We start from the raw sequence: 118,994 nt of genomic DNA, 5'->3' as shown, positions 1-118,994 counted from the left end.
CTTGACCTGTTCATGCTGAAGGGACACTATTTACAATTCATATAATAATAAACAAACTCTTATAATAATAAATAATAATCTGAATAAATAAAAAGAATAATTCCTTTTACCAATACTGTCTCTGCCACCATATTCAATTACACATAAGGTCTCCTCTTCACCCCCTTAGGAAAATTAACAATCATTCGAGAGAAAAAATAGCAGGCGTGGGGCAGCATTCAGGTGCAGGCAGGGACAGAAGGTCCTTCAGAGTCAGCATAAGTTCTTAAAAACAGATCATGCCAGACAAATCTTATTGCTTTCTTTGATAAAATGACTAAATTAGTGGATCAAAGAAATGCATGGGCAGTAAGACAATCGACACAGCATCCAACAAATGCAAAAAAACAAAAAAAAGCAGACAACAAATGGTCAAAATTGGGAGTGTCCTATCAAATTCTGTACCTGTCAACAGTGGTGTTCCCCAAGTCAGTGTTCTAGGACCAACTCTTTTCATACTCTACATAAATGACCTCTATGATCATACCAAGAGCAACTGTGTTCTCTTCGCTGATGTAAAGCTATTCAACACCACAGACAATACTGCTACCCTTCAAAAAGGCCTTGACTATGTATCAGAATGGTCAAACAAATGGCAACTTCAAATCTCAACAAATAAATGCTCTGTCCTACATATTGGCAAAAAAAATCAGAAAATAAAATACAGGCTGAATAGTCAAGACCTTGATGATGATCCAAACTCTGTCAAGAATCTTGGAGTACTCATCTCAAATGACCTAAGTGCTAGAGTAACTACATAGCCAAAAAGGCATTAAGAGTTGTTAACCTAATCTTACGTAGTTTTTTCTCTGGTAATATTACACTAATAACTAGAGCATACAAAACATTTGCTAGACCAATACTCGAATACAGCTCATCAGTCTGGAACCCACATTACGTATCTGATATTAACACAGTTGAGAAAGTCCAGAAATATTTCACAAGAGTTCTATACTCCTCTACTCATTGCAGAATACCTTATGCCACCAGACTTGAAATTCTAGACCTAGAAAACTAGAACTACGCCGCCTTCAGTCCGATCTAAGTATAACATATAAAATCAAACATTGCAATGTCCTTCCGGTCAATGAATACTTCAGCTTCAACCATAACAACACTAAAGCAAACAATAAATACAAACTCAAGGTTAATCGCACCAAACTTGATTGCAGGAAATACGACTTCAGCAATAGAGTGGTCAATGTCTGGAATACTCTACCTGACTCTGTGTTTTTTTTCTCCCAACCCCCAAAACTTTAACCTTAGACAGTCTACTATTGACCTCACCCCTTTCCTAAGAGGTCTGTAGGGGGCGTGCATAAGCGCACCAAGGTGCCTACCGTCCCCGTCCCATTGTTTCTTTTATATATTTTTTATTTTTCTTATATGTAGCCATGTATTCATAACTATTTTTACTTATACCTATTATCTTGTAAGCAATTGACAAATAAAAATAAATAAAATAAATACTTCTTGATAAAATAAAAATAATATGGGATAGGCCCATCACCAGGCCCACCACCAGATATATTCACAATCGTCTGACCAACTGCATCCAACTTGTAGTCCTGAATGGAACTATATCTACATGGAGAGAAGCACACAGGCAGGAGGGATGGATCAAATCATGGAGCTAAATCATAGGATGAACAGTTGAGGCAGCCAAGCATGTCCAGCCTATTGATGAGAAGGATTAGAGGAGACATGATAACTATCTTCCGGCACTTGAAGTGATGTGACAGAGAAGAGGAAATTGACTCATTTATAAAGCACCAGAGAGCAGGAAAAGAAGTAAAGGGTGGAAGTTTGTTAAAGAGAGATCCAATCTAGAATAAGAAAAAAAATTCTGACAGTGGGAACTATCAATGGAACAGCTTGCCTCCCAGAGTTGTGGGTGCTCCATCACTGGAGGTTTTCAAAAATGGAGTGAACAACTATTTGAGTGAGATGGTACAAAGTCTGCTGCCTTGAGCTTGACTAGATCTAGAAGACCTCCAAGTTCCCTTTCAGCCCTTTGATTCTATATTTTATATCAGTTAAAATCATGATTAGAGCAGTTCCTTCCAGGAATAAATATCTCCATTTTAGGACTGGCAATCCTATTTTTTTTAGCTCAGCCTATTGCCTTAGAGTCTAGGAATTTCTTAGTTACTGAAGCAAGCTAGTATTGCTATTTATTCTTCCAACCTGAATTCTTATCTTTCCAATTCTGCACCTGTTTTCTTTGCAAATAACTTACCTCTTTTCATGGTGGAGGTTGAGAAATACAATTTAAACAATGATTGGCTAGAAAAATGGTATATAAATCAAGAATATCCCATTGCCTGGAGTTTGTGCATCTTGTGAAGGAAAACAAATATGTCACCACCATTACATTGAGAATTGCAGTTGTAGGCCCTTCTTGGTGATATAATGATTAAGGCTCAGGGCTAGGATTTGGGAGAGTCAAATTTATCAATCACCTCAGAAGTTCACTGGGTTAGTATACACATTTGAACTTTGACTTTCTTGAAATCAAGAAAGCTGGAAATACATATTTCAAATATCTTTAATGGTAATCTCTGATAAATAATCTTGGAAACTATAAGAACTTCCAAGCCTCATCTATAGACAGGTGGAATCCCTTTGAATGATCTCAAATGCTTCTTTTTACATATATTGCCATCTCAACTGAGTTGCTATTTGTGAAATAAGCTGCAAACAGATTTGCCTTTTATTACTTTAGTGTTTACTTCCACCTCTGTGCATTTCTAAACTGCTCCACAATCTTACTCTCCCAGATCAGTCTACTTTATAGGCTTGTTGTTAAGGGAAAATATTGCAGGACATTTTCAGCTCCTAAAGGAAAGGTGGATAATTACATCTTAGTTTTAACAAATAAAAGAAATGAAGCAGGAGCTGAAGGAAGAAATATCGGAGATGAGCTCACGATGTCTGATTACGGTTTCTGGATGCAATAACAGATTCTAGTAATGGGAGTATCAATGACATTTGCTTAACTGCTTGCAAATAGATGAGATTTTTGACTTAAGCAAATAATGAGTGTTTCAAATGTTTCACAGTTCAATATTGTAAACATATCAGCCTTGATTAAACCAAGTAATTGCAAAATGTAAGAATGTATACATTCAAACTATAGTAAATATATAATTAACTACATTTAAACTGAATGATTGCCATCAACAATGAAAAATTATTTTTGCAAGTAAGGAAATGTTCTTTAACTGACTATATGAATATTTTGATCTACAACTACTTGCAAAAGGGAAAAAGAGGATTTCAGAAGGAAAAAACACAATTTCTGAGAGACCTCTGATAAACTTCACATTTCTTGTTCTCTTCTTGATAATCATTATCTTATAGCAATATTCAAAGCTAAATTGCTAATATTTCAACATAAAAGCAAGTGTTATATAAACATAAGATTTATCTATTTTATTCCATCTTTAAATAAAAAGCAGAAGGATTCTTCTGAAGAGAGGAAAGTTATAAGTGTAAGGAAACTATATTATTTTGTAATATGTCGTGTACATTTTTTGTGCTGGTCTATGAACATAATAAAAGATTAGATATTGAATGAATGCCATGTACATACTTGAAGCTTAACAACAATAAGAAACTATTAATCATGTTTATCATGCATTATGGAAACCTGTACTTCATGTTAAATTTGGCAATTTGGCGAGTGACAAATCAGGAGGATCTATGAAGAACCATGTAGCATAGCCATCACAACATGATGCCTACTGGACACGATATTCAATGGCCTCATCATTTTCATTTTGGTAGTAACAGAATTGATTTGGATTTCAACATATTGTATATAATACAGCTCCTGAAACCAATTAAAGTTTAGTTATTAGCTGAAATTGGACAGAACTTTTTGGATCTGAGCTAATGGGCATGAATAAAAAACATGCTTCAAGGCCTGGTAAAACCCTACCATATGCATTAACATTACATATTAAACTTAGTTCCTATTTACTTTTGTAAGGTTTGTGTGTGTGGCTAAACAACACTTGGGCAACCTTGGCTAATCCAGAAACATTTAAATAGCAAACAACTTGACTAATGAATGGGAAAGTATCAGAAAGCCCAAAATATATAAACTAGAATAGACTCAGAAGTTAAAAGCCCTCCTGAAAGAAGGCATTGGCAAATCACTTCCAGGCTGGAAGAGTATGGTATGAGAGTTCTCACACCATGAAAAATAGAGCAAATCGGGCAATTACAAAAATGGAGGGACAGGTGAAAAAAAACAACCACCAACAGTGTGGATTAAGTAATGAAATATTACACGGGGTAGTGGAGGAATATATAGTTCTATTTGAACATTTGTTTCTATATATAAGGCTTTTGTAAATGACAACTGCTAAAATTCTTTTGGCTATTGGTTTTCTAATGTTCATTTTGTTTAAATTTTTGGATTTCATGTCAACTTCCTTGAATGTAACAGTTCCACTGTTGTCTCTTTGGGAATACTCACATCTACCCAAGTCACTAAGAAGCAGAGCTCAACTCCAGAGGGATTTTAATGCTACATAAATGCACCCGCTGCGGAAGTTTAGGGTAGCTAACCCAGAACGCGAAGCAGGGGAGACACTAACTGTGTCTTTTTTCTGCTGCACTTGCGCTCCCCTCCGGTTTGTTCTGTTAACCGGGGGCTTCACCTCTGCCCTAAAACTTGCCACGACGGCACCAACAGCCATTCCTCAGCTCACGAAGTAAATCCAAACGGGGGGACGCGCGAGGAGTCCCGCCAGTCAGGATTACACCGTAAGCAGCGTTGCCCTGAAGGTCTCCTGCTGTCATAGTCACGCGGACGCTGCCCCGAGGCCACGTGCCGGATCAGCAACAAACGCCCACGTGGTCCCACAGCTGCGCAGAGCACTTGGCACTGCGCTTGCGCGAGGCTGACAGGAAGGCGAAAGTATTGGAAGGCTTTTTTAAAAAAAAATAAACAATTTGAGCGAAGAAAACGCGACACGGAATAATTGCCTCTTGCCTTTTAGTGTGGAAACAGCATGATTCCGGTTAGGAATCAAGTGACAGCCCTTACTGCTTTACTTACGCCTAGAGAACTCCTGCCGTTCTACGTTTGAATGCAGGGGAATCATGGTGGCATTTTCATTATCTTAACCATCCCGTTATGCTAACCATTTTCAAGTAGTTAATGGGTGGACGCATACAAAGCAGCCAGTTATGATATTTATGAACGTCAAAAGCAAAAAGTTTCAAATTACAAGCCATAGAAGCCTACGGCCTAAGCGCGCTTGAACGTCCTTTTTCTGATTTTGTAGCGGCTTCCATGAGTGCTGGGATTAGTTACGGTGACGAAATATATAACCAATCGTTTTCGGTTTTGGAAACAAATGGGTGGGACAATATGCAGTTTAACTTGACGGACTGTATTTTTAGCGAATTAGAGAAAGGCCAGGAGAAAAAAGTGAAAAGGTTCAAGTTTAAAGCAATATACGTAGTTGGCCTCGCCAATAAGACACCGGATGGCTTACACACCGTCCAATTATCATCACAAGCTTAGAGGGCGGAGTTAAAATTGATAGACATAAACTTTAAGCCACTGTATCGCGGGATAGTTAGGCGGTTAGCCAATGGAAAAGAGGGAGAGGCGGGAGAAAGGGGAAGGTCGTATTAAAGACAGCCAGGAAACGAAACCAATGGCCTCGAGCGTTATTGCAGGGCTACCAATAGGCGGCTCAGAAGGCGGGCCTCTATGTGTTTGGGTTCGTGCTTCTCCAGGGAGTGAGACGGCGGCGACGAGGAAAGTTTATTTTTTTGGAGGCGGTGTTTCCCTCCTTCCCCTGCCATTTGTTTGCATCTTGAGATAAGCTGGTAAGGCGGGTAAAAGCGGCTCCTGCAGAAGCGCCGAGGAGGAGGCGGTGGGCTTCGCGGCTGCACCGCGGCGAACGGAGAGGCGACGATCGTGGCTTCTTGTGGGTGAGTGGCGACGCAGGCCTCGGGGATACGGGTCCGTGCTCGGTTTCAGTTAAACCAAGGCGTCTTGAGGTAACGCCGTGGAGCCTTTCCACAGCATCCTTGCCGTTCCGCCGGGAACGATCATAAATCCTGAAGGGAAACCCAACGGCTCCCTCGCTTTCATCTCCTTTCCCTTCTACTCAGTCGCCATTCGTATTTGTCACTAGATTTTTTTTTATTTTGCCTTTTGATAACAGGTCGGGGTGGTGGTTTCCGTCTTTTTTCACGCCTGTAGCCGCAAAAGCTTCCCTCAATCGGAGCTATTTGGCTTCTGCAGGGGGGGACGGGGGACATAGAGGCGTTTCCTCAGCTGCGCCTGCGCACTGACGGCTTATCCGAGGGTATTCGTAGTAAGTAGATCGTCGAATACTTAAAGGAACGGTTCCCCTCCCTCTTCCTCCCCCCCCCTTTTTTTTTTGCGAGCTAAACGAGTCTCAATCCCGGAGGAAAAGTTTCCTCCAGCACCCACGAATGCGATTTCCGTAGCACCTTGACTTCCCCGCTTGGAAGAGGAGTGAACGGAGCGAGAGGTTTTGCAAAATCGTCGGCAACCTCCCGGCTCCTTTTCGGTCTCACCCGCTTCTGGAGCCGAGCTTTGCACGTCTCTGTTATCGGTGAAGTCCGGGAGTTGCTTCCGAAGCCAGCCGGACTAACCTGAATGTTGGTGTAAAGTCTTATTTATAGCAGCGTTGGTTGTAGCGGTTCCTGGTCCTTTAAATACAGCGTGAAAAACGATCCTAAAAGATATAAATAAGTGTCATCGCCTGGCTGGCTTTCTGTTTCCTTCTTCCCTCCTTCCATCAGCGGGACTCTCGCTACCGCTAGTTTAGAGCGTTAACTTGTAATATTTATTTGGTCCTGCTAAGAAATATTGGCACTGAAGGCAGCACGTTTCCCTCAGTTGTACTAACAAGACAAGGAATAGCTCAAATGAAAGTCATAACATCATTTAAATGTAGCATATAGACTCTCGCTGGATCAACTCACGTAGATGATGGGATGGTACGAAAGAGGCGTAACAAACGTCTGATGGATTCCTTCTAGTGGGTGTTAAATGTTTGCTGAAGCAAGATTACTACCTGCCATGCAAGGAAAGTGCAGCTTTAGGTGCTCCTTTCCCTTTATGATCCGTAGTATGGTGCTGCACCTTATCAATATAATCAACTAGTATGAGCTGTAATTAGGCAATTACTGGCTGCATTGGCTAGCTTTTAAAAAATTAAGAGGAAGATTCACCTGTAGTTGAAGAGTCAGGTTGTGTTTGGAAGAACATTTAATATTAGCACAGTTCTCTATAAACCGGAATGTAAAACTAGTGTTTGCTATGCTAGCAAGGATTAAAATTGATGTTAGCTTTAAGGGATAATAATGTCCCTTTATTATTGCTAAATATGGAGTGAAAGATTGTAGAAATAATACACATTCATTAAATTGGATCCTGCTCTCCTGTGTTGCTTAGACAAAATTAGTTCTATGCTTACATTTATATGTTATAGAATTTGATAATTGTCTTTTAGTCATATAACAAATAATTAGAACCACTATGGGCAGAGCATACCCTTTAAAAAAAACTATTTCTGGAATGCAAAAAATGTTTCTTAAAAAGATGGAAAGGTTTGGTTAAAATAAGCAATTTGCTTATGAATTCAAGTACAAATTAGATGTCTAAATCTCAGAATACAAATGCTCTCCTTTGAAACTGTAGTTATTTCTCTTTATTTGGGATTATCTCTGTTCCTCCCTTATTTTTACTTCGTTCCATAGCCATTACATAGAATCCCCTTACCAAATTGGAATGTCCCAGTTTTTCCTATATCAACTTGTTCTGTACAACACTGCCTATCCAAATCCCATTTTTCTTATTCTTTGTGTGTAGTCTGGTTATGTCATGCTGCTTCCTCCTACTGCATACTTCCCAGCTGTCCCTAGTTGCCATCCCAATTTACCCTTCTTCTGAAGCAGCAACAATAGAGTTTTTCTTTTTGTTGGAGGAAAGTGAGATTTTCACCAAGAACTGCTGATTTCCACAGATATCCATCATTTTACTTCAGCATCTACATGGCCTTCCTGGATTTTGAAGCATTCTATGAGATGACAAGTTTCTGCAAAAATCTCTTTAGTTTGAACTATTCCCAAGTTACCTGATGATTAAAAAATAAAATGCTGTTAAATATAACAATGGATTTCATGTACAAAGGTAGCATTAGTTATCCCACTTCTAAACATTGTCTTGTAATGTGTAAATTGTAAAATGTTTATTGTAGCCTTCTCTGACTTAGAAAAGCATATGAATCTGTAGTATCCATGTATTAAGATATGTATTTTATAAAGCAAAGAGAAAAATGTGCTAATATTGAATTTCTAGTGAAATGCTTTTTATTATATAAAATAGATAATAGCTGCTGTTGATGAGACCATCAGGATTTTAATATAGGTATTCAAGTTTGTTTTACAAGAATATAACAAATTATGAAGTTAATAGTTTCTTTTGAAAAATCTTATCAGTTAAATTCCTGTTATACTAATTAAGATGCTATAGGATACATTTCTTGTTAGCTTATATGATTTTGTCAACATCTGAGTACATGAATTTCCTATGCTATGTTTACATATTCTCAGGAGAAGCAAATTTTGCAAATGCTTTTGGATAGGTTTTAATTGATAGAAAGCATCTATTCACGGGAAGTTTTTACTGTGGCATTATTAGGATATAAGGATTTTTCCACAGAATTACCGGCTATGTCTACATATGGTAGCTGCTCAGTTTTGCTTAGTTCATGCTTGTGCTCCTTTGCTGTGCATAGGAAATGACAGCATTGGTGACAAAATAGTTGTCATATGATTGATTTGCCAGGGATCTCTCTATCCCATTCCTCCACCCCCCTTTCTCTCACACACACATCAAATAGACAGTGGAAATTGTATTTGATTCAAATTAAATTTAAGATTGAATGTATGTATTTAATGTGAGCATTTTACTTGTATTAATAATCTTCTCTTTCATACTAAAAGCCACAATTTGGCAGCAATATTTAAAGATCCTTAATAGCTGTTTTGGGAGGGCATTATGTGGCCCTTGGACTGACACCTGACAATTATATAATGTGTTTTACATAGATCAGAGTATATTGTAGAAATGAAAGCACACAAGATTAAATATAACATCTGTTAGATCACTATGCCCTCTAGTACAGCTGTGTTTTAAAAGTACTGTTAACTATACAACAGTCTATAGAACAGGCTTTGGCAAGGTTGGCAGCTTAGAAATGAATAAATGGTGTATCTGACAAAGAGTGGTCTAAGATGGTTATTTCTGTATTCTGATTTCTACTGTAATTGCTGAAATGGATCACCTTTTTCTTTTATTTGTGGCTGATACTTAAGTACTGGTTGATTAGATTTTGATTTAGTTTAGGCGCTGCTCAACTTCAAGCAGACTTTGAGGAACTCATTATACCATCAACAATGAAAATGCAACAAAAGAAGTTGGGGATCTGATCAAACAGTACAAAAAACTAATAAAACACGCTCAACAAAGGGATTCTAGTCACCCTAACCTAACTGGAGATCAGGGAAAACAGGTCTTTCGGGCCTTAGGGAATGGCAGTTGGATAGGAATCACATGGATTTCAGTGGAGAATCTTGTTTCAGAGGATAGGCACTATGATAGATAAAGCACATTTCCTAGATTTTGATATTTGGCAATACTTGATCAAAGGTACTCTGAGCATGCCTTCTTCCACTACATGGTAACCAGAGAGAATCTATGAAAATAGGCAATCCCTCATATAACCTGGCCATATGATATGTAGGACTTAATAGGCCAGGATTTGTACCAGAAAGCATACTGGTAGCCTGTGCAGTTCGTGAAGCGGAGGTGACTCATGAACATACCCAGACATACATACCCATCAATGCCTGACCCACTGTATTCTAAACCAGCTGATGTTCTGAATGGTTTTCGGGGCTGCCTTGCTAATTCTGATCTCTGGAACAAGAACTTCAATTTGATCTTTCTTACTGATGACATTTTGCCAACTGCCAGTCAGAATTGATATCATGGCTTGCTACTTGGCACTTTTAGATTGTTTTGCTTATTCTTTATTTTCTACTATGGGATATAAATTAGTTTTCCAGTATGTGGAGCCTTCTGCTTTTATCTATGTTATATTATGTATGTATACATTAGTTTTCCAGTATATGGAGCCTTCTGATAATCATAGTTATTCTATATTTTATCAGACTATTTATTATTGTACAAGATAGTCCTCAACATACAACCAGATGCTTAAAGATTGTTCGAAGTTACCACTGACTTGAAAAAAGTTAGTTATAACCTGCCTCAAAGTTACGATTGCTGTACCACCCAAGCAGTCACATGATTGCATTTTGGGCACTTGGCAGCTGGCTTGAATTCATAATCAGTTGCAGTGTCCTGCAGTCATGTGGTTGCTTTTTGTGCCATTTTCTGGGGAAAAATTGCCCTTTGGATAAGCTGGATTCAAGTATACAATCACATGATTCATTTAATTACCCCCTGACTCCTTAATAACTGTTGTAAAAACAGTTGTAAAATTAAGTCCAATCATATGGTGACTTGACGTGACCACAATGCCTAATGACCAAATGTCTGGGCTCTGTTACAGTTATAAGTCAAGGACTAATTAAAAATAGTAACATAGTGCATAAATGTCTATGCTTCTTTTTCCAAATCAACAATTGTTACCTTTGAGATATTTGTCAAAATAAAATAATACTGGTATTTATTGTGCTGCCTTCTTATTTCAAAGGCTTTTTAGTGCTGAAGTAACATTATTAATAATGAACTGTCATTATAATGTAATAATTGTTCCCTTGTTATGAACAATAGAAAAATGCTGGTTTGTTTTTGTTTTTCTTTCTACAGTAATTTGACTTTTGCACTGAATGTAGCCAGGACAGGTCCTAGTGGGCTTCAATAGCCCTAAGAAGCTGTCAAGGTAAATTGGTTAAAATACAAATATACAACTGCATAACATTGTACATATGGAAAATGTGTAGACAACACTGATTTTTGTGCTCATTTCTTTTTGCTGAATATATTGATCATAATTTAAAAGAGTTCCACAGAAGAGTTGTTTGTCAGTATAGAAATACCATTCCTTTAAACTTTGGCTATCCTAAGTGAATACAAAGGTTTTACTTAAAACAGATCTCCAGATCAGTATTAACATATGACAATTCTCCTAGTTACTTTGTTCAACAGCTGAAATGGTATAGTTAAGGTATGGCACAGTATTACATACCTGGCAGAGGATCAGGTCCTCTCAAGTAGTAGTTCTTCAACTTAAATATTTCCATATGTTACGGAATTTAACTCTCCAGTTCTAGCCAACACAATAAAAGATGGTGGTGGGGGGATTAAAATCTAGGTTGGATATACTTTTTTAGAGCTGTATGATTCCTTGCTGTTACTCGATCTTATAAAAAAAATATCCCATATCTGTTACCATATTGTGCAGGTATCCCATAAACCCAATAATAGCAGTCGCATACAGTTTTTTATGGGAATTTTGAAAGTTAAATTAGCCTTAATGGTGCTTTGGATATAATATTGCTTATAATATGAAGGAAAGGGGAAAAAGATGGGATATGTCATCTTTGTTTTGCTGTATTCCATTTTCCTTTGCCTTGTTAAGGCCACACTGGCTGTTCAATTCACCATACTTGGTCAACTTTTTTTTTAGTAAGAATGCAGATTTAAAAAACATGATGATTTATTAAACTCATAGTCAGCCTAACTCTCAGCAACTCTGAGCCATTTACAGTTGTAAACTTTAAGAACAAAAATCAATACAAAAACCACAAAAATATAAAGTTATGTCTGTTCACTAATCCATAGTGGAAGATCTAGATGTACTACAGTAGGAGCAAAGTAATCACTAATAAGCTAGATGTTTGTGGAAGACCTTTTTATTTTTTATTTTATTTTGATTGATGGGACAGGATGTTTCTTGAATTTTATAATTTAAGATTCTCTACCTTTCAATCTTCTTGGGTTTGATAACTTCATTTTTATCTCTAGAAATAAGTCCACGATATGTATTACAAACATTAAAGTTTCCTAAAAATTAGTTAAATTAATGAATAAAATAGGTTCATGATTATTGTGACTAATTCATTGAGGAATTAATTTAATTAGAATACATATAGACTCCACCCCATTTTTAAATTTCTCGATAACATTTCTGCATATGTGCTTTTTCTCCCAAATGGCCTTTTATTTTGCTCTGAAGTACTGGTATGCACTGATTGTCCAGTGTACGAAAAGCTACATGTTGTGTGAATTTTTAATGATATTTTTGTATTATAGTATACTCAAAATTGTATATATTTTAAATATATTTTCCTTCCATTCTTTTTCTTTGGCAGAATTTCATATTTCAGCAGAATTTTGCACAGATTCTGTTTCCATGCAAACTGATGAGGGAGAAATTTTGGAAGAAGGCAGTTCCAAGGTCAGTAAAATAGTAGAATAAGGTTGTGGTAAATTTCATTGTTCTTATATGAATTTGATTTCCAGATTGCAACTTGTTTCGAAATAATATTCCATGCACTGATGCAGACAAAATTTATATAATTGAATCTAACCTAGACAAGCCCAGTTACAGAAAAAGTTAGTGTCCCATACCACTCTGATTAGGTAATTAGTTATATGTGGGCTGGGTTGTATGCTTGTACATAACTGGCAAATGAAACATCTATCCTCTCTTACAGTCCATTTTCTCATCTTTAGGTGCCATCAGCACATGAGTTAAACATTTGGCTGACAGGTTTTCACTACTCCCAGTATTAAAAAAGAAATATTACCAAAAAAAATTGTTCAGGGGATTATATGCATTCCTTATTTTTGCCTATGTTATCCCTCTCCTCATTGTAGTGGAGGTTGAAAACTGAAAGGAGCGGTATGTCTAGAGAAGCTCTGTTGTTGAAAAAAAAACTTAAGACATTGTTCCTTCTGGTGTTTGTAACTGAGACCATCAACTTTCTAGTAAGCAATATGTATGCCAGGGAGGGAATTAGTTTAGATCCAGTAAGTCCTGAGCAGGTAACTCAGTTTTAAATTCACTCAGGTTATATCTTCTGTTACCAGATATTTGAAATGGCAAAGTATTACACAGATCACTGGAAAGGAAAGCAAATGGGAGGAAAAGATGATGTATAAATTGTTTAATGTTGACTGACAAGGGGAAGAAAGAAGCAGATAATTTACACGGTCATAATACACAATTGTTCCACTATTGTGATTTTTTAATTTTTTAATTTTAAAAAATAAGATTTTAAAAGTTGGATAATATTTGACTTTAAGGCTATTTAAGGTTGTCAGTGATTCCTCTTCACACTGGACCACCGGGGGCTTTATCTAGAATATTCTTCAGTATTTTTCTTCATTGTTTGAACAAAGTGATGGGAGAAATATTCATCAATTTTGCAATTTATAGAATCAAAATGAGATGGGAACTCTAGAAAAATTGCAGTTCAAAATGCTCTTGGTTGCAGGAATAGCTTGAAAAAATAATGAATAAATTAACATCATTTGGGGGAACTAATGTATAGATAAAGAGGGTGTGTCTGGCTCTGAGAGTTGTGGGATAAAGATCTTAGAATTATACCGGTCACAAGCTGCATTGTGATGTTGCTGTTAAAAACGCAAATTTAGTTTTAGAATACATTAATAGAAATACATTTTCCAAACATGCAAAGCAATTCTTCCATTCTGTTTTTATTGATCATATCCACTTTGAATATTCAGATAGCATATTATGGGGAGAGAAAAAAGAGTAAACAGGAATAGAAGCAAAGAAAGGACAATAGGGATGATCAGAGAACTAGAAATTAAATCTTGGGAAGAAAGACAAGAAATTAGGAATGTTCAAGTTTAAGAACAATGAGAGGGATATACTTATCAAGTATCTGAAATAGTGTTACACAGGACATACCTCCACTTACCCACTTACTATCTTTCCAGTAAAATTGAAATTGCTAAGACAAATTACAGGTAGTCCTTGACTTACAAGTACAATTGAGCCCAAAATTTCTGTTGCTAAGCAAGACAGTTAAGTGAGTTTTGCCCCATTTTATGACCTTTCTGCCACAGTTATGTGAATCAGTTTCCAGTTGTGTAGTTTGTATCATAGTTGTTAAGTAAATCTGGCTTCCCCATTGACTTTGCTTGTCAGAAAGTCACAAAAGATGATCACATAATCTAGGATACAGCAACAGTCATAAATATGAGTCAGTTGCCAAATAGTCTCTAAACAAACAGCTGTATGTTGCGGACTACATATGGATATTCAGTTTTTAACTTCTGTGGATTTGTAAGATTGACATAAAACATTTAAGCTGCTGTGATAAACAGCTTAGAATTATTATCAAATTGTTTTGTGTTACTTCTGCAGCAGCTTTGATATGGTTTATTGCTAATAATTTTTGAGAAGTTGCAGTCTCTAGAATATGCCCTATTTCCTTGAATTTATGTTCTCATTAAACTTTAAATTTCTAGAGAGTTTTATTCTGTACTATCTGAAATTCACGCCTGATGTAATAGTAGTTGTATTAAGTCAAAAAGGATACACGCTGCCAGTGTGCAGGAGTGAAAACATAACACTTAGCTTGAAACATCTTAAAATATTCCTTTTTTTTGTGGGATAATGAATAACTACTTTAAGGTGTTGCAGAAAAGTGCTGTGTTGAGATTCCAAGCTTCATTTTAAAGATTGAATAAAAAGTATTGTTCTGTTCTTTATGGCATTGAGATTGCCCTGTCTTAAAGTATAGCATGTTATATTTGTGTACTCAGTTGTTTGTGATTAATTGCTAATTTAAAGTATTTTATATTTCAGAAAATTAATCCAATTGGGTTGATATTGTCTACTTGCATTAGCACAACACTGAAGTTAGATATTTTCCCATACAGCTTATGACCACAATTGATCCGAAAATTTTGATCCCCAAATTAAGCAAGAAAGTTGTGAAGTGAGTTTTATCCCATTTTTTTCAGTGCCATTACAACTTCAAACAATCACTAAAAAAATACTGTAGTTGTAAATCGAGAACTACCTGTAATGATTTTCTAACTAAAAAGCATTGATCTTTCAGTAAGATATTGCTTCCTATAGTTCACCAACTAGAGTATTAGGGATAGCATAGTGTTGGAAGTAACTTAAGTTATAGGCGCAGCAACACATACACACAATCACAGTTTGGGTGCTTGACAGTTGAAGTGTCTTGTGGTCCTATGACCACAATTTGTGACCTTCCCAGCTGGCTTCTGAAATATAAAATCAACTGGGGAAGCAGGATTTGCTTAACCTTGTGATTCACTTAAGCATGATAAAATGGTTGTAACACAGGATGTAGTCATGTGATGACTCAGTGATTGAATTGCTTAGCAACCAAAATTCTGATCCCAATAGTGGTTGTAAGCTGAGGACTAGCTACACAGTTAATCTCTTAGTAGTGATACAAAATAGCCTTAATGGCAAAGTAAAACAGCTTTTGTAGAGTCTAAAAAACTAATTGTAGATATATTTGTCTCAAAGTTTAGAACCAATTTCTTTCTCTTGCCATTTTGTCATAGTAAATTTTTTTCAACTCTTTTTTCAAATTATCATATAACAGTTTTCTGTTTCCCAAATTCCTTGCTTTTTGACTTGTCCAGCCATCCCACTAAAGGAGCGGAAAGAATGTACATAAGTACACTGAAATCTTTGCAAGTCTTTGGATATCTAAAAATTGATTTGTGTACTATACTCCTAAGATATAGATTCCTATAGCGGTTAAAGTGTCAGGCTAGAAACTGGGAGAATATAAGTTCTAATTAAACCTAAGGCACAAAACCAGCTGACGTTGGGCTATTCGTTTTCTCCCAGACTCTTGAAAGAAGGTAACAACATACCACTTCCAAAAATGTTGCTAAGAAAGCTGAAGGAAGTTCCCAGAAGTCAACATTGATTAGAAGATTCAATTCTCTCCCCACCGCTGCCCCAGCTCCTAATTGAAAAGTTTTATTAGCAACTAACTGTTAAATAATTGCTATACACTACACTGTATGGGTTGCCATGTTTTAAAGGTCTTAGCAATTAACTGAATATTATGGTGGAATTAATTTGATTAACTAAACAGGCTTAAGCAAACAGTTGAATGAGGCAAACACTTGGCAGACAGAGTAGTGTTATCTACCCTTTCATAAATCTTAGAACACTTCCACATATTTAAAGACCTGCTGGCATAGTCAGAGTAAGGGAAGAATGATGGCAACTAATTGAAAACAAGACTAAGCGAACTTAAAGTGGAATAAAAGTACTTTAAATAAATGTCATTTCTCCCTGACATCATTTTGTGAGGGCTGAATTTTTCAGATCCAATGCTTATCTGTTCTGTCTTTTGCAGTTGGAGAGCCATTTCAGTGCAGTGGTTAAAATGCTGAGCTCTAGAAAGCAGGAACCCCTAATTCTAGGCATGAAAGTCATATAGATAACTTGGGCCAGTCTCTTTCTCTCAACCCAGCCTATCTCACAGGGCTGTTGTTGGGAAAATAAGAATCAGGTGCATTAGGTATGATTGTTGTCTTGAGTCTACCATAGATAGATAGCTGGGGATAAAAATATAACAATAATAACAACTGATGTTGGGAACATTACTTATGCAGCTTTCCTTCTGCCCTGGACTACTGATGAGAATGACCAGATATGTATCATTTGGCATGACTTCTTACTGATTGTAGGAGGATTGCAGCAGCTTAAAGTATAGAAATACTTTTCAAACTATTTTAGACATTCTGATTTAAAATATATGTATGTATGTATGTGTATAGATAGATAGATAGATAGATAGATAGATAGATAGATAGATAGACAGACAGACAGACAGACAGACAGACAGAGACAGACAGACAGCTATCCTGACCTGCTAGAATTTATTTTCAAACTAGCCAGTTTTAGAGCTTAATTTCCTCTTGATGTTCTGGAATGATTTTACTTATCTGTAGCTCTCATCTATAGTGCAAAAATTATTTGTTTCACTTAGCCTGGAAAAATAAAAGCAAACTAATTAGCATTGCCTAAATACCATATTACAGTGGGAGGAGAAAAATAAAGTTCAAAATCTGTTTTACCAATCAGTTCATTATTTTCTTTAAAACTCTGTACAGAATAACTTGCTTTCTACATACTGCATATCATATTTTCTCCAGTCTATGAAATTGCCCTTCATTGCATGTTTTTAATATTTTTGAAATGTATTAATGGCTTAAAAACAATATTTATATTTGTTGTTGATTTTAGATTACTTTGCTTTAAAAATCTAATATTTATCCAAAGAACATTGTGTTAATTGTGTTTAAGGACTTTTTCATGTTTCCAGTAAAATTTGTATAAAAATTTACCTTACCTCATCCCTATAATTCCTATAATGCCTCACATTGGGGTTGACCATTAGTATCTCAGATGAAGATTTTGTCTGAAATCATAGTAAACAATATATCCTCGAAGAAGGCAGTAGAATGAATCATGCCAAGAAAAGTACTTATATGTATCTATGCAAGTTAACAGGAATCCAACTCAAGAGAAACCAATAACATTTCCAGTTCTAAAGTGTAACTTTTATATTTGATCCCAAAACTTCTGATTGCTATAGATCAATGTATGATATAAAAAAATTTAATGAATAATATTTAGATTCACATTTCATGATACTTAAAGCTAGAAAACTTCGTGAGGTATATTGGTTGGACAATGGATATCTGTATACGAATGTTTAATTTTACTACATATTGCTCTTTATGATTGTAGAACTGAAAATTCTGAAGATTTAGTTAATCGATCAGAGTTTATTATATTAGCTGAATACAGTAAAGACCAAGTCATATTATGCAATCAAATTGCAAAGGTGAACTGCTTTTTCATTCTCAGATCTTATTAAGGACCAATATATGCAAATCTTTTTAGTTAAAAAATAGAACTCTATCTTGTTTTGAAATCTAGACATGTGTATCATTTCTTAACTTGTGATAGGACAATCTTGTGACATTTATACCAAAGAACAGCATAAAGTATTTCCTGAAATGGGAGGTGGGAAGCTAACTTAGCAGGCTCATTGAAGCATTTAACTAGCATTTTACTTGTACTTTATTAATGTATTTGATTCTTTTTGTTAGTTTTTATTGTTTTTTATTTTAAATATGGTTTTACATTCTGTAAGCCGCCTCGAGTCGCCATGGGCGAATAGGCAGCAATATAAATTCAATAAATAAATAAATAAATTTTAATATAGGATTTTAAATGACATTGGCTAATAAAATTGCAGAGGCTTTATCTTTTGCTTCAGTTATACTTGATCTTATACATATCAAAACAGTCACTTTAGCTGGTTTAGTAGTCTCTGTGTACGACAGTAGTTCTTTGTGCAAGTATGAACTTCAGGAATAAAATTATAAATATTTTAGCACTGGGATGTATGGGTTTCCAACTCTTATTTTTAATAAAAATTTCTTATACATTATTTGTCAGCATAACAATCCTCCTAAAACAACTTGTAAACATTGATAAACATTGGGGATTTAAAATATAATAAAAATAGTATTTAAAAGCAAACTAACCTATAGGACACATAGCATATGTCAATTGATATTAATGGCTCTTTATCAGCCATTTAATGTTAAAGGGAAGCATTTCTAGAATAATCTTCACTGCATTCCTTCCTCTCCCTTCAGAAAATTGTCTTAAAATATGTATATAGTGACTTAGTAGTATAACTTTCCTTGCGTTTAAGGAGAAAAATATTAAAAGTTATGATCAGAAATATTTAGCTTTTAGAGACAGTTCCTGAAATTAAATAATTTTGATTTTGGATCTGACTATAGTTATACCTTTTTTTATTAAAGCATTTGTTAAAACGTATTACTGATTTTGCTCTTTTGTGTCCTGTTTTCTTTATATACTCTCCCTGAAGCAATTTACTCTGCAGGAGTCGGTCTTCTAATTAAGTTTTTGCCCGTCTGCTCTCTTTCCTTGTGCCTTTCCTTCCTTCTCAGATGCTCTTACATATGATAATCAGACTGTTTCATTCTATTTATATTCAAATATTTAAATGCTATATCCTTATCTTAATTTAATTGAACCTTTCCTCTTATTTTTCCCTTTTAACATTCTTCTTTCTATGTGTTGAATATATTATAAACCACAGATGATAAAGTGCTGGGTGTATATTTTGGTATATAATTTATATATAGTGTCTAGCAGTTTTATATTTGTTATAAGTACCAGACATATTTCTGTTTTTCTATGCAGTTGCATATATAACAATTCCCTAAATGTTGGAATTTGCTTTTAAAGTGAATTCAGATAAATTGGATTCTAATATTTTTAACATATTTTTAACCTTTTAACATTTTTAACAATTTTCCCATCTGTTCTGAAAGAGGGGAGTTTAAAATTAGCCATCTTATGTTACACAACCAAATAATGTTTGTCTGCTAGAGATAAGGGCTTATCACTAATCCCAGTAACAACTTAGACTTCAAAGCATAGCTCTTTATGAGTCTTGAGAATTCTGTCAATACTTGAAGATGAATAGGTGAGGGAAGTAGTAGCCCAATGAACTGTGAAATTTTGTAAGTAAGTGATAGCTAAGAATGGAACTGTTTTTAAAGCCATTCATTGTTCAGAAAATGAAAAAATACTGTAATGTGTATTTGCTTTCTAGTTTCTAGTAATTCTCATACTTAATTGCATTTTCTTAAACAGTCTACAACAGATCTGACTACTCTGACACTTCTTGCATGTATTTCATAATTTATTTCCATTTATAATTTAAAAACTACACTGGCAAAATTAACTGGGCATTTATTTACATCATTTGACATTCATAAAAATGGATTGGTAAAACTTTGTGAATTTTGTTCTATACAACGAGGGTTCAAATCAGTTTTCATGGGGTTCCATGAGTACCATCTGGACAATCATATGTCCATGGTGCCTGCAAATGCTGTATTGATGCCCGCAAAAAAGATGGAAATTATTATCATTTTTCCATTGATACTGTTCCATCTCCTCAGAAATGTGTCAATAAGGACACTACTGTACTTTATTAAGAAACTGTCATAATCCATCTTTAGCATTGCACTTGTGCAATGATTTGTGTCCATATTAGTTTGAATTTGTTAGAAAAATTCTGCTTCTCTTAAGAACTGCATTTACATTTTGCTAAGATCTAGTTAAATGTGGAGTGGAGTAAATCTTCATCTACTTCATCTACAGGCAATTCCAGTTTCTTTGAGCAATCAGTATGGTATGTAAAAATATTTGGGCCTCACCGACAAAATGGTATCAAAGGATGCTTCAAATTGAGTGTAAATGTCCAAGATATGTGAGTTGTCCTCAGTTACTGATCATTTGTTCAGCAACTATTCAAAGTTATAATATTGCTGAAAAAATAAATTTATGGCCCATTTATAACCATTTAGCTTTTCACAATGTCCCTTAGTTATGATGGTGGTACTTAGTCAGCCCTATGGTGCAGCAGTTAGAATACAGTACAGCAGGCTAACTGTACCCACAGCCTTGAGTTCAATCCTGACATGGCTTGAGATTGTCTCCCATCCTTCCAAGGTTGGAAAAATAAGCATCCAGATTGCTGGGCAATTTGCTGACATTGTAAACCTCTCAGAGAATGCTATAAAGCACTATGGAGTGCTATATCAGTGTAAATGCTCTTGATATGATCTCCATTATAGTCAGTATGTGTGTCCTTTGCCTGACCTATAGGTTTTTCTACTTTTTTAATCCCTTTCAGAGGAGAGAGATTGGAGAGAAAGGGATTACAAGTCAATTGTTTTCTGTTCTATACATTGAAAGCAGTGTGATCTCACTGACAGCCCAGGGTTTGGAAGCTATGGGTGCGTTATTTCAAACAGTTTTTCTCTTGAAATCTCTCTGCTCTGGGAGGGAAAGGAAAGAAACCAGAGATATCTGTGGGCAATTTCTCGTTTGCCTGACCTTTTTTCCCTGTTGATACGATCACATTGCTTTCAATATGTAAAAGAACAGTTTACTCTCTTAAAATGTCTTTTTCTCCAATCTCTCCGCTATCGGGGAAAGGAAAAAGTAATATTTGTCTGTAGTCTCCTTCTCCTGATACCTGTCCCCTTGCAGAGTATTGTGGAATATTAAGAAAACATATTTGAATAGTGGAACATCCATTTGGAGATGACTACAATAATCTGGATGGACTGAATCTCACAAGTGTAAGCAGAACAATCTTTTCTTAGGTATTGTCAACTGTTCTTCAGGTAGTCCCTAATTGTGGCTAGCAATTCACCACTAAATGAAGCAGTTACTAAATGTAAATGGCATCAATTTTGCTTTGGGTTGAAAAGAAACATGACTTTATTTTCCACTGCTCTTTGGAATACTCAAGTGCCTGCTTACAAGTAGATCTCAACTTACAACCAGTTGCTTAGCAATCGTTTAAAGTTCTGAATGCCTCGAAAGGTAATTATGACCCAGTTCTGAAGTTCTAACAAAGGCCCCCCACACTGTCACATGGCTGCATTTCAGACGTTCCGCATACAGCTCACATTTACAACCATTTGCAACATCCCACAGTTACAAGACTGCAGTTTACAATGTTCTTGTTAAAAACTGCAATTTACTTCCAGGTTTTTTGGCAAAAACATCCCAGAGCAAAACAGAGGGTTCATTTAATGATCATTCCAAAAACAAAAGGTTATAAAATTTAGGTTGATCATATAATGACCTATTTTGCAATCTACATTTATGACTGTAGTGGGCAGGCTCTGTCATTGTAAGTTGAATCATGTACCTGTGTATGTAGGAACATTTAACAACCACATAATTGTAAGGAATACAAATCCTTCCATTCCCCAGCATTCAGAACTGAGGATGCTTCTTGGATGAGAAGCAAAACATCTTCAAGAAAAAGAAGTCCAGTTGTGAAAAAGCATCTTTGGGACAGTCATGACGTGGATGATTGAGAATCTCCATAGATACGTACCTGTACTGTTTTGATAACACATTGAAAGCAATGCAGTCATGTTGGCAATGCAGGCTGGGAGTTGTGGGCACATTATGCAAATATCTTAACAGTACTCTCTTGAAATCTCTTCTCCAGTATTTCAGCTTGGGAGGTGGGGAAGAGAAAAAAAGCAAGGATTTCAGTAGGAATCTCTCCTTTGTCTAGTTTATTTCTTTCCTTCGTGGAGCAGAGAGTTTGGAAAGAAAGGGATTGTAAGAGAGAAATCTGTTTGCTTTTATACACATCAAAATCAATATTGTACAACATGAATAAACTTTATATATTCACTCCTGATGCATATTAACATCAGAGTAAAAGTTTGGTCGCTTCCTTGACATGATATTCCCTATTCCGAAGAATGATCCATATAGACAACATTCAGAGTAGTCAATCTTGGATTGTTAGTGAAGCTTGGTCTACTAGAGTGTGGAACTTGTTCACAGTAAACTTCTGTAGCATTTGCAAAGAATTTTTTTTTTTAAGAAAATGATTTTTGTCACTTCTTCCTGTAGACTAATCCTTTTCTGTACAGTCTTTTTGTAAATATTAGCATCCCATCTTTGTTTTTTATCTTTTCCCAGACTTCTCCACTTAACACTTGATTTGCCCATACTTTTTCTCTGCTGGGTATTGCTAAGGGAGATAATCGTTGCTGCAACAATAACAAAAAGAACACCCTCCTTATAATGGAAAAAAAATAATTCTATATCCATTATTTAAAGCACTCCTCATGCTTGTCTTTATCATCTATCAGCATAACTAAAACCATATATGATATTGGTACAATGACTGTTGGAGTGGATCTCGTTAAACTGAATTAACAGTCTTTTGAATGGGCTAACATATATATGCGATAATTGACTGACAAGGAAGAGGGGCACATAGGACAGCATGTACTTTGTTTCATCCGTGCTGACCTACACTGCTTGCCTTCGCAGATGGAACATGAGGATTTTGTAATGGAAGGGCATGGCAAGACTCCACCTCCTGGTGAAGAAAACAAACAGTGAGTCATGTTTATTTAAGAAGGGCCTTTATAGAATATGATACAAAGCACTTGTGGATGAACTCTTAACTTCCTTTTTAAGGAATTCATTATTTAGTTATTTTAATGTTAAACTTAAACTGCTAGTATATGCAATTTTAATATACTTACTAGGAAGTAAGTATCATTGAACCTGGTGGCTTACTTCTGATAAGATTTGGAGCAAACCATTAAAAGGTATTTCAATGGCTATAGTGTGATAGTATGGTGTACAGGTACTGCCAACAGCATTGAAAAGCTGCCACCTTTTGCAAATAGAATTGCAGTAATATACAAACTAAGATCTCTCTATTAATGTTCTATATTTATCTCAGGTGCATTTGTTTTGAAATATGAGTCTTAGCATTTCAGTCCTCAGCAAATCCAAGTAAGTACTGTTATATGCACCAGGAGCCGTAATTAAACTATAGTGTTACTCTGCAGCAGTATACTATGATCTGATGAAAGTGCATAAAGATCATAGTGAATTACTTTTGATAATGCAGTTAAATTTAATTGTTATGGGATGTTTTTGTTTGACATATTCTGTAATCCAAATGGTATTGATTTATTTAAGAGATTCCCAGTACTGCATACTGAAACAACTGTGCTTTAAGGTAGTTCACAGCAATTCTTTGGTACTTTTATTATCATTATCTAGAAATTGTAAGACTTGACTGAAAGATTTTCAGATCACTGTGAGCTATGGTGACATTCTCTCCTCAGTAGGCTTTTGCTTACTTCTCACAATCCAAAATATATTCCTTTTCCGTCAAATACATTTGTCTCCTAGTTTCCCATAGGATATGGAGTGTTTTCTTAATGAAATTTATAATTTCTAGGCATCTTTACTACAAACTTTTTTTTAATCAATCCACACCTTTACCACAGTGTTTCATGTGTAATTCACTGAATTAAAAATTGCCATGTGTTAGCATGTTAAAAAATATATTTCAATTACTGAGAACATTACTGATGAAAGAATTCCACTACATTGTGACAAGATTATTATGTAGCATTAATATGAGTATGTAAAGTTATATGTATAACTTTAATAATTGCCTATACATTTACTTGGATTGCTTTCTATTTGAAACAGAAAAATCATAAAAGTTCTTGCAGTATACCAAATATAAACTTAATTTGTTTGACTTATGTAACAAGTGTAAAACTCAAAAAATCAAGATCTAAAGACCGTTATTTGTACTTTTAAGAACAAAATTATATTGAAAGAACTGATTTTTTTTTTTACTAATTCATTCAAAATTCATACTTACATTGCAGCCCTCTTGCCTCAGCGTCACAGACTTAAATTAGGTCACTCCCATTTTTTTTCTTTGCAATATACTTCCTAGGCAGATGTAGTTGAAAGAGAATAGTAGTCCTAAGGTAATGGTCTGAATGGGGAAGATGAACTTTATTGTTTGATCAAAGATTCACATTGTAATAAACTATTTCTGTTTTTCAGCCCCAAAGATCTTCCTTTGAAGCAATGATTCCTTTAAGCATTTTAAGACCATCTCCCTTCCAATAAATATAAATTATACTTTTTCTATACTTCCTACAAGCTATTCTAATTACAAACAGAACAGGACAATTTCCAGGTTTTCTTTTGCAATATAATAGGCTTGTTTTAGGACAGGGATGTCAAGCCCATGTCGTCATGGCAGTGTCATGTGATGTATCGGGACATTTTCCCCCTTCGCTAAACCGAGCATGAGCGTGGTCAATGCATGACGCATCTGGCCCATAGGCCGGGAGTTTGACAGCCCTGTTTTAGAAGATTCATTGGTTCAAAGCACATTCTGGAAATGTATCTTCCAAACAATAATATCTGAAAATCCATCTCTTTTTGTGTTTTACAAAACTTTTTGTAAATATATATGCTATTAGTCATACAAATAATTAATATTTTTCCAAACTCACTAGTTTAGGAAAATCTGGATACTAGCACAGCCTTGGATTCCTGTCATTCCTGGCATATGCTGAAATTTTTACTGAAGACCATTCTGTTTCTCAATATTTATCTTTGGAAAATACTATTTTCTCCTCTTCTTCCAAAATTGCCTTTAGGTGAAGTGCAACTCCTGTTAACTGACATAACTACTCAATTTTTAAATGTAACTTATTAGGTTACTATTCCACTTTTATTATATACAGCTCAAGGCAACGTACATAATGTTCCTGTCTATTTTCTTCATAATGACAAACCTGTAAAGTGGAAGTGGTTTGCCATTAATTTCCTAAAATAATCTATCTTCTAGACTTTCCAGGTAGTTTCCCCCCCCCCCCCATGCTAACCAGATCTGTTTCTGTTTGGCTTTCTATATCATCTAGGGCAGCGGTCGCCAATGGGTGGGCTACGGCCCACTGGTGGGCCATGAGAAAATTTTGGTGGGCCGCAGAGAAATCTTACCCCCAGAGCACCCCTTCCAAAGCAATTAATCCAGGCTGCACAGAAACACAAGGCTGCACCGCCCACATGGCCCGCCAGAACCCTCCCTGCCCACTCACTCCTTACCCGGAAAACTTGCCTGCTAAATTGCTATTTTTCCAGCCATCAGCTGTGAGCTTTAGATTAGCTAGGAAGCAGGAAATGGTTGGATTTCTTGTTTTCTAGCTAGTCTTTAGATCTTCAGCTCTGCTTTTAAGCACAGCCGAATTTCCCTTAGGACTGAAGGTTCTATTATTCAGTGCAGACTCATGGCAAGCAAATTTTATGTGACAGACTGAGCTAGCTGGTGGCAGATAGATCATTGAATGATTCTGTGAGCAACTCAATCTGCCTGCCTGCTTTGCCTGATTTTGGGTAAAAATTTCTCTTTTTTATATAAAAAAAAATATATAAAAAATCCCCGCTTCCTTTAGGCTTTCTGAAAATAAATTGGCTAGAGATGGGTTCTATGACTACATGTGTCTACAAGGAGATCTAAAGTGCCTCAGACTGTTTGAAAGGGCAAAAACGTTGATTGTATATTTAGGGAGGCATAAACTTTCCTCTCCTAAAACATCATTTTCACTTTCCCCTTACTAAACATGGTGATGTTGGTATTTCCCAAGTCAAAATATGTGTGTCTGTCTTGGTCTGCTTTTCCAAATGAAGGCTGTATACTGAGTATTTTTTTTATTAGAAGAAAAATGTGTACACTATCTAGAAACAGGAATGTACTTCTCCGTGGCTTGGGAGCAAAAGGTATAGCCTTGAGGAAAAATTTTAAATGATCACCATAGAAATCAAACATTGATCACACATAGGAATCATAACCAAGGCTCCAGTTAAAGTTTTGTAAATCATTTAAGGAAATTAAGATTTTGTCTTAGCTTGTTCAGCTAATTGACTTATATACCTCAGCTTGTCAAAGGTCGGATGTAGCTCTCAGTCCAAGAAAAATGGCACACCCATGGTTTACTTGAAACAATAATTATGGTCAAATTCAAATCCTTATGAAATTGGCTGCATTGAATTGGATGAAGTAATGCAACTTGTCCTCTCTAGATATAGATTGTAAGAGTTACAAATAAGGATAGAAGACTTCTTGGCTGAAAACTGAAGTGTCTGGCAACAATAATATTACTAGGGATATTTTGTCACTCAATATAATATAATAAAAATGAGAAAGGGGAGAAAAACCCAATGCTAATTTAAAAATAAGAGATTTTGTGTTCACCTGTTAAAAATTAAGTATTCATTCTCTGCAGCTGCTAACTATTTACAGTGGTAATATGTTTAGGATATAAATTCCTTGCTGTTTTTCAACAGTTTTTTTTATAGGATGGTGAACTGGATTTTTAGTTCAGTCATTTAAACAGAAAATGAATGAGGATTGAATCACAAACAAATATAGAGAGTGAGAGAATGTGAGATAAGAAAGGAAAAATAGAGTAAATCTATAGCAGGATGGAGTTGATGAGCTTCTTAGAGAGATGTTTAAAAAAGCAAAGGCAATGTATCGAGCAGGATGTGGACATGCCAGAAGCCTGGTTAAATGAGTATGAAGAAGAACAATAGAGTATTGGTGTAAAAACTAGGTTGTACATATATTCCCTTGTATTTCTTTTGTTTACTAATGATTTTCTGTTCTTCGTATAATGTTTTCAGTTGATGGGATTAGCCCAATGATGTATGTATCTCATGAGGCTTTCTAATACTTTTATTATGTTAAAAGGATTATACTGGTATTTTTAAAGCAAGTTTAATATTACTTCAATATCCAATTGTAGTAGTTTAATCTGACTGCAAAGCTGTTGTTTGTCCTGATTAGCATTATTCAGGCATCTATTTTTAGATTGAACAAGCATAAATTGAAATAAATGTTTTATCTGCATTGTAAGCCTCGTTCAAAGCTGCTATCTTGTGGAAGCAAATGCTGGAAATACAATTTCTTTTGGCTTTGTCTAAGATGAATTATAGCATTTCCCATAACCGTGTTGCAATTTAATAGAAAAGTATATTTTTCCTCCTAAAATGCAAGAGCACATGAGAGCAGTCCACAGCACTAAGTCTGCCATTCCATGGTGAAACAGTTTTAATTTTAAAGGTCTGCATACTTTACTGTTTACGCATAAGCAGCTAACTTGGCTTAGACAGTTATATCTCAAGCCAAAATCCATGGAAACTGGTTCATAGTGAAGCATACTGTTTTCATATGCTGCCCACACCAACCAATAACCATTTATTTGCTTGCTTTCAATTGCATTAAATCTTCCTTTCTCTTTTTGGGGGGCAAGGGAGACCAAAGAGAGTCCATTCTTAAATTTATTTTTCTATAATGGTGTTTAGATTAGATTGCTCAAGCAGAATTGTGCTTATTTTGTTTTATGTAAAGCAAAAACTTATTTTTGAAAGGTTTCTCTTGGTTTCTGAAGTTTGCATTTTGTGGTTTCTCAAACAAGCATTGTCTACTAACTTTAAAAACTCTCTCCAGTGGTTGGCTTCATTGCTCCAAATTACAGAGGAAAAACCCTTAATATGATAGGTAGGTAGGTAGGTAGGTAGGTAGACGGATGGATGGATAGATAGGAGAGATTTAAAACATCTATCTTAACTTGAGCATTAATATAAGCTACTATAATTGGTAATTGTAGGTAACAATATTTTTCCATTTGCATCTTCACTTATTGAAAAAATAGATTATAGCATTTATTATATGCGTTTTTACATATAAAAATATATTTTATAACCTGATCCTTGAGTTATATATTTTATATTATTCTGATAATACATGCAAGTAAGTATCATGCCGCACTAAATTACGTGTTAGAAACAGATTTAAAAGTTCTTTAAAAAGCATAGTAAAAGGACTGTGTCTTTTGAGAATCCCTCTTGCTCTTTAGAAAGAATACAAATGAAACAAGTTTTCCTTCAAATGTGTGTTCATCATTATTAAGCACCTGCAATATTAGGTATGATCTATATCAGTATTTTTCACAACTTTATGATGTGTGGTTTTCAATTCCCCAAATCTGTACCCTATGTACTCACTGAAAAATCGAGTTGTAATCCACACACTTTAAAGTTGATGACCAACACTATGCCTCCAGCTTCTACTCATTTATACCATCACTTTCCCAAACTGTAACTAAACCTTAACAAGGAAATACAGGTAGTTTTTGATTTACGACCATCATTGGGACCATACTTTTGGTCACTAAGTGATGTAGTCATTCAGTGAATCATCACAGTGATTAAGTGAATCACCATTTACAATTGGGTTGCCTCCATTGATTTTGCTTGTTGGAAGCCATATGGAAAGGTCACAGATCACTATCATGTGATCACAAGACCCTGCAACCATTTTAAGTGTGAACCAGTTTGAAGCACCCAAATTGCAATCAAGTGACTGTAGGGGCAGTGCAATTGTTGTAACTTTGAGGACTGGTCATAAGTCACTTTTTGCACCATTGTAAATTCCAATTGTTGAATGATTGTTAGTTGAGGGCTACTTGTATCGTCACCTCCAAAGTCCTAGACCTCTTGGTATTATATTTCTGGGGATAAATCTGTTGCCAACTGATGTACGATTTATGAATATTATTAAATTTTAGTCCAAACAAAGCATTCCAGTCCTGAAAGTTGTGCCTTTATTTTCTAGAGCTTCCTTCCTTCCCATCAAGTAGTATGGCATATTAGGCTAGTTCAGTACCAGGCAGGCAAAAGGACTCTTTCCTAATCAGTTATATTTATTAAAGAATCTAGGAAAGAGAAATCAGAGATGATTAGTAACATGAAAGACAGAGTTTACTGAGTTGATTACTGTGCACCCACAAGGCAGATTTCCAATTCTGTGAAGTAGAGTTGGAGGGGAAATGAGTGCGTTGGAGTGTGAAGGAATACTGTATAAGCATACTACAAAATATATGTTTTGATCAGCTTCCAGAAATAGCAACTATTTGTAAGCATTTGAAATGTGCAGTATTGCTGAATGGGTGAGAAGAGAATTTTGAAACATAAAAACTATAGTTTCCATACGTACACACCCAACCCCCCAAAAAAGGAACAAATAGGCATGACCATTTCCAATATTTGGCACTACTTCTGTTGACTGAATATGGTTATTGTATGTTAATATTTATTGGGTATAATTGAAAATTAGAACAAAAATATATCCTATGTGAATTGGTATTTCAAACATATTTATCCTTCCTACACATTGTTACTATAAGAATTCATGCAGCTGTTTCTGGTGGGTTGCCCCCCCACCTATAAAATGTCTTGTTAAAGGAACAGACTAATATCCATGTGGTTGCCAATAGTTGATATCTTGATGGCACATAATCAAAATCAATAAAAGGTCTTGTAGTTGAATGGGTGCTTTTAACAATGGCTGGCCCATATTGCACTTCATGATATAGTAGATCAGGGTCTTGTACAGGTAGTCCTCGACTTACAACTGTTCAAAGTTACAACGGCACTGAAAAAAGTGACTTATGATTATTGCAGCATCTCCATGGTCACATGATCAAAATTCAAAGGCTTGACAAGTGGTTCATATTTATGAGGATTGCAGTATCCTGGGGTCATGTGATCCCTTTTCACACAAACCTTTTAACCAGAAAAGCCAATGGGGAATCCAGATTCACTTAACAACCATGTTACTAACTTAAATGCAATGATTCACTTAACAACTGGCAAGAAAAGTTGTAAAATGGGGCAAACTTACTTAACAAATGTTTCACTTAGCAACATAAATTTTGGGCTCAACTGGTCATAACTCAACTGTACTTAGATTTTCGAGACACATTAGTAGACAGGCATATTTTAAGGGAACTTGGTTTCAAAATTTTCATTTAAAATTTTTCTTGTAACTCATTATTTATTTCCTTAATTAACTTGTGATAACTATAAATACAGACACAAGTACTTTGAAAATTACCTGTAAATGTGAAATAATTGAGGGGTGGAAGGGACGGAGTTGGTTAATCTTGCTGGTGCAACATTTTCCCCTTTGAGGAGCTGGGGTGAGCATGGCCTGCGTGTAACTCATACAGCCTCAGGCCACCAGTTTGACATCCCTGATCTAGCTGTTCAATAAGTCTTTTCCAAAGTGGGATTTACTGTAGGAAGACACTGGCTTGGAACATTGAGTGTGAAGGGAGCTAAACAGTTAATTGGTTAAATAAATTATTAGGATATGGTAGTAATGTTTCATCCTGTTTTTAAGTATTCAACATGGATTGTAATTTCTATAATATTGGATGCTTTATTTTCAAATACAAGCTATTGTGATTGCCGTATACAATATTACAGAAGTGATATAGTATTACAGAATATATCTATTATTACAGAAAATAAATTATGTTCACTTAATCAGGAATTAATGTTTAAGTATTTCTGTTAAGGAGTAATTCCAAATTTGCAAATGTGCACTGCTTTTTAATCTAAAAAGTAGCACAGTATGCTGAAATTGCTTTTCTTTTAGTAGACAGGATGAGTAAGAATATGGATTGCAACAGTAACAAGCTGTAACTTCAGCATATACAGATTTACATTTTGGCATTAAATGACAGGTAAATATTATTGTGTCTTGCCACACATTTCTTATTTACCTAGATATAGTCTGTATTTTCTATCCATTTAAATAAGAAAATAGAAATGGAAAAAATGTGAGCTGATTATTAAATGTAAGATTAAAATAAGGTTTGATTTGAGAGAAAGTAATTTCAACCTGTTGCCAATCTTTATTAAAATGTGGCACTTTGTAGAGTATATTGCTGAGAAGTAGTAGAAAACGAAGCATACTAGTTGCACTTTGCAGAGGAACGAAAGAAAAGTAAACTGCGTTCTCTTTAAGATTATAATTCTCCTACCGTCTTCTTGATTGACAATATACTCTGGTCACATGATCCGTCTCTATTTGAAGGTCACAAAAAGCAGTTTCCATACCGGGGGAGGGGAGCCGAAGTGTACGCGCATTTGCGCGCGCGCGCGTGAGGCGCGCGATCGCGATTGTGATCGAGTTCAACTCAAAATGGCCGACGGAGCTTGTGCTGGCTTTTGAACATTTCAATTTGAGAAAATAGAAATATAGCAGATTTTTTTTGAGATTTCGTCACTTCCATTTTTACCCCTATATGCCTCAACTTGCTGGATTCAAGCACTGTTGCACTTTATGAGGTCAGTAGTTTAAATAATATTTTTGTGCAGATTACCTTGACTGCTTCATTTGATTTTTGCAGCACGATGTTTTCCTCGCATAAGTGGTTTGATCTTGTTCAAATGCAGTTGCCAGATCTTGGAGAAGATCGCTAAAAGGTATACGTGGCAAATTCTGGAAAGATTAAATGGCTTTTAAATACCTTTTGAGTATAATTAACTGAATGTGCTTGGCTATATTAGATTTTCGTAAAGAATCTCACCTGAGACTTCTCTTTTCTCGTTTTCTTTACCTGAAAACATTCATGTCTTTTGAGGCTTTTAACTCTGGTGCAAAAATTAGCATACATTAAATGTGCTTATATTCTTTCTTGCTGTTATGATTGGCCAAGGAAAGGGGAGGTGCATATTTTAATAATTCTTTATATTCTAGGGATTCACAGAAATAAAATAATGCAGCATTGCAGCTTTTAAGAGGGATTTGAAGTAATCAATGAAACAGCTTGTGGGTTTTTCTGGAAGGGGCTTATGTTTCAGAATCTATCAGGCAAAGCGTACCTAAATAACACTTGTGTCTGGGTGTCTCCTCATCCAAAAATATAATTATTTTAGTTCTCTTACGTTTTGGATTGCAGTGGGAAGCAAATGCTATAAACATGACAGAGTTCAGAGGAAACTGTTGTTACTGTAGTTCATCTCTGCTAGAAAAGGTTAAGTTTAAAAGTATCAAGGTGAAATACTAATGCAATTTAGACTTTGAAGAATATATTTTATACACAATGTTATTTCAAATGAAATTTATATGGGAAGAAAAATGAGGCTTTCCCCCTCCAAACAGGTGTTTTTTTAAAAAAATGAAGCCTCATGTATATCTTTCATCAAAAGGATCAGAACAGTAGGCACTATAAAATTTTCTTTCTATGAAGGAAGCCCTTTTACATTGAGAGAGAGATATAATGTATCTCTGTGAGTAGAATTGAATAGAGCAGTGTAAATTTTGATTGTCATACATTTCTCCCATTTTCCTGAAGGGCCTTGTATTTAATTTGCATTGTGATATTGTAAGATATAGGTGGGGCTTATAATGATTCCACTGCAATTAATTATCAGAATATTGCTTGAAATCTCACATTTTATACTAGCTCATGCAATATTAAATATTTTTTTCTTGTCACAAAACAAGGATCTTACTAAATTTTGAGCTTATTCCATAATTGCTCATATGTATGTTGAGTTAGGTTGTATTGTCTTGAGAAAATAAAATCTGGTTTTGAATATTATGTTGAGAAGTGCTCTATATTATATTGAAAATGGATGTATTCTTTGAGGTTGATATTCTAATGTGCTGACGTGCACATGTATGAATGATTTACTCAAGACAAATCACCTTGGTTTGGTTTTGAGGGTTAGCATATTAAGTATGAAATTGTAGTTTGTGTGCTGCTAGTACTTACCATACAATTCTTTATCATTAACTCTAGAGATGAAAATGGAATAAATCATTTGAAAAACAACTTATGGAAACTGAACAGAGATAGAGTACTAATTTGAGCTAAACAATTTATTTCTGTCATTTCTTTGGGAGACATGCCAAAAACTGATCTGAGAAGTTAAGAATTTAAAAATGATGTTCTTATATAGTGGTAACTTAAAAGAAAACCATTTTGGTAAGCATGCATTTTGGTTGGTTTAATATTTAAAAATGTCTCACTGCTAAGCGGAGCCTTTATACATTTTATAGGTATAATCCAGAATAATTGATAAAGCAGCTGACATTGCTGCAGAATGGTGTCAAAATACCTGGGACAGTTTGTCTGTGATTGAAAACTATGGCTTCAATACTGTGAATGTCTAGATGCTCAATGAATCTTTTCCAAATTGAAACATGTATTTCTCAGTAAATGTATAGCAAGATCTTTTAAATAGAGTAGGTCAACAGTGGTAAGACAGAAACAAATATGCATAATACTTATAATTAAATAAAAATATTCCTAATGTGTGTGTTATAAAAAGGGTATAGAATAAAAAATAGATTGGTGTCTGTTCCAGGGTCCTGATTATCAGTCATTGGGGTCCTCAGAGCTTATATAATAAAAAAAATAAAAGCAATAGTGCTATTGTCATATTGCTCTCCAGTAATTAGTTTTCTGTGGCATAGTATCTTTGAACATTGAGGTTCCATTTAATTACCATGGGCAAACACAGCAATTGTGGTTTCTTTCAAATTTTCTAAAGCCTTCTAACCAAGAGTTTTTAATGCTTTTTGCTCCCTTTGCCCCAATTGTCCTTTTAAATTGAAAAAAAAAACACCCAAATTCTTTAACCTTTCACTCTTTGATCAATGTAGTGGTCCTTCTCTAGACTCTTTTATATATATATATATATATATAGTTTCAGCTTGTCATATTTGATCAATAAATAATTCTACTGCTATGCAAAGTGTTATTTCCTATAATCTAGCATTTGTGATGACTTGATAGCTGGGTTTAGCAGAATGCCTACAATGGATGTGTGTGATTTAGATTAATGGTTGCATTTCATTTATATTATTGATAACCCTCCATTTCAATCATATAATTTTCCCTTTTATAATTCCCTGTTTTCAACATGGAAAAGTATCCTTAATGGTAAATAGTAATAATTCTTTCTGAGCAAGATATGCTTTAAAACAGCAAAATGTTATTTAAGAACTAGTGTAGACAAACTATCTTCATTTTTTTTGGTTTCACATTATGTTAAAATATTGTGTAAACTTATAATACAGTAAAATTTATTGGAGAAGCAACATATCTTCATTTATGTCCACCTATATACATTGCCAATTTTAATAATTGATTTTGCTATTCCTATGCAAATCCTTTTACTATTAATTAAATACATTAGTTTGTTTCTCAGGCATAATTTTTTATATGAGGTTCAATCAAAAAAATATTCCAGTTTTAAGATTAAGGTAGTCAATAATCAGTGAAAACCTTTGGTTTATATTTCAAGCCTTCTCACTTCTACCATTTGTGCACTGGACCTCTGCCTGACTTGGATAATAAAGAGAGGTGCTTGGGCACTATCTATAAAACTCTATATAACTTAGTGCCTGGATGTATAAGCAACTCACTTTTCCCAATAGTTTCTGCTTGTCCTATCCATACAAGTAAGGAGTACCTACTATCCAGACAACTAAGGAGTACCTATACTATAAAATTTGAATTGAAATCTTAGCCTTCAGTTTTTCTGGGGTATATGCATCCTCTTCTTAGAAAAGACAATTGAACTAAAGTTCTGCCTTTCATTGTTAATTGCCTTTAATTGCTCCACAGCTGCTATACTGGAGTTTTTCCCCTTTATTTTAAACATACTGAAAATTAATTTTGTTCTTTTTAGCATTATTTTACTTTCCAAACTAAGCACATTCTGAGCTTTCATTTTCCTAAATCTTTATAAATTTGTGCTATCTGTATTCATTTTAGTGAATACTGCCTCTTTGGTCTCCCACATACTATATATACCCTTTGGGGTTTTCATTAAACATTTCTGTGCAATAACATTGTTTTCTGTTTCTTTTTATTATTTTTGCCTTGTTCGAATTGATTTTAGTTGTGCCTTTTGTGATGCCTTGTATGCTGATCCATTTTAAGCTCATTTCCTTATTACTGTATATACTTGGGTATACTGCTAGAAGATAATATTTGTAGCTCAGGAATGAACTGTGCTTTCTGAGCATGGTTGTTTTTTTGCAGACGTTTCATTACCAAACTAGGTAACATCATCATAGTTAGTAGGCAGTATAGTTTACTGTCATTTTATATTCAAACAGCTTGCCTGTCAGTGTTGGTGGGAGTGGTTTTGATTGTTACTTGATTAGACCATTGTGTACTATTAACTTGTTTGGGAGTTCTTTCATTGGAATATTGTTTGCTCCTTGACTATTTGTCCAAATCTTGGTGTTAATCTCTGCTCATCTGGGTGCTGATTGCTGATGAGAACTTTGATGAAGTTGTATGGCTATTCATTTTGTTGAAGTGTTGTATACCTGATGTGCTTCCTTTTTCTAATGCTCAAAGTTGCTATAGTGTGTTTGTGCTTGTCTAAATAGTGTTCTTGCACAGCTTCTCTTGTGGGAAGTTGGGTTGTTACTTTGATGAAGCACCTGGTTGATGTGGGTGGTTTTACAATAGATGTTATTTCTAATTTGCCATCCCTACTTCTGCTGATAAGGATATCCAGGAAGAGTAGCAAGTTATTGTTTTCTTTCCCCATAGTGAATTTTATTCCTTTGAAGATGTTGATAGTTCTCTAGTTGGTCCTTTATTATGACAAAAAAGCAACTTCATAAAAAATGCCTATCTATATAGCACAATCAACATAAACTGTGAAAAAGATAACACTGCCATAACATCAAAAACATCTCAGAAACCACCAACAGATCATTAGAATTGTATGGCATAACTGCAATATACAAACCAATCAAAACCCCCCAAAACATCCTAAGTAAATCAAAAGATCTAGCAGCTCCAATAGTAAAAACAAAACAAAAAACTATTGTCTATCTTTCAGGTCAATCCACCATCTACTCTTAAAAAGTTAACAGGTAACCCCAAGTACAGAACTAGTCTTCAAAGCCCAGTTAACACCTTGTTATTGTATTTAACATTCAGAAAGTCCACAAACAGCTTTTAATCTCATATGAACTTAATCTAATCCATTGTTTCTAATCAATGTAGTTAGTTAAGCCATCTTAGCCACTTCATTCAGCGTTAACAACCATTCCTCAACAGTAGGCTTTTTTTGTTTGTTTGTTCATTTATTTCCAATATTTGGCATAAACAACTCTTGTAGCAGTTGCCGTATAAAGAAATCAGGTCCCAAACTGTTTCTATTGATTTGTCTATAATACCTAGGAGAAAGGATTCAGGTTTCATTAGTTTTTGTATTTTCATATATTCAGCATTATTATGTTTATCCAATATGATTTAGATTTTAGAATATACTTCCAAGACCACCACCACATGTGATAAAATGTACCTGGAGTTTGGTTACATTTCCAATACTTATTAGAAGTCCATACATTTTTGCCAGTTTTTCCCAAGTCAAATGCCATTGATACATCATTTTTATAAAAAATTTCTTCGAACTGTAATTCAAACTAAATTTTAAACTATTGTATATAGTCTATACATTCTCCCATTGATCTAACAATATATTATAAACAAAGTTTAACACTTCAGAGTTTCTTTTGTCAGTGCTAGATTTTGTTCACATTTAAAATTGATAATATTTTAATAACATAAACTGAAAAACTGTTTTGAGTCTTTGTGGACATTTGATGGTTACCCTTTATCATGAATCAACACTCTTTCTATGGAATAGCTAGCCTTTTGCCTGTTGGCTTTCTTTTATAAATGTGCAGAATTTTGTAAAGAGAGAGTACCTAAACTATAAGTAGGGAAATCTTGTCAAATTCAAGCTCATTTATATAATCTTTAGTTTGACAAAACAGAGGAAGATTAATATGGGGCATTTTCTTTTTAACAACCATCCCTTTCTCCACACTGCGATGAGATTCCAGGAATGGGATAAGTCTCCTCCCTCTGATGTTATCGAGCTGAATCTGCCACAGTATAAAAAGCCAGCCTCTGCTGTTAGCCCCAGCCTTTTGCCTTAGCTCCTTGAAGTTAGAGCTAGTGTCTCTGGAGTCTTGCTAGTTCACAGACACAATGGTGAGACATCTTATCTAAAGTAACTTTCTTTAGTATTTTAAATATTCTGCCATGCACAGATTACAGAATAGCTGAGTTAATTGGTAGAAACCCATAGAAAATTAATTGCCTGCAATCCAATGACTGGAATTGCCCAGGTGTTAATGGTGTTGATGATATTTCTTCCACTGAGTTTGGACTTTTAGATCTTCACTCTCTTGTATTTACTTCTAACCCTTTTCTTGACTTCATTGTGCTTTATGTTGTTAGCTTGAAGGATGCCCAAGTATTTGTAATTACCATCTTCATCCCAGACTCTTGATATTATTTCCGTAGGGCATTTTGATTCCTTCAGCTTCACTATTTTTCCTGTTTGGATAAGATCGACAGATGATGCTGTTAACATGGTTCTGCGTTACATCCTACAACACCTTGAATCTCCAAATACCTACGTAAGGGTCCTCTTTGTAGACTTCAGTTCAGCATTCAATACCATCATTCCAGACACTCTTCTAACTAAATTAAACCAACTAGCGGTACCTGAACACACTTGTAAGTGGATCATAAGCTACCTAACAGGAAGCTGCAGGTGAAGCTAGGCGGAATCACATCCAATACCTGTACAATCAGCACAGGAGCACTCCAATGCTGTGTGCTATCTCCACTTCTCTTCTCCCTATATACCAATGACTGCATCTCAAATGATCCATCTGTTAAAATATTGAAGTTTGCTGATGACACAACAGTGATTGGTCTCACTCAAAACAACGATGAATCTGCATACAGACAGGAGGTTATACAACTTGCTTCGTGGTGTAACCAGAACAATGTGGAACTGAACACACTCAAAACTGTAGAAATGGTGGTAGACTTCAGAAGAAACCCTCCCATACTAGCACCTCTTACAATACTAGACAACACAGTATCAACAGTAGAGACCTTCAAATTTCTAGGTTCTACTATATCACATGACCTAAAATGGACACCTAACATCAAAAACATCATCAAAAAAAAAGCACAACAAAGAATGTTCTTTCTGTGCCAACTCAGAAAGCTCAAACTGCCCAAGGAGCTGCTGATTCAGTTCTACAGAGGAATGATTGAGTCTTATCATCTACACCTCTATAACTGTCTGGTTTGGTTCTGCAACCCAGCAGGACAGACACAGAGTTCAGAGGATAATTAGGACTGCAGAAAAAACAGTTACTACACAATTGCCTTCATTTGAGGACCTGTATACTGCATGGGTCAAAAAGGGGGCTGTGAAAATATTTACAGACCCCTCACATCCTGGACATAAATTGTTTCAACTCCTTCCCTCCAAACAACGCTATAGAGCACTGCACACCAGAACAACTACATACAAGAACAGGTTTTTTTTCCGAAAGCCATCACTCTGCTAAACAAATAATTCCCTCAACACTGTTCAACTATTTACAAAGTGTACAATACTATTACTGTTAATCTTCTCATCACTCCTATCACCCATCCCCTCCCACTTGTGATTGTCGGGCTGTAACTTTGTTGCTTGTATCCTTACGATTTATATTGACTGTTTCCTAGTATGATTTGATTGTTGATTGTACCCTATGACTATCATTAAGTGTTGTACGTTATGATTCTTGATTCTTAATGAATGTACCTTTTCTTTATGTATACTGAGAGTATTTACACCAAGACAAATTCCTTGTGTGTCCAATCACACTTGGCCAGTAAAGTATTCTATTCATAGTTGTCCTGTCTGAATGTCATTGTAACATCTTGGGTGTATATATGAACAGTGTTGAATAGCAATTCTATTTCAGATGTTATTTTTTGGTACTAATTCAAATCATCCAAGTAAAAGAGTTTGAATATCCTGGTAAATGTTTTTGATGTTTGATAGCCATGGACTAGTTATCAGTATTGTTGATAGGGAAATCAGTGCAATGACAAATAGTAGTGGTGATAGGGAATCTCCTTGAAAGATTTCTGTCTTGATATTAACTTATCCCAATCTATCCTCATTGACCAGCAGTTGGGTCTTCCATTGTGCTATGGATCTTTACACAAAGCTTCTGATGTTTCTATGACTGTTAGTTTCAGGCACTTGATTATCCATTTATGTGGCAGGAAGTTGAATGCCTTCTTGTAATCAATCCATGCTACATTCAAGTTAGTCTTTCTTCTCTTGTAGTTTTTTAGAAACACTAGGACTTGATCTGTTGTTCTACTTTTGGGGCTGCTTCCTCTTAAGTGGAAAGAGGTTTTTTTTTTCAACTAGATGCTTTTGGACTGCATCAGCTACTGCACCAGTTAGCAGTTTGAAGGTTGTTGGTAAGCAGGTAATTGGTGGGTCTGTAGTTGCTTAGTGCTCTCCCTTTTTCTGGATCTTTCATTATCAGGTAGATTTTGCCAAATGTTAGCCACTTTTCAGTTTCATTTCCTTGCAACATGTTGTTAACCTGCTTGGCAGTGAGTGGGCATAGTAGACCAGTCGGATGTTTCAACCAAACAACCTGCAGTTCATCTTCACTTGGTGCTGACCAATTCTTGATATTCTTTGTTTTTTTCTTATCAACCTCCTTTTATCCAAGTTGCATTCTTGTATTTCTTTGGGTTATCCCATATCTATGCCATGAACTGCACTGTTTCTTCCTTGTTGGGTGTTGACTCATTCCCTTCAGTCTCTCCATTGATGGATTGGTAGAAACATTTCTGATTGGATTAAAATTGGAGATTCTGTCTATAATTTGTTATTCAAGCTTCATATCTGCTGACCTTGGCTATAGCTGTTATTTGCTGTTTTATTATTTCCAGTGCTTCCCTGATCTTCCTTGTTTCTAAGTGATATTTCTTGATTTAGGTATTCTTTGGTTTTCGTGTTCTTCAGCTTCTTTTCTTTAATCTGTTCTAATTGTTTGCAGCTGATCTTAGCTTACTGATCTTACTTTCCTCTTCTTTTTGATTTTGCATGTCAGGTATTCAGTTGTGTTCCAGGTCTGCAGCTGTTCTGTACATTAGTTGGTTCTTGCAGTGAGCTGGTGCTTACATTTGATATGACAGTATTAACATCTTTTAACACTTGTGCTAGCTGTTTCTTTGGATCAATTTTCAATGTGGGCAATTTCATTGTTTTTGTACTGTTCTAAATGCTCAGTCACACTATTTCAATTATTTTATTTTAAATGAAGTCTTCGTTGTTTCTGACGCAGAGGAGAAAGTATCTGGTTTCAGAATGAAAATAGTTCAATAGCTGTACTGACCTCCTCTACTGCCAACTCCTCCTGGTTTGCCTGTACAGTCTGATTTACTTCTGGCAAGGCTTTGATTTCTTTGTCCTAGATCCATAATGGTGAACCTATTTTACGTGTGCCAGAGGTGGCATGCAGAGTCCTCTCTCTGGACACGCGAGCTGTCACCCCAGCTCCGCTCTGCCATGCATGTGTGCGTGCGCCAGCCAGATGGTCTTCCGGTCTCTACCGTGCATGGGTGGGGGCACAGGGGGTCATGTGCGCATGGTGGGGGAGCATGCACAGGGAGTTGCATTTTGGGGGTGCATGCACGCTTTGGGCATTTGGTGCCAAAAACATCACTGCCCTACATAGAATTTTGTGATTCTTCCTGTTCTGCTTCTGCGAATACTTCATTTTGTATTATAAATCAGCATTGATCTGCTATTCTGTTCTGTTATTTCTGATTTTAGATATTCTTTCCAGAACTGGTTTCCTTTCTTTTCAAAAGTCCGTGTTGCATCTGATCTATAATAACAGATCATTATTTTTTTTGTTTTCAGTCTTTGTATATTTGTGACAGATAATTTTCTTCCAGTAGATCTGCAGCTGCTAGCCCTAGTTGCAGAGCCAATAGCCTATGGCCCACTTTTCACCAGATATCCCAGAACTCCAACCCCTAAGTACAGTCCTCGTTGACCTGGGAGACAATTGATACAGTATGTTCTGTAAATTGCATTTCATCATACTTGTTATGGGAAAGACACTCTGTCTGGTTCTTCTGAGACTGTCCAATATGGTTGAATCTTTGGTATAGCTCTCAGCATCCTCATAGCATGCAAGTCCCATAACCGTGTCAAGGCAGTGCCTCACTGGGGAAGGCATGATATTTGCTATATAATGTATTTGCTTATTATATTTGCTGCTCATCTTGCAATTTGATGCAACTCTGGTAATGTCCTTACTAAGATTTTTTTTTCTCTTTGATGCTATAGTTAAGCTTCTCCATCTCCCTTCAGCAATAATATCAGATTCATTTCTATATATTCTATCTAGCGATGTTCATGTACGGAAGCATGGCTTTAGTTTTTTGAAGATAGTTATCTATGAGGAAATCATTGGAATGACATATTAATTCGTTAAGTTGGTCTGCTTTGTTTTAATTTTCTAAGTTATCCAACTACATTTTCCTCTTTCATGTTTCCGACATTTTTCTTTCTCCAGTCACAAGCAGCACACTTGGCTTAATGTTCTGTCAATTTCAGATTGAACTTGATCGTAACATTTACTAGCCGGCTCTTCTGCTCTTTCTGTTGATCATCATATTAATGCCGAGGTGGCGCAGTGGTTAGAATGCAGTACTGCAGGCTACTTCTGCTGGCTGCCAGCAGTTTGGCAGTTCAATTCTCACCAGCTCAAAGTTTCCATCCTTCCAAGGTTGTTAAAATGACGACCCAGGTTGTTGGTGATATGCTAACTCTGTAAACCACTTAGAGAGGACTGTAAAGCATTGTGGACTTATATACTGCTCCACAATGCTTTACAATGCTAACTTCATCAATTCACCCATAAATCATGACCATTATTGCTAAATTAAGAGTCTTTGATGAGCAACTTAGTCAAAGATTAGAATTTGAAAAGATCACCTCCATCCATGAGTTCTAAAAATACTAAAAAGGTGTTGAGGTCAGATTTTCCTTTGCAGAATTCATGCTGATTTTTTTCAGTAATGTTGTTTCTAGGTATCAAGTTTTTTTACCCTTCGATTGCCATTTCTACCATTTGTCAGGAAAATCATTAAATTGAATGATTAATAACTTGATCTTCCCTGGATTTCTGTTTTAAAAATTGGTGTTCACTTTTGGTATCTTTCAAGCTTTTGACACTGAGCTTTATTATAGGAACAATTTTTTAAAAAATTGCTACTAGATCTACAATTTCATGTTTAATTTCTTTAGGAATTCAGGATGGGAGCCATTAGACCCAATTATTTATTACAAATGTAGTTTACCATAAATATCATATTTATTAAATATCATATTACCTCAGTTTGCTTTAGTTGTTCAGATTTCCCTAAGAAAATCAATATGGCTTCAGTTATCTGTCTCTTCTATAGTAAAGATAGATGCAAACAATTACTATAGCCCATTTTCTTTGCAATCCCCATATCATTCTCAAATATACCTTTCATTCAGAAAACCAATCATGGAAGCAGCTTCTCTACGGTATTAAATGAAATATAAGTCTGGTTGGTTTTCTCATTGAAATATGTTCCTATTCCTCCCTGCCCCCTCTTTTTTGCCGTGTATTTATTCTACTTTGTAATTTTTATTTAATACCTTATACTTTCTGCTAGAGTTTGTATTACTTTATATTCTCCTTGTTAGTGCAGGCTTTCTGTTTCCTGAAAGAACCTCTTTTACAACTTCGTGGACACTACTAGAAAGCATATGGCTTCTTCCTATCCATTGAAGCATGCATATTGAAAGAAATATTTATTTATTTTTTGTCTCCCTTTTCAGTAAATATTTTTATTGATACAAGATACAAAAGTAAATAGAAGAGCAGTGAGGGGGGAGGGGAAAGGGGGAATCAAAGTGTGGAAAGATAGGGAAAAGAAAAAGAAGCTTCTGACTCTCTGTTACAGTAAAATAAGGCATTAACATAAAATCACAACTTTTTGCTTTTCCATAATAGTATGAACAAGCCATTTCTATAAAGATCTGTCAGTCTAATCAGTAAAACGTCAAAGTCAGAGTTTCATTCTTTTCCATATTGAGCATGAAGTTCAGAAGTGGTTTCCGTATGGAAGCAAAGGTACTTATGTTCTTTTCCTTAATCAAAGTAGTCAGTTTTGCCATTTCAGCCAACTCCATCAATTTCTGCAACTATTCTTCCATGGTAGGAATCAAAGTGTCCTTCCATTTTTGTGCATACAATAGTCTTGCTGCTGTCAACATATATAGTAACAATGTTCCAATTTTTTTCTCCTGTTCTTTTTCCATTAGGCTCAAAAGGAAAAAGTTCTGGTTTCATTTTGATCTCCATTTTCAAAAACATTTGAATTAAAATATGAATCATACTCCAAAAAATATTTGCTCTATCACTTGTACACCATGGATAAAAAGTCCCTTCTTTGCTTTTATACTTCCAACATGACATACCTCTATAATTTGACATACCTCTATAATTTTAGATAATTTACCTGGTGTATTTCTTTCATATTGAAAGGAATCTAGAGAAAGACATTATTATTTTTTTGCCTCCCTATAGTTCTTCTCGTTCAAAAATGTAACCAATGAATCAACTAATAAAAAAGAATATCATGTAGAAAAAAAATCATAAATCTAGCCCTTGTCCTGAATTCAGATGTTCAAAAGATTCAGTCTTCTCTGCCTATCACCACACTCTTAGATAGGAGAAAGAGCTTTGTTCGCATTTTTTGCGAAACCATATACACCGTCAGTTTAGAATTCTTGAAATTGTTGACAATAGTAACAGAAATTAGTTGATCAATTTTAATCATCAAAATGCCTGTTACTGCATGGTGGTGCAAGTTATCAGTAATGATTCCACCACATTTTTTTATCCATTCATAAAGCCTTATCAGCTACAAAAGATTTAAGTTTGACCATCAATTCTAATATTAAACGGACTTTGAATATCACCAAATATAATTATAGGTTTCCATTCTTATTCAATAATGTTGTGTAGAAATACTGAAGAAATTACTGTTGCCAATGTTTGGTTATCTCATTTAGTCCAGAATAGACAGACCTCTTTATATGCCTCTGGAATCCTTTAAAAAGTTGGTATTAAATTTTGTTGGACCCTGTTCTACCTACTCTTATTTCCTTCCCTCTCCTTTTTCCTGTCCTGCCTATCCATTTTCTTACCTGCCAGCTGTACATCTATCCCCTCAGTACTTCCTGTTCTCATCTCTGCTTTGACCATTAGCCCACACAAAACCTGTGCTCTGTTGCTTGCCTACTTACTTTTCTCCTCTCTGCAAAGGACAAAGCAGCCACACTACTGCTGATTCAGATAACAGGACAAGATTTATATTGGCCATTTCCAAAGGCAGCTGCAATTAGTTAATTAACAAAACATTAGAATTTGAATAGTTTCTTTTTATGAAGGGAAGAAATTTTTTGAAAGCAAAATCAGGAATTGGCTGTCAGCTAACCACCATAAATTAAGATCTAGATCTAGGCACACTTTACAAATGGTTCTTGGTTAATGATAATTGGGACATGAATTTGTTCCTAAGTAATGCAGTCATAAAGCATGACATTGCATCACTGAGTGGCTTAGCAACTGAAATTCTGGCACCTCTTTTTGCTATTGTTAAGGGTTCTCAGGTTGTTCAGCAAATCCCAGGTAGCTTGCAGGCAGGCAATTAAGGTGTGGCAGGGCCTGAGATGACTGCTGCCAGCAGGGGAAAGTGCATCAGTAGCCACTCTGATAGGGCTGGGAGAAGGATGCGCGGGTGGCCCCAGAATGTGGTGGAGCTGGGGATGGCTGCTGCTAGTGGGGAATGGTGCAAACAACTTACCAAAGAGATTTCCGATCTTCTCTGACCATTTCCCTGTTTACTTTGCTTGAGAGAAACTGGAAGAAAGGTCACAAAAGGTGATTATGTAACTGCAGGAGGCTGCAATCATTACAAGTGCAAGCTAGTTACCAAGCTCCCAGATCACAATCACATGACCAAAGGTGAGACTGCTGGAACTTCAGTGACCAATTGTAAGTACCATTCATTCAGCACCATTGTAACTTTGGTTGCTGAATGAGTGATCATTTTGTTCGCTGAATGAGTGGTCATTAAACAAAGACTACCTGTTAAATAAATTGAAATAAATTGTTTGGAATTTTCAACTACTATAGTTAAGTACAACACAAGAAGGAGCAATATCATTATGGTTTGCAGCAATAGATCATCAGTTTGTAGAATTTGAACTTGATGTTCTTGATAAAAGAGAGGAATTATATTTTTAAGTAATCAAATTTTTCAGAGTCCTACTTATACCTATTTTCTAAGATATTTCTCCTTCTCCATTTTTATTATATAAAAGTTGAGCTTGATAGAGTTAAGTTTATGTATATGTACACTTTTCTGACACATAGGAAATCACATATCACATTTGGAGACATGGCCATAATATATTTTTAAATATTCAAAAAAAAAGAGGAAGAATATGTTGGAAGAGGTACTAGACAACAAAGATTTTGCTTCCTGAACACTTTTAGGTGTATCTTACAAATAATGAAATTACTAATCATGAAAATAACCTGCAATTTAGTCTCGCTTACACCATTTTATAGAAATCTTTTTATACACCAGCAGTATATATATCCTGTATCGGTTGACTATGCGGCATTCAGGAAAGAAATATATGAACACATAGAACTGTTATTGAAATACATCCTGTATATCAAATAGAACTGAAATATCTGTAGAGACCTAAAAGTAGTAGAGATTCTGGTACTTGGAATGTAGCTTCGATATACCAAGTACTGTTGTTACATATGTGAATGGGACAGCCAGGCAAGAATAATAATATAAGAAATGGCCACTCCAAAAAATTTAGTTCTAGGACTGAAAAATGTGGTACGTATACCTCTTGTTGACCCGACAAAGATACTTTTGTCTGTGCTTCATATAAACTAGGATTGATGAAAAAGTTTATGTGATGATCAAAGAAGGTGGTGATTTTCATTATTTGAGATGGATGTTTGCAAGAATAACTAATGCCAAGTTATGGAAGGCATTTTTGTTGGTCCAACAGAGTGGACACAACAATAATGACAAGTGGATTAAAGATCTGTTAGTATGGCCAGAAAAAAAATCATCTTGAAAAGCATTCAAGGATGTCATTGAATTTTCCTGGCAACTAAAGGGTACCAAACTACATTCAGCTGGTTGACAAACTTCTTACAGCATACAAGGCCATGAAGTGCAACGTGTCACTAAAGATTCATTTTCTGCATGCACACTTGGACTTCTTTCCCAAAACTCAGTGATGAACATGCTGAAAGGTTTCACACGAATATTACCAGAGTGGGGAAAAAATGGTATCAGGCAACTGGAATCCATCGGTGCTGGCTGAGTATTATTAAACACTGCAGTGAGATGCATCAAACACTGATACAAACAAAAATCAGAAGCTAAACACTTTTAGCCCTTTGAACTCATGCACTATGTCAGAAACATGAGATTGAATGCATTATTATAACTATATTTCTCAATTATTACTACATGATACAGTAATTCTGAAATTACATTTGTGTTATATTTGAAACGGGTCTGTCACAATGGACTACTGCATTGTGCTTTACATGGGGCTACCTTTAAAGAGTATCCAAAGGCTTCAGCTGGTGCAGAGGCAGTTGCATAGGCAAATCGTGTACCTCAAGATTGGCTAATCTTACCTCACTGTATTGCAAGCTGCACTGGTAACCAGTTTGCTTCTGGATCCAGTTCAAGTTGTAACTTTTAAAGCCCTTCAATGCACGAATCCATGCTGTCTAAGGCAGTGGTCACTAACCGGCGGGCTGTGGACCACTGGTGGTCTGCGAGAAAATTTTGATGGTCCACAGAGAAATATCCCCCCCAAAAGCAATTAATCCAGGCTGCGCGGGAACACAAGGCTGCACCGCCCACATGGCTCACCCACCCACTGGCCCCCACCCTTCAGCCAAGCTAAACCTTACCTGACTAGAGCCACATGAGCTGCAACTGAAAGGTAAGACCAATTTCAGGAGAGGGAAATCCACCCCGGGGTGGCTTGCTGATGTTGGTAGGAAAGTCAGTCCTATATTCCAGAGCTGCAGTAGTCACAAGACTGGCCCTTTGATCAACCCGGAGCAGCTCCTCCAGTCCATGGCAGGCTGGTGCACCCGGGCGGAGGAGGAGCTGCTCCAGGATGACCAAAGGGCCAGTCCTGTGACTACTGCAGATCAGAATATGGGACTGACTTTCCCATCAACACCATCAAGCCATTGTCAGTCAAAATTCATTTTTGTGGTCTGCGGGATTTAAAATTATGAGTTTGGTGGTCCCTGAGGTCCAAAAGGTTGGCGACCCCTTATCTAAGGAACTGGATCATCCTATGAGACTAACCCTCCACACCTTTGTTGGCATAAGAGACATGTTGCAGACCTCATTGGTAAAGGAATTTTGGTTGGCAAGCCCAGAAAAAAAATACTTTCTGCCATGGATCCCACCCTCTAAAGCATTGTGCCCCCTGAAGTGAGATGTACATTTACCCTTTTGGCCTTCCAAAAGGGCTTGGCTATGCCAACTGACTTAGGGCCCTAATGGGGATGTGGCAAGTTGCTTGGAGTATCCTCTGGTGAGATGAGTGGCATATAAGTTTAATAATAGATAAATGAAAATAAGCTTTTCAGGAAGAAAAACATTTGAAAAAAATGGTCATTGTATTTGGCCCTGCTTATTGAATGTGGATACAAATTGTAAGTTTCATTTAAATATTATTAACAAAATAACTTACCATATTTCTGATGTTTAGGTTTGGTTGCTGCTGTTTAGGAGAGTCAAGGCAGTATTGAGAAATTAGATCTGTGGGAGTTCCAAGTTTGCATTTAAAGTATGGTGGAAGAAACACTAAAATATCTCTAAAAGATTAAGTAAGCTCAATAGTTATAGATGCTGATTGGAAATGGAAGAACAGAAAACTTAGATAGAAAACTAAGTACAGTATTTTTTGGTCTGTAAGACACTCTGGACCATAAGACGCACATTACCTTTAGAGGAGGAAAACAACGGGAAAATCTACCTCTGCCTTCCAGCATCCATCCGGTATTCATCTGGCTGGCGTCCTTGCAGCAAACAGCCTGGTCAGCTTCAGCACATTATCACAGCCTCAGCATGTGGCTCGTTAGGGCTGTGCTCCATTGTGCCCACCACCACTCAACTGAGCTGAGTTGCTGCCACTGCTGGGAAACACTGGAGTCTTCGCTACCTATTGCCACTGCCACCTATTGCCATCTGTTCATTGCCCACCCATTTGCCGCCGCTCAGCTGTTTGCCACAGGCCGTTTGCCACCGATTGCTGCCACCTATCCACCGCCATCTATCGACAGCAAACGGACCATGGCGAATAGGCAGGCAGCAAACGGGCCATGGCGAATAGGTGGTAGTGGCGAACAGGCCGCGGCGATAAACAGCAAAAGCTCCAGCATTCCCCAGCAGCAGTGCACCAACCCCCCTTGCCCCCGCCACAATATTCACTCTATAAGACACACAGACTTTTCCACCCACTTGGGGGGGTACGTCTTATAGTGTGAAAAATACGGTAAATGAAATATTGATATTGATAACACACATAAAGCTTTGTAGTAATAGAGAGGAAAAAAGAGTGAAATAACAATTTTTTGCCTAGATATGTAAAAGTTAAAAAACCATAAAGATATGAACTGAATTTACAAACTCTGGGTACACAATTTTGGTTGGGGTACTATTAATTATCCAGTTAAGGTGTGTTTAATAGGCTATGGATAAACAAACTGAATCTAAGTTTCTATTAAAATAGTTCAGTGCAGGGGTCACCAACCTTTTGGACCTCAGGGACCACCACACTCATAATTTTAAATCCCGCAGACCAGAAACCCTGGGAAAATCCCAAAAAATGTCTTCAGGAAAATTCCCCACCCCGTTTTCCTACCGATCAATCATTCTTTATTTGGGATTGCAGGATACTGTCTCCAGCTCCCTTCTCAGGGGGAGGGGGAGGGGAAGAGAGAGAGACTTTTGGCTTCATGCAAGGGAAGCAGCAGAAGTCTTTCTTTCTCTCCCCCAAACTCTGCCAGAAATGAGTCTTTGTCGGCGCAGCCTCTTGGAGCAGGATGCTTTGCAGGATCCCAAAGACTCATTTCTGGTGCAGTTTGGGGGAGAGAGAGACAGACTGTTGCTGCTTTCCTTGCATGCAGCCAAAAGCAGAAGAAGAAAGAAGTGGAAAGAAGCAGCCCGGTGGCCAGGCCAGGTGAGTGGGGCAAGTTCCTCCCCTCTGCCCTTTCCCCCCTCCCCTCACTACCTCATGTTTGCAATGCAAGCGGCGCAAGCCTTGTGTTCCCACAAGCCATGTGGGTGGCACAGCCTTGGGTGGCACAGCCTTAATCCACGCAGCCTGGATTAATTGTTTTGGGAGTGACATTTCTCTGTGGACCACCAAAATTTTCTTGCGGACCACCAGTGGTCCCCGGCCCACTGATTGGCAACCACTGATTTAGTGTAAGCTATATAACTCTTGAAATATTAAGTGATCTTTAATGCTTATTATGAATAAAATTACAGTTTTTTTAGGGATTGTATTCAGACTACTGTTCAATCTATTAAATACCATATCACATTAGTAAAAAAATTAGTGCATCTTTATTTTTGCAGCTATATTTTTACAAATACCTTGTTTCTATCTTCAGAATAGTTACAAAGATTCAACAGTGTTTATAGTGTGAAATTTACACATACATAAACACATGCCACATTTGGTATAGTGCACCAAGAATGTTTTGCTTTATTACATTAGTTCAAATATTTTTTATAGTTTGCAAAGACATAAAAGGTTATTTGGTAAAACAATAGCTGTGACTAATTTTAAAATATACAAACGTTAACTGATTCAGAGAAATGACGAGTCTTCACTGACTTCTTATTGTGAACTGAGATTAAGTGAAATTCATTGTGTGAATTATTGTGAAGAACTTGAGTGGGAGCTGAAATACATTGAAGGATATTTTTAAACAGTAGATGAAGAAATCAATTTTAAGAGTGTCTTCCTCTATAGATAGAACAAGTCTACCTGACAAGACAATGATTTGAAAGTGGATTTAAGAAGACAGTACAAAATTGACATGATAAAATATACTGCACACTGGATATTTTTTTAAAAAAACAACCCAGGCAGATGTCTTAATAATTAAAAAAGATATGCAAATAATCCAAAAGTATGCTCTGGATAATTTTTCTATATTGGATTTACAAAAGAGGCTTTTAAAGCTTTGAAGAATTTTGTGACATGGGACAAAGAAAAATGAAAAATCAAATTCTAGGACATTATTGGAAGGCAGTAAAAATAAAGTTTGTTCAATAAAAGGAAGGTACATAAAGTTGGTTTATTTGATCAAGGTTAAAAGAGTTGTTACCTCTGGTAACCCTTAATGGACTTTTTGTTGACATCAGAACTGAAATGACAAGGCTTTGTGAATTTGTGTATAGATAGAGAATTTTCTTTTCTGCACTTTTTATTTTTTTCATTTTCTTTTCATTTATTTAGTTGTATTAGTTTTTACTATGATTGTAATTTTTAATCAAGTTATTATTAAAAAAGGAAAGATCCGTGATGATAGATTTTAAAATACCCTATGGGAAAGATCAGTACATAGCAGTAAGGTGGCAAATATTGATTCATGCATTTCTGACTTGCTAGTTGCAGCAAGCTTTGTAAATTTTGGCTATTCCAATATTCTGTGGCTTCATCATAGTGGATCTTTCTTCATTTTAAGTAATTTCTCTACAAGTTGTGTTTGTGTACATTGTCTTTTCAACATGCCAGGTCTGTGGAAATCCTTACTGTATTCCTCAAGGATTCAGCAGACTCTATGCATATTGTCAGAAATTTTCCATTATTTCTAGCAGAACTTTGAGACAGTTTGTCAACTTTGTTAAACCTAGGGAAGAGACCTAAAAACATAATGACTCTTGATTTTTTATAAAAACAATCATTTATCAGCACTTGTTAAATATTGTTAAAGAGGAATAGTTATAATGCTTCTAAATTGCATTTACAATTAGTTGTTAAAGAATTGAACTGAGGAATTATAATGTAAATGTGAACATATGTCTATGGCAATTCTCAATCATCCAGGCCATGATTGTCACAAAGTTGCTTTTTCAGTGGGACTTTCTGATTTTTCTTTGAAGACATGTTGCTTCTCATCCAAGAATTCTGGGAAAAGATAAGGAATTCATAGATAGAGAATAAGTATTCTTGTTACTCTGTGTCACTCAGAGTTTCAAATACCGCAGTCCTGTATAATTTTTTCCTTCTTTCTCTCTTTAAAATAGTGGCAACATCAACATAGCATAGCACAGCACAGCAAGATAAAATAAGTAACAGTAACTAAATTTTTCGTGGAGCAGTACATACATACATACATACATACATACATACATACATACATACATACATACCAATATGTACATACACATTGCACCATGGAAAAATATTTTAGTTGACTTAAGATGCATCTTTTTTTCTTTCAATCAGTTAAGTTTTCTAAAATAAGTTTTCACAGGGGAAAAGAACGTAATATGACTTTGCTTATGGAATTACTCTTGTTGAATTTGTTCTTAATACATTTTTTATGTAGAGTAGTAAGGATATTAACAAAAACCATATGATGTTTGGGCAACAAGCTAGTCAGTCATTTCCTTTTGCAACCAATGGATTTGGTTGATCTAAAAAAAGTGCACCCTATATTTGCGGAAACATGCTTAGAAGACAGCAGTCTAAGCATTTGAAAAATGACTGAATTGAGGAGCATTCCCAAACTATATAGTTGTTTCGTTACGAAAACAATGTAATTAAGCATAAGTTTTATAACTAAATTGCCAATACATAGCAGTAGCAGATCTGGTTTGTATTTCACTTTGTTCAGCCTCATGCAGATTAGAATGATTTCCTAAGATATATTAAAAATGCCTAACATTATCCTAAAAATTAAACTATAAAAATGAAAGAATTTGTATCATTAGAACAGTAATGGCACTTTAGCTCTTCTATCTGAGTTACAGGCAATTAAAATACAGGTAGTCCTCGACTAACAATTACAGTCGAGACCAAATTTTTTAATTGCTAAATGGTGCTGTCATAAAGCATGATATCATGTAACTACATTGCTTAGCAATGGCAGCCTTGGCATTTCCCACTGCCATCATTAAGCAAATTCCACTAGTCTTTAGTTAAGAACCAACTCCAATTAAAGCTATTCTGGACTTGGTCCCTTCCAGCCTTGAACCTTAGTAAGGTAAGGGACTACATTTGTGTTCCCCCACCCACCTATCTCCTCTCCTTCTTTGTCCTTTTGGCTACACTGCATTTCGCTTTGTGCTGTGCTAAGCAGCCCCCAAATCATGAAGCTCTGGGGCTACTTGCCACACAGAAAGTCAACGGCTTCTTGGCATGCCACAACTATGAGACTGCAGGAGTCCCCTGAGCTATAGTATAGTACAAAGCCTTAACCACCCTAACCAAGCCCAGGAGTACAGTGCAAAGCTCAGGAAGCCCCAGCCACACAGTGCAAAGTCCCAAGCCCAGTTTCAGGTACTTTCAACACCCTGAACTGAGACCCCTGCTTCTCTATGCTCTACAGCCCCAGCTAACCTCTGTCTTCTTTCTCACTGCTGACAAGGCATGTCTGCACAGGACCCTTTGCAAGGTGGCTGCTGTCCAAGTGAAGCTGTGTTCTCCAATTCCAGCAAAGAAACTGCCATGTGTGACCTTTGGAAGAAAGCCTTTTGCAATCAGCAGCTGCCTCACAAGGGACCAGATTGCTCATGCTTGTCAGCAGCCAGAGTGAGAAGGCAGCGAAGGTTAGCTAGGGTGACAGGGATCTTTGAATGCAGGGAATCAAAAAGGTATAGTTGGGAAGAGATAGGTAGGGGAGAGTTGAATCATCCCTGTAGTTGTAAGTGCAGGTTGCCTGCCAAGCATCCAAATATTTGTCAATCGATCACATGACTGGAGGATTTGCAATGGCTATAACTTTGCGGAGTGGTCATAAGTCCCTTCATTTAGCACCACCATAACTTAATTGCTGAACAAAGTGTTGTAAATCAAAGACTACTGTGTCACCCTTTAGTCTCTACAATGTTCAAGGGAGCATTTGCTGTTTGAGCAACATATTGCAAAGTCCACAGCAGTTCGAATAAGTAAAATCTCTATATATAGAATAAATATTCCCTAGCAACCCTTTTTCTCTGGTGTGCCTCTATAATATTGCCTTCAATCTCAATTTATATTGGAGGTACTTTAAGCTATTGTTGGGTATTCCGGGATTAAAATTGTGTTAACTTCCATAAGACAAGAACCTGATCAATTTCAAGATGTGCAAACGCTGTTGTGAGTTGCTATTTGTAATAGAACAAGATGATTGTATGCAGTGGGATCAGTTTTCTTGCATTCTGTTTTAAGAAGAGTGAGTTTTCACACTGAACTCTTCCACTGTACACCCTACCTACTGGACTCTGCAGATTAGCTGTCTATAGTTTCTGGAAAAGTAAGAACAGTAAACCCATACTCAAAACAAATCCATATGACAGGTAATCAATGCATGGCATGGAAGATCAGTAAAGGAGGAAAGATTCTGTTTTTCATTACTGGGCAGCTCAAAAGATCATCTGCTGGTTGAGCTGCTTTTGACAGAAGGTTTGGTGTGTGCTACATCAGCATAACCTTGAGAGAAATGTTGCCCAGTAAAATGGGAGACAACATTCTACTTTACTCTTCTATCCCACCTCTCTTGGCTGTCTTACAGGGGAGGAGTTCACAGTGGGTTTAGCTTGAGAAGAAGTCTGCCAGGAGCTGATTTTCCAAGAGGGCCACTAAAGTAGTGCTGATATTGGCAGATTGTTTCCCACGATCTAGTAGTATTCAGAAAGGAGGAATGAATACATCTCACACCTGAAATTAGCACTCAGGTTACTTGCTAATAAGCCAGAATAGAGGTAGGATATGAATTGACAGGAAATGTTATGCCTGCCAGCTCAAGGGTGGGTGGGCAGCACTTTAACTGAACCCATAGGGAAGCGACAACATGATGTAAATTTTCTCTATGGAGATGCATACTTTAAAAAAGAGATTCTCTTTTCTGTGTTATGTGAGACTTGGGGCAGGCATTATTTTGTGGCTTCTTTACCACCACCTTGCCCCAGGCACTACTATTTTGCTTTATTGGCTTGTTCAGTTGTTTCATATTATATATATTTTTAAATAGTGTAGGATATAGTAAAATTGAAGCAATATATAAATTATTTTTAATGGTGCCATTTAGATATTAAAGAGAATCCTGGTGACATTCTGGGACCGAGTCAGGGGCATATTTTCTATTGGAATATATTTGCCTGAAGGTAGTAATATACATTGATGGAGAAGCATCTCAAGAAAATAAGCACTAATTATGTTTCCAGTGTGAACTTCTGCCAATTTTAAAAATCAGTTTGAAATTAAAAAAATACAAACTCTATAAGTTATCTTTTCTTCATGCTTCTAATATACATGGAGTGTAGGACCGGATGCTGTAGAAATGAAGGTAATTAAGCAATTATAGCAAAGTTTTATTTTAGAGTAGTTAACCCGTATTTGATTGAAACATTTCTGTTTACATGAAATAGGGTCAGTATTGCAATATATTAGATTTTCTTTTTGGGAATAGAGCGCACACATAGGAATAAATTTTAATTTTAAACTTTAACAGAGAGAAGGAGCAAGAAAAGGAAGAACAGTTAATGGAAGACAAGAAAAGAAAAAAAGAGGATAAGAAAAAGAAGGAATCTACTCAGAAGGTAAGGGTATTTGGCTTTTTGTCATTCAGTATTCATTTTTTATAATCGGCAGTTCACTTAAAGTAACTGCCTTTATGCCCTCAACCATGTTCTACTTTGTCCTGCCTTCATTCAGTTTTGTGCTCACAATAAAAAGCCTTTAAGTACACAAGATACCCCTTGAATTTTGCATACAGCCAAGTGATGGTTTGCTATGTATATTTTTCTGCTTCTGTATTTATCTAAAAACACCTATTATTTATCCTTGTGAGTAGGTAAGTTGAATAGAAAAGGTGAGGATATTGTTTAAAAAAAAACCAATCTAGAGAATTGGTTTGGGCTTTAGGAAATACTTGAAGGGGGAGCCCTTTATATCTGTAAATTGTAATATATTTTAATTATTAGATATGTAATAATTATTAATAATGAAATATTTTCTGCTTGCTTTTAGCAAAAGATTGTGAACTAATGCAGTCGTCCTTGACTTACAGCAGTTCATTTAGGGACTATACAAATTTACAACAGCACTGAAAAGTTAATTAGGACTGTTTTTCACATTTAGGATCGTTGCACGTCCCCATAGTCACATGATCAAAATTCAGATGCTTGATAACTGATTTATAGTTAAAATAGTTGCTGTGTCCTATTCCCAAGGTCATGTGATCCCCTTTTGTGACCTTCTGACTCTGGAAGCCAGAGTCACTTAACCATGTTACAAACTTAATTACTGCAGTGATTCATTTAACAGCATGGCAAGAAAGGTTGTAAAATGGGCAAAACTCACTTAACAAATGTTAGCAGCAGACATTTTGGGCTCAATTTTTTGTCATAAATCGAGGACTACCTGTAATCCATCCTGGAATAACTATAAAAATGCGTCATTAGCAGAAATACTGCCTCCGTTTAATAATATTTCCAGAACTCCAGAATGGGTTTTTTTAAGAGGTAGCCTTATCAGTGTCTGATAACACTGATTCCCAAATGTTTCTTTAATATGTAATAATTGTTTCACAGACTGAGAAAGATTCAAGAGTTACTTTTGTAAACAAACACATGCAGGCATTTTTGTTTTTAGTAGAAAGAATCAAAGTTTTTACAAAAACTTTGTAAAAATTAGCTAAGAAAGTATCTTGCCTAATATATTGAACGATAAATTGATTCTATCTTAGAAGTAATTTGGTTACTGTCAACATTCATTTTAGGATACTTAGAAATAATGTCAGTTTAAAACAATTAATCTAATATTTGTAAAGGACTATTTGTATATATCAGTACTAACACAATTTAAAAAGTACTGTTGCTTTTCTAGGTTGCCTATTTCCTTGGTTCTCAGCCTTTCAAAGATTTTAGTGTTAGTGATTTTTTTCCAGCCTAATTGTGTATATTTGAAAATAACTGCTAGTATTTAAATAATTAGCTGGACTTAAAAACAATTCCTAGCAACAATTCTGGAGAGCTACAAAATATAAAGTTCAAATTTGTAGACATCCGCCATTTACCTTTAGATAAAAAGTTATGCAGGAACCAAGAAAAATTTATTGATCAAAGATGGTAACTTTGCCAGGATCTAAACCGTATCTTTTTCCCTGAACAATTGCTGGTAAAGATTTTTTTAAAGTTCCGGCAATGTCACATATATTACTATCATAAGAAGATGTAGAGTTTTTCATTTGCTGTTTTTCTGGGCTTTTATAGGCCAGAATGTCGTGTCTAAAAGAAGAACACACAACCTGATCTAGGATAAGGGACATATTTAATAAGCAGTAGTTTGTGAAATAGATGGGATAAGATAAAGTAATACCATAGAGATAAAATAAATGTAATTTCAAATTCCATGTAATTAAAAATTAAGTAAAGCTAATATAATTGATTGCATTGTATTTAACTACATTGTAACTATCAAAACTTTTGTTGTAAACTTTATGCCTAATAACTCATCCAAGAGATTACTGTGAAGTTAGATCTCACCACCTTATCCCATCTACCAATATGTTCACACTCTATTTTCTATTCAATTTATTAAAATTTAAAATTATGAGGGTGCAGTTATGACTTTAATCAACCTTGAACATCCCACATTCCTTTAGGAGCTCAGAAAAATTATATGATAATCTTCCTTCAGTTAATCCCACAACACCTTTGTGAGATAGCATTGAGTTGAGAGTAGAAGTCCAAATTCACTCAGTAAAGATCTCTGTTGAGAAAAAGGTTAAATATAGATTTGTCCAAGGCTAGGTTATAATATTTACCAGTACAACACACTTATTTTGTGACAATAAAAGGCATTTGTTTTATGGATGTAAAATGAATAACAGAGTTGGAAGGGACCTTGGAGATCTTCTAGTCCCACCCCTGCTCAAGCAGGAAATGCTATACCATACAGTCTCAGGTACTTCAAAGGTTATTGCTGAGTTTAATCTTTAATCTTAAGGCAAGTGGAAAAGTGTAATACTGGTTTTCCTGATCTCTTTGGCCTTTAACAACTGATATTAACAAGATTTTCATATATCTTTTACCTAAATAAAAATTAGACAAATTATAAACCATATGATTTATTTCCATCAATTGAATTAAATAGCAGCAAAAAGGAAAGTGTTTTTTATATGCACCGTATTCTATGGATTTGGCTAAGCTGGTTTAAACAGTGATCACATTATGACTTTGTTGCTATGTAAATACCCAGCATCATCAAAAATTAACATAAATCCGTACATAATTTTACTTTATTAATTTCTAAAAGGTTTTCATAATTAACTCTTGCAACATATACTAAGGAAATTTAATATTTTATTGTAAAGTAAGCATTTGGAATAGCAAAGGCTAGAATTCAAATTAGAAAACATATCCCAGTTTTTATAATGCGTTCAGCTTTATTTAAAGTTTGTTCGGTTTAGATTTCATACCAATAAAAATGTAATAAAAGATGTGGCACATATTACCTAACTTTTTTGTTATTCATATGGGAGACAAAAAGTGGTTCGATCATATGAGAGCATATGTATATGCATGTACACTCAAACTCATACGTTGGAGAACCAGTGTGACATAGTAGTTAAGGTGCTGGGTTGAAAGTTTTGAAGCCCAGGTTCTAGTTCTTTGGACAGAAAATGGCTTCAGGATTTGGAATCATTTAGTCTCGTAGTCCTAGACTGGAAAGTTCAAAAGAAAGTTATCAACCACACTGGAACAATGTGGTAGAATACAGTCTACAATCTAAATGAAGAAGCCTTCAACTTGCAATGGACTGAGTCAGGCTCTATCTATCCTAGCTACTTTGCATTTATAACAACTACTCATGCATTCTTACTTTTCAATTGTACCTACATCATCATTTGTATAAAATAGATGCCATATGCTATCTAACCTGACACCTGAGTCTAACCCTAGTTATTTTCCTGCTTATTCCAAAATTTACTATAACATCTGTTATAAACAATTGCACAACTATATGGGGAAAGCATTTTGAACAGGGAATATGGCCTTCCAGGTGCCACTAAGGTAGTTTCCTGCATCCTTTAACACTTAGCAGCTGGACTGTTCAGAACTATAGTTGAATGGTAGCACATTTTCCACCACTTTGTTTTAAATCATTGTTATAGAATTGAAAATAATTTAATAATTTGAGTATTTATGTCTTAATAGTTTTATCTTAAAGTTATGTAGTCCTAATCCATGAACAGAACAGCAGGATATCAGTCAAATCAATTGCACTATCTCTGCCCCCATAGGATGAGAACATAAGTTTAGTTGCGAACAAATGTTGATTTCCTGGCCATTTCTTCAACAAAAACAAGTCAGTAAGCTTAATACAGATAGTCCTTGATTTATGACCACAACTGAGCTCAAAAATTTATGTTGCTAAGTGAGAAATTTGTTAAGTGAGTGTTGCCCCATTTTACTACTTTTCTCGCAACATTTGTTAAATGAATCACTGGGGTTAAGTTAGGAACACAGTTGTTAAGTGAATTTATCTTCTCCGTTGGCTTTGCTTGTCAGAAGGTTGCAAAGGGGATCAGATGACCCCAGGACACTGCGGCCATCATAAATATGAGTCCCTGAATTTTGCTCACAGAGATGCTGCAAAGATCATAACTGAAAAAGGTCATGTCACATTTTTCAATGTCATTGTAAGTCTAATATTGCCTGTACAAAATGAGGGTTGGACTCATTGTTTTCTTTTGTTCTCTTACTTTTTTGTTCTTGAAAAAAAAACAGATTTCCCAAGTCTTTAATTTGTATGATACATTAAAAAATCAAACAATCCACTGTAAGTTCTCCCTGTACCCACTTGCTGGAAGAGTAACATACTAGTTTATGGCTAAATCATAATGAGATATGATATAAATGACACTATTAATGGCTCAGTTTCCTGCCTTTTTTCCAGTTTACTTTTTTGTACTATCTAAATTAAGTAAATTATAGTTACTATTGCTCTCCAACCATGATTGGTAAACATACTATATGTCACAATTCTGAGGCTAATTGTAGTTATAATTTTTCAGTTGGGTTATCATAGCAAGTTTTGGTAATTCAGAAATGTATGAAAGAGCAAGCATCTGAACTAACAGTTCATCCTGACTTTTTATTATGGTTTGGGGGAAAAGCAAGGATTAATAATGTTTGTAAATGGTGGCTTATTGCAGTGAAACCTTTACAACTATTTGTATTAATTTTAAAATCTACAGTAAGGGAGTTAGAATGTTTCTGGTTTATCAGTTAAATGTTGAAAATAAGCGTTTGGCTTGTGATAAGATATACATTACACTAGGAGATGGATTATGATTCAAGATGCCATATTGGGGTTAGAGAGGAAGTAGCTATGGGTGCTGGTAAATTTCTAAGTCAGTGGTTGTTACTTAGAACCTGTAGTCTGCCGACCGCTGGGAGACCATGATGTCATGATAGAGGGTCTGTGAAGGCTTGAAGAAATGTTAAGATTTAAGTCTTGAGTTAAGTCTTGGTCTGTGGCACAAAAGGTATTTAAAGGGGCTCTAAATAATTTGTATAGCCTGCATATTTAACAATAACAGTAACTAGATTGCGTTTATATCTTCTTCTTATTATTAAAATGAACAAAGTTTACGATAAGCAAGATTGGATTTTTATATGGATGCTTTATGAACAGATTTATTTTTTGGTTCTAGTTCTTTAATCCTAAATATATATCTTGTATCGGCTTCCTGATGAATTGAATAGTTCCGTGAAAATACAGGATTTTCACGGATTTAATCTACATTGCCATAATCCATAGTTTACTTTACTTTTTTAAAATGCATATATAGTACCGGTATCTCTACTGATAGAAATAATGAGTTGCCTGACTGAAATTTTAATATTGGCAGGTACCGCTGCATGTTAGTATGCTATTACTATCTATGAGTAGTTAGTAATTATTATTTAGATAATAGTAGTTTCAAAACTATGATAACTTATGAAAACCGAATTACTTTTGTTTTTATTCTTGCTAATTATAGGTCACAGATCAAAAAACCAAAGGTAAGAAGCTTTAATTTTTCTAACTTTTTGCTTTTCTTGCTATTTTGCTATTTCTGGAGAAATCAATTACTTTTTACAAAAATATTTCATATTTCACGTTTATTAGTTTTTATATGTCCCAAAACAACAAGCATACCTAATACAACTTTCATCTCTATTTTACCCACAAAAGCAGCTTAGTGAGTTGGATTGAAAGAGGATAATTGGCTCAAAGTCACCCAGCCAGGTTTATCCTTATGATAAAGCCCGTATTCTTATGTAAAGTACTATGGGGTTAACTGAATACAGAACTTTTTTTTTTCTACAATATAAAGGAGAAATGTTTTGTTTTTCCAGTCTTTAAAGAGTGCTAGTTTATTTTCATTTGTTTTTCTATTCAGTCACGTCCAATTCTTGGACACTGCCTAGATAGATAGGTCCTCGCAGTTTTCTTGGCAAGCTTTTTCAGAGTGGCCCAATCTCACCTAGCTAGCTTTGGCCTTAAGGCAAGACTAGAACTCGCAGTCTCTCCGTTTCTTGACCACAGCGCCCTTATGACTAAAAATAATTGTTTTTAATTGAATAACTTAGTTGTAACTTAGAAAAGGCGAGATTTAACTCTTATTTCTTCTCAGGTTTAATAGATCTTTAATTTATTGGGAATCCTTGCTTAGTGGCTTGGAGATAAATTCTAAATTAACCAAACTGAAAACTAAAAATGCCTAGCTGATACCATATTCCACAGGGTGAGCACGGCCTGTCTTTTGAAACATAAATCCTAGGTCTATGGAGTCATAGTTCTCCTGAATCATAGTTCCCACAAATATATTCACACATGGTTTTGGAGTGACTTAAACAAAAAAACTAAAATGTGATGTTATTCAATAGAACAACAAACCCAGAAAAAAGACTCTAACTCAGTGATGGCTAACATTTTCGGCACAAAGTGCCCAAAGCGCACATAAATACGTGCATCCCCAAAGTGCAATGTGCACATATCCCTTGCGCATGTGCCACCCCAATTCATGCGCCCCCATGCATGTGCAGCAGACACCCGAAGACCAGCTAGCCGGTGGGAGGCACACATGTGGCAGAGCTGAGCTGGGATAACATCTTGTGTGCCCACAGAGGGGGCTTTGCGTGCCATCTCTGACATGCAGGCCATAGGTTCACCATCACAGTTCTAACCAATGCTGGAAAGAAAATAAATTCTTAAAGCTAAGCACAATTCTATGTTATGGACAGTTTTTGGTTCTGGATATGTGGACGCTTACCGTGACGAAATGAATATAATTTCACTCTTGATTAAGACATTTTGTGTATTTATTTGGAAGTTAGATCTTCAATTTGGTAGCACCTGCCTTACTTACAAAATGATCAAACTTCAAAGAGCTTTATGTGGGATTATCTGAAAAACTTCCAGATTGTTCATGGTGTGACACTTACAGATTTTACAGAATCAGATATCAGATTATAGAGGCTGTATAACAAGTCTACGCACCCCTGTTAAAATGCTAGGTTTTTGAGATGTAAAAAAAAAATCACTCCAGAATTTTTTCCCCACCTTTAATATAATATATAAGCTATACAATTTAATTGAAAAATAAGCTGAAATCTTTTGGCAGGGAAATAAAACAACAGCAAACATACAATAATGTGGTTTCATAAGTGTGCACACCCTTAAACCAATAGTGCTATGAAGCACCTTTTGATTTTATGACAGAATTCTATCTTTTTAGGTAGGAGCCAATCAGCAACAACAATTCTTTATCTGAAAAATCTTTTTTGATCCATCCATGAGTCAATTTCATAAACATATCATGAAGAACAGTCAAATTAGTTACAGAATCCATCCCTTCAAACACCAAAAGAAGTCCTTTCATTTTATCTAACATAGACATTGGTACTTTTTCTTAGTGAAACCCAATTTGCTCTTTGATACTCCGCTAGGATATTAGAGGTGCTTTTCAAGGGAATTTGATGTTTGTTTTCCAACATAATCATTTTAGCTCTCCTATTTACAATCTATTTTTAACTTTAAAGCATTTAGAGCAGAAATAAATGTTTTAAATAACTAATATATAACATGTAATTTGCATTTATTGTAACTATTATTACAGTATAAATAATTCATTAAAAATGTAAAGATAGCCTCTAGACAAGCTTCATTTGCCGAGAGTGGGTTAGAAAATGCTACCCGCTGAGATATAATCATACCCAATATGACTTAAAATGCTTCATACTTATACTAAAAAGACACATAATCCTGTGTAAAAGCTATACCTATAAGGTACATCAGTTTGCCTCTTTAAACTCATTTATCACTTCATTTCTTATTTTACTGAGACTGAAGAGATTCTTTGAGGCTTCTTCATGGCTTGTCTAGATAATAATATGTCATCTGACCACTTATGACCATATCATTTCTCAATACATTTTGTACTAATAACTAAAGCTATACAATTCTGTTTTCTCTGAATACTATTCTTCCCATTTTATTAAAAAGCTATATCCACTTAAATAGGATACTTTTGAAGATTTTTATAAAAGATTATTACAGTTGCTTCATGTTTATGTATTTTTAAGATTGTGTCAACATGCATAAACTTTTTTAAAAAAGTAAAAGTATTTATGTATTTCTTATGTCTCTACTTTTTAGTCTGAATTTGTCAAATGTATGTGTTAAACATCTTAAAATCATAAAATGAAAAAGTGTAACTGAACAAATAAAAAGGTTTTTCTTTGTATAATTTGCAGAATCCAATCTAATATGAAGACAAAGTTTTAAAATAAGCTATATTTCTAGTTACAAAGTAGTTCTTTCTTACAGTTGTTTATAGTATATTTGCCCCATTTAAATACTATGGCGGAATACTATCCATGATGAAAAACAATACAAATAATTTAAGTAGTTTTTCTGTTATTTTATTCCATTATAGTCTAGCCATTGTAATCACTCATTTGCTTTCATTTTTTAAAAGAAATGTGTTTGGTGAGAAGGTAATGACATTCTGTGCACTTCAATGTATAGTCATGTTGGCCATATACCACAGAAGCCTCTTTGGACAATGCTTGGTTAAGAAACTGAGATGAGTACTGCCCTCTAGAGTCAGACACAACATTTTTACTCCCCCACCCCTTCTTTGGTGGAGAATACCATCTTGATAATTATAGCTGATAGACTGAAAAACTTTTAGTGGATTCTTGGCAAACTTCTCTAATCTTGATTTTTTTTTTCCTTGTGAATTCATGTTATAGTGATTCCTAATTTTCTTCGTGCTTAAAGTTAGCAATATTTTAATAGCTCTTATTTATTGTGATTTTATGACACCATTAAACTTGTAAACAATACTAAATACCACCCAATATTTTACATTATAGTGCCCGAAGCGACAAAAACAAGTTTAAGCCAACCAGTGACCGCCAGCCCAATTGGCAGCTCTCCATCGCCACCTATAAACGGTGGCAATAATGCCAAAAGGGTGGCAGTGCCGAATGGTCAACCGCCAAGCGCTGCCCGCTACATGCCTCGGGAGGTGCCGCCGCGATTTCGTTGCCAGCAGGACCACAAAGTGTTATTGAAACGTGGGCAGCCCCCTCCGCCATCTTGTATGCTCCTTGGAAGTGGAGTAGGGCCTACTTCCTCTCCAGCACCTGGAGCAAATCCAAACAACGCACAACCAGTAACAGGAGTGCTACTGCCATGTGACAGTGGGACTGCAACTGGTATGAAACCATTAGCATTCTGCTTAGTATTTTGCTATCTCTGCTATGTCATACAATTTTGTATTTTGAATTTAGAAATTGATTTTTTTTAATTTACTCATTTATATCCTGAAATCTCTGTAACAACCTTTGAAGGAAAATCACAGTCTTTGGGAATAAGGCGGAATACAAAGCATACATTTTTTAATAAAAATTTTATTTTAATTATTCACATAAAGCTAGGTAAGTAGATTTTTTATAAAAACAGATTACATTTTCTCCAGCATATTTCCTTAGAGGGAAGTGAAAAAAGCATTCTAAGTTCAAACTATTCTGATTTCAGATCAGAGATTTTTAATCTTCTGAATCTGAAAAATGTGAATTAATTAGTTCGTATGAATTCAGAAATATCCTGGTACTAAATCAGTTTGTTACCAGAACCAGTAAACAGATTAAAGTTATCACATGCCCAGAAGATTTGTTTCTAGAGGAGGAAGAACCATAGAGAAATTTTTCAAGATGTCTCACACTGAGTGCTTGAGACATTGTATTTAAGTTGTTTTGCAACGTGTGATTGGAAAATAAATATGATTGGATGTCAGGTGTCTACTCTTTACTGCTGATGGCTAGGCTAGATGGGATGATGTGAGTATTAAAAAGAAACAAGCACTGAATATGTCCAGATGGAATATGATAGGTTGAAGCTGCATTACCCTGCTTCTGAAGTTATGTTTGCTTATTTTTTAATTATAGTTAGGTAAGTTTTATATATGTACCTCCATTTTGCATGTAAGTCTTTAAAGTTAAGTATGCGAGTTACTTTGCTTCAGGGTCACATAACAGTACTAACTGTGTAAATATAAAGACATTCAAACCCAACTTTTGAGACCTAAAAGACATAATTTCTCTAAGACTTTCTATGAGAAACTGCTTTGAATTCTTATAAATTCCAGGTTGTGCTATCAGTGATAGCATCTAATCACTTATCTTTTGTTAGCCTTTATCTTTAATTGCCTTTGATTTTTTTTAAGCATCAGGATCTTCAATGACTCTTGCTTTCTCATGTGTCCAAACTAAATCTTAGCTGCATTAGGGCTATTGTGACATCCAGATTTACTTCATCTAGCATTGAATTATTTGCTGTTCTTATGGTTCATTGGGTTCGCGTCAATTTTATTCCAACGTTGAAATTCAAAGCATCATTTTTCTTTGTTTCACCATTTTTATGGTCCCATTTTCATACCTATATATTACCACTAAGATGTAATGAAAAACATGTATTTATTTGGGTTGGGATTGCCTATTATTTTAACTTTAATATCTGTTAATATTGAGCAATAGTTTCCTACTGCTGCAATATCCTTTTCACCTTCCACAAGGAATTCCTTAGGTTTTCCTTGATTTTAGCTATCAAGGTGATACTGTGTTTCCCCGAAAATAAGACCTACCCCAAAAATAAGACCTGGTATGTTTTCTGCATGTGTGCCCATTACAACCCCTATCCCAAAAATAAGTCCTACTTAAGCACCTGCGCAGCTGGCCACCCACCCATTCCTCCTGGTTGTTCACGGTGCCACCGACATTAGGTGAAATGAGGCGAGGGAGGGTGGAGTTGCTCCATACGCACACCGGCTTAACTTGGGGGCCCCCATAGCCAGGCCATCTGCCTTGTGGTGGCAGCACCACCGGCCATGTGCAGCAGGAGCCCACATGTCCACTAGCCCACTTCTTCTGGCATGGCACTGGAGCAGAAGGCCGAGTAATGTGCCCTTGCTGCGGCCATGAGGCAAGGCAGGGGGGATGGAGCTGCCCACGCATCCCACACCGGCTTACCTCAGGGCCCCGCAGACAGGCCCCAACAACGGCCTTGTCTCATGGCGGCAGCTCCTACATCCCCGTCCAGCAAGACACCTTGTGGCCGCCGGGCCACTTCTGTGGCCTCTTGCTGAACAGGGATGCCAAAGCTGACACCGCTAGGCTGTGGGGGCCCTGATGTAAGCTGGTGCAAGGCATGTGGGGCAGTTCCACTCCCCCACCTCGCAGCGGCAACACTCAAAAAAAGTAACACCCACCCCAGAAAATAAGCCCTAGTGCTTATTTCGGAGCCCAAAAGAAAACACTGGCTTTTATTTTCAGGGAAACACGATATATTCTGCAAATAAATTAACCGCGGCAACTTCTGTCCCAATTTTGAACCATTGAATTGCTCCATATTCTGTTTTGTTGTTTCCTTGGTCATCATACAACAGGTAGCTGAGTAACCTGGCATTTCCTTGTTTTAAAAGGGTATGCCATACAATAATTTAAAGAACAGGCCATAGTCCACATAATCAGTAACTCTAGTATAATCAAGAAAACAAATGATTGCTATCTTTTTGAAACTCGATATGTGTAATTATTTCTTGCTTTTAAAATTATAAAAACTCCCTCACCTTTCTCATTATCTGTCAGATGTTAGCAATGTAACCTTGGGTATCTGTGCTTCTTCTGGGTCAGATTGTACGTCTGTCATTTCTTCAATGTATTATTTAATTTTGGATTTTATGGTTTTACTACCGTGTGAGATACATACAATAAATGATTGATTCTAAACATAGAAACACTGGAAAGTGATCAGTGTTAAACTGGGGAATGACTTCAAAACAGCCTGTAAAATGCAATACATTATGTACATTTATTATAAATTATTTAATTTTCTCTCATTCTGACAAGTCCAAAAGATGAATCCAGAAGGGTGATAGAGGAGAGGGGGCTTTAGAATATAGACCTAAGGCCTGTGTAGTTTGATTTACTATAAAGGCCTGCAAAGGGGATTGTATCTTCTTTAGTTTGGTGGCAACACTGATAGCATATGAATACTATAACAACTTAATCTGGTATTAAAATAACAATTTATTACAGCATCAGCATTGGAGAAGGTAGTAGGAAATTCAAATATAAAGCTTTTCAGTTCAGACCATAATTTTATGACCTAAAATTTCTATCTTGACAGCATAGGCAGCCACTAATAGCTTGTATGGTGCAATTTGTAAAGCAGTCTGTCATAGCTGTAGCAAGTTTTTTTTGTCAATTGCTTACAAGAGAATAGGTATAAGTAAAAACATAGTTATGAATATATGGATACATATAAGAAAAATAAAAATACATAAAAGAAACAATAAATAAATAAATAAATAAGTTGCTTAAAGGAGCAAAGGCTTCCTGGCATTAAACACAAAGTGGTAGCAACTAATGTATCCAGTACATATTTGGGTCTACTTCTTTTCACATCAACATCTTGTACCAGTATCGGCATGAACTGAAGCCACTGAGTGTTAAATTTTTGGAAAACCAAACTTCTTAAAGCATTATGACATTGTATTCAGAATGAGTTCTGCAAGAGGCTGGTTTTACTATATACTGACCACTGGAGTGTTAATTTATGTTTTTATTAACAGGGTAATGTACAGGTTCCCAATGGAGTATTTTGAGTGATTGCTGCCGCAGAATTAAGAGTATGCATCCCACATGCAGAGTCTAGTTCCTATGAGTTATTTTGATAGTATGCTAAGAATTATGTTTGGCTGTCTGTATTCTTAATGAACAAATGATAAAAACATGCTGAATACATACAGTTCTTCATGCTCTGATTTATATTGATGGATTATACAACAATATTGATTTATGTATTTGTTAAATTTATCTGCTGCCTATCTCGCCGTGAGGCAGTTTACAACAGCAGTCCCCAACCTTGCTGGCTTTGTGGACCAATGCAGGTGGGGGAGAGGGGATGGTTCTGTGCGAGTGTTGGGTAAGCCATTAGCACAAATAGGTGCACGCTATTGCACCACTTGTGCAGTCCTGGGTTTGGAGACCCCTGGCTTAGAATAAAAAAATGAAAGGTGTGTAAACAGAACAGAAGTAAAATAATAAAACAGTAAATAAACAAATGATAAAGCAACACAATGAGAATAATACATCCAAATGGTAACCAAAAAGATTGGAGGGGAGGGAAGTGCAAGCAATGTTCAAGAACTCTATATTTTTTGGTAGATACATTTTTGTGTCTAAAAATGTCCTCGAAGAGAACAGTACTTTATCAATCTCCTTTGTTTTCTTCTGTGCATGAAAGCTTATTTCTTGTCAAAGTTTCTCTATTGGTGTTTCATTTTTATAGATGTGAGCCCTGAGTAAACTAACCAAAGCTAAACAATACTGCTTTGCTGCTTTTTTTGCTCATATTACCTGCATTGTCAGGTATTCAGAAGTCAAGCTTATCACAAAAAGATTTTTGTACCTCCAATAATTTCTTCCACAATAAGTCTATACTACTTCATACACAGCAGCTCCAATGATGCAGAAAGCTGTGTTTAAGACAGTCTGCTGCTCTTGAGTAGTAACTGTGATGAGCCTAAAGCCTACTGTGACTGTAAATTTAAAATCCTGGTCAGTATCTTCAACATTTCTAATATAGAGCTTGAAATCTTAGGATTGTCTGATCAATCACCAGCTGGATATCATGCTTACAAATATTAAAAGTCTTCAAAGCACTCTGACCAGGTCTGAGGAGAAGTAGGTCTAAAGTGACACTGGTAATTTGACTTTGTCAGTTTTATTTTGCAGTATCAAACCATACCTGCCTCAGTCTAAAATATTTATTTTCAAGCTCCATTCCACACTCCACTTCTTTGCTCACCAATTTCAACAAACTGCAGTGAGTCTTTTTAGCATATGAAAGTACAATTGGGAATCCATTTCTGAGGGAATTTACCATTCTCTACAATGCCATCCATCTCTCTCCCAGTTATTAGTATCATGACTTTGTCTTAAGACTCTTCTGTGGATGAAGAAGAGAAGCAGGAAGAAAGTTTAACAAAATGCCAACTTTTTGCTGCCAGGTCTCAGCAAGATGTATGTGGTACCAGGATTTAGCAAAGATATTGAGACAACAGCTTTATCATTCCCACCCAAAATAACAGTAGTTTGACCAAGATCATCTCCCTAGTTGTGAAGCATTCATGCATCTAAGGAAGAAAAAAGTGAATGCTATGTCTGACAGTGGTAATCTGTAAAAGAAAAGCCAAATCAGATTATGGTCATTCGTACTCCAGCAAATGCAGAAGCTCCCTGGACCTAACAGTAGTGTCATTTATAAAGATCTTATGACAATTCCTACTAAGAGTTTCTTTGCTGCTAGGCAGCTTCCTAGACTTGGTTCATATTTGGATTAGCTTTTTTTGCTGGTAACTGAGCCTTCCCATTATGGTCATAAGTTTTGATAGTCAAAAGGGGATCATCCTTGTGACAGATTTGATTTTTGACCTTTTTTGAAGCTGCTGTTCAAAAAAATTACCATAGTCCTTAAACATATCCATGATCATTAAGCAAATTCATTGCTTTCTATGGGACATTTTGCCAGAAACTGGAAGTAAATGCAGAGTTTGGGCAAGAGGGACGTAAATCACTGTCATGTGAGCAATTATAACTCAAGGACCACCTATGTAGCATTCTTCCATTCCCTCACTTCAGCTTCCTTTCAAATAATTTCATGAGTTTTATTTTTAATTCTGTTCAGTTTGTTGAAGGTTATTTTTTTTAGTTTGATTTTTCAAACTGTTTTTTAAAATTTCCATAAACATTGCTCTGCATAGTCTGTTGATTTTTCCTTGTTTTCTTTATTCCTTGCAACAATCTTTTTCTTTGTCTAAATCTTACACAATTACTTTCTCTCAAGTATTGCAGCAATGATTATCTTATCTACATTTTCTCCATCTAAGCCTCTTGCCTTCCTCATTCCACTAAGCAATCTTTTTCATTAATCATATTAATGTTCCATCTCACATTTCTGTGGTATTCGCTGATTTACTATTTCAAGCAGCTTCATTTAAATTGTCTAGCAACAAAAATTTTCTCCTTGGTCATGTTCATTCAACAATTTACATAATTTTACTCCAAACCTTGCTTACCTGGTTCTTTTGTTATCATAATTCATTGAAATATAACATACACTTATTACCAACCTATAGATACTTATTTTCATAAATACCACCAATAACTGATGTAGCACTGTTTCATACTTTATGAAAAACACTTTATACTGTTTATTATTAATCTGCATCTTTATTTCCCTCCAGATGTTCCATGTCCACAAAATTGCACCATTCCAATCATTGGTTCATTTGCTATCATTTTATTTTTATGATACAATTTGCAATCTTTAATATTTATTTACATTTCATATTTCTAAACCACCCATATCCCTCAGAGGGGGGCTTTGTGGTATATACAATTTAATATGATCAATAAATAAAAACCTAATATGCCACGTGAGCCCAAAGATACTATCCTCCACCAACCCATTGTGGATTTAGTTAATTTGGGCTTTCACATAACACTTTCTAGCAATATAGAGAAGTTTACTAATTTTATAGAGAAGTTTACTAAGATTACTAATTGTAGCAGTACCTACACTAGATGCAGAATACTTTTACAGTCTGCATCCAACCAACTAGGAAGTATAGGCAGTGAAGAATGTCTTTCACAGGATTGTGAAATATTCAAAATTTCAGCAAACGTACATGTTACTTAAGGTCTTACATGGATTTATGAATAATTTGGTCTATTGCCCTTTTAGATTCAACAACTGGAGGTGCTGCTGCTTCAAATTATGCAAATTCCACTTGGGGTCCTGGAGTGTCCTCCAACAGCACCAATGTCAACCCTACTCACGTCTGGGACAAGGTGATTGTAGACGGGTCTGACATGGAAGAGTGGCCTTGTATTGCTAGCAAAGATACTGAGTCTTCTTCCGAAAACTCCACAGACAACAACAGTGCCTCAAACTCCAGCTCAGAGAAGAGCACTCTGCTGGGAAGCATCAGTAGCAACAAAGGAAAAGGAAACCAGTGCCAGTCTGGAAGCTCTGGTAATGAATGTAATCTTGGGGCTTGGAAATCCGACCCCAAGGCTAAACCTGTTCAATCTTCCAGTCCTTCAGCAGAGAGTAATGGTAGTCTAGCAAGCTGGAGAAACTTGAGTGGGCAGGATAGAATTGGCCCCAATCCTGGCTTTAACAATTTTAACCCAAATAGCAACCCATCTGCTTGGCCAGCACTAATTCAGGAGGGCAATTCAAGGAAAGGGACTTCAGAAACTGATAATGATGGTTCAAATGCACAGATTAATACAACAGGTCAGACTTCTAGGGAACAGCAGTCAAAGATGGAAAATGCGGGTGTTAATTTTGTCTCTGGCAGAGAACATGCTCAAATCCACAACACTGATGGACCAAAAAACGGAAATGCTATATCCTTGAACTTAAGTTCACCAACCCCAGTAGAGAATAAGGGAATGTCCTTTGAAATGGGCTTTGGGAACCCCTCCAGGAGCACTGATACCCCTTCACAAAGTACTGGAGAGAGAAAAACTGGGAACATTGGGTCTTGGGGTACAGCTAGGGGGCCTTCTGGAATGGACAGTGCTTCTAATCAAAGTAATTCTGGAAATCATGGGAACAATGGGAAGGATAGGGAAGACTTATGGAAGGGAGCTTCTGTTCAAAAATCGAATGGGTCAAGAAATGAATCTTGGGATAATAGTAATAGATCTACGGGTGATGGGTCTTGGACCGTTGGCCCTCAACACTCTGGTGAAAGTAAATGGAATGAAGGGAACAAAATGACATCAGGGATGTCTCAGGGAGAATGGAAACAGCCGTCTGGGTCTGATGAACTGAAGATTGGTGAATGGAATGGTCCAAACCAACCAAATTCTAGCACTGGAGCATGGGACAATCAAAGGGGCCACCTGCTTCCTGAAAACCAAGGTAATTCCCAGGCTCCCTGTTGGGGACGATCTTCTAGTTCCGCAGGAAGTGAGATTGGAGGTCAAAGCACTGGAAGCAACCATAAAGCAGGAAGCAGTGATAGTCACAATTCTGGACGCCGATCATACAGGCCTACACATCCTGATTGTCAGGCAGTTTTGCAAACTTTATTAAGCAGGACTGATTTAGACCCCCGAGTGCTTTCAAATACCGGTTGGGGTCAAATTCAAATCAAGCAAGATACTGTTTGGGACATAGAAGAGATGCCAAGAGCTGAAGGAAAGTCTGATAAAGGTACTGAGGGGTGGGAGAGTTCTACCATACAGACAAAGAACTCAGGGGGCTGGGGAGATGCACCCAGCCAAAGCAATCCAATCAAGTCTGGATGGGGTGAGCTTTCAACTCCAACAGAATGGAAAGAGCCCAAAAACACTGGAGGATGGAATGATTACAAAAGCAATTGTTCTAACTGGGGAGGGGGAAGACCAGATGAAAAAGCCACAGCATCTTGGAATGAGAATTCCAACAAAGACCCAGGATGGAATGGGCGGCCACCTAATCAGGGATGGTCTTCTGGGAAGAATGGCTGGGGAGAAGAAGTTGACCAAACAAAAAATGGCAATTGGGAAACTTCAGGAAATAAGTCAATATCAGGTTGGTGTGAAGCTGGCCAGAATGAGATTGGCACTTGGGGTAATAATGCAAATTCAAACTCTTCTTCTAAAGCAGGGTGGGATAATAGTAAAAGAACTCCAGCATGGAATGATACTGGTAGACAACCCAGTTCCTGGAATAATCCACAACAGCACCATCAGCAGTCAGAGGCACCCAGTTCCTGGGACCCACCACCACCTCCACAACCACAGCCTCCAGGTAATGGAAGGCTACCCAATTCTAACTGGAACAGTGGGCCACAGTCAACTGTCTCAAAGGATGAAGAACCCAGTGGCTGGGAAGAACCATCCCCCCAGTCAATTTGTCGTAAAATGGATATTGATGATGGCACCTCAGCTTGGGGAGACCCCAATAGTTACAATTATAAGAATGTGAATCTGTGGGACAAGAACTCACAAAGTGGACAAGCTTCACGAGAACAGAACCACCCTCCTCCAAGGCCTAGCAAAGTTACAGCCTCAGGTAATTGTTTTTAACTATTTTCATGGTGATGCAAACAGTTTACCTAACCCTAAATTTAGATCTACAATAATTTTCAAGTCTGTTCTGTAGTTTGTCATATATCTAATGTGTCCTTGAAATACGAGACTGTAAACCTTGAATACAGTAGTCTTATATAACATATTATGAAATGCTTACTGTTTATAGGCAATTTTATTCTTGTGTTTGATGTGTCAGGAAGGGGAATTCTGAACTGCCTTTAACTTAAAAAAAGAATAGAATGAACCAGACTGCCAGAACCTCATTCGCATTGGCCAAAGAATCAGATTCCTGTGAGGTTCCTATTACTAAGACATTCATAATGTATAGTTAATGTGAATAAAATTCATAAAGCATTTATTTCCAGAAATGATGAGCTCCTTGTTACAATTTCTGTCAAGGGGAATGTAGGAGTAGCAGAAGATAGATTTCCCAATAGGACTGGCAGGATCCTTGGCACCTATTCTCTCCAGGATTGCACACCTTTTTGTTGTTAGATAGTTTTTTAAATATAATGTTCTACAAATTATTGGATATTTAAATTTTTGTGATTACTTCTCATTAAGGAGAAGGGACTATGAACATACAAATGATAGATTTCCAATGCTCTATCCAACAGATTGGTTATTTTAAGGCTAAATGTTCTATCAGATTAACATGTACCATTTACCGGTATAATATAGATTGGGTGCTTGTAAATATTCATAACAGTAATAGTAATTATTTTGTTATAGACTCTGATATTAATAACGTTAACTGTGGAGAATCTTTGAGCAACATATGTGACTCCAATTAATTATGTTGCTTTTCCAAGCATCAGAAGGAGGAGTTAAAAAGCATATTACATTCAACTTAGATGTACCCAAGCTCTTAAGTGCTTCTCCTGCCTTGTATTGTTATATGAACAGTTTGTGTCAGACAATGGAGGAAAATATGTTATATTTTTGCCAATATAGAGATTTATACTATCATAATCATGTTTTTCTGAGCAAATTGTGGATAACATAGGTTATACATGATCATAGTATAATATATTCCACATATATTAACATTTTTCTGATCTCATTCAGAGAATTTTTATCTGAAGTCCTCCTTCTTTGTTACACTCAATTTGTGATTATATTGAATTATATTGTCTGTAAAATCAAACTCTACTTTTAATGTAATGACAACCTGTTACTTGATTTAGCACAATAATGTAGGATTTAAAATAGATATTAAAACTGATCTATGATAAAGTAGAATCAGCTGTGTAGAAAGAGAAAGCTTTACAGGTAATCCTCAACTTATGACCACAACTGAGCCCCAAATTTCCATTTCTAAGCAAGATAGTTAGGTGAGTTTGCCCCATTTTATGAGCTTTCTTGCCACAATTGTTAAGTGAATAACTGCAGTTTCTAAGTTAGTAACACAATTGTCAAGTGAATTTGCTTCCTCAGTGAATTTGCTTGACAGAACGTCGCAAAAGGGGATCACATGGCTCCAAATGCTGCAATGGTCATAAGTTTGAAAGCAGTCATAGGTCACTTTTTTAGTGCTGTTTTAACTTCGAACAGTCACTAAATGAATGGTTGTAAGTCAAGGCCTACCTATATTTTGAGATTATGTTGTTTTGGTTATTAGAAAAACACTTTAGTGAATAAATAGCCTAGACTGAAAATTATTTCTGTATTTAGTCTGGAACAAAAGCACACCACCTGCACCAGATAATGGTACCGCTGCTTGGGGTGAACCAAATGAAGCCAGTCCTGGTTGGGGTGAAGTAGAGGAAGCAGGGACTTCTACCACGTGGGGAAATGGATCCTCCAGTGCACCAAATGCCATAAAACCTAGTAAGTACTTCTTGTTTCCTCTTTTAAAACATCAACAATGTATATTTTGAATTTTTTTTTTATTAAAACTAATTGTTGAAAACTCTAAAAGAATATAGTTCATAGAAAAAAATATAGTTTTATAAACAGAAACAGAATTGTTTTCAGCAGGAATCTACAAGGGAATACTTGGTAAGTCAATCTCTCACTACCACTCCAAATCCAGAATTACACCTCAGGAGAATTTCTACAAAACAATATTTCAGTTTCCTAACTCTGAGCTAAAAGCATTCAATTACTACACATCACTGAGAGATCAAATAGGACCAGGAGTGATACCCACTTTTATCCATGTCTTGGCATCTACCAGGGTATCATTGCCATTGTAGCATTAATCCCAGGCAAGAACTCTGAAAAGGATCCAGACAAATCATCTTTCTCTAGGGTCCTCTGAAGTTAAATCCACATTCACCTTCTTTGGTTGTCTAAAGAAGCCAAATTAAGGGAAGGCTCTTCAATAAGGATAAACTAATGCTTCTTTAAAGGCGGTATCTGGTTGAAGAAATATTAATCAGTTCCTGAAACCAGGAATTCACCACTATTGCTTCCCATAGACCACCCAAAAGAACTAAAAGGTGCATGGATCTAAACTATCTTGAGTAACTAGTGCTAGAGAGCACTTTATCCATTCTATTAGATTCAACAAGCCAAATGAGTTCTAGATCAGCGGTCACCAACCGGTGGACCACAGCCACCTGGTGGGCCACGAGAAAATTTTGGTGGTCCACAGAGAAATGGCACCCCCAGAGCACACACCCCTAAAGCAATTAATCCAGGCTCCACAGGAACACAAGGCTGCACTGCCCACGTGGCCTGCCCTCCCCACCCACTCACTCCTTACCTGGCAAACTTGCCTGCTAAGTTGCTGTTTTTCCTTTTTCTGGCCATCAGCTGTTCTGCTGTGCCAGGAGATTTAGATTAGCTAGAAAGCAGGAAATCGTTGGATTTCTTGCTTTCTAGCTAATCTTTAGATCTTCGGCTCTGCTTTTAAGCAGAGTTGAACCTGCCTTAGGACTGAAGCACTGCAAACTCAGCTAGCCGATGGCAGAAACACAGATCTCTAAGTGGATCTGTGATTCTGTGAGCAACTCAATCTGCCTGCCTGCCTTGCCTGATTTTGCTCTTTTTTTATAAAAAAAATTCAATATTTACATACATGGTGTGTTGTGAGTTAACCTTGTGAATTTGCTTGCTAGCAAATTTTATGGGTTTGCTTGCAAGCAAATTTTATGTGGCAGGCTCAGGTAGCCGATCTCACAGATCTCTGAATGAATCTGGTTCTGTGAGCAATTCAATCTGCCTGCCTGCTTTGCCTGATTTTGGGTAAAAGTTGCTCATTTTTTATTTAAAAAAAATCAATATTTATATAAATATAATATTTACATACAAGCTATGCCCAGCCAGTCACATGACCACCAAGCCACACCCACAAATTAGGCAACACCCATAGAACCTGTTGTTAAGAAATTTGAATCCCACCCCTGCCTTTGTGTGTGTGTGTGTGTGTGTGTGTGTGTGAGAAAGGGAGGGAGGAAAGTTCGATCAGATATCTCTCTCTCCTTCTCTCTCTCTCTCCCGCCACCGTCAGTCAAAATTCATATTAGTGGTCTGGGATTTAAAATTATGAGTTTGGTGGTCCCTGAGGTCCAAAAGGTTGGCGACCCCTGTTGTAGATGTCAGTACAAGTGCTGTCTCATCACTTTCCCTGCATAGAAGAAACCAATACTTTGCTCAAATTGAGTAATTGTTAGTAAAATATTATCCAGAAGTGTCATAGCATCCTGGTGTTAATTGTTCTTATTCACCTTAGGTGATCTTAAACGGGGCTGCAGGACAATAGTGCTGATACAGTAGGGATGACAAATATGGGTGTTTAACAACAGCAGCAGCTTGTGTGCTGTGCAGTAGCAAACACCATGCTTGATCAAGTTTACTTTTCATCTTCCTCTACCAGTGTTCTGAACCTTGTCCAAATTGGGTTTTCTCTAGATACATGGACTTCAACTTTCAGAATTGTCAGCAGCAGCTGTCTTGACTTAGAAGTTCTGGGGGTTGAAATCCATACATTTGAGAGTATGCAAGTTGCAAAAGGCTGGTCAATAAACCCTTTGTCTTGGATCCGTATATATTAATATGAAGTGCTGTATTGTTCTAATCCATACCCTTTTCCAATAAGACAAACAACAACCAAAAGGAACAGAAACCTTTTAATGAGTCTTAGGAATCCCCGGTTAAAAGACTGCTGCAAACTAATTAACTTTGATAAACACTAACCTTGTGAGAAACTGCCAAGAATCACAGATAAGAAATATTTCACGACACAAGAGTCTTCAAATACCAACTTAAGATATTGTATGAGGCTGAGTTTCGAAACGTCTTTGCTTCCTGCAAAGAATGTTTGCTTCACAGCTGGCTTTTATCTTCTTGAAGGAGGGGGCCATTACTTGCAGCCTTACTCCCGAGTCACCCGTGCTGTTGCAGCTGTTATCTCACTTTTTCCAGCTGGGAGATGGGGGGAATAAATAAGAAATGTATGGATTCACGGTGTGAGAAGAGGTCCTTGGATTACTAGTTTTGCTGGATCCAAAGAAGTGCTTGGGGACATTTTTTGAGCCTTTTCCTGGATAAATTGAAAGAATAAACTTGTACAAGACCAGGTCTTTGGGGGGGAGCAGGATGATTTGTTGTTGAATTTTGGCAGCATAATCCCAGAAGAGAACCTCTAAAGAATGCATAAAAATGTGGCTTCTTGGGGGACTCCAAAATGTGCTGTTTTGCATTTCAAATGAATGAAAACAATTCTTACTTATTTCCATGGTACTCTTTCTACCAAGATATAGACTGGGACTGATTTTAATCTCAAAAACAACTCATTGCCATGGTTTCTCTGTTACCAAACAAATCTGTGGCAAATATTTTAAAAATTGTTACTTCTCTTTTTTTTAATTTGCTATTTTTAAGTATATTAAATAATTAATCCTTTATTATCAGTATTATTCTAATGTGTATTGTTATTTTGTATTAATATTTGTATCTTTTTTATCATATCTACAAAAAAATACCACAGTAAACTGTTTGAGGAGTTCTTAAAACAGAAATTTAGGAGGCCGAAGGGCGGGTGTCAAGCCCAGAAAAGCTTGAGCTCTTGCCTGCACAAACAGGCTGGTTATTAGGAGCCTGTCTTTCTCTGTGCTCTTTTGGTCTAGGCCTCCGACAACTCCCCCCTTTGGCCTCCACACAAGAGGACTCCCTGAGGCTAAGCTCCAGGTTACTCCTGCCGCTTCCAAGCAGAGAAGGGTCCCTTCCTCCAGGCCTCAAAGTCTCTCCCCAGAGTGTGCGTGTGCTGGTCTCTCTCCATGGGGCAAGGGCATCTCCCAAGGAGGTACCCACCCACCAGCAGGGAGCCCAGGCTGGAGGAAGGGCTCCGAGTGCCTGGCTGTAGCGCTATGCCCCACCCTTAGCAGAGCAGAGCTCCGAGAGGGACGAGAAAACTGATGACAACGACGTGGCCCCATTCCATGTCTCTGAATTGGATGGCGAGCGCAGACTTACCCACTCTGCCCCCTCCCACCACCACCAACTGGTACTTTTCCTGCTCTGGGCCATCCCTACAGCCCGTGGCCATCAAGGAAGAACCCAAGCCAGGCAAGCTGGAAGGTGCAGGAGCACCACACAAATGCAAGTAGCGCAGTGCTCCTGCATCTTCCAGCCATCTCCACCGCTTCAGCCCGCTTGTGCCACCAGCTGCCTCTTGCTGCAACAGCCCCATTACCTCGTCGTAGCCAGCGAGGGCTGCGCTGCTTTTTTTAGGTTTGCACTTGGCCGAAGGGTGGGAGCCAGCGGATGGGTGGTCCATGTGGGCGGTGCAGGCTTGTATTCCCACACAGCCTGGATTAATTGCTTTGGGGGGATGTTCTGGGGGTGACATTTCTCTGCGGACCACCAAAATTTCCTCATGGACCATCCACAGAGAAATGTCACCCCCAGAGCAACCCCCCAAAGCAATTAATCCAGGCTGTGTGGGAACACAAGGCTGCACCGCCCACATGGCCCATGGGAACCCTACCCGCCAACTCACCCTTTACCTGGCAAACTTGCTAATCAAATGTGAGACTTGTTAAGTGTGCATGAAGTGTTGCAGGGTGGGAAAGCCCAAAGGGGGGGGGGGGGCTGGTGATGGAACAGGCCATCTACTTAAGACCACCCAAGGCCTCCCCAACCCACTGAAATACCTCATACTCTCCACAATTGCTTCCCCCACCCACCCAACCTGCCGTGCCAGGTCACCTACCTTGTGAAGATCTAGCAAACAGTCTCCGTCTCAGCTGCGTGCGCTCCTCTGCAGTTCCGTTCAGGCCTCCATGGGCCTCCCCCAGCCGGTCAAAATGGCCTTCTGATGCTCCATTCGGGCCTTCTCTGGCCTGTTGTAGGCTGAAATGGAGCTTCTGAGATGCAGATCCAATGCTCTGGGCCTCCCGGGGCCTATTACAGACTGAAATGGAGCTTCCAAGGGCCATTTTGAGACCCGATTAGAACTGCAGAGGAGCGCCGGCTGAGAGGCTGGAGAGGAGACTGCTTGCTAAATCTTCACAAGGTAAGTGACCCAGTCTGTCAGGTTGTGGGGGGGAGCAATTGTGGAGAGCATGAGGCCTGAGGGGAGAATCTGCCCCTCGGAAGCTCCATTTTGTCCAGCAACATTCATGACAAATTTTGCAGAGCCTCTGCAGTTTTTCGTAAGGGTGAACAACTGCAGTGGTGCTGCAAGATTCATATTTTCAGGACTTGTTCACAAACACTAGAGGTCATTTATTGTGTAACTTTGAATGTTCATTAAGGGAATGCTCGTAACCTGGGGATTACTTGTAGTTCACTGCTAGAACTATATTCAGTGTAATATCTGAACACAGATATATTCTTTGGTTTATGAGTTACCAATCTCTGAAAAAAAATTAGGACCGAAAGGAGCCCTAATGACTTGTCATTTTAGCAGCATAAAGAACTTCATTTGTTCATGCATGCTAATTTAGCATGTCCGTGTCCCACCTATGAAACAATCTAATAAAAATTTCCTTATTTGGGGCCAAGAACAGTAGCACTGATTGATTTCCATTTTTCTATTTTTATCTTGGTCATTGATCTGTTAGAACCCATTTTGTAGGACATTTTAAGACTAATTAAATAAATATTTGTTCCATACTAATAATATAAAATGTTAAAATGAGGCCTTTATATAAATCTGATATATACTAGTAATTCTAAAATTATTATATATTAGTAATTCAAAATTAGTCAAGAGATCTGTTTGTTTGGGCCTTTGGATTAAAGAGGAGGGATGTACCACTGCAAAGATAATTTCCAGAAAAAAGTTAAAAAGTTAACCTATCAATTACAGATCCAAGTTAACAAGTTTACTGAAGGTTAAAATGCTTGAATATATAATAGATGTGGGAAATTTAGAGTGGCTGTTGAGTGTTTTTTCTGACATTTATTTTCCATTAAAGATTCCAAATCACCTCAAGATGGCTGGGGCGATAATGATGGGCCAGTATCAGGAACACGGCATGCCAACTGGGAAGAGGAAGAGGAGGGAGGAGTCTGGAACACAGCAGGCTCTCAGGGAAGTAATTCCTCCCATAATTCAACCAGCTGGGGACAAGGAGGAAAGAAACCACAAATTAAGGTAGGACAAGTCTTTTGTGGTGCAGTCTTTCATAGATAAGCAAATATCATTCTCAAACAGCTATTACAACAGAATGTTAACTGTGAAGATTTGTGATAAAAGGTAGTGAGTGGTGTTTTGTAAATGATTTGATAGTTTAATGTACTGAAGGTGCATAATTAACAGTGATTTTGTGGTGACATGAATGGATGGGTAGGATTGAGAAAAAAGTAGGAAACCATTCAGAGACTACATGGAAATAGTGAATGGAGCGTATCTCCTTAAAAAGATGCTGATTTCAAATGTATGGTTTAAACAAGTTTGCATACATATATATACATGTGGCAAAGGACTGAAAAGAATTCAAAAACATGATTGGTTTTATTGTTTATTACTTACTTTATATACTGTAGTTTGTATACAATTAAAACTGCATATCTTTTTTGAGAACTGAAGACATAATAGACACACCATTAAAATACACTACTGTGAAACAGATGGCAAACAAACTGCAGATATTACTTTCCAAATTTTGTCAGGACAGCCTTTTAATAGTTCTGAAGATAATATAGTAAGAAAGGAGTCCTATATAAAAGAGGATTAGGAAATAGATTACTTTCCAATTGAATGAAAGTAAAGAAGATGTAAGAAAAGATACTGAAAATTCTTGAAAGAGAGTGACAAGAATTATGTAATGGATTGCCATAGGAGTACGTGGAGGTATGAAAAAAGATGCTTGGATAGAATTAGGAAATGAAAAGTTAGACATAATGAGAAGTGCATGTGATTGATTGAGTTGATTGAAGAGCCTTCAGCAACAAATAAAATTAAAAACAAAAGTAAGGAAATTATTTGGTGAGAGAATGTTGCAAGAAGTATTCTATAGATTTATCGAGAATAACATTTGAAGAATAGAATAGAAACAAATGCTATAAATGTTTAGTTTCCAAGGGGAAAAAAGGTCACAAATTATCAGTACTGTGAGAATGTTGAAAAATGGTGAGGCTGCATGTATAACTGTTGCAACTGAAAAAAATGTTAAAATACGGACATGTTCTCTTGATAAAGAGACACTGTGACCTGTCTAATGTGTGAGATTTGCTTATAGCATTTCTGCGTGACCTGCTTTTTATGTATGCTGCATGTATGCTTAACAATTGGAAAAGTGCTGCTGTGTTTCCTCCAAACGAAGTGAAAAGGGGCAAGAATGAATCAAGAACAACAGTTCCTGATTGAAATTCTGATGGAAAAGGGTACATGAGGTGCCCGTGAACTAAATTTAGGAAGTACAATGGAGCTTTATGGTGGAGAGGGATGTTCCAACTAGAATTTTATTCTTCAGCAGATAATTGAGAAATAGACTTTTTTTTTATTCAAGAGAAAGTATATGACGAAGCATATAAATAGACTTGAATATGGAATATTTTTCATGAATAGAGATACTGAATGAAGTAAAACCACTAACAGAAGCATCTTAAGAATAAATGGAATGCTTAGCAAAAAGCTCAACATGGAAGATGGAATAAAATAAGGATGTATGACATTTTTTCAGTGTATTTAAGAATAAAGGCATGTGTCTGGGTTGGAAACATAAAAGTATAGGTACTTTTTGCGTACAGATCATTTTTTATTATTCCCCGAGAAGCCAAAAGATTTGCAGTGAATGTTAGATTTGATAAAAGTAACCACAGTTAGTAATTCTGTACTGCATCTAAGAAATGTTTTCCCCTAAATAGACTAGTAAGCAATAAGTATATGAATTTAATACTAAACTTGATTGCTTTTTGTTTAACAGTTGAAATTAGGATCAGCCAATTTCAGTTTTGTGATGAGTATGCATTATAGATTATTTAAATTGAAGATTTTGCAGCAGAGAATGAAATTTAAACTAATTATCTGTTTTCAGTGTTCATTAAAAGGAGGAAGTAGTGACTCATGGATGAATACCTTATCTGATCAGATTTCAAATATGGGATTGTTGGTAAGGAATTCTATGTACTTCTTGTTGCAAAAATTATTTACTAATATTTGATAGGCAAAAATAGCTACCTATTCTAGGCACAATTATTGCGCTTATTTATTTTTTCATAAGCTGCTATTAAGTACAAGACTGATTTATAATTTGCAAAATTTTCTTAGTTGTTTATATAACACCATATGTATATGTTTGTGTATACATTTGTGCATGCACACAATAGATACACAGATATCTTCTACTAATGTATAATACTTCACACAAATATAGTACTTCAATACCTAGGAGGTTTATAATTTAAAAATAGACATTGAAAAGCAGCACTGGAAGGGGAGGTAGAGGTATTAATGAGGGAGACAATGTAGAACTATTTCAGTTACACATAAACTAACTTAATTACAGTAAGACATTATGGCAAATAGGACAACTAACAGAACCAAATGCCAGTTATTTAAAAATACTTAAATTCTGTATTAATTGAATATTGTTCACTAAGCTTTAACTAAATTTAGTATTTATTGTTTTGTAAACAATAGATATTTGGATTCATGTATTGATTGTATATAGATTATAGTTAACCAGAATGCCACATTGTTTTATTCAAATGCTATTTGGTAATACTTTGTTTTGTTTTGAAAGTAATACCTATCCTTTTTATGTGCTACCATAGAGGTACAGGTGAAATGAGTTTCTGTTTTACAAGAATAGGCTGTGAGAAATCTAACAGAACAGACTCTGATGGCAATCTAAGCACTCTTGACCATAGTGCTGTCTTTATTAATGTGGGAATGGTGCTGCTGTTTATGTGCATGTGTAGTTGCTTTCTTGGCAAAGGAGCTATTGTGATCATATGTTGCTCATACATGCTTCTACTTGCTTTCTTCTCTGCATTAGTTTTGGATTGAAAGGAATTCTGCATGCAGTTCCTCATCAGAACTTTTTTGTCCCTGGGCTTTGTGCTTGTCCCCTTACTGCAGAATAGGAAGCAGGCTTCTTATAAGACATCTGGGATTGTCCCACTTGCCAAGACATTCTCTGCCTATCTGTCCCAATTCGTCTGAAGCCCAAATCACTAAATTGAATTAAGGCAGCACATTCAAATAGTATAGAACACAGCAGTAGAAAAATGGAAATTTTGGAAGAATTTTATTTTAGTTGTTTTTTTAAATCAATTTAAATTTTAAAAACATTGTGTTGGCTGGGTATAGTGCCCTAATCTAATATTTTTTCCAATAATGCACCTGAGCCTTGTCAGTTGCCTTCTGGGAAGTAACTCTCTATGATATCTATTTTTTAATATAAAAATGTTATCAAAATTCTGAATGCACATTGGTTTTAAAAAAAAAACCCTGAGTGGCTCTCTTCTGAATAACTGGCTATCAGGAGCCAAACTGGCCTGCCATGTTTATCTGCAGAAAGAACAGGGATAGACCCTATTTTCCAAGTACCTTTCACTTGTCATTGAAGAAAATATTATATTCTGTGAACATAATGATTAGTTTCACCTGTGGAAGGCTTCTAAGCAGTGCAGAACAGTGAAGAAATCTATTTTGATTTCCCATTTCCAGGGCAAGGGAGAGGTAGAGAAGAATGGGCAAATATTGATTGGTTGATTGATTGATTATGTGCTATCAAGTTGATAATAACTTACAAGTAGTTCTTGACTTCTGACCACCATTGGAGCCAGAATTCCCATTGCAAAGCAATGAGATCATAAAGTAAGATATCACATTATCACACTGCTTAGTGACCACAATCCCTGCGCTACCAATTGCCATTGTTAACTGAGAAGCACAGGTCACTAAGTGAAGGAAATCCCAGGTAAAGAGATGCTGCAGAGAATCCTCTAGGAGGCCTGTGCAGGTCACATGTAAATTGGGGATCTGATCCCACGCTCAGGGGTGGGATTCTACTGGTTCGGGCGAACTGGTAGTTCTGGTGAGTACCGCCCACGCCTGCTCTTTCCTGTGCTTTATTTCCTGGGGTTTTTTTTTAGCACAGCTGATTCACACGGCAGAGCTGTTTGCCGTGCCTCAACTGTTTCAGTCACCAGGGCTGTAAGCAGAGGTGGTATTCAGCAGGTTCTGACCAGTTCTGGAGAACTGGTAGTGGAAATTTTGAGTAGTTCAGAGAACCGGCAAATAACACCTCTGATTGAAGATTTTACGGTATCCTTCCCCTGCCACACCCACAGAACCAGTGGTAAAAAAAAATTGAATCCCACCACTGGCTATAAATAATTCAGTTGAAAATTGGTTTTTTTAAAGGTAGAGTACGCGTGTGTGCAAAGTGTGTACTCACCAAACCAGTTGTTGCACTGTTTGAATCACACCACTGGGGTTTCTGCACTGTTGTATGATCACAGGGAGGCCAGAGAAAGAATACTCACTCTGTAATTCAGGGGCTTGTTGGCATGTCACAGCTTTGACGCTGCAAGAAGCCCTGAATTGTAACACAGGACAAAGCTGCAACCCTCCTTGGAATCCTCAGCTGGCCTAGCAGCACAGCGGAGCATACCCCGGCCCAGCCTTTCTGTGATCCACAGGCCCTACTGTGCTCAGTTGACATTCGCTGTTTTCCTCCTGCTGCTGCTGCTGACAAAGCACGCCTGGCCTGACTCTACTGTATGTGAGTTAACTGCTAGCCACTGAGGGCTTTCTTCCGGAGGCCACACGTGCCATTCTCCAAGCGGCTCATGCTGTTCATTCTTCAAAGCATGTGCCCCATTTTCATAATCTTTTGGAAAGTTTCTGGTCTTCCCCAGATCTTGCAAGTGTACTATTTACTATTTATTTATATATTATATATTTACTATTTATATAGGTGTACTATTTGGAAAATGGCAGGTAACCCATTTTCACGATGCTTCAGAATTCAGAAGCTTTCTGAAGATCACAAGAATGGGACATGCTATTTGGAAAATGAATGGCAAGAGGGGCTTGAAGAATGCACTGGGAACAAGGCCAAGCTTGGCCTGCATCTAGCTTACATAGAGTGAAATCAGGTGGTGCATGCCTCGTCAGCAACACCAGGAAAACAGCAAAGGTCAGCTGGAACAGTAGGTCTTATGGATCACAGATGGCAGGGGTAATTGGAGCTTTACACAGTGATGCTGTGATGATAGACTGCAGTATGGGGTTTGAAATGGCATTTCTTAGTGATAGAAGCAGCACTGCAGCTGAGGTAGGAGCCTGGGGGCCGTGATAGCTGGTTCAGTTTCCGTTCCAGTCCCACTGATAAGTTCCACTTTTTAGGTTAATCATAAGGGCAGGGATGCAGGGAAAAAATAGGGGGGTTACGTCATCACTAGGGTCATAAGTTCAGATGAATTGCCAAACACACAAATTTTGATCAAGTGATTCGGGTGTGTTGTAATAGCCATAATTTCAGACATGGGTAATAAGTCCGTTTTTTTAGTGCCGTCAAAATTTCAGTTATTGAACGAATGGTTATAAGTCAAGTACTACCTGTAGGGTGAGCTGTCTTCAGTCTGATGTTTCTAGTCAGCCTCTTCTTTTTCATTCCATATTTCCAAGCATTGTAGACTTGTCCAGAGAGCCAGATCTTCACATTATATATCTCATGATTTGAACCTGTTCGTTGATGCCATGAGTAGGACCTCTGGTTTAATTTGTTTTGTGATCCACTTGTTTATTTTGTTGGTTACTTATTGCATTATCATAAGTCTTCTTCAACACCAGAGTTCAAAAGCATTTTTAAAAAATCCTGCTTCTTTGTTTTATTTCCATAAAATATAACCAGGAATGCCTGCCTAGTTCTCATCTTTTTACATATAGAATATATCTTCTGCATACAGAGTGAATAAATGAACAAGTGGGCAGCCTTGTTTCACTCCTTTGTCTCTACTGTGGCTTCTTGATCTGATACGGGTTTCATATGTTGTTCTAAGTACATTCCATAATCAACATCATCAAAGGCCTTTCCATAATCTCTGAAGTACTTTTTTTTAATTCTTTGGCATTCTCGGTTATCTAGCATATCAGTAGTTGGTCCTCGGTCTTTCTTAAAACCAGTTTGAATATTTGGCATCTCCCTTTTCATATAGAGCTCTAATCTTTATTAGGTTATCACAAGCATTATTTTGCTAGGGTATGACAGCAAAGATTACCTTTCCCTTTTGTTCTCTATTATTTTTCTGACTTTTGTGCCGGGGGTGCCATTTGGAGCATTCTAGACAAAGTATTTGAAGATCTTCCCACTGGCTGATTCATCATTCTGGACCTAATCCTTTGTGGCATAAATCTCAAATGGGAGAATTAGATATTATGTTGCACTGTTAAAAAATATTCCTGCTCCTAAGGCTTTCTTACTCAAAATTAAGGTGTAGGTAGCCTATTGATTTTAATTTGAACTCAAATAATAAAACTACTGCAGCACTATAGCTTTGGGTCTTTTAAAAGTTACAAGAACATTTCGTCCCAAATTGCCAAAGAAAGCCAGTACTTGCCAGTATATATTAAATCTAGATTTATCTTTAAAATACATAACTTTCTAACCAATAGAATACCTTAACAACAAGGTTTTGTTTCCAAAACATATGAATTAGTTTTTTCAACTTTGTGATTTTTTTAGACATTTCTGGCTATATTTGGACACATTTTCAGTAGTAAAAATAAACCACACTAAGATACATTATTTTTCATAAATGAAGGTACGTGTCCCAGGATAATTTTGCAGGATAAAGTCTGGGTCAATCACTGGGACCAGTTTTGTCTTCTGAGTTTTCGGACTCATGTGGAACCCATCTTCAGGGAACTTCTCTCTAATATTTTTCAAGTGTGCCAAGCTAGAGTTTTCTGAGAACTGTTCTTTTCTTTTTCAGAATCAAACTGAAGATACTTCAGGCAATAAGATGGACTTATCAGTAGGTATGTATCTAATAGCACAAGGATACAGTTTCACCTTATTTACTAATATTTAAAAAAATATAATTGAGCAGTATTGCAAGCTTTATGCCAATATGACTAGCCCTTTTGAATAACTGTGGATCATTAATGTAATTTCCACATAATGATGGTCAAAAAGAAAAAAAGAACTAAAGCTGAAGTGGTAACACCTATAGCTGATGGAATATGAATAGTAATCGATTTGTTGTACTGATTTTTCGGGAAGTAATAATTTGGTTTCATTCTGCTACAAAATAAAATAATTGTTGAAGTTGGCATTATAATATAAAACCTCAGTTATTAGCAATAAATAATATATATTTTGCTTAGCTATAATCAGAGGAAAAAAAATAGTTTATTATCCATGCAAGATCAGGAAAAGGCAGGGCTTCTTTAATGAGCTAGCCAATGCAGAATCCAAAATCATTTCATCTGTATATTTGTCTGTGGAAAAAGGATATTTTTTTATTCATAACAAATTGGTGGACATTTCAATATATTGTTTCATGGTTTTAGGGAAACTTCATGTAAATGTATAATTTTAAAATCATTTAATTCAGTTGCATTTTAACAATTAACAGTAATGCATAATGGTAATTGGTAAGAATACATCATTTTGTACTTCTTCAGGTGGTCTCCAAGATAAGAAGTTTGATGTAGACAAACGAGGCATGAATCTTGGAGACTTTCATGACATAATGAGAAAGAATCGATCTGGTTTTCGTCCTCCTAGCTCCAAAGATATGGGAAACCCAGATAGTGGGCCTTACTTTGAAAAGGTGAGACATATTTTTTTATGATAATTTAAAATAAAAACTGTTTTCTGTTTTAATTTTCACAGGTAAATCATGTTTAAATATAAGAATTATAGGGGAAATAATGTTTATAAGGTGTAAATTGAAGATAGTGTTTGCATTAGTTATTTGGAAAAGGGTTTTTCTCCCATGAGCTGTTCAGAGCATCCAGAGGTGGGAGGTGCTTCAGTCTCTTCTGGAAAGGCTGGGCTTAAAACTCCAGGACACTCCTCCTCCTCCATGGGACACCTCCTCAGTGTCCCCCAGTTTTAGCTCAGCCTTCGTGGTAAGAGGTTGTGCACTCCCTGACTGGAACGGTTTTCTGATTCAGGTTTGCTCTTGGGTTATTTCGGCTTTTAAAATTCTTCCCCATTTAATTTGGCTTTTCAGGCTTGTCCCTCTATTAGGTTACCTCAATTAGTTTAAAAAAAAAAAGTTTCTTCATAAATAGCGGAGCCTGCCACTCCACAGGCAGCTTGAGGCTACCGCCTCAGGCAATTAACTTATCTAACTTTCCGATCGCCTTCTCTGCGATCGGAGCGGAGCGCTTGCAGCCGCGGCTAACTTCGCCTTGCCGTTTCGTCTGACAGCAGCATTTAACTCGCAAGTTAGAGCCTCAGCAGCAGCGGCTCATTAGATGGCTCAGACATTAGCAACGGTGATTCTGCTTCCCGCCCTTTTTAACGGCTGGCTCAACTTCGCGCCTAATTAACACAGGCACCATTCCTCACTGGTTTCCCTTTCTGGGGACCAATGCAGTATCTTTCCACTTAGTTCTCCCTGGGTTTAGCTCTCTCTTGTCTGGCTAACATTGGATAAGCAGGCTAGTCATTAAACAGGCATTTCTTTGCAATTGCCTTTGGATCATTTCTTTGGACTGAAACCGCAAGTGCCATTTAAATTGCGGTACATTTGGTTTTGACAGGAAAGGATTCACCTCAGAGCATGTATAGCTGGTTTCCGTTGTTGGGGACCAGGAATCCAGAGTTTTTCTCGCTTGGAGCACTTGGGGATTTTCCTTGTTGGGGACCCTTAGATACTGTTTACCATATACAATTATACATATAGATACAGGCATACGTCTATGTATATGGGCGTGTGTGTGTGTGTGTATAGATAGATAGATAGATAGATAGATAGATAGATAGATAGATAGATAGATAGATCGATCTATCGATCTTTGGTTGTTCGGGTTTTCTCCCGCGTAAGATTCAAAGTATCTAGGCAACGTTTCGATGAAGTCTCATTCATCATCTTCAGGCTTCTGTCTTCGGCTCTGTGCTTCTCACTACCCGCGAGAACCTCAGAAAACAAATATATATATATATATATATGTGGATCTTTGGTTGTTCGGGTTTTCTCCCGCGTAAGATTTGAAGTATCTAGGCAACGTTTCGATGAAGTCTCATTCATCATCTTCAGGCTTCTGTCTCCGGCTCTGTGCTTTTCAGAGTAATGTGAGATTGCAGCTGCTGAATGATGAATGAGACTTCATCAAACGTTGCCTGATACTTCAAATCTTACGCGGAGAAACCCAACAACCAAAGATCCACATATAAATACCAGCGAGAACCTCAGAAAACATATATATATATATATATATATATATATATATATATATATATATATATATATATATATATATATATATATATATATTCTTAAGTTTTCGTGGGTACTTACATATATGGCATTCAGCTTCGTTCGGGTATTTTCCCATATATATTCTGAGGTTCTCGCGGGTATTAGTATGTGGATCTTTGGTTATTTGGGTTTTCTCCCGCGTAAGATTGGAAGTATCTAGGCAACATTTCGATGAAGTCTCATTCATCATCTTCAGACTTGTGTCTTCAGCTCTGTGCTTCTCAGAGTGATGTGAGCGTGCAGCTGCTTCTTCCTTTTAAACTATATAATCTTACTCTCCTGGAGGAGTGTTCTACTTTCAACCGCAGGGGAAGGCATCACCCCAGAGTACAAATATTAACAACAATAATAATCATAATCACAATATTTTTTTTAAAAAAAGAAAATTTAAAATTAAAGTCAGAGGCAAGACAATCAGTCATCCCCAATGGAAGGTGACAACGCTTTCCGCTCCAAGTCAAATAAGTCCCGAGATAAGCCAGTGGGCCCCAAAAAGGCCTCTAAGGCGGTGGATAAGGATGCCCATAGACGGCACCTAGCTTTGGAAAGGCAATTGCAGAAGCAAGCCAGGGAGGCAGACAAGATGGCTATGACACAACAATCTGATCAGAACCCAAACCCATTGATGGGGCCCTTGGACTTATCTACCCAGCCCAGGCAGGCTGTTTCTGGACAACCTCCCATAGGCACATCTCCTCCAATGAGCACTGCCCGGCCAATCCCAGAGGCAACCTTCACCCCTACGGTCGCCGGCCTAACACAGGAGGAGGGATTACCTGAGACTATCCCCATCGAAATGAGGCAATGGATGGAGATGGCGATTTAAAGGGGCATTGGGGGCCTGAGTTCAGCAATCCATCAGGACCAGACACTTCTCGGCCGCTTTGGATGCGGGATCCCTGTCCACTCCATCCTTTGCGCATATCGGACAACATCAATCTCAGGTATTCCCCAATATTCCTAACATACCAGCCCAGGGTCTTCGGGAGGAGGTGGACTTTGAGAATCAGGATGTTCCCATGGAGGGGGGTTCGATCATACTCACATATACATATATATAGAGAGAGAGAGGGAGAGAGAGAGACGGACGAACACAGTACAGAAGCCTGATGATGGCAGATGAGATTCTGCCGAAACTTTGCTACAACTTTAAAAGCACAAAGGTAATGACATGGGAAAATACCCGAACAAAGCTGAATACCATACATGTAAGTATATTTGTTTTCGGAGAGTTTCATGGGTACAGGTATGTAGGTCTAGGTGTGTTCGGGTCTTTTCCCATGTAAGATTTAAGAGTATCTTGGCGATGTTTCGGTGAGGTCCCACTCGCCATCCTCAGGCTGGTGCTTTCAGCTTCGTGCCAGTGCAAGCAGTGTGTGATCGGAGCTGCCGTCTCTCTATAAATACTGGTGGTGGGGGCTGGTGTGCTGGGCTGGTTGGCTGCGCTGCTGCCTCTTGATTGGTTGATGGAGTTGATGTTGGTATAATGGGCTGTGTGATGGCCTTGTGAGTTTTGTTGTGGAGATAGCCTGGATCTTGTGCTGTAATCTCCTGGGTCATTTGTTTTGTAGTGATCTTTTTTCCATTAGCCTCTCGTGTTTTAACGGCTTGGGTAATGGGTTGTGTGATGGGCTTGCGAGTTCTTTTGTTGTGGTATCCTGGGTCCTGCATTGTAATCCCCTGGGTCGTTTATGTTTTGATCTCTTTTCCATTAGCCTCCTGTGTAGTAACGGCTTGGGTAATGGGTAATACCACCGCCAGTATTTATAGAGAGACGGCAGCTCCAATTACACACTGCTTGCATTGGCACAAAGCCGAAAGCACCAGCCTGAGGATGGCGAGTGGGACTTCACTGAAACGTCACCAAGATACTCTTAATCTTACACGAGAAAAGACCCTAACACACCTAGACCTACATACACACACACACACACACACACACACACACACGCGGTATTCAGCTTTGTTCGGGTATTTTCCTACGTCATTATAGTTGTGCTTTTAAAGTTGTAGCAACATTTTGGCAGAATCTCATCTGCCATCATCAGGCTTCTGTATAGATAATGATGGCAGATGAGATTCTGCCGAAACGTTGCTACAACTTTAAAAGCACAACTATAACGACGTGGGAAAATACCTGAACAAAGCTGAATACCATACATATAAATACCCATGAAAACTTAAGAAAACATACACACACACATAAAATTTATAGACACACATATATTTTACCATTCACTGTCACTGTTTTTCTTCTTGCATTCTGTTGCTTCACTAACCTTCAACTGCTACTGATTGGCTAACTACTGCTTCAGCTGACTTTGCCTTTCTCCAATCAAGATGGGTGCCTTGGGGATGAGGCTCCCTGCTCTCCCTTCTCCCCTTCTCCCAACTACAAGCTATCTCCCTCTGGTTCCACATTACCAAACGTCTGCCTTGGGGCAATCGGCTCAGGGCTCAACCCCCAAAACTTCGCTGCTAGACAAGTAAGAAAATCACATTGTTAGTTATATTTCTGCTTGGCAATGTCCTATATCGATTTTGGAGAGCTGGATATTTTCTTCCTGACTCATTTTTAATTAAAATGTGGTTTGTTTGTGAGAATACATTAAAATAAAATAAATAAAATATCTATTCAAGAGCCTAATATTTAATCTTTCTTTTTCTCTCTCTTCACCTTAACCCCATTTTCTAATAATTCTGTATATTGCTTTTTTTCCCTTGACTTCTTACTAAACCTTGTGGTAAACTTATTTAGAATTAATAAATAGACTATTGGGAAATACTACGAGAAAAACTTCTTTTCCTCTTGTTCTGAAGATGTAACTTGAAACTAAAAAGTCAGATTAAATTTGTGCAGGGAAGTCTTTTTCTAGATTCCACAACAAAGAGGGATATTATGTTTTTGTTTCTACTTTTAAAGAAATGAGTATAATATGAAATCAGCTTCTCGGAAGGGTATAAAGTTGGAAAAAGCTAGTTAGAGCAGAATGAATTTAAGGTAATCAGCATTCATATGCCCTAAATAATGTAGCACATATCTGCACATTGAAATATTTCATGAATGATAATAATTAGTGACTACATGTAAAGTATTTATACTGTTGAACTCATAGTTCCTGTTCTGTTTTTAGGGTGGTAATCAAGGTCTGTTTGGAAATAGCACAGCACAATCGAGAGGGATGCACCCACCAGTGCAGCCGCTAAACCCTTCTCCCAATATTCGGGCACAAGTGCCTCCTCAATTTCTTTCCCCCCAGGTAAGCAGACTTAATTGTAAATAGCTTTACAACCGGTTTCTACAGATCAACATATAAGGTTATAATTAAACAAATGTAAAAGTAGAATTTTGTTCAGTCTGCCATTTCTCTATACGATTTCATTAAAAGCCAGGTAATAGATGCAGTCACTTTCTAGTTAATTCCGAGCAGAAAAGTTACTTTATTGCAAGTAACTTTTATAGCTGAAGTAGGTCTTTAGGTATCAAGCCTTTAAGGATTCGGTAGGTTAAAAGCAGAATATTCCATGTACCAGAGAACAACCAGGTACTGTCTGGAATCTATCTAGATGTATCAGATGCCTAGAGTGACTCATTGTAATCTGACTGCCCACCAGTTGGAGTTTTTTGTAAGCAGTGACTCTCATAATAACCAAGAGTGCTGTCATCATAATGAAGATTACTGAGAAGTAAACACTAAATTTAACATCTGGATATTGTGTTTATAAGGCTATAGACTCCTAAGACCTCCCAGAATCCATCCACCCATAGTAATTGAGGTATCTTATACTCAAAGCTGAGGACTTTCACCAATAGCACCAAGAGGAGATCCAAGAGATCAGGAAAAAACTTGTAGCAAATTGTGTGATATAGTTAAACCCGAATTTAACCCAATGGCCCAATGTCACAACTTCACAGTCCATTTCATCTAAAACTGCCCCCCTGTAATAAGTTGTAGGACTAGCAATATACTCCTTGTTCAGTGACTACCTCAGTTATCTAACAGTAATAGAAGGTAATTAGAAAATCATTTTCCAACACTTGCACACATTTACAACCAAATTTTGTGCATTTGATATCAATGTATGTCAGTGTGAGAGTAACACTGATAAAGCTGTATGAGATAACTTTATCTGAATGAAATGGTGGCATTTCACTTAAGGACCTGGTCATTTTACTGACCTCAGAAGAACGGAAGGCTGAGTCAATCTGAAGTCGGTCAGGATTGAACTGCTGCCAGTGGGGTAGGTATAATCTTGAGAAGCAGGAAGAAGACCTGCATCTAGGACGATCAGATGAAAGAAATGTAATTTCTTGTAAATGCATTTCAGACTTGACTGTCTCTAATTCTCTTGAAGATAAAGGAAGAGAGTGTCAAATCTGAGGTGCTTTCTCAGATTACATTTCTGCTTCAGACTCTTTTTTTTCTTGTCTAACCGTTGTCTTGGTTGTAGCTCTTCTTCCTGTTCTTCAAAGTTATCTCTACATCACATTATAACCGCTGGCCACTGCCAGAATACCCTGAACAATTATCACTACCTTACATCCCTTGGTTTGAAGATGGAGACAGGACCAAAACCTGGAGGAACAAATTTTAGAGAAGCAACATCACCACTTTTTCCTAACCAGGACTGAGTAATACATGCCATACGTGTTCACTCCAAACATGATCCTGATATTTACCAACAGCTGTGTGATGCTGAGACTACCAGAAATCCAGTTGCCTAGGCACTGGGTGGAAGTTGCTGGGCCAGAAGAGATCTTTATATCTTCCCCTGGAGCAATCATTCCAGTACGTCTTCTCACTCAAGGGTAGCTCTTCTTCTGAGCCTAGAGCTGATCAGATAATATCCACTGTCCAGCTTTTTTCACCTTTTGTCTGAGACACATCCACCATCTAGCCCCCAACATCTTTCTTCACCTTCACCCAATCTTGTTTTGTCAGCTAAAGAAAGTCTTAGTCCTGATCCACCTTCCATATTGCCATCCATCTCCATTTAGCCATTTTTCATTCTTTAATTCCATTTACCCAATCTTTGCACATCAAAATTCAAAACTCATGAGTGACTTAGATCCCATAATAAAAATAGTTCAATTTTATGTTCAGTTTTGAAATACATTTACCTTACTATGGTGGATTTGGAATAATTAATCCACAACCTCTCCTCAGCCCAGTTAACTCTTCCTGCTGGCTTTTAATAATTCAGTGGCAAGCTGCCTTCCTCCTAGTAAGCAAAAACTTTACAGTATTCTTAATTTCAGAAAGTAAAAATGGGTATACCGTAAATGATAGTAATTGAGATTGGGAAACCAACTCTGTATCCTGGCATAAACCTTAATAAATCCCCAAAATAATACTTAATGGAAAATAATGAGTTCTTACCACTTTAAATTGGCTAAGTTTGGTGTATCTTCTTTTAAGTACTAAAGTAATTTGGATTTAGAAGTGTTTCTATTCATAAATGATTTTGTTGTTCTGTTCCTTTTTGGAATTTTTTTTTCCTGTCTTCATACAGGTTTCTGCCTCCATGCTTAAGCAATTTCCTAGCAGTGGTCTGAATCCAGGCCTTTTCAATATGGGGCCCCAACTTTCTCCTCAACAGATTGCTATGTTGAGCCAACTTCCACAGTTTCCTCAGTTTCAGCTTGTAAGTAGTAGTTCTCATATGTGGCCAACTAAATTTTCTTATCCCCCATTCCTATTCCTGTAGGATGCACTTGAAAATTTTTTAGTGTGTTTGTGTTTCAAATATATGTTTTAGGAAATACACACATACACATAGACATATGCATATGCATAAAACCTTTAGTAGTAATTTGATAGCAATAGTTTTCCAAACATTAAATTTGAAACAAGTACAGATATTATTAAAAAAGAACAACTCTAATTAAAGCCTTTGATAAATTAGTATTAAACATCAGGCTGTTCTATGATGATGTTTTTAATTGTTTTTTGTTTATTTTTGTTATACAAATGTACACTACCCAATTTAAGCTTGTACAAAGTAAACTAGTTTCTTTCCTTCATTCATTTGCATTGAAGGCCTGTCAACTGCTCCTCCAGCAGCAGCAGCAGCAACAGCAGCAGCAGCAACTGTTACAAAATCAGAGAAAGATTTCTCAAGCTGTACGACAACAACAGGAACAGCAGGTAATATGTGACCTGTGAAATCTGGCAAGTTAATCAGGAAGGATAGTGATTAAGTTTTTATTTTATCTAGTATTTCTTCCATGGAATATAATTGAAGACACACCATCTTTTATTTAAATCCTTTTCAATACTCAGTAAAACCAAGATCTAGTATTGAAATAAATTGAACGTTGCACTGATTTTAAGACTTTCTTTAATGAGTTTAGAAGTATATAGTAATGATAAATACCATGATACTCAAGCTAAGACATTCTATTAAGATTATATAATAATTGATGTATTACTTGAAAGAGAATATAAATATTTAATCTCAATACTCTTTCCCTTTCCTCCCTGTTTTTTAGATATTCCTCATTTTTTAAACAAAATGGCGTAGAATCTCATGAACTTGGAAAGTTTAAAAACAGTGTTCTAAACTAAGCTTTGAAGCATAATCCTTTGTTTTTATTAAGATAATATAGGAATAGGGATTTTTGATAAAAATCATACAAACATTTGCTTTTAGGTTTGATGCAGAGTGGTCCAAAATACCTTGAAGCACCAGATTACCTATGTCTGGTCAACCATTTTTTGTTTGTTTTCTTAACTGCAGCTTGCCCGTATGGTAAATGCCCTTCAACAACAGCAAAGACAGCCGGGCATGAAACATTCTCCATCCCATCCAGTTGGACCTAAGCCTCATTTAGACAGTATTGTATCTGGTGGTCTAAATGTGGGTCTCTCAGATATATCAACCAAAGGGCAGATTCCTGGATATAATTCAGGTAAACATTGTAAATATCTGTATTATTTCTTTTCATTGTTACACAATAATATTGTAACACCAAGTATATACATGCTGGATTTGCTCATGTTGCTTCTTTACTGAAATTTGCCATATCGCATGAAACTCTGGCTTTGGTTTCTTTTTCTACTTATCATTACCTAGCATTATATTTGCTAATCTTATTTTAAAATTATCTTGCTTAATTTGGACTTTTTAATAAATAGTTTATTTGTACAAAACCTAATTAGGAAACACTTTGGAATTAAAATTCAGTCAATTATTGAATCATGTGCAAGAGGCCTTTAGGAACTTTGGCCGACAAGGCCAGCAAGGTTTTCCTGAAGGCCTCTGCAGCCGATAACAGAGCTCCGGATTGATCCAGAGCTCTGTTATCAGCTACAGAGGGCCTTCAGGAAAGCCTTGCCGGCTGCAGAAGGAATGGGCCGAGATGTGTGAGGTCTGGCTGCAACTGTCCAAAGGTAAGTAGTAGGGCAACTCCACCCCTCCATCCACACCCTAGCTTAAGTTTTACCTGTGCACCCTGGAGTGGGCGCGGTCTTAATTGGGGCTTATTTTGAGGGTATGGCTTATATTGGGCATACATGTAAAAATCAAGCTAGGACTTACTTTTGGAGTAGGCCGTATTTTCAGGAAAACATGATATTACAGTGGCATTTTATATTGATATATTTATGGATATGGCCTTTTATAAATATTTAACTTCATGTGTTTTCTCATGAAAATAATGGCACATATAAGACAATAAAAACAAAAAAGTCAGTAAAGGCCAAGAAAGCATATTCTGATTTCTAGTTAATGGCTGTATACACTATAACTTTCTATACATGATGTATAGAAAGATTTTTCCACAAACACAGTCATATTTTCATTAGATTCTACCTTTTTGTGATACAGGTTATTCTATATATGAGATGTTTTGTGTTCAAGCCCTGAGCAAGACCAAAAAAAAGGAAAGGTTTTGGTTCCAAATAATCCTTAGAAATTCTCAGGATTTAATTTGAGTTTTCCTTTTCTCTTCATCTTACTGAGATATAAGTAACATATGTAGATAGTGATGAAGTGTGTTGGGTGGGATCAGAGTTTAAATAATTTCCTGCACTCATTATAGTACATGTAAGTTATTCAAATAGCTTTCAATACTCATGATAAGAATAAATTGTTACAAGATTGATTAAAATATTGACCACAAATAATTCTTTTAAAATTGTATTTCGTCACTTACAAACTAGAATTGATTAAATATAAATGAGTAATTGTGTCATTGTGCCTGCAAAATGTAACGCCATTTCCTGTCATAATAATGAAAATAATGCTGAGAAAGACTTCTATCTGAAATTCTGGGAATCCCTGCTATAGCTACTTTTCAAAATACCAGGGTAGATGGGACAGTACTCTCACTTTTGATGCAAGAGAGGTCTTAACCCCACTAACATGGGGACACTTGGGTTTACATAGTTATGTTTGCTGAAACAGGGAAGTCTGGTATTCCATGACTCACAACAGTTCATTTAGTGACCATTCGGTAAGATCACTGAAAAAAATGACTTATGACCATTTTCACACTTACGACTCTTGCACCATCCCCATGGTCATATGATCAAATTTGGGGCACTTGGCAACTGATTCATATTTATAATGGTTGCAGTGTCCCTGGGTCATGTGATCACTTTTTGCAAGCTTCTGGGTCAATGGAGAAGCCAGACTCATTTAGCAACCACGTTACTAACTTGACAACTGCAATTATTCAACTAAAGAACTGTGGTAAGAAAAAGCCATAAAATGAGGTAAAATTCACTTAACAACTGTCACTTAGCAACAGAAGCTTTGGGCTCGATTGTGGTCATAAGTCAAGGACTACTTGTACTTTAATGAATATTTGAACATAATTTTACTATTTCAAGTTGTGTGTTGCCTGAATTATCATAGGTTAGTATATTCTAAGTCTTTATGTGATCATTAGATCAGTATACAGCATGTCCTTTTTTAATGTCAGAATTGCTTACATTACACTAAGGTGCAGCTTACAGGAGAAAATGAACAATGTTGTTTACAGATTTATTTAAAATGAGCAGATGTATCTAAGTTTCCTCATTAGCACTATCCCTATCATGAAAGTTGCTTATATATGCGTTTAAATGCATTGCTGTTTTAAAGGTTTTGGTTCAAGTAGCATGGATTATGGCATGGTAGGAGGGAAAGAAACTGGAACAGAATCTCGCTTTAAACAGTGGACTTCTATGATGGATGGATTGCCACCTGTAGCTTCCCAAGATGCCAGTATGCACAAAAATGGTGAGAAATTCCATCTTAGATTGTCAGAAATGCTTAGTGATAACATTCCAAAAATAACTTTTTTTGCCAGTGAAATATCTATTAAAATAACCTGAACATTCTATGATAATGTGCTTGAATCCAGCAGCTTTTGTTTAAACTAGATCTGATTTTTAATAGATCAAACTTCTGAAGGATAAATTTATGTATTCATTTATTAAATGTATATTCCACCCATCTTGCCATCAGCAACTCTAGACAGTAATGAAATTATACTTGTAGCATTCAATTCTACTTTCTACTTGTATGGCCTGTTTTGAATGAATTTATTCCAGCTTTCATATGTATCCATGGCACAAGTCAGCTACATTTCAATATACTGAATTACATAATAGCACTGGTAACAATATGATAACAGCCTCTGCTACCAGCCAGATCATCTTCTATCAGAACATATTTTTCTTCTGTTTTCCAGGGACAATTGTGCCCCCTGGAAAAGCCCGTGGGGGATCTCCCTATAACCAATTTGATATAGTTCCTGGCGACCCACTGGGCAGCCATACAGGTCCTGCTGGTGACAGTTGGCTACCAGCCAAATCCCCACCAACCAGTAAAATTGGAAGCAAATCCAGCAATGCCAGCTGGCCACCAGGTAATTTCAGTGTGCTCTATGAATGAGTAGATGGAAAAGGAATGATATCCTTGTTTATATGTTAATTTATTTGTACAGTTTTTACTGTTGAGCAAACACTGTCTTTGATTCAAAGTCTCCCACTATTTGGCCATCTGAATTTGTATAAAATTGTTTAAAGTTATGAATAAGCCTTTGTATATTCAAGTTCAAAGAATTGTTCACTTCAGTTTGCCAAATTATTTAGTATTATCCCATGATACTTAGTTACAAGTTAGCTGAAGCTGCTGATTTGAATACAAAAAATAAGCTGACATAAATCTTGAGGCCAGACAAGTCATCATAAGGCAGAACAAAGTTCACTTATCTTACTTGCAAAGGAACCAGTTGTTTCTTAATGGGGCTAAAATTGTCTTCCTGTATTCAGAGTTTAGTTTTTCTTTTCATCTGCATCATCTTCTCTGTGACATACTCCTTGATTCATATCTGTTACTGATTTTTTCCCACTAAGTATTTGTGCAGTTTATCAAATATACCTTAATACATATTAACTACTCTCTTTTGGAATGAGCAATATTATACAAAACACAGAAAGAAATATGAAACCCAATACATCAAAGATTGAGAGCCTTAAGTGCCAGTTTGGTGTAGTAGTGACGGTGTTGGCCTAGACTGTGAGTTCTAGTCTTGCCTTGGACATGAAAGCCGGCTGGATGACTTTGTACCAGTCATACTTTCTCCACCAACTCACTTCATAAGGTGATTTATTCTGGGAAAAATAGGAGAAGGAAAGAGTATTGATAGTTCTCTGTCTTGAGTTGTACATTTAAAAAAATTAGGATAAAAATATTTTTAATAAATGTCCGAGATAAGAAAACAGGGAGATTAACTGAACTAGTTTATACCTATACCCCACATTTCTGACCTTATAAATCATCCTTGATTTCATCATGTTCATATATAACTGCAGGCATTCTCTTTTGATCTTTAGAGGTTATCAAAGTACTCATCCAAAATAGTTTAATAAATCATTTTATCAAGGAGATAAAACAGACCAAAGTCACTGTCTCTTAGCTCTAGGAAAAAGGAAATATCAAACTATTTCCAAAAATGTTTCCCAAACTAAAACAACATGTCCTTCTCATCACCAGGAGTCAAAGGTGATTTGATGGATCATAACATAACAATATTGGGAGTATGACTCCCAACAGCCGGCTCCATACATTCTGATGAGCTTAGCTGATTCCTAAGGCCTTTCAAGTCATAAATAACATGTGATTTTGGGGATACTTGATTGAATTAAATAGTGGTGTTAACTACATCATATTAAGGTATGCATATACACAAACCCCTCTTGAATAATGTGATATTTCTTTAGGATGCTCAGTTCAATTTAGTAATTCTGGGAAGGGAGAAAATACCTTGCTGAGATTTTGTCGCATAATTTTGCCATTACGTTTGTAATTTTAAAAATTTAAATTTTTAATATATTTTATCTGTACTAATACAGATTTTTTTTTCAAACTATAGCATTTTGAGATACATGATTCTGCTTATGCAGAATCAGAGTATTATTGAAACAGCATCATAAACACATTATTTTAAACAGCAGTATTGATTGTTTTGTTTCAGAATTTCAGCCAGGAGTGCCATGGAAAGGTATTCCAAACATTGATCCTGAATCTGACCCTTATGTGACCCCAGGAAGTGTGCTGGGAGGTACCGTCACAGCCCCCATTGTAGATACGGATCACCAACTTCTGCGGGATAACAGCACAGGTTTGCAGGATTGTAATATGTATTCTATAGTTGCTAGGATTGGAGTCATGCACAATACAGGTAGTTTTCAACTTACAACAGTTCATTTAGTGACCGTTCAAAAAAGTGACTGTTATGACTGTTTTCACACTTAGGGCACTTATGACTGTTTTCACACTTAGGGCCTTTGTAGCTTTGCCATGATCATGTAATCAACATTCAGATGGTTGACAATTGACTAATAATTAATGACCGTTGCTATGTCCCAAGGTCACGTGATCACTTTTTGCAAATCAGTGAGGAAGCCAGATTCACCTAACAGCCATGTTACTACTTACCAACTGTGGTGATTTACTTAACAACGGTGGCAAGAAAGGTTGGAAAATGGGGCAAAACGCACTTAACAAATGTCTTACTTAATAACAGAAATTTGGGGATCAATTGTGATAATAAGACGAGGACAACCTGTACAAGTAATAGCCTATTTGTTGGTTGACTAATTATGGGAAGAAGAGATTTACTTTCTGAAAAGAAAGGTTTATTTGATTATGTCCTCCTTTTACTTATCTTAACTCAAGGTAGTATATATAAAGCTCGTTCCTCCTATTTTTCCCACAGTAAGAATCCTATAAAATGGGTTGGGCTGAAAGAGTGGCCTAAAGATTTCGGATGCTTTAACTTTTCTCTTAAGTGCTGGTTCTTCATTGCAGCTTTTTCCCCCCTCTCTTATGTGGCTAGTTTTAAAATAGGTTTCAAGGTGGGGAAAGTGGGGAGAAAGGCTCATCTCTGAATGTGACGTGTTGGCATAAGTGAAAATTTGAGCATTGCCATGCAAGATAGTAAAATACAAACTGGAAATCTTGTTTTACCTCTTAATTTACAAAATGTAAATTCTGATATTTGAAAGCATGAAAGCTGCTATGATTCTAATTAGCAAGGCATATACACACATACAAACAATTTTAACATGTTATATTCAGTGTCATTTATAGAAAGCTTTTTTCACGTTTGAAGATCACTGAGTTTTTCTCTACTTTACTTTCCATAGGGTCTAATTCTTCCCTCAACACCTCGCTGCCTTCACCTGGTGCCTGGCCCTACAGTGCCTCTGACAATTCTTTCACAAATGTTCATAGCACTTCAGGTATATGCCTTTATATTTTCAATCCATGTAAGGGAATAAAAGAGAGGTGGAATCAACCTATCTATCTTACCTATCCCAATAAAAATACAAAATTATGATTAAAAGATGGGAGGGGGAGGGAGCAATATGTACAAGGGAGGAGGTGGGATCTACTATTAGTCCATCAATTACCTCCAAGATTTAATATGCTGTTCCCTAAAACAAAAAAATAATTGTTTGCTTAATGGTAATGTAATTAATTGATAGAATGTAGTAATGAAGTTAGTAATAAAATAAAGACATTTAAGAAATTAAATTAAATTGAACAATGAATTCAGTTTACTTAACTGAAGCAAAAACTTAATCACATCCTTTTAGTAAATTTTGGAAGTTTGAAAGAAATGTAGCCTGGAATAATGTACATGTTGGAGGATTGGTCTTCCTTTTTGTGGGAACCTCTGTCAAGTAAAAAGAAATACCATACATATAATGTCTATTTTCTCCAAATCTTCTACCACCCCCTCTAAAAAGCATGGAGTGATTGTTGGAGAGTCAGGGACCATCTTGTTCTGGAAGAAAATCATAAAGTAGCCAGAGACTTGCCTTTATTTTTTCCTTAGCCAAATATAGAGTGATGAAATATGATCCAGATGTGTTCCTTCAGATTTTTTTTAAACCAAGCATTTTAAATAGCCTTTGACAAAAACAGAACTTAATTTGTGATGTATTTATTAATGACTTTTATCCATTTCAGCAAAATTCAATGATTACAAATCAACATGGTCCCCAGATCCCATAGGACCTAATCCTGCTCATCTCTCTACCAAGTTATGGAAAAACCATATTTCCTCAAGAAACACTACAGGGCTTCCACGCCCACCTCCTGGTCTGAGTAATCCGAAAACATCCTCTCCTTGGAACAGCACAGCGCCCCGCTCACTCAGGGGGTGGGGTGCGCAGGATTCAAGGCTTGCCTCTGGTGAATACTTCTTTTAGGATATAAGCCAAAGAAGGATGTATTAATAAATCAGATCAGAGATTTTTAACTTTTTTCAATGAAAAACTACCTAATCTATAAAAATCAATTGAAACTTTTATTGAGAAAATACACTGCTCAAAAAAATAAAGAGAACACAAAAATAAGACATCCTAGAGCTGAATGAATGAAATATTCTTATTAAATACTTTGTTCATTACATAGTTGAATGTGCTGACAATAAAATCACACAAAAATTATCAATGGAAATCAAATTTAGCAACCCATGGAGGTCTGGATTTGGAGTAACACTCAAAATTGAAGTGGAAAAAAACACTACAGGCTGATCCAACTTTGATGTAATGTCCTTAAAACAAGTCAAAATGAGGCTCAGTAGTGTGTATGGTCTCCACATGCCTGTATGACCTCCTTACAACACCTGGGCATGCTCCTGATGAGGTGGTGGATGGTCTCTTGAGGGATCTCCTCCCACACCTGGACTAAAGCATCCCCCAACTCCTGGACAGTCTGTGGTGCAACGTGGCGTTGTTGTATGGAGCGAGACATGATGTCCCAGATGCATTCAATTGGATTCAGGCCTGGGGAACGAGCGGGCCAGTCCATAGCATCAATGCCTTCATCTTGCAGGAATTGCTGACACACTCCAGCCACATGAGGTCTAGCATTGTCTTGCATTAAGAGGAACCCAGGGCCAACAGCACCAGCATATGGTCTCAGAAGGGGTCCGAGGATCTCACCTCAGTACCTAATGGCAGTCAGGCTACCTCTGGCGAGCACATGGAGGGCTGTGCAGCCCCCTAAAGAAATGCCACCCCATACCATTACTGACCAAACCAGTTATGCTGGAGGATGTTGCAGGCAGCAGAACGTTCTCTACAGCATCTCCAGACCCTGTCACGTCTGTCACATGTGCTCAGTGTGAACCTGCTTTCATCTGTGAAGAGCACAGGAGGCCAGTGGCAATCTTGGTGTTCTCTGGCAAATGCCAAACATCCTGCACAGTGTTGGGCTGTAAGCACAACCCCACCTGTGGATGTCGGGCCCGCATACCACCCTCACGGAGTCTGTTTCTGACCATTTGAGCAGCCACATGCACATTTGTGGCCCGCTGGAGGTCATTTTGCAGGGCTCTGGCAGTGCTCCTCCTGCCCCTCCTTGCACAACGGCGGAGGTAGCGGTCCTGATGCTGAGTTGTTGCCCTCCTACGGCCTCCTTCGTGTCTCCTGATGCACTGGCCTGTCTCCCGGTAGCGCCTCCATGCTCTGGACACTACACTGATAGACACAGCAAACCACCTTGCCACGGCTCACATTGATGTGCCATCCTGGATGAGCTGCACTACCTGAGCCACTTGTGTAGGTTGTAGACTCCGTCTCATGCTACCACTAGAGTGACAGCACCGCCAGCATTCAAAAGCGACCAAACCATCAACCAGAAAGCATAGGAACTGAGAAGTGGTCTGTGGTCACCACCTGCAGAACCACTCCTTTATTGGGGATGTCTTGCTAACTGCCTCTGCTTTCCACCTGTTGTCTATTTCATTTGCACAACAGCATGTGAAATTGATTGTCAGTCAGTGTTGCTACCTAAGTGGACAGTTTGATTTCACAGAAGTGTGATTGACTTGGAGTTACATTGTGTTGTTTAAGTGTTCCCTTTATTTTTTTGAGCAGTGTACAATGAGAAAAAAGCATGAGAATTCTAGAAATAGTATGTAGTTGTAAGGAATAAGTATGTGTATTTTTGAAGTGATCTGTGCAGTCGCACATACAAGTTTTGAAAGCATGCAAAAAAGTTATTTTGAATACACACAGTTGCAAATAAAAATGTTTTGGTGGAAGATCACCATCAGCATTTAGTACTTTTATTTAAAAAACTGCTGTCAAGAACTTTTCTTTGTCTTCCAAAAATCATGAAAGCAAATGGATAATACCCAACTGATAGACAACCCCACCCCCCAGATCAGAGTCAAGTTCTTGCTTGAGTCAATAGAAATTGTACACTACTTTCTGATATTGGATGTTAATATTTATTTTAGTTTAATTTCAGACCTACTCTTACTGGAACAGATTAAATGTTATTCTTTTGCTGAAAGGTAGAAATACATAAAGTAAAGAAAACTTGATTTCATACTTTTTGTGTAATCCTCGTGTGTGTCTAACCTTCCACTTTCCTTTCCACTGCAGACATTGTGCATTGCTCTTGGCTTTAGCATCAATAACTGCTGCAGTGATCTGTTAAGAACAGAGCAGGAAGAAAGGATTGAGGAGCTTTGGTCCTTTAAATATTGGGTATTTGAGGTGGGCTTGCCACCAAAAAAAGAAAGAAAAAAGGAAAACCCTTTCGGCTAGCAGTAAAACATTGTTAATATCGATCTGATTGCTAAATTCTCGAAAAACAAATAAAGCATCTTATTTAAAAACCAAATAATTCCAAATTTCCATATTCCCATACAAGCACGATTTAATATATATATTTATCTTATCTGTTCAACTTCATATCTTCATACTCTGGTTTCTCTTCAGATTGTATAAATCTTTTGCCTTTTACTAAATTCTCTGCAGGTGATCATTTGGAACAATTGCAGATAAGCAACCAATCTTTCTTGTGTAACTTTCTTAGCAAGTTAAATAGATACATAAATATTAATATTTATTTTGTTTCCAAATCATAAATTAAGATGAATACAAATGCTTGCTGTTTTAATAATTTTGCAGCCTCTACTTGGAGTGATGGTGGTTCTGTACGTCCCAGCTATTGGCTGGTTCTTCACAATCTCACTCCGCAGGTATTTCTACTTTCATCCCCCCTTTACTTACTAAATCTTATACAATATTGTATTGTGTTTTTTAAAAGTCCACAGCCCTGTACTTATTTCAATATGGCAATACTTAAAAACCAAAGAATTTATTCTTAAGTATCAGATTTATCACTGTTATTTCCAGTTCTGCACCCAGTCATGACTGCCAGTTTTCTTCCCTCTTTTTTCCTTAGTGAGATTATAGAATATTTCTAACACGGCTGCCAAAAAGCTTTGAATTCTGTTAGAATAACTTTCTGTATTAGTCTGATTTTAATTCTTTATTATAACTTTATCTTAAGTAATTCCAACCAGTCACAATTATGCAAATTCCTTTCTTAAACATATTTAAGAGTCCATGAACTGACATTCAGTGTGTAAAGACTGCTTAAGACTGGCTTAAATTGAGCAACCCAACATTAGGTCTTGTCACATGATCACAATCCAAGCACTTGATGCCTGGCTTGTGGTTATGATGACACAGCAAGTCACATTCACATGATTTCCAGCATTCCCTGTCAGCTTCCCACAGGCAAAGTCAATGGGGAAGCTGGCAAGAAATCACTCCCTTTCTGCTGCTTTTTTGCCTGCCCACACCATAGTGCCTATCCAGGGTACTGACCACCAAAGTGCAGCACCCACCTGCACACCATAGACTCTACCTAGAGCACATACACTCTTGCCTACCTGAAGTTCTTATCCATTAGCTTTACTTTCCTGGTATTCCCTCCTCTTTGTGCTTAACAGCCCACACAATCCTGGGAGTATGAGAGCAACTAGGAATGCCAGGAATGCCCTTGCTAAACAGAGCAGTCATGTGACATCATGCTTTACAACCACATTGCTCAATGACAGAAATTCAGGTCCTAGTTGCTATTGCAACTCAAGGACTACCTGTACAATATGCTGCCTGATTGTACATTATTTATAGTACAGTGGACCCTCAGGTTGCAACCATAATCTACGGTCACAACCTGATTTGGTCGTGATCGGAAGCACAACCGTCTGCGCATGCGCAGACAAAAAAATGGCACCAAAGGGGAAATCGCCACAGCAGAGAAAATCACCACAGCTGTATCTGGTCACCACCTGAAGATGTGTTCGCGATCAGAAACAACTTTGCCCGAAATTCTGGTTGTCACCCGATTTCATTGCAAACAGAAGCACTTGCAACCTGAAGTTCCACTACATTTAAAGATGAAAAAACCTCAGTCTCTTCATTTTAATAACCTGTATTTGCTATTCTTTTTAAGATTGATGGGTCAACTTTAAGGACTATCTGCATGCAGCATGGTCCATTGCTGACATTCCATCTCAACCTGACCCAAGGCACCGCCCTTATCCGGTACAGCACCAAGCAGGAGGCAGCTAAGGCCCAGACTGCACTGCACATGTGAGTTTTGCAACAATCTATAAATATTCATTGACTTTTTTGTCAATATATAACATTCCTGGCTCATTGTTTCATCTATGCATTCTTCAGATATGACTGACAATTGCAAAAAAGTTTCTTTTTGAACACTATTATTTTTTGCATTTCTTGGAATAGAGGTGGCCCTGGTATGCTGTACTTACTTGAATAGAACTTGCTTTTAACAGTTTGTGCAGACAAGAGAGATGGGTGAAAACCACTGACAAGTTAATATTTAGCTTCGTTCTTGATAAAGTTTATCATTCTACAAATGCTTTCATCCTCAAAATTACCCAATTTAAAAATTGGAAAATTCGTAACACTGAGATTTTAATCCCTATTCATGTAGAAGTTTTACTTGAATTAATTGCAAATCAAAATTAATGTTCTAGGTTTTCCCAGATAGAATTATATATTGCTCTTTTCACCATAGTTGCAGTTTTAGAAATGCAGTAGAATGTTCAAAAGTCACTTAGAATTATGAATTTGAGATTTCTATTATTACCTTTTTCATAAATGGTTAGTATTGTAGAATCCTATGACCATATAAAAATAACCTTACTTTTGAATAATTAACATAAAGCTGAAAAGAACAAATATCCATGATATTGCTGCTCTTCTTAATGCAGAAACATTTGGAACTTTCTCTATGATTGAAAATTGTTTATCTGGGAAGTGATACATCATTACTTAAGCAATATTATGGTATGGGAAATTGGTTGGAACTTTTCATTCCTCATTAATACAATTAAACATTGTTTGGCAATAGACTCAAAACAACTAAAAGGAGGTACATCACACACTTTCTAATAACTTTGCTATTGCACAATTTGGTGATCGCCACTGGCTTAGATGGTGTATATATAGGGAATTAGGTAATTTAATGAATAGAAACATCTTCATACTTTTTCTGAATAAGGTTCTGGACTTAGTTGAACAAGGAATATTGTATCTTGCTTATGGACTTATTAAAGGAATCTTACTAGTTACTTTAGAAAAAAGATATTGAACTAGATATAGTTTGGTCTAGTTTAATTAAACTATTTTTATACAATCTTTTGAAAAGAAGTGGGCTATTTTGTCCTCTGAGTGAACTACTGTGAACTGTAAACGAAGTTCATTTAATGACCTTCTAGTAGTTGATAATTACTGAAAAAGTAAACAAGTCTTTCTGTTAATGATGTAAGTTTAAAAAGGCTGAAATAGCATTCTCTGTACTAGTTTTGAAATATTTTAGTTACATTTTAATTAATACTAAAGTAGTTGGAAATTAACAGGAATCCCCAAAGATTTTAACTATTTGTATAAAATAGTCACTTGCTTATTTCCAATTATATTTCCACAGGTGTTTGTTGTAGTATAAATAAAAGAAACTACTTGTATAAAGTGAAATTAAGAAGCCATGATACAGTGGGTTCTGGTGCTCTCTGAGCTTAGTTGTTTTCTTGCAGATGTTTCACTACCCAAACGAGGTAACATCGTCAGTGTTGCTACAGAGGGGGTTTGCTCTCAGTTTATATTCTAATGGTTTGCTCTGTCAGTGTTGGTGTGATGGTCTTAGAGATTCTTTGGTTGGGTTGTTTATTGTCAAGTTATAGAAAAGACTAAAGATCAAAACGCCTCCCCACCAGCAATCAGCACCCAATTGAGCATAGATTAGCTCCAGACCAACAATCAAATAAACAATACCCCAATCAAGGAACTGCCAAACAAGCCGACAATAAACAGCCCAGCAAAAGAACCTCAAAGACGGCTCCCACCAACACTGTCATTTCAACCCTGAGCTACAAATAATACTCCTTTATTGAAGCCATCATGCACATGTGGAGGCTGACTTCTTTTTTATTTCCTCTTTTACTGTTTCAGATGTCAAGGGAAACTATAATGTTTCAGTAAGTTTTTTTGCAGCACTTAACAGTTCCCAAATAACGTGCTGGGTTACCTGGGGCACCGCAGTACAGTTTGGGAACAAAACACTTGACAGAAACACCAAACTAAACTAATAAATACTAGGCTTAGCAGTAGCATGGTGTCCAACTAATGTTGAGAATTGCCATGTTTTCATTGAATATTTAACATATCCTATTTCCTCTTCTATCAGTCAATTTGTATTATGGTTACAGACCAATATTGCAAATAAAAGCCTTAAAACAGCAATAATAAAAAATAAAAATCAGACAAAATAATATATTACCATGAGCGGTGAATTATCTGTGGGCAATTAGAATCTGCCTAATTTTGCATACAGTAAAACAAAATTTAGCCACGTTCAAAGAAGCTACTTCGTATGGATGTGATAATAGCAGTTGTACATAAAAGATCAGTATTTCCTGGGTATTTTATTAGGTGAGATCATTACAGTGCCTCAAGATGCATTGGCACACAGTTTGGAAATTGCAGGTCTGTGTAATTATTTTTCTTCTTTTTTAAAGAAAGGTTTTGAGAAAGGGATTAAAACAAAAATAAATGATGGAACTCCAGCCATTCATTTGTTTATCACTATTGACTTAAATGGGAGTAATTGTGTTGTTTTGTTTTGTTTCAAGCAGTGTTCAACATTTTTAGTCATTTGAACTCTTGTTCGTTTGTTACTCTTCACTCTACCATTTTGGCTTTTTTTTATAGGTGTGTTTTGGGAAACACTACCATCCTGGCTGAATTTGCAACAGACGAGGAAGTTAGTCGCTTTCTGGCACAAGCTCAGCCTCCTACTCCTGCAGCAACCCCCAGTGCACCCACAGCAGGCTGGCAATCTCTTGAGGCAGGACAGAATCAGACAGATCCAGTTGGACCTGCTTTGAATCTTTTTGGTGGGTCAACAGGGCTTGGGCAGTGGAGCAACAGTGGTGGCGGCAGCAGTGGGAGTGACCTTGCTGGTGCTTCATTATGGGGGCCTCCAAATTATTCTTCAAGTTTATGGGGGGTTCAAAGTGTAGAAGATCCCCACAGAATGGGAAGCCCTGCTCCCTTACTACCTGGAGACCTTCTAGGCGGAGGGTCGGATTCAATCTGAACTTAAAACTTTCAACTCTGACCTCGTGACCTTTTTGGAACAGCAGCAGCACTAACGTGACCTTTTCTTTTTTTTCAACTTGCAATAAATACATTTTAAAAGGAAAAAAGAAAATGGAGAGAGAAAAAAGGTGGGTCATTGACAGGACTGTCTGAGCACATAGTTGCCTCCCTTACAACTTCAGTTTTTTCGTTTGGAATATGAATCCAAAAAGAGAACATATCACTCTTGAAATACTTGAATCATGAACGCCAACTTAGAAAGACAATGTGAAGCAAGTACACATACCATTTAAAACTAAACACAAAAAATTTAAAAAAAAATTAGTTTCTAGTTTTTCACTTTTTCATGTTATACGGAAGTTGTTGCTAAGAAACATATATACTGAAAAATAGCTTTTTAACTTTGTTTGCACTGGGTGTGTTTCCGTCCTTAGGTCTACTATGTTGGGGGTGGGGTTCAGAAGAATTGGGGTGGGGTGGGAGGGAAAGACTTGACGGAGCCTCACTTTAAAAAACAAAAAAGGAAAAAAAACACTTTGTGATTGGCTGGTTGATATATACCAGTATGTTCTGGCACATGTAACTGCCTGTGTGTGTGTGTGCGTGTATCTGTGTGAGAGTGTATGTCTGCATGATTGTGTGTGTGTGTATGTGTGCGCGCGCACATTTCTGTCTTGAAAAGCTGCATTGTTGTTGGTCAGCAACCTATCTGACTAGATTCTTAAACTGAATAATGATGGTGCCTGTTGCAAAAATCAAATTGATCTGTGTTTCAAATCTTATTAGTTGGTGGTATTTTAGCAGGGTATTAAGTGCACTACAAATTGTGTTCTGACCCTGTTATAAAGCAAAACACTGCCATATCCTAAGGATTTGGTGTGAGGGATGTGTAATTTTAGGGCTTCTGGGAAGGGAGAGGGAAAGAGAGAATGTAGAATTTTGTTTTGTCTAAAGTATATTTTTCTTTAATAAGAGTTATTGACAGAACCCAAGGTTACTTCTTATGAAAACACTTTTCTTCTTCTGGGGACCTACCAGAAGAAAGAAAGCATCATATTTGTTTGTGACAAAGACCTATACAATGGTTGAAGCTTCTGCAATTCTAAAGAATTCACTCCTGAAGTCTGTATGAAGATTCTTATCCATTAATGGAAAACCCACTAATAATTTAGGCCAAAGTATGTTTTCTTGATCTGCTGTTATGACAGAGTTAAATGTCAGTAGTTTGCTGGCCTGTCACCTATTGAAAGCACATGCAGCAACTTTTGTTCTCTCTTTCCCCCATTGTGTTACCTGTGCCAGGCCTAGGTGTATTACAGCACCAGATCATCACTGACAGAAACGTTTACTTAAGAATGTTCTTAAACCAGTGTGTACTTTGAGCATTTTTTTTCCTCTGTATTTTTCCATGTATGTCATGCTTAGGGTTTGCTTGGGCGGACATATAACTGGCAAAGACTTCTTTTGTTTATAAAGTATTGCACCTTTATTATTTTTACTTTTCCCTGTACTGTTGCTTTTTATTGTCGGTATTTAAAGAAAGGTTGTTGTTTCTTGGTTTTAAAAAACAACCATTATAGTAGTACTCCAGGCATGATAGGGGAGTCCTATCATTAATTCAAAAGATACCCAGTGTGTACACTGGGAACAGAATTGCTTATTGTGAAGAAAGCTGTAACAAACATTGCCTTTATAACAAAGGAGTTTTTCAGGATGGATAGATTGGATAAAAACAAGTAGGGAACTCATTGCAAATATTCTTCAAAGAATTAGAACTTGGTTCTGGCTTTTTATTAGGTCTGCATTATACTGAATTTAAAAAGTGCTGCAATATTCTGTACCAGCAAACACATTCATACTCCAGCACTTGGAAGTAGCAGATAATATTGTACAGTTTAAAAACAGAAGAATCTTTCTCCTTCAGCAGTTTCATTGAACTATACAGTGGTGTCTGGTATAAATAGAAGTGTTGATAGCAAGTTTAAAACGAACTTTCTTGCATTTATATCAAAAGGGAGATTTGCAAGTTAATTTTTAATGTGAATTCTTTGACATAAAAAAGGATGAAGGGAGTGCCCACATTTATATTTGCCTGCTTCAGTATCAAAGTAAGTAGGTCAACATAAGCAGGTGTTATGCATTTAATCTTTGGAAACTGCATATGTGGATCTTCAGCATTTTCCCTTGTTTTGCTTTTATTCTACCTTGTTTGTCTAAGCAAGATAAAAAAATTTTTAAATCCTGCCAGATAAACATAAACATGCCTGTTCCTAAAGCAACGATGTTTGTCACTAGACATTAGCAGTTAAAATCATGCAGGATAAATTATAAGAAAAAGTTAGAAAAACATCAAGGTGCAGCACCTCATGGCCCCAAGCATTTTCCATATGTGACATGACACACAAGCTAGTTTACTACTGTGTTGTCATTCTTCCCCAACTTGCCTTCTGATCCCTTTACCTGCACTTTGGATTTGTTGAATTCATTACAATATTATGGTGAAAGCCAGGTGCTAGAGCCCCTCTTGTTTACAAGACATAATGAGGGAACTGAAAAAAAAATTAACAAATGAAAAGCTAAAATGTTCTTCCATCACAAGCTTAAAGGGAAAAAATTAAACATAAAAAAGACCAAAAAGTGTGTGTGTGTGTGTGTGTGCATCCGTGTGCATCCGCACATATGTGTCTATCTCATAAATATTCACACACGCACATATACATACACACTCATATATGTATGTATGTATATCAATGAAGATTAACTCTGGGAGCATTTTAACAGTGTTTTGAGTTTAACATTTATTTTCCTGCTTTATCTTTGCAAGCATTCTCAGGAATTCTAGGGTAGGAAGCCAGTTTTTGAAGATGGTTTATTTAATCTTTAATTCTCCTAGATAGATGGCTGTTCATTAAAATTTTACAAGTTCCTGGTCACACAGAAAATGCAAGATTTTTTCTTTAAGAAAAGCAAAAAATTGAAAAACAAAACAAAGACAAATTCCAGTCTTCAAAACTGTGGATCAATTTTTAAGCTACAACTCGATTAGAACAGAACTCTCGCCATGTGTAGCAGCAAAAATTCTTTATATTCTTAAAAGTCCAATTTGTGAGAAGATTTATACTTAATCTCTAGTGGGACTGTATATGCCATTGAATAGGAGAGAGGATTGTGTATGAATGGATTATAATCATCTAGTTATTTCTCAAAGAACATAATCTTCTTCCAAGCACCTTTTTTTTTAAAGAAAAAAGAAAAATTTTAAAATAAAAAAATGAAAATGTTACTTGATTATGTAAGTAAGCCACAGATAACAGGAGATGCTGGGAATAAGGGTTAATGCTTCCTGAAATCTGTTTTCAAATTGACAGAATGCTTCAGAAATGCTGCATCTTTATTATGTCCCAGCCATGAAGCAATTTTAGCATGTGTGTGTTTTAAAAGGGGAGTGATTGTAAGAGAATCCAGTGAAATGTGCATTGTAAAAGATTTGGCTTGGATGATTTTAATACTAATTTTGAAGTTTGCTTTTTAATTCGTCTGCCAGATTTGTGTAAATGATAAAGTTTGGAATTTTGGAAGACATAAATTAGCTGTTGTTTCCAGATACTGATATTCCCATGTTTTAGAATAAGTCTATTGCTGCCATGCTTAGATGATTAGATCTTAGCTTCCTGTACAAACAGGAAGATCTTAATTGGCTTGATGCTTTTAGATGGATTAAAATTACAAACCATTTTAGTGCCTTTGTAAAAACATCCATATATCCTACAAAAGGACAAATGCAGCCTAGTCACTCCCAAGGATATAAGTGGTCCATTCTCAAAATTGAAATAATTGTTCTGGGCATGCAGAGAAGAAATCTCAAAGGCCTATCATTTTAAGAGTTATATGCACATACATGTATATACATGTGTGTTTGTGTGTTTTCATTGACTAAGGCAATTTCATCTTTACAAATTTCTTGTTTTGCAGTATTCTTCATATTAAAAAAAAACCTACTAGAATGTGTAATGAGAGTTCTTCCCCATTACTATTATTCAGATTTCATATGATTTTTGGAGGCAAATAATAAACACAATGCTGGTTTCTCAATGTAGGGAAATAGTAAGGTGTAAAATAGTGTTTGGTAACATCAGTTGTTTTCTATAGCTATTGATTTGTTTCCCTCAAGTTCATATGTAAATGATGTATTTACTGGAAAATAGTATGATGGGGCCAGTTGGGCAGTGTGTGTATATGTGTGCATGTTTTGATTTATTGTTGACAAATTCTTCAAAGACGGTGAACAAATCTAAATTTTTAAGAATACCTTACAGAAATATTGATTGACCATTGCTCAAAAAATTCTAAGAGTATACAAACAATTACGTTACACAAAATATTTTTACCTTTAAGCTGTGCATATGAAAGCTGTCAAAATTTTAAAGGTTGATTAAAGTCTTACCAGACTTCTTCTACCTTTTAATATATAAAATGTTTCATTTCTGTTGTGGACGAGTGGGGAGGATGCCAATAAATTAGAACTGCTTTGAAAGCTGCATGCTCTGTCTGACCAGTGGAAATTATCTATTTGGATACCAGAAGCACCTAACCATACTCAGAAGAGATTTTTGTAGGCAAAAAGGAAATTGTGTCAGACAGGAAAATATAGACAGTGAGGAAACAAGATTTTTAATATAAATTTTGCTCCTTGAAGGACTACGAAAACAATAATCAGGTAAAGTATTTTAAACTGTTTTGTGGGCCATGTTATTTTCATATCATTTGACAAAAAGGAGTCCAAGAGCTACAAAAGATTCTGACAGAATTGCTGGTCTGTACTTCACAATTTAAAGCAAAGTATCATCATTTTGATTTGCATAAAAATATCCCTTTAAAAAGCTCGTATTCTGTTTGATTTGGGGGCCATATAAACTAATAAATTAATCTTCAAAGCTCACTTAAAGTGGATTTTAAATTCTTATCATTCTTACCCTACTTTCTTTAAAATGTGCTTTTAAGCGTGAATTATACAGAATCTGGTTTTGATGAATTAGCTAGTATAGTAGGAGGTTTTGTCTTGTCCTAACAAGATTTTTTTAAATTCAGGATGTTTCTTTTAGAACTTTCCTCAATATAGCATCAGAAGAAGAAGCAGGCTTTCCCAATGCATCTGTACAGAATTGCTCCTGATTTTTTACAATTGTTGATCCCTTTTGTCAAAGGATATCTGAAAGCAGGTTTCTCCTCTACCACATATCCTTGATGTAGCTACTAATCTTTATAGCACCCTTAGCAGGAATTAGTAATCCATTGTTATATGATTAGACACTTTCTTCAATTTTTATTTTTGAAGATTTTTTTTAAAAAATAGTATACATAAATCTGCATATATAACAGAAGTTGATTCCTATTCAAGATAACGTTCATTTTTATTGCTACAGTGAAAAGTGAAATAGTGTAATTCTGTCTTGCCTATTTTAAACAGTGAACATCCAAATAATTACACACTAGTATATTTTTATAATAAGGGCTAACAGAACCCCAGGGAAGGTTCTGTTTAGTTTAGCTATATCACTTTTTTATAAATATATAACAACAAAAATATTCTATTCTTAGTATAAATTTACTCAAAATTAAGTTTAAATGATACATTCTCAATGCGCACTCTCAGGCGCATGCATTGATTTTAATCATACTTATTAAAGAAATTCCAAGACTTTGGAAAAGTCTTTGTTAAAAAGTCTAGTTGTTTGTGACAGTCTTCATACTAATGTCAGCCATTGTGTGGCTTGATAGTATGCTAAAATCCTGCTGTGAACCTAATTGTACAGAAGGAATTGATCTGGCAGTTGTGAATCTTGTTACATTAGTTTCAATGTGATTTTATATTGTAGGTATGATTAAATTTGTATCCAACTTTGTTTTACGTCCTAACACTTGCATTAATTGATTTATTCCAGGAATATATTGCAGAATTTCCTACTATACTATTTCATCTCAAAGCTTTAAATCTTTTCAAAATGCAATAGCATTAAGTCTGATCCCAATAATAGGGCTGAACAGAGATCTGATCCCAATAATAGGGCTGCACAGAGACATATACATCTGTTAGGAACAATTCAAATGAAGTGTGATTTTTCCCTGAATCGTGCCAGCTATAGAGAACAGCTCAGTGAGCACAGGAAAAGATACCACTGCTTTAAAGTCTTGCATCAACGTGAGCTCTGTTACATCTGCCATTCAAATCTGAATCTGCATCTTTTACATTTTTCATTTGTTGGGAACATAAATAGTTCTAAAGAAAAAATTCAACATTGCTATAAATCTGTATACATTAGCTGAAGTGAATTTTGTCTGAAAATGAGAATATTTCTTAAAATTACTGTTAAAATACATACAAATAGTAAATTAAATTATTTTCCTGCTATGTATTAAAATCAAAACAAATTTTTATCTAGATCTTCTGATTGGCAGGCCTCCTAAAATGCTGGCAGTTACCAGACCAATGTAAACGTCCTTTCAATGTTCTCAGAGTCATTAGAGGAGCTATGTTCAAGGAAGAAGCCCATCTGATTGCTTGGGTTTACCCAGTACAGTAGATTTACCTATACACAGTCCCTAGCTACAACCATATGAAAGTCTTACGTATAGCTGGAAAATGTTTAATAGGCACCATAACATAAGTAATCAAAAATGCAAAAACGTCAAAATACTGACATTGAATTTGTGCAGTATAAGAGGTATTTGCAAACCTCAAAATGGGTCATAGAAGGATCAAAGGAATCAACCTCAATTAAGAGCCAATTTTGTTTCACATAACTGATAATGGTAACAGAGATACATATACATGTATTATTTTTAGCCAGAGTTGGAATGTTTTTACTTGAGTGACAGCCATTTATGTTAACATAAACCCATGCACTTCAAGCTATTGAAGATAAAGCATTGTCCTAGGTGATGTGTGTGTACGTATGTGTGTGTGTTTTGGTTTTTTAGATATATGGCTCTTGTATGGAACAGAAGAAAGTAAAGGATATGGAAAGATGTTCCATGAATATAGATGAGCAGTGTTGAGGGAAAGCTGTTTTTAAATGCTTAGTGCCTCATCTTAGGTATCAGTATATCAATCAATGCATTCAAATAACTGAATTGCTTATTTCTTACAATGTTTTGACTGTAAAGAATAAATTGATTTTTCTGTATTTAAAGAAAAATACAATTTTTAGCTGAGTCCTCCTTATATAAATTGCTTAGCTTGCCGAATGCTTTTTTTTAATGTGGTTGTGAATATCAAGTGCTTTTCTTATCCCATCCAGATTTACTCACCCTCCCTTTTTATAAACATGCAGAGTGTTCTGTGGTTTGGGCCAGAGGAGGCAGGGAGAGAAAGGTAATAAGGAGCCAAGATAGAGCAGCCTTATTTTAGGAACTAGCCTTACTACAGAGCTTTATAGTGAGAGAGTGCTGTATTCCAAATTGTGTAAGCCAAAAAATTATTAAAAATTATGCAAAAAGAGGTGTTAACTTCTTAAAGAAATATGAACCTTCTGAAGGTAGAATAGACTTTCACGAAATGATATATATTGTGATGCTTCTTGTGGGTCAGTAGGTTTGGGATCTGGGATATAAGCGCTTAACATTCCCTTGTGGGTTCTTTGGTTGTTTTTGTCTTTTTTTAAATTATTTTAAACAAGCAGTAAGTTAAATGTGGTATCATTGAATGTGCCTTTTTGAAGATGTGACTGTCAGCTCAAGATAAACTCTTGAGCCTGACAGGGAATGGTGTCAGTTTGTTCTCTTTAAAGGTCAAATGAAAGATTCCAACCTGCGGGTACCTTTTAATGAAAAATGTCTTTTGTTGCTGCATCATCCGCAGTCAAATATTG

The 118,994-nt window shown here is 36.6% G+C and overlaps 1 protein-coding gene across 8 annotated transcripts; it reads left to right on the top strand.

The window, feature by feature from the left end:
- Positions 1-5,773: 5,773 nt before the first annotated feature.
- Positions 5,774-113,463, top strand: TNRC6B (trinucleotide repeat containing adaptor 6B). 8 transcript variants are annotated; one of them, XM_087934771.1, is made up of 27 exons: positions 5,797-5,997; positions 10,943-11,015; positions 12,448-12,533; positions 23,049-23,116; positions 23,470-23,522; positions 55,129-55,216; positions 60,670-60,691; positions 64,052-64,396; positions 70,989-73,316; positions 75,011-75,166; positions 80,707-80,885; positions 82,771-82,845; positions 87,683-87,728; positions 88,377-88,525; positions 92,500-92,670; positions 93,319-93,444; positions 95,699-95,830; positions 96,226-96,333; positions 96,926-97,097; positions 99,275-99,412; positions 99,867-100,043; positions 101,655-101,801; positions 102,829-102,924; positions 103,658-103,882; positions 106,618-106,688; positions 107,954-108,093; positions 110,737-113,463. In XM_087934771.1, the coding sequence occupies exons 5-27, from the start codon at positions 23,488-23,490 to the stop codon at positions 111,122-111,124; spliced, it is 5,514 nt and encodes a 1,837-aa protein (XP_087790897.1). In that variant the 5' UTR covers positions 5,797-5,997; positions 10,943-11,015; positions 12,448-12,533; positions 23,049-23,116; positions 23,470-23,487; the 3' UTR covers positions 111,125-113,463. The 8 variants fall into 8 exon arrangements, with proteins under 8 accessions (XP_087790896.1, XP_087790900.1, XP_087790901.1 ...); XM_087934770.1 differs by lacking the exon at positions 23,470-23,522 and having other exon boundaries at positions 5,774-5,997; XM_087934774.1 differs by lacking the exons at positions 23,470-23,522; positions 92,500-92,670 and having other exon boundaries at positions 5,774-5,997.
- Positions 113,464-118,994: the final 5,531 nt, after the last annotated feature.

The sequence above is a fragment of the Pseudonaja textilis genome, chromosome 5, assembly GCF_049901715.1.
Source record: "Pseudonaja textilis isolate UNSWEBS1 chromosome 5, rPseTex1.2, whole genome shotgun sequence".
Classification (NCBI taxonomy): domain Eukaryota; kingdom Metazoa; phylum Chordata; class Lepidosauria; order Squamata; family Elapidae; genus Pseudonaja; species Pseudonaja textilis.
The sequence above is the reverse complement of the archived record's forward strand: the minus strand, read 5'-3'. Positions and strand labels throughout refer to the sequence as shown.

Coding starts and splice junctions, on each gene's coding strand:
- TNRC6B (XM_087934770.1), top strand. CDS start 12,489: ATGCAAACTGATGAGGGAGAAATTTTGGAAGAAGGCAGTTCCAAG. Junction 101,802..102,828: donor TCTGCGGGATAACAGCACAG/GTTTGCAGGATT, acceptor TACTTTCCATAG/GGTCTAATTCTTCCCTCAAC. Junction 108,094..110,736: donor GCCCAGACTGCACTGCACAT/GTGAGTTTTGCA, acceptor TTTTTTTTATAG/GTGTGTTTTGGGAAACACTA.